Source organism: Pituophis catenifer, unplaced genomic scaffold (genome assembly GCF_029215685.1).
Source record: "Pituophis catenifer annectens isolate HBS135680 unplaced genomic scaffold, rPitCat1.0.hap2 SCAF_2, whole genome shotgun sequence".
NCBI classification, from domain to species: domain Eukaryota; kingdom Metazoa; phylum Chordata; class Lepidosauria; order Squamata; family Colubridae; genus Pituophis; species Pituophis catenifer.
Window position 1 is genome coordinate 193,082,334 of NW_027256882.1, and position 144,179 is coordinate 193,226,512.

Sequence of the window (144,179 nt, forward strand, 5' to 3'; positions counted from 1 at the left end):
TCCTTGCCTCCCTGCTCTAGTGGGTTGGGTGGATATGACTGGCAAAAGATAGTCCCTCTAATAACCTGGTCCCAAGCCATGAAGGACTTTAAAGGTGGCAAGTAGCACCTTGAATTGCACCCAGAAGCAAACTGGCAACCAATGCAGTTCCCACAGGAGAGGTGATACATGTGTACACTGAGGTCTGCAAAAAACCATGTAGGCTGCTGCATATTGAACAACCTGGAGCTTCCAGATGCTTTTCAAGGGTAGCCCCATGTAGCGGAATGAGTTGCAATAGTCAAGACAGGTGGTGACTAGGGCATGAATTACCATGAGTACGGAATTTTTGGTTTGGAAAGGGCATAACTAGTGCACAACCCACAGTTGCGCTAGGGCTCCTGGCCATGACTATATTAAAATCTATGCTATATTAAGATATATTAATATATTAAATAGATATACTGAGCAAGTGAAAGGAGGCACATACCAAACAAATATCTGGTTTATTTACAGAGTAAAGCAACCCAATCTATTATTTACAGAGTGTAATTGCCAAAAGGTTGGTGAATAAACAGATAGCTGTTGAGCTTGTGGTTCCCAGTTGTAAATGGAACATGGTCAGCTTTGATCTGATTAAGTTTCAAACAAACAGTAGGAAGAAACTGGATTAGAAAGCTTAAGCTATGGAAGCAATGCTTATTGAAAAACACTGTATTCAGCCTCTGGGTCCAATAAGTGGAATGGCCCAAAGCGAAAGTACATGGTTTGCCAGCTCCAGATCCATACTAAGCTTTGTACCACCTAGTAAGGGGTACGTTATAGAAAATGGGAAGGACTAGGCCCTCTTAGGAGAGGTCTAGGGAATGCAAGCAGGTGTTTTAGTTTTTAGACTAAAGAAGAAGGCACTTTCCACAGCCTCAAAAACAGCAGAGATCTACCTAGTAGTTGTGCTGAAAGATGGGGAAGTTTAGGACGTAACGAAGGAATCAAGGCAATAAATTGGTGGCTGAGAACAATCTGCAGAATTACAGTGGGTGCAAAATTCTACATGCAAATGAAATAAACATCTAAGAGGCCTACGATAATTTAAAATAATATATGAAAGGGACCAAGGGACAAGAGAGAATGAAGTGATGAAAGGAGAAAGTGCCAGCTGGGTTTTTCCATGCAATGACCAAAATGTGTTGGACAGCTCTCTACAATTCTGTAAACCTCTAGACAAAATTGTTATTAGCAAGGACAAATGATCACTGCGAATGGAGCCAATGATGGTTACTTTTTCTTCAAAGAGCCTTTAGGTTTCTTTTCTTTCCCAGATGGCCATGGTTTTTGACCCTTCTCTTCCTTTTTCCCTTTCATGTTGTCTAAATTCTCATACAGGGTTGGTTCCTCCCTTTGCCTGTATAAGGAGAAAAAGAGCAAAAGATGACAAACAAGGTTCATAGATAATGTTGAATCATCATTGAGCTTATTATGTGCATGAGCCTCATGCAACTTTTCATACTCCTCTCCTTCTTGCTTTAAGGAAAAACATAGTTGCTTTCTGTTTATCAGATGACCCACAAGAAAGCAACAATTAAATATTGGCTTTCAATCCAGTTTGGCTTGGGATGTTGTTATTGTTGTGTTTTTTTTGCAACTCACATTTAATCAGTTTGCATAAATAGACCGAATATGATTTGATTTACATGAAAAAATAAGGAAATTATTCACTAAGAAGAGTGGGTCGAGATGGGGTAGAAAGGAATAAATGAGAGTCTATAGATCCAGAGTGTGGGCTCAAATTATATTTGAGCTATTCAAATTCTGAGAACATGTGGCAGCTTATTTAAATCCAGTTTTGTGCCCATTCAGTAGATAGCTGTATCTATTAGTCAAAGCGAGGTGCTTTCTGCTATTTTGAAATGTGATGGCTTCTTCATACATAGAGCAGGTTATGTAGCATTTTAAAAAATAACCTTTCAATGCAGCACATATATGGCACAAAGTCATATTATTGGACTGGACTTTGCACATCAATCATTTGCTTTCACATATACACAGGATCAAGTTTCAGAATTCTTTCAATTCATCAGATTGCCAAGTTGTTGTTAAAATAGCATCAGCAAAGAAGACACTTCAAAGATGACCTGTTAAATACTTCATAGTCTTAGAGGTTCTGTTAACATTTAGCTGAAAGTGATTTTCCTGCAACTTTCATTAATCGGCTTTAATGAAATTAAATTTTAGAGCAACAAGAGACACGTAATCTCTATTGTGTGTGACAAGAAACATGATGTAGACTGCCATCATGACTCCCTTTCATTTTTCCCCCCTCTAAGCTAAATCTTTCAACTTATTTCTTAGGACATTGTTTCCCAAGTTTTGATTCATATAGACATTTGTTTTCAATCATAGTACCCCCAAAAAAGAGAGAATGTTTTGAAGAGTGGTACACACACAACAAGTTTAGGATGTTGTTACGTATGTCACTGATAGAGACCAGGAAAATATCCATTATTTTCTTAATTTCTTCTATCCAGTTTAAATTCAACATTCCTGAACATTTTTTAAGACATGAAACTTGCATATAGTTTAGAGTTTGCTCCAGGAAAGAATGGTGTTAACTATCTAATATCTACCACTTTCAGAACATTGGATTGTCTTCATAAATATCATTGCTTGCTTTGAACAAAGGTCTTACCTGGAAGATTTTCTAGAAATCTTTGGATGTGAAGTCTTCTGGGCAAGTGGGTAGGTGATATTCCCATACTCTGATTCATTTAGTCTTCCTTTCGGAGACTGCAGCAGGGAGAAAATGAGTAAAAGTAAAACTAGAGCCGGTGTGTGTGTGGGGGGGTGTATTTGTTGTTCACGGAGCACTCTCTTACTGTATGGAAGGCAAGGAGCTGAAACTGCCAAATGTGAACAGAAGGAAGCTGAAGTCTCCCCGCACAACCAAAACAAACACCCGCTCTCCCACCATCCATTCTTCTTTTTCCATTCTCCAGTTTGTGAAGGAATTTGAAATCTCTCCTTTGCTGTGACTCAGACTGGCAAGTCTCTTGGTCAAGATCCACTGATTACTGCAGAGCTAGTGAAGATGACAAGGGCTCAGCCAATGAGGATAAATCAGCTTGGTTCTCTAACAAGTGTCTCTAACGTGGCTGCTAGAAGATGAATGTGCCATAGCTATTGTCCCTTTGCTAGGGAGCTAACTATCTTGGTGGGTACAATCTGCTTCTCTAGAGGAAAATACAATCACCACCCAAAGTAACAGAATGGCATTTGCATGCCTCCTTCGATCCACTACCTGCATAATGTCCCGCTTCTTTTTGGTGACCTCTATAAATTGGCATATGGCCATATAGATGAACTTGTACTGAGCTTCAGTCTGCACCATTCCTGAGCGCTGCGACCGGACCATTTGAATGGCCTTTGGAATATCTATGTCACAATCCAGTCCTGGGACACAATGAGAAAGAGAAAAGAGGAATAGGAAAACAGGTTAAAACATGCAGAACCCATTGGGTGTAGTGGTTAAGGTACTGGCCTAGAAACCAGGAGACGGGGACTTCTAGCACCACCTTAGACATGAAAACTGGCTAGATGATTTGGGGCCAGTCATTCACACTCCTGCTTCACAGAGTTGTTTTGGGGAAAATAGGAGGAAGTATTAGGTATGTTCGCAGGCCTTGAGTTACTTATGAAGTAATAAAGGTGGGATAAAAATCTAATAAATAAGTAAAATATTTACACAGAAGCACTACAGTAGTTTCTTCAGATGAAGTACACATGTTCAGAATTTCTAGGCTGTTTTTCTGAAGCATTTAAGGTAATTTGTAAACCACTAAATATGAAAGGATAAGTTTATTTAATAAAAGATTTAATTACTAATTAAGTCATAACAACAATCCAGCAACATTTAAGCCCTTTTAAATCCCACTGATTATACTTGCAAAAATGACTTGTTTATGTTCATTACCAGATGTAAACAGGATTAAAGATACCTGTAGCAGCCTCCTTAAAGTCTGTAGAATTTCAACTTTGATACACTAAATATTTACTTGATCAGGGTTTAAGTTTCAATGGATCTGTCCACATGCAGAGTTTGGCTCTAAATGCCTAGAAATGACGATCACCAGAAAGGTAGATGTAGCAACTTCCCTGTCATAGCTAATTAATGGTCTTTCTCTACTTCATCCTAATGTGCTCTGCACGTTAAGAGAGAGAAAGAGAGAGAGGGAGGGAGGGAGGGAGAGAGAGAGAGAGAGAGGGAGGGAGAGCCTTAAGTGATCCTTGGCTCTCCCTATATGGTGTTTCCTCCCTTTTTCTCATAGTATATCAAAGGTTTGCAGGTCACCAGTGGGAAGCACAAATGGAAGCTTCAGCCAATCCAAGGTCAGATACCCAAACTGGTCTCACCTTTAGTGGAAATCATATCCACAGTCATATCAATGACAATGATGGTCCCAGTGCGACCAATCCCAGCACTGTGGAAAGAAGAAGAAATGGGGATTATGGGCATTGGAGTACATTCTGGGCACAAAATAGGCACATTTCAATATGTTTATGTCACCAGAGAATTGCCAAAAGTTGGACTCGACTTAATGGATATCATTTATTTATTTATTTGTTCAACTTGTATGCTGCCTTTCTCCGAAGACTCAAGGTGGCTTGAGTCATCATCATCATCATCATCATCATCATCATCATCATCATCATCATCCTAATGACCCTAATCCTAACCCTAACATAGCTTTTAAAACTAATACTGTGCTTAACGTAGTTATTTTAAGTGGCATACAATTATATCTGTCATGGTGCTGTCAGATATTTTACTTTCTTTTCCTTCTTAAAATCTGTTTTATTCATAAATTCTTCATGTTTTTTGTTAACATCTTCATCTTCTGTTTGTTGATCTTAAAACTGGCTAATGCACCAATTTTTAGTTTTCCCATTAATCTTTCAATTCCATTAAAGGATTTGCCCAAACCAACATCAAATCATCTTCAAAACCCCTTAACTTTTAAGTCTCTTTTTAAATCTTTATTCCCACAATTCTCTTATCTTGTTTTATATTTAGCTCAGGAATTCTAGGAGTTGAAGTCCACAAGTCATAAAAGGACCATCATTCCCCACCCTTGCTTTAAGTATTCTTTTATAATTTTCTTCCAGAGAGATTTCATTCGCTTTATACAAGTTAGAAAAATATTGATGAAATGCTTTTTGCTTGGCCACTCTGTCCATTAGTACATTATCTCCCTCTTGGAGTTTCAATGTTATTCCATTTCTCTTTCTTTTACTAATTTATATGCCAACCATTTCCCTGATTTGTTTGCAAACTCAAAAGTTTTTTTGCTTTTCATTTTTCTTCCAATTTCTCTTGCTATTAGCATAGATAACTGTAATTGTAAAAGCTTAATTTGTTAGGAATTTTTTCCTAGAATTTTTAAAAATTCTTTTCTGTTTATCTCATCCAAAATAGCTTGTGTTTTCTTTTGCCTCTTTTTTTTCAATTCATTATTATGTTGTAAGAAATGACTTCTGATAAAAGGTTTTGCTTCCAGTGAAGGTACTTAAATCAGTTATCTTTGTTAAATTATTTTCACAAAATTATTTAATTTCTTTTTACAGTCCTCCACTATTGTTTCTTTCTGAACAACATTTACATCTGTCTCCAGCTTGAATGCTGGAGTAGAATGGAAGGGACCTTGGAGGTCTTCAAGTCCAGCCCCCTGCTCAAGTAGGAGACCCTAAACCATTTCAGACAAGTGACTGTCCAGTCTCTTCTTAAAACCTCCAGTGATTAACAGGGCCGTCTTAACAGCATTATGGGCCCCAGGCAAAATAGTGTAATGGGGCCCCTATGACTACTCACAGGAATAAAAATGTAAATGGTCAATAAAAGTAAACATATATTCATTTTATTGGCACTTCCCACAAAATTGGTGTTGAAACATTAAAAACATGCTGTGCAGCAACAACTAATCCACATGATGAACATTTGAACAATACATGAGGCTTGAAAAGCACAATAATACTCAGTAAGCCATACAGTTGCTGTATTTATATGATACAAGGTGCATTGAAGGGTTAACCTACACAGATTAGTATGGGGCCCCTACACTCGTGGGGTCCAACGGGCAAGTGCCCATCAGGCCCATCAGGCCCATGCCTTAAGACAGCCCTGGCAATTTAGCACCCATCATTTCTGAAGGCAAGTTGTTCCATTGGTTAATTGTCTTAACTGTTAGGAAACTTCTCCTTAATTCCAGGTTGCTTCTCTCCTTGATTAGCTTCCATCCATTGTTTCTTGTCCTGTCCTCTCAGGCTTTGAAAAATAAATTGACCCCCTCTTCTTTGTGGCAGCTCCTCAAATGAATACTGCTATCATGTCACCCTTATTCCTTCTTTTCTCTAGATTAGCCAACTCCAAATCCTGCAACCACATGATTTAGAATAGTGCATTCAGTTTTGGTCACCATGATATGTTGAGACTCTAGAAAGAGCGCAGAGAAGAGCAACAAAGATGATTAGGGAACTGGAAGCTAAAACATATGATGAATGGTTGCAGGAACCAGGTACGTGCAGACTAATGAAGAGAAGGATTAGGGGTGACATGATAGTAATGTTCAAATATTTGAGAGGCTGTCACAGAGAGGGGGGGTCAACTATTCTCCAAAGCACCTGGGGGCAAGACAAGAAGCAATGGATGGAAGCTTATCAAATAGAGATCTAACCTAGAACTAAGGAGAAATTTCCTGACAGTGAGAACAATTACTCAGTGGAACAGCTTGCATCCAGTTTGCTCCGTCACTAGAGGTTTTAAAGAGCGGCCATTTGTCTGAAATGGTATAGGCAGGTCTCCTGCTTGAGAAGGGGGTTGGTCTAGAAGGCCTCCAAGATCCCTTGCAATTCTGTTATTATGTCATTTATGATTTTGATGATTAGCCAAGATAGATTACAGAAAGAAGAGAGATATGTATGTTGTAGCTTTAGAGAAAGTGGTCAATTTATAATTATACTTGTAGCTGTTATAAAGATCTGAAGTCATCTCTTTGTATCTTTTTTCTTCATTTTTTCTTTTTATTTACTTTTTCCCTTTCTTGCACTTTTAGCTTTTTCTTTGATTTCTTTTTTTCTTTACTTTTATTAGTTTGTATTGATTCGTATCATCTTTTTAGAAGAAGATAAAAACTTTTAAAAAGAAGATAATCTTTAAACATGGTCGGTTTTGCTGGATACCAGATAAATAAAATTCTCAGTAGCATGTAGAGTTTTCTTTGTGGTATATTTCACAATACGCCCTCATTAGCAGAAGATCACTCACCTGCAGTGCACTATGATGGGTCCAGCTCTTGGGACACTCTCCTGCATCCGATTGAGTTCATCAAGGAAGTTAAGAATCCCTCCAGGCTCACTGGGCACTCCATGGTCTGGCCAGCTCAGGTATTGGTAATGCCAGATGTCTCTCACAGCCTCACCCTAATAGAATAGAATAGAATAACAGAGTTGGAAGGGACCTTGGAGGTCTTCTAGTCCAACCCCCTGCTTAGGCAGGAAACCCGACACCAGTTCAGACTAATATATGAATACAAAACCACACCCTCATGTCTGCTGTTTTTCCTTCTATTCTATGCTGTTTCTGCTCTTCTGTCGTGCTTGCAGAAACTAATAAACACACCCACAAAGCTCCCGATATTGACAGTAGAAGATTAGTTTTCTTTTTCTGCCAGCCAGCCAGCCAGAAACTTCAGGAGGACAAAGAATGCTTCCCCTGCCCAAAGTCCCATTAAGGAACAGATGTTCCAGCCCTTGGTACATTTGGCCTCCATGCATTGGGCTTCATAATGGCTTATTCATTGCCATTAACCATGGGTTCATCTAATATTGTATCTCAGATGTTGTACCAGGTTCTGTGTTAAAGCTTTGGACCAAAGAAAGTGCCAAAGAGCAAATAAATTGTGAGATGTAAATGCCTTATTCCCTAATGTGTAAATAATGTATATATGGGACATCGGGGGTTAACTTATTCTTTGGTTCCTAATGTATTCATAATTCACCACTCCCATTCTTGGCTCCACCCCTTGTATATATAAGGAGCCACCTTCACCATTTTCCTCGCTTCTATCTGTGAATATTCAGTGAATATAGAATGCCTGTTATAATTAAAGAGAAATATATTTAAACCTCTAATTCTTATTATCATTATTGAGTCTGATCCTGAAAATATTGCAACATAAATTAAAAAGGGTATCTTGAGATCCACTTTCCCAAAAAATCTGGCAGAATATTCCTGCAAAAGGACAGTGCTTGCAATCTTGATGAAGTTGTCCTAAAGTGTTCTGAATGAAGCACACTTTTTAAAAACAACACTAGAAGATGCAAGGAAGAGGAATAAATGTTTCTTCTCCTTCTCTTAAACACCCAACTGGGATTTGTAACACTGAAAAATGGATCCTGTATTAAGTTGGAGGTGGAACCAAGGGGAAAAAATAATTTTCACCCTGCTACCTTGTATTGTTCATTTGCATGCACAGATCAATTTTGCTTCATTTTTTTCCCTGACTTTTAAAATAGTAGTTCTCTATTTTTCTGAAATGATATTCTTTATTTTCAAGGAAAATATTTAAACAGTTTTAAAAATATAGTTACAGGACTTTTCATCACAAATATCATGCAGCTCATTAAGTGTGAAATGTTGGGTTTTTGATGCTCCCTGAAACTATTGTTTTATTGCAGACATTTCATTACCTGGGTAGGTAATATCATTAATGAGAGAGGGAGAGGGTTTGCTGGTTCTTTATATACAGCAGGTTTCCTTCTTAACGGCTCCTTCATTAGAGTATTGTTTCTGATGGTTTCCTGCTTCTCTGGGTGTTGGCTGCTGGAGGGGATGTGTTCTAGCTTTGCTGGCTGGGGAATTATTTATTTATTTATTTATTTATTTATTTATTTATTTATTTATTTATTTATTTATTTATTTATTTATTTATTTATTTATTTATTTATTTATTTAGATTTATATGCCGCCTTTCTCCCTAGGGACTCAAGGCGGCTTACAAAATGACAACTTCAATACAAATCACAATACAATACAAAATTAAAATCAATAACCCAGTTAAAAAACGATTTAAAATTATACAGTGTACCCCCAAACGGATCAGTTTAATTGGCGGAAGAGCAACGTCTTCAGCTCGCGGCGGAAGGAAAGAAGGTCGGGGGCTGTCCTGAGCTCAGTGGGCAATCCATTCCAGAGGGTCGGGGCTCCCACAGAGAACGCCCTCCCCCTGGGGGTCGTCAGCCGACATTGTTTGGCCGACGGCACCCTGAGGAGGGTGCTATGTGAGAGCACATAGCACGATGGGAGAACGGCTGGAGATGGTCCTGCAAGTACCCCGGGCCTAAGCCATGAAGGGCTGAAGTCCTCCAGGCTTAAAGTTGCCAAGGTTGGAAACCCCTGGTCTAGACTGAACTGCCATCCCTCTACCGTGTTGTCTCTCCCAGTTTGTGAGGTGAGAAATGCAAAACTTCACTTCTTTTCATTGCCTGTTTCTGCACTTACCCACACCTTTAGATTAGCCCTGTCCACTTGATTTCCATCTGCTTCTTTATGCATCCAAATGAATCCACACAATGAGCAGATTCAGTCAGCAATGTCTGAAGAACGCATGCTTTTTTTTAGACTTTTAAACTTTCATGTTCTCTTCCCTCTTCTCTTTAATATAATTCTCCAATGAGGAAAAGCAGGGCCCTTGGGCCCAGTGATGCTGTTTGGAGTTCTACTCCCATTGTCCAACTGGACTAAAAGGAATGATGCCTCCCATCAGAACAGAGGGGTTTCTTTTTTCCCTTTGTGGTGGTGTTCTTTTTCACTGAAAAGTTACTAAGGTTGGGAGAGAGATGAGACAGGGAAGTATTATTTCTCCTCCTCAGGAGTGACTGCATTACTTTCACATCCATCTCAGCATATGATATGGCAGTGGATGGCATCTTACGCTGTAGACCAGCGGTCACCAACTGGTGGTCCGCGGACCACTGGTGGTCTGTGAGAAAATTTTGGTGGTCCGCAGAAAAATTATTTGCATTTTTTATATTGCACTAAATCAGGGGTCCTCCAACTATGGCCCCTGGGACAGATACGTGCAATGAACATTTGTGTTACTGCAGAGAGACCCCCCTCAGGGTCTTTGTGTGTGGGTCGGAGGGGGACAGAAATTCCGACTTGAGGTCTGCTTCGGCCTCCTGGTGCAGGGCTTTGGGCGAAGGCTGGAGGGAAGCGAAGCTGGTGGCAAAGAGTCAGCGGGTCTTGTTCCAATGGGATTGCATCATGGCCTGAAACTGGCTGACCATCTCAGACCTCTGAGCCTCCAGACGCCTGTACCTGGCCTTGCACTCCCGCAGGTCTTCCCTCTGCTTGGAAAGCCTATGCTCGTAGTCCTCAGTGAGGTGCTTCTACTGAGCCTCCTTCTCAGTCAGATCCAATTTGAACTGAGCTGTTTTGCCAACTCTTTCTTGTGGTGTCTGCTTAGCTTCAATAACTGCTTCCTGTTGGGGCCCTAAGGAGCCCAGGCAGGGAGGCGAGGAGTGGCTGGAAGGGGAGGGGTGAGTAGAGTTGGACACACCCACCCAGTCACACGACCACCTAGCCACTCCCACCCAGCTGATCATTAGGCAGATCATATTAGTGGTCTGTGGGATTTAAAATTATGAATTTAGTGGTCCCAAAGGTCCGAAAGGTTGGTGACCCCTGCTGTAGACAAACTAATTCTGTCACTGGGGTTTGAAGCAGTGGTGAAATGCTACCAGTTCGCACTGGTTCAGGTGAACCGGTAGTGATAAAAACGCTACTGATAAAAAAGCTACCAGTTCCTCTGAACCGGTATTTCCAATGATCAGCTGTGCCACGCGATTTAAAATCACTAGAAAGCAGGAAATCCTGCTTTCTAGGGAATCTAAATCGTGTGGCACAGCTGATCCCCCCTTGCTGTTCTACTTACCTTCCCAAGCCTCCTTTTGGTGTGTAGTTTGCATGCACGCGCATGTGCGCTTGGTTTGCAGTGTGCATGCGCGGCCAGCGAACCGGTAGTAAACCAGTTCAGATTTCACCACTGGTTTGAAGAGAAAAAGGTGGCTTCCCAGGAGATGCTGCTTCTGCCCAAAATGAAGCCTTTTCATCCCCCAGTTGAGCTAAGAGTTCTTCCAGATGACCTACTAGGGATGTGGATATGGCTTCCTGTGCTATGTCTATGCTCTTCTGAGCTGCTGTCTACATTAGAATCCACCATAACCCAAACCCTAGCAAATATTTGTCAGTATATTTGGCCCTTGCAAACAGGTGGGGGAGGGAAGGAAACAAACCTCTAGGAAAGATTGCACTGAGATGCCAAACACCATTGAGAATGAATGCTTTCAATCAATGGCTGGAAGGAGATCAAGCGATGTCCATTCAGCCAAGATCTTTTGTGTGTAATCATCATCAAAAGGACTCCTATTCAGACTAGTTCAAAGGATGGACACATCAAACTTGGGGAAAAAAGAGTATTATACCTCTGTCTCCTTTTCATTTGTTAGTTCCCACTAAGGTTTGGAGTCAAAGTTGGATGCATGAGGAAAATATTCGAAGGCTTCAGGTACTCACATTATTGATTGGTGAAAGCCGAAGTTGTCGGAGTTTATAGTCTATCGCCTCACGATCTCCAATATTTTCCACAATATAAGGCCCATACTCTTTGCTGCTTCCTACTTCTGGCCAGTAGGGAACACATTTATTCTATTAGGAAACCAGAAAAAGATAAGGCAGAGGGACTGAAAGAGCACCATTGGAACTTTAGTTAAATTTAGACCTTCGTTAAAAGCAATTAAACAAGTTTACAGGTTTCTCCTTAAGTGCAACTTTGAAGCAATTTTTAGGGTAGCTGAAGTGATTTTAGTGGAAGTCCAATTCAATGTTAAGGGAAGAATTATGATGAAGCATATCTCTGTGCTGTTTGGTCCTCTCCCTGAATTTCTCTCATCGGTACAGATTGTTTATGCTGAGCTCATATCTTGGAGATTAGCAACCTCCCTCCCTCTCTCTCTCTCCTTCCCCCCCCCCTCTCTCTCTCTTTCTCTATCTATCTATCTATCTATCTATCTATCTATCTATCTATCTATCTATCCATCCATCAATCCATCGATCCAGCCATCCATCTCTTTCTATTTATCTTTCATCTATCTATTATCCATCTATCATCTGTCTGTCTACTTACCCGTCCTTTCTCCACCTCCCGAGTGGTCATCACAATGATGCGTGAATTTTCTTGCCATACCATCTGCCAGAAATCATTAATGGTGGCTTCCAGGCAACCTTGGCTGGCAATATAGGTTTTACTGCATTCCTCCGGACTGAACAGCTCATTCTGCCAAGAAATAAAGAGATGAGATTAAAAAAACCTCAAGAAATAAATTCCCACCCCTTCTTTTCTCCAGATATTACAGAGTAAACTAATCCTCACCTTGATGTAGTTGGCATTGATATAATCAGACCCAGGAATATTCACATCTCTGTCTTGAAGAATAACTCTGGAGTGGTCAACTGGAAGATAAGACAAGCAACGTCACTGAAGAATCACACAATTTGTGAAAGGGACTTTAGTAAATTTTCTAGATACAAATGGCAGGAGACAGTTTTTATTTCCTATGACCCATCTGAAGCACCTGAAAACACAGTGCTGAAATTCTTATTTCCAAAATAGCACTGGCAAATATTCTGACCTCAATAACACTACTTAATTGGAATGCAAGGCTTTGTTATTCAGTTCCTCTACTTCTTTCTTTTTAAGGAGATTCTAACATCCTGCAGAAAAGACCAGAGGTAATGTGCCTTTCCTTCTCCATCCAGGGAAGGAGAGAGAATAGGGAAAAAAAGCCCTCAGCAGGCAGCCTGTGGCAGTGAGCAAAAAGAACAGCAGTTCAACAAAGCTGATATACCAAACATATCCATTGTAGCCACAGTACCCTGATGACTTCACAGCTGAAGGGATGGGGAGGAAAGGGGAGAACCATAGTCCTGGGAAGGAGAGACTGGCAGGAGTTACTCTCACGAGAAATAGGTTATTCACCAATGCCATGGAAGAAACCCAAAGAGCTTGAATTGCATTATTGCTCCTCCCTCTCTCGTTTTAGTCACATTCCATTACTTTCTCACATTTATCTTGACTTGTTAGTTTGTTTTAGATTTTAATATATAAAGGTAAAGGTTCCCCTCGCACATATGTGCTAGTTATTCCCGACTCTAGGGAGTGGTGCTCATCTCCATTTCAAAGCCGAAGAGCCAGCGCTGTCCAAAGACGTCTCCGTGGTCATGTGGCCGGCATGACTAAACACCAAAGGTGCACGGAACGCTGTTACCTTCCCACCAAAGGTGGTCTCTATTTTTCTACTTCCATTTTTTACGTGCTTTCCCTATTTTAATATATAGTCTTGTTTTAATCGTTTAAGGGTATTTGCCAGTTTTATATTATTTTATTCTGATATGGAACATTTTTTCATTCTCAAGTAAAATTTTATAAAAATAAATAAATAATTTTGCTAGTTGCTCAAACTGGAAAAGTTTTCCTTTAAATGTTTGGGCATCCAAACTGGAAGAAAATTAATTTGACTATCCATCAGGAGAAAAGTTAGTTCATAAGGCAATATATCTATGAAAGGTTGTGCAACATGCAATAAAGTGCTAACCAGACTTTTGCTTCCATGCTGTATATTTTTATGGTTTTTTTTGTTTTGAAAAGCAGAGACAGACTTGTAATATTTCAACCGCAGAAGAAGTATTTACATCGTAGTTATCTGATTGTATTACATGCATAGGCTAAGCAAAGTTGAACACCAAACTCACAGGGCAAGATATTCTTATAGCGGTTCTTGATCTTATTTTCTGGTCTTTGACCCTCGTGTCGATCATACAAGTTCTTCGTTTCTTGTTTCTGCAGGCTCTTAAGGAAGAAATGAAGATAAGTTTTAGTAATGCAGCTGGCAGCTGAAGAAAAAAGGCACATCTATATTTTAAAAAGAGATGGGGAAAAATAAATCTTCAAATGTTTAAATTGTTCAATTAATGGATGTGTTGTATTTCACAATTACTATATGACTATTGATTACGTCCCTGTTGGCTAAGCTACCTCACATCAAGAAAGTATGAGGACTGATGCTTTCTATGATAAAGAAATGAATTTCTGCTTGAGACATCATTGGTCTGAGTCCTATTTCTTAGGTATTCCGGGTAAGGAAATTCTGGCTTTCAGATGTTGCTGAATTACAGCTCCCAATAGCCATCTTCACTGGGGCTCTTAGAGGTTCCAGAAATAATGTATATATCTTGGGATTGCAGCATTGAATTCTGAGGCTAAAACATGAGGAATAGTTCACTGCAGAAAACTCTACTCACATCAAATTCCTCCCAGAAACCACCTTTGTTTGCCTCTTCTGCTTGACTCCTCCTTTTGAGCATTTCCACTCTGTTTTCAATGTCAGCTGCATTCACTCGAGTGGCATTGAAAGGCTTGGAGAGGGGGATGGGGGGATGAAATGAAGAAAGAAAAGGAAAAATGGAATGTTGAGACAGAGAGTAAGAGCACCAAGGTGCCCATGGATATTTCCCTTATCAATTTCACTAGTCACTGGTCAGATGCCTACTCCAACCTAATGTTGTTTATATTTTCTTAAATTTATAAAACAAATAAATACTAAGAAACTAGCAGGTTATAGGCAAAGCATTAGCTTCTGCAATGAGTTATATTTCCAAGAATATCTCTGAAGCCTGCAGATGGTTTGTAACTTTCTTAGAAACTAAGTATGATCCATATTTGCAACCAACCCCCGAACTTTGTTTGCAAATGTGATAAATGTGCAGACAGACTAAGATTGCAAGGACCACTGGATAACAAAGGCAGATAAAGAGAGTTGCAGGGATCAATCACTTTTCCCAATCTGACTTTGGGAAAATGGACATTTTATAGTTGGACATACCATATGAATTTTGTTTCAAATTTGATAACAAAATACTTGGGGAAAATTGTAGGTTTATACCTTACATGTCACTCTAAGTATAATCTTAGTCATGTTTTATTGAATAAGTTACTATGATTAGGCTCATAAATCCTACTAAACTATAAGCCACAATGACTGATTGTGTAGAACTTGCAAAACCAAAACCAAACAAATCACATAGTCATCTTATTTTTGTGCAAATCTAACTTATTTCTCTGTACAGGATGTTAAGACGAATTATTAAAGCAAAACTAGAGTCTGAGAAAAGCAGTTGATGAATGAAAAGTATCAAAGACATGAAGTTAAGATTTATGGATGTATCTGATGCTAAATTTCAGTAGTGGTTTAGAATTCATTAATTTACCTTGTATATGCGCACCTTATTAGCACAATTGGCTGTGTGATTATCATGAATAGATTGTCTTTAATTTGAGAATAATATTGTTGATACTAATAATATTACATTTACAGGTACACATAAATAATACAGTAAGCACACATAATACAGTACACAACGCACACATAATACATTACAGATACACCCACATAATACATGATAATGTCTGAATTTACATATCTATATCACCTTCTATAAACTGTATTGGACAACATAATGAAATTTACCTTTTGAACAATTCAGAGATAAGTCTGATAAGTAATAGCTTATTTACCTGTCTCAAATATACATAATATCCAGATGCCTCCTCAATTCCTGTCTTCTTAAAATGTTCCACTAAGTCAGTCAAACTGAGGAATCTTGCTGTACCCCCAATTGTGTACTGCCCTTTCTAGAAAAAATGAGAAAACAAAAAGCATTATTATTCCAGTCCCTCATATATGTAGGTGCCTTAGTGTCTATGTATACACACACTTAATCTTGTTCCTATATTTTATTTTTTACTGAGCTATTATCTTTTCAATCCTGTGGAAAGCTAATCATCACAACTTTAATTAAAGCAATTAAATATTTTATTCACATTTTATCTCTGGGTTTGTTTGTTTTTTAATTTGATTTATATGCCGCCCTTCTCCGGAGACTCAGGGCGGCTGACAATGTGCTCAGCAATAGCCTTCATCCTTTTGTATATTTATACAAAGTCAGCTTATTGCCCTCACAACTGGGTCCTCAATTTACCTACCTTAGAAAGGATGGAAGGCTGAGTCAAAGTTGAGCCTTGGCGAGATTCGAACCTGCAGTAATTGCAGGCAGCTGGTCTTAATAACCAGCTTAATAACAGGGTGCCTTAGACCACTGTACTACCAAGGCTCTTTTATCAATCATGTGATCATCTCTTTATGCAAATGTATTTTTAGACAAAATAGTGGATAATTAAAATGTTGGTCTCTTCTTAAGATTATGTTTTGTTTTATTGTATTGGGGAGGGGCTTCTGCAAAGCATTCCAAAGGGAAACCAAAGACTTGGTACAGCAGCTCCAAAGGGCATCCATCCAGGCAAAGGTAGCTGTGGATACATTATTGATAATCTCATAAATTCCATATAACCTCTGAACAATCATGTATGCCTTCTACAAGGCACAGCTACTTTAATATTTCCATTTTGAGGATGAGGTCTTTGCTCCTACAAATTGACTCTTCGCAGAGTCCTTTTCAATGTTTTTAATAGCTCTTGAAGTTTCTGACTCCTCCCTTGTTCGTTCTTCTTTTGCGTGATTTTTAATGTTTTGTTGATGGGCACCTCTAGCAGGGCAAGCTCTTAAATATCCCTGTAAGATGAAACCACAGGGACACAAGTGATAAAGTCCCTGCTTCTCCCATCCCTGCTACTAAGTAAAGCCTAATGTAGACTAATGAAGACCAATTCCTAAGCAAAGGGACAACTTCCTTCCCTTTGAGGCTAAATAAAAAGGGAAACCTCTTCATGGATTATTGCCTGAAGATGAAACTCAAATACTTTGGCCACCTAATGAGGAGGAAGGACTCACTGGAGAAGAGCCTAATGCTGGGAACGATTGAGGGCAAAAGAAGAAGGGGACGACAAAGAATGAGGTGGCTGGATGGAATCACTGAAGCAGAAGGCGTGAATTTAAATGGACTCCAGGCAGTGGTGGGATTCAAGTAATTTAAGAACCAGTTCTCTGCCCTAATGATTTCTTCCAACAACCAGGTTGCCAAACTGCTCAGAAACTTAACAGCCGGTTCTCCTGAAGTGGTGCGAACTGGCTGAATCCCACCACTGACTCCGGGGGATGGTAGAGGATAGGAAGGCCTGGAGGAACGTTGTCCATGGGGTCGCGATGGGTCGGACACGACTTCGTGACTAACAACAATAACAAAAAAGGGAAAAGACATCAGGAAGCTTTCATTCTTTGAATCGCCTCAGGAGCAGCAGTTAGCTGCTGGGAAGGAAAAGAAGGAATCCTAAACCCAGTACAGGCTGTGATGTGAAATTTTCCAGGGCCCATATATAATCTAACCCTGATTTCTACTATATGGGCAATGGATATTAGACTGAAGTACTAAGTGAGGGTTGCTTTTATATTGTGTGCTCAAGGCAAAGAGCCAGTTTCTTTCCAAGCTATTCTTCCTTAGGACCTAATTTTCATTCATATTGTTCCCTTGTTTATCCAATGTCTCCTGAGATTTAATCCAACCTAAACCAAATACACATCAATGTTTTCTTTTCTAGAAAACAATGCGCTCGTATTTTCCTAATAAATGCTTGATATTATTCAAAAGATTCATTTTTTGAGTTACACCAGAATTTTAAACTGATATAGTAGTATGATTCAGGAGACCTAGAGGATTGCAAGAATTGTTTATCCCTTTTTCTCCAGACACTACAGAAAAATAATAATGAAAGATTTCAGGATTCTTTCTTGTCTCCTGTGTTACTTAACATCTATATGAAACCACTAAGAAGGATTCTTTGCAAGTCTGGAGCTAGTTGTCATTATTAATATATCTAAGGGGCTGCCACAAAGAAGAGAGGTCATTCTATTTTTCAAAGTACCTGAAGGCAGGATAAGAAGCAATGGATGGAAACTAATCAAGGAGAGAACCAACCTAAAACTAAGGGGAAATTCCTGACAGTTAGAACAATTAATTAGTGGAGGGACTTGCCTCCAGAAGTTGTGGAAGCTCCATCACTGGAGGTTTTTAAGAAGAGATTGGACAGCCATTTGTTCGGAATGCTTGAGCAGGTGGTTGGACTAGAACAGGGGTGGCCAAATGTGGCTCTTTTACAACCAGTGGACTTCAACTCCCAGAATTCCTGAGACAACTGTCTCAGGCTGTCTCAGGAATTCTGGGAGTTGAAGTCCACTGGTTGTAAAAGAGCCACATTTGCCCACCCCTGGACTAGAAGAAGTCCAAGATTCTGTCATTCTAATACTTAATTATCCATTCCTCTTCTGTGATTTTGGGGGGTTATGTCTCCAGATTACAATGAACAGGGAATTTGACATACACAGGACTGAGGTGTTAATGATTCTAGGAGCTACATTTTAGAATCAGGGGGAAAATGCCTATTTTGGATTTCATTGCACTCATACTTAATGGCAGTCTGGGGAAACTTGAATATGCAAATGATATTGGACATCCCCACAAAATCAATTAACAATGAGCACTTTTTATCAGCTTGGCTGATAAATCAATGTGCCTCTCTACCTGGAGGTGAGAAACTAGGCTTCTAAATTCTCTAAGTAGAGATTAAGTATAATTAATGAACAGTTAAAATTATTACTTTCTCTTTAATAGTTGTCTCTTCTGGGACACTAAACATTGTATTTAGAGGGCTCTTAAGGGCAGATCCTCCCTAATAGTTCACAGAGTATATAGTAGATTGAGATAACAGGATCTTCAGTCTGGCAAGATTTCATCTGTAAGTGTTAAATAATAACAATCTCAGCTTGGAAGAATGTCATTCTTGGTTTTGAGCCTGACAATAATGAAGTATTTCTAGAGAAGTGAAATCTCCAGGATTCACCAGACGTTTTAGACTTTTAACCTCTTTCTCAAGATCTCCAGATGAATAAGTAGAAACTCCGCTGTGGGGGCGGTATCAAAAAAAGAAGCCATGTTATGCTTAGGCTGTGAGGCTGACTGTGTACTGCAGAGTCAATGGCTTCCATCTGAGCACAGATGAACCCAGAGACACAGTCAAGCTCTTCTCTTGATCTATCAGAGATTAGTCTCTCCCTTGACTAAGGACATGTTACATTCCATCTCTACTTCATCAGATCCACATCTTGGTGCACATGATGCCACTCGTACCTCTGAGGATCCAGCTCCTGAATCTCAAGAGACTTGACTACAGCTACCTTTGTCATCTACTATGGCCAAACAAGGTTCTTTTAGGAACTTGATTCCCTTTTTGTTTGAAGTGCAACTAACCTTTCATTGGTAAAGATACCGAACGTATGGATACAAATGTGAAATATTACAGATCAATTGATAATCAACTGTTAAGAGTCATGAAATTTCCAATTGGATTGTCATCTGGAACCACATAAGTTGAAAATGAGAAAATGATTTGTATATCATCTTACAGGTAATAAAGACCTCTCTATCTCCTCCTTTACCTTCTCTCCCACCTTCTCACCTCACACATAATCTTGATATGGGTAACTTTGAGTCGTTCCTGGCTGTGGGCTCCAGTAACATCAGTCCTAGGTTTAGGCTGGTCAGTCAGGACAGACAGCACAAAATCACCAGGCTTGCTAAGGCTCTCACGCACTAAGAAAGTCCATGGTGCAGTCTTGGCTTGGAGTAAAGCCTCAGCTGCTGGACCAGAAAGATGTCCATGGTACCATCTGAGAAAGAAGAGAGGAGAAATAAATAACTAATTTGTAGAGTAGCTACAAAATAAAAGTGACTGGAATGTAATTAGACTAATGGAAAATTTGGATCATTACCAAGAAGGGACAGAGAGGAAAAACAATTATTAAAAAAGCTACATGAATCAGCATAAAGATATTAAGTTTTGTTTTTGCTTTATGTAAACAGTGAAACAAATCTAGCCATAATTCTTATTTGTACTGATTATTTTCCGCCCTGATAAGATAAACGTGCATGCATAGATTTTAAAATATTAATAAGGGCCAATTTTGTTTTTGTTCTATGTATGTTATTGTCTGCTTTACCATTTAGCATTCAGTAAATTCATCCTAACATTTTTTACTCAAATCTCAGTAAATTAAAAAAAATGAAAAACAGCCTGACTGTGAAAAAGCAGAAAAAAACTTTTATTACGGGAAAAGGAATCAAGACAGCAAGTGTTAAGGACATTATAAACTACGTGGAGAAAATAAAACAATGTGATTTACCCAAAGTTAATTTGTTAATGTAGGTAATATAGGTAATGGCAGGAAAATCAGCTCAGTTTAACAGTGAGGAAAAAGCTCTCTAATGGGATTTGCCACCATTTTGTACAGCAGTATAGCTAGACCTTGACTTGTGACCATAATTGAACCCAAAATTTCTATTACTAAGCAAGGCAATTGTTAAGTGAGTTTCACCCATTTTAACAACCCTTTTTGCCACAGTAGTTAAGCAAATCTCCGTAGTTGCCAATTAAATCATGTGGTCATTAAGTGAATCTGGCTTCCCCCTTATTGACTTTGCTTGTCAGAAGCCAGCTGGAAAGGTTACAAATGGTGAACACATGATCCTGGGACTATGTACCTGTTATAAATACAGGCCACTTGCCAAGAGCCTGAATTTTGATCATGTGACCACGGGGGATGCTGCAACAGATGTAAGTGTGAAAACTGGTCAGGAGCCCCTTTTTTTCAGTACCATTGTAACTTTTAATGATCACTAAATGAATGGTTGTAAGTTGAGGACTACCAGTATTGTACCTCAGTATCTCAGTGTTTTTCAGAAACCTGGATCTAGAACTACCCAGATGGGCTACAAAAATTAATCAAAAACCTTAACAGAATTAAATCTTAATTTTTTAAAATAAAAGTTAAACTTTCAGTTGTAATAGTGAAAATTATTTCAAAGGCAGTAGCAAAAGGTACTAAGGCACAACTTTTTAAACATTTAGTCAGCATATAGGAAGCAATGTTCTAGCAATTTCCTACCCAATATCTCACTAGCTCTTAGCACAACAGTGTGAGATCAATCCCTTCCCTTGATGTGGATGAGCTGCTGATGCCAGCATTCCCAAAATCATGTTTACCAAGTCTACGCAAAAGTAACCAAGAAAACTTGTTCATACAAAACCTTGCCAGGTGAACAGGCAAGACTTTGCTCAATGAAATAACCCCACGAACGTATTTGGGGGGCAGGCAGCCAGGGTGTTCCATTCCCAAGTCAAATGTCCTCCATGTCTTCCTTTCCTGGGTCTCTGGAAATATCACAGGTGAAATTTATAATGGCATGGCTGTTTATCTCCTTTCAGTTATAAATTTAGTTATCATGACACAGTAGCTTGTGGGAGGAGTGGGAGGAGAAAACCCCAATGCAGGGGTGAAATGCTCCTGGTGATGGTGATGGGTGGTTCGGAGAACTGGTAGCAAAAATCCCTGCCCCCCCACCCTGCCCAGCTGAGCCGTGCAATCATCAGAGGCTTTTTTTTTTTACTTTTAAAAGCATTTTTTCTACAACCTCTTCGGCCAAAAAAATGCTTTTAAAAGTAAAAAAAAAAAAAAAAAAAGCCTCTGATGATCTTGCGGCTCAGCTGGGATCGTCAGAGGCTTTTAAAAGCATTTTTTCTACAACCTCTTCGGCCGAAGAGGTTGTAGAAAAAAATGCTTTTAAAAGCTTCTGACGATCCCAGCTGAGTTGCCTGATCTTCAGAGGCTTTTAAAAGCATTTTTTTCTGCAACCTCTTCAGTCGAAGAGGTTGTAGAAAAAAATGCTTTTAAAAGTAAAAAAAAAAGTTGCCCATGCCCACCCACTCACATTACCCCACCACCAAGCCATGCCCACAGAACCGGTAGTAACAAATTTTACATTTCACCACTGCCCCAATGTCACCTTGTTGTGTTCTTCTGCCTATACAGACGTGCTGCAAACAGAGTTTTATTACTTCATCTATGACATTAGATTTCCATTTGGTCAGTTACCAGAAGCTTTAGTTGGTCAGACCAAATCCTAAAATTTACAACCCTTTTTATATTTCCCGTAAGTTCATTTAGTGTTAATGCATACCCGACTGTAAATTACATAAACATTCCCTGAGCATGAAATGTATCTGTAAAATGAAAATGTTGGATCTTTCTCTGAAATTAAAGTGCTTAGGAATTTATTTAATGAGCCCCAATGAATTACACACCAACTTGGCACCAAAAAGAAAACAAATGTGAATTTTGTCATTCTGTTGCACACTCCATGATTAATAGGGCTTTTTCAGATGACATTGACCCTTTGGAATGAAGGGGAAAAAATCAAAATTCCTCTCAGTGAATCTTGTCTCAAGCCTGAATATACTATATTTTTTATTGTATGTATGTTTGTATATGTTAGCCCTATATTCCTTCAAAAATACATAGCAAAATAATTATTCCTTGTTAAAGAATTATATGTAGGAAATATAAAGAGTGTGAGGATTTTGTATCTATAGTTAGTAATTAGACTACATCAAAAGAGTAAATTTTTTGAACTTCAAAATTTGAACATTATTTTGAAATGAAATTAGAAGATTAATATTTATATACTGTAACTCCATTTCCACTAAGGCATTGTTTTGTTAAACACTTTTTGACTTTCTTGGCTTTCTTACTGCAAATCTATAAATTTGAATCAGTTGCCTCAAAGTGAATCAAAAGGTTACAAACCCAAAATCAGATTAAGATATAGCATCATTGATTGGCAAAAAGATGAGGAAAAATCTTCTTATGGAGGGGACTTTTTTCTTGTATTACTGTACTTACACAAATTATGATAGTCCTTGATTTACAATTATAATGGAGACTGGCCATTGATCTGATTTTAAGACTTTTTTTTTGTGGCAGTTATTAAGCAAACGCTGTGGTTGTTAAGATGACCCATTGTTTACTATGGGACATTTTTGCTGAAAACCAAAAGCAAACAATGTATTTTCAGCAAAAATGTTGTAAATCATGATCATCAGGCCCTGGGACATTGCAAATGGCCATAAACGTAGCCCAGTTGCTGAATACCTGAAATGCAGTCATGATACTAGGGGAGAAGAGAGGGGGAGATGGCTGTCAGAAGTTCAGAACCATGCCATAAGTACCTTTTGGAGTGTCTGTCATAATTTTGAATGGTCATTAAGCAATAGGTCATAAGTCAAGGACTATGTGTACCACTTATTAATTTATTACATTAATACATCACCCAATTCCATTACATCTCTAGGTGGTTTACAATTGAAAGTGATTTAAAACATTGCAATATAAACAATGCAGGAAGCAGATATCTGGGGAAATTGCAGAAATCCGTTTTATGCAGGAACCCTGATGGTGCAGTGGTTAGATGCAATATTACAGGCTAACTCTGCCCACAACCTGAAGTTCAATCCTGATCAGCTCAAGGTTGACTCAGCCTTCCATCTTTCTGAGGTCAGTAAAATGAGGACCCAGATTGTTGGGGGCAATATGCTGACATTGTAAAAACAGCCCAGAGAAGGCTGTAAAGCACTATGGAATAGTGTATAAATCTAAGTGCTATTGCTATAAATCTCAAGGGGTCTACCACCCACTATGGCATGAGTCTTAGGGGGGAAACCCTGATTTTTAAGGCATTGCTTAAATAAGATCAGAGTGAAAGTGGTGTCATACATGGTAGCTAAACTGCTCATCAGTGCAAGATACAGAAATGACAGGATGCTTATTCTGGAAAATCTACCCTGGTGGCCAACTGTTTAATTTAAAGTACTAATCTTTAAAGGCTGACATAAGATACAATCGAAAGGGCCATTTCTCTTGTTATGAACTAGTTGAGCTGTTCAGATGTGTAAGAGAAGCTAATTTGAAGATTCCTCTCCTCTTCTGGGCATATTTATCTGGCACATGAAAGAAGGATTTCTCCTAAGTTGCTCCCAAGCATTGTAATGTGCTGTTTGGGCTCACTTTCTTGGCATTCAGAAAATCTGTCAATGAAATCAAACAACTTTACAATTCTGTACAAAAGCCTAAAGTAGTCTTTTTCCTGCTCATTCAGAAATTTAATATAAGTAACCATGTTCTCTCATCCTGGAAAAAGAAATGAAAGATGATATGTGGCATTGTAATGTGCCATTTGGGTTCACTTTCTTGGTATTTAGAAAATCTGTCAATGAAATCATACAACTTTGGACAGTCTTAGAGTTGAAGAAAGCTAGGGTTAAATTTGGGTGCTGAGTATGACCATCAAACAGACATGAACTTTATTCTTCTCCCACTTAAATGTGGGGTTAACAAGAGAACTTTCACCTCTACCTACTGATAAACATCATTCACAGTAGGCATTGGAGGAAGATTAAATACCTGCCCACCATGTTAGTGGCAGAAAAATATTTTAGTATTGGAAGAGAATAAATGTGTCCATGTACATTAAAAGAAATGGAAAGAGGAAGTTATACATCCTTCAGTTGTCCAACCTGCAAAATGATTTATTACTACTGCTCATTGATATATGTCCGGTAGGTCAGAAACAGTAAATGCATCTCGGATTGGATATGTTCTAATATGTATCAATGCAAGCTAAAATTTGGTTCAGTTGTCTTTCATATAGAAGACCATTGACAGAGCAATATAAGCTTTCATATTTATTTTTGCCTATTATTTTACTTTTGTTTTTGGTTTATAAATAAATTAAATAATTGTATTCTTTGCTACAGCTTTAAGCTTTATGTTGTCCTGGGTAAGTACACACTGTTCATTTTTTTATGATACACCAACTGATACATAGAACCATAGAGCTGCAAAAAAAAAAAAAACCTGAATCAGCCAGAAGTACAGGTGTTCATGAAACACAGAAGTGACTTCTGTCACCGTATTAGAAAAATAATATTCTTAATTCATTTGCTTATCCCCAAAGCAATCTCAACTGGTTTAAATAGGCTTTTGGTCACATTTAAAGAAAAAGTACTTCAGTACAGTGTGTTACCATATTCACCCACATTTAGTTACTTTCTGATTTACAGGTAGTTAATTGCCTGAGTGATTTCTTTCTGTAAAACACACACACACACACACACACACACACACACACACAGAGTGAACAAAAGAGTGTTGCTTTTGAACAAACTGGCTGTGCTGATTTAGCCAGCACATTAAAATCTGATGCTGATCTAAAAAAATATGTGACCCAGCATACAAGAACCCTGTACAGTCCTGCCTTAATTCACAGACCTAGCATCCATCATTAAAAGTAGACAGTTCATAATATGAAAATTAATTCCATACAGATAAAACATAATCTAAAATGCTAAAGAGGAAAAAAAACCAATAGCAGTATAAACTGAAGTAAAGCCAGGGAGCAGGGAAAGAACAGATGTAGAAAGTAAGAAGCATCAAATGAATCTCAGCTAAGAGGGCACATCTCAAATTCAGTCAGGACCAGGGCATCTGGGATAGTGTGGCAGTGAGAAGAAGGAGGAAGCTTTATGTGTGAGACATCCTGCTAGGGTCCCAACTGCAGTTGCATTAATACTTCACAGCCATAACTAGCCCAAGGCTCTCAACTGTGCATTCATGGCCAAAATAAGAGTTGAATTTCTCAGATCAAAGCTCATACCTGCTATGTGGGACCTATGTTTGTCAGGTCAATGCTGAATTTTGCTGAGCCTTCAGCTGCACTCTCTCTCTATATATAATGTTATTAATTTTATTTCTTAATAAAATTAAGTCACTCGGTGCCACCTAAACCCTGAAGCCATTCATTCCCCCGATTACAGAATTCCACCTAAAATTTCTTCATCTGGAAAAATACTTGCAAGAAAACAAATACTTTGTTTAATTTTACTTTGTTTTCTTGAAATATCCTTCTAGGAGATCAGCTAAAATCTTGAAATGTGGTTTTCTCAACAGCATTTTTTTGAATCCATTATTGGTGTTTATTTTTCTTCCAGATTTTAAATAATAGTAAGTCATTATTATTTAGCACAGTAAGGCATGCACTTTTCTGATTACATAAATAATATCACATTCTGATAAAGCTATTAAATGTAGCTTTTATTGTATTTTTTCCGAAACAAAATGTTAAAACTTGGAGGCAAAACAAAAAATTGCACAAAAATGTCTGTCTCCTGAATGGACCCTCTTCAATCAATACTGAAACTGTTTCCACGGATCATCTCAGACCCTGAAATTGTGGAACTCACAAGAGTAATGGAGCAGTCTCATTTGTCTAATTGCTACCAATTCTCTATATTAAGATCCCTTTCTTTATCTTATACATGGAGCATATTTTTACTTCAGCAATTGCACTTGTTGTGCTAGAGAGGTGCTATTTTATATGACCTATCAAATAAGGCCTATTTCACGTATTGTGTGTCTTATTCTCAATTTGCGTAAGAGAATCTTACATCATTAATTTTTAAATTGCACAATGCATTTTACAAAGTAATTTGTCAACTGCCAACACATATCTTGATTAATTAGATATCAAATATACTAATGAAACATTTGCTTTTAATCTTTTAGTTGTGGTGTATTATTACAATAGAGAATAAAAACAGATTTCAATATACTTTCTTGATTGTTCTAAAGTAACTGCTCCCCAGCTTAAATTATATTGTTGTTGTTGTTATTATTATCATGCAATTATTCCACTCTTTTCAAAGACACTATAAGAAATGTTGAAATCTATAAATAAAGACATAGTTAAATACTGTTCTTAAACTGTTATCCCAACTGTGGTCATTTCTGCAGCATGTTGACCTGGAAAGGCTCGAGATGCTTCAGTCAGTCCACAATATGACATCTACAATTTTACAGGCTCCAAAAGATCAGGACTTTATAACTGCTCTTATTCATGACATATTGATTACCAGTTTGCTTATGTATATCGTCAAAGGTACTAAGCAACCTTCAATTTACTTAAAGATTAGCTGTTCCTGAAAAGCTCTGCCTATTCTGTATAAAAAGCTGGAAAGCTTCTATTCAAGCTAGTCTGATATCCATTCAAAGTGAATCTTCTTGATAACCGCTCACTTCTACTGCAGAAGATTTCCTCTGGTTCTTAACGTCACAGTTTCATCCAGTTTTATTTAGATCATTTTCTAATTGATTCTGAGTTCAACCTTTCTGGACTCGGGTTCAGCTGCTGCATATGTTATATTTAATATTGGTTTTAAGGAACAGGTTTATTTTTAAATGCTGCTTTGAATTATTTTTGTTAGTAGTTTTGAATATTTTCAGCTGATATCACTAAGCTGCAGTATGATATGAGTAACAGCATTTATGTAGGCTGCAGCATTTTAATGGCTTCTATTTTATTCTGGCATGATTCTTATACAATGATGAAATCAGTTTTGATTTCTAAATACAGAGTCCTTGGGCTGGATCAGAGCAGGAAGCAAAACAATCTGAGCCAAGGCAAAATGCAGGAGTCATGAAATTGGGAGAGGTTCTCAGAGAGGTTATGTTTACTAGCTTAAACTACTGGAATACGACAAACTAGAGTCACATTGTAATGTTTGCCACTTTCTGAGGAAAAAGTAATTGTTATGGGTGGAAATTTACAATTAACATTTTGAGTTTACATCCATTATTTTAATTAACTTTCCAAAGAAACAGTAGAGCAAGTCAGTGATTATCACATTGTTTAGATTTTTCACTTCTACAGTTAGGAGATGGAGTGTATTCTTATATATTATAGGTATCTATAGTATTAAGTATTAAGTATTAAGAGAATAGTTCCTCATAGCCTGCCTATTTATGTATTTGTTCTTCATTTGTTTGTATTCTGCCTTTATTATTTTACAAATAACTCAGGTTGGTGAACATATCCAACATACCTTCCTCCTCTTATTTTCCCCACTAAACCAAACTGGCTCTCAAATTATGCTATTATAAGAAAATCATATCATTAGCAGATTGACAGATTAGATCAATCCTTTATAGATTTATTAATAACCCTGGTAGCCTAACCAGAGTTTGATAAATGGTCATTTAATGCTACATCAAGCTACACATTCAACTCACTGGTCTGTAGTTCATGTACGCCTGATTAGGGTCAAATGAAATAAATTTTGTTGAAGAGAATAATACAATAAATGCAACCACTAAAGTTTTTATTAGTGATTAGTTAATTTTAGAGATCACACTGCTTTTGTTTTAGAATCTTTTCTTTAAAATAAGAGGAGGGAATCTGTGCTCTTGCAGAAGAGGCTAAACTACATGTCCCAGCAACCTCAATCAGCAATGAGGAGGGAAAATGGAAGGTATATTTTGACAACTACCTCCATTCCAAAAGATGTTCCAAAATTTAGGACAGCTGGGTGGGAAATGAACAAAGCTATCATTTGCTAAGTGAGCCTCTTTCCCTCTCAGAGAGGAAAGAGTTAAGCTCAGTGGACCAAGCTGAGGGGAAGCCACGTGATGGAAAATCTTGGGTGGTTGGTGGGGAGGGAGGCTGAGTTTTCGTAAGAGCCTGGAGGACAGAACTTTCCAACCGCAAGGGAGGAAGCAGCAGGCTCCCTGGCCAACTGCTGCCTTTGGATGTGAGCAGGCCTGCACGCAGAGACCTAGAGAGGATAAATAGACTGATTCTTTTCAAGGGAACAGCAGTTTGCTCTGGAACAGGACAAACCCAGCTCTGTCTCATGAATGGCTTAACATACCGTAGAACACAGAATCACAGGGCTGGAACTGTCCATGACCAACATGAACAAAAGCCGCCCATTTTAATACAATTTCCAGATGAGTGGCAGTAAGAAAACAAAGAGTCATAGGGCATCATAATGACAAACACATTTCCACAAAAGTTATGCCATCATAAGGCTTACAAGCATGCAACAAAAGAAGAAACATGAAATAAACCTGCGAAAATAAAAAGTTTGACCCTGGACAAATGATTTGCTTGATTACCTGCTTCTTATCGACACCACAATCTTTGCATCTTAACAATGTGCCAAAAATAACAAATCAGTGAAACAAAAGAAACCTGGTTTCTAAATATAAGTCACATCAAAATTGAAACTTCATCACATGACAAAATGTAGTATGTGCTCTATAACCTACTGTCTTAGGGAATCTCTCAGTTTAAGAAAGCTTGAAAAGTAAAAGGGGAACAATGCTGAGAGGAAAGTTAATCATTCATTAGATCCTATACTAAAAGAAGAAAGGACATATAAGCATACATTATATAGGACAGGGGTCTCCAACCTTGGCAATTTTAAGACTTGTGGACTTCAACTCCCAGAATTCCTCAACCAGTAAAGCTGGCTGAGGAATTCTGGGAGTTGAAGTCCACAAGTCTTAAAATTGCCAAGGTTGGAGACCCCTGATATAGGACACATTTATTTATATACTTCTAAATAATGGTTAGCTTTTTTCAGGTGTTATGAAAAGGAACTACACTGTACCTCCATTCAGAAATACTCAGGTTCTGTGGAGTCTTTCCACTTGAGTGAATATCTTGATTTTCCCGAGCCCTCCTGACATGGACAAAAAGCAGGCACTGAGAGAAGTCCTGCCCCACAGAAGTCCACAAGGAGGACCAGGGAAAGCATACTGGACTAGGACTCTTCCCTACATGAATAAAACCATCCTGTTTGTAAGAGGGCCTAAAGAGGTTTTCTACTTAAGCAATGGTGCAGTTCATTTGTAGGTGTGACTGAAATGAACGCACAGTGGTATGCCCTGATGGATATGCATATATATTATTTAAAGTATATCTGTTGCTGGATAACTGGGACATAGACCTTTTTCAGATTGTGGAAGCTTCCAGAACAGATCCAGAGTCATTAATAATGAGGGAGAGTAGAGTTATATGGAAAATGAAGAAAAATAGCTGCAGCCAAAGATGACAGTATCAGAGAAAATTTTAGACAACCTTTTAGCTCAGCATCCCACAACTGTATGGCAACAAAAGCCAGGAATAAGAGGCCCTGATTGCCCACATAGGGCTAATTACTTTTTGGGACTCCATGTCTCTTTTCTTCTTTTCCTTTTGAGAATTCCCTTACAATTGCCCTATTAGTTCATACTAATTTCTTCCTTTTTCTTTCCTTTTAATAAATCAACCATTTCCAGTATCTTTAAAATTCTCATTAGCATTTCTTCTTTATTATTTTTATATTTTTAATTTTTATTTAGAATTTCACTTCCTGAAGCTGTTTTTTGCAGGTACGTTTAAATTTTTTTAAAAAGAATCAATGCACTATTTGTATGCATAATGGCTTATGCAGACGTAGTAACTTTTCCAGACAGTTCAGTTCTATGCATTCCCTACTGAATATGCACCAGGGGTTATTTCTGCATAGAGAAGCAGCAATTATTTTATGAGCAATATTTAAGTGACCCATTTTTGCAAGATTCACCATATGCTTAGGCTTAAAATCTTTCAATCCAAAAACTGAATATCTCTATATTTCAAACTATGCAATAAATGATTGCTTTTTCTTCTCAGGAGTCTCAGGACAGTACTAGGTACAACTTGATATAGCCTTGTAAATATCTGCCACCTCTTCCTGGAGTCCATTAAACTTTTCAACTAAAAGGCAAATGCATGACTAGAATAGGGGATGCATACATGTGTGTGCATACACAGCCAGAGTGTTTGGCTTTATTTAACATCTTGTCTGAGAAAGACCTCCCTAAGAAGGTCTCATTCAAGCTGAGATGTAGATGTTAGTTCTTTTCATGATCTTAAATGTTGGCAGAATTTTTAACACTTTTTAATTATATTCTTACCTGCTTTGTGTTCTTTTTAAGTATAAATATAGAGAATAAAAGTATTTTAGACCAATAAGGGCTTGCTCGTCATACAAATTTTGGAGTAACACAATGTTCTTTCATATGCTTCAGATAAATGAATCTTTGTAGAGTCAAAAGCATTTAGACTATCATCCAGAAAACCCTATAGGATCTAAGGAATCATGGAAGGAACCTAAGAGATCAAGTCCAGTCCCCACACACTGCAGCATTCACCATCCCTCCTAGATAACTATTCAGACAATAATTACACATAATGCACGATTATATCTACGATATATAGATCCACAGCAGAGATATATATGTACAAATGATAAAAGACATAAATATAAAGTGTGAGCACCCCTCAACTGAGGCTCAATGTGGAAAGAATGTCAAGATGGGTATTCAGCTATAGGTAGAAGCAGGTGTGCTTTCCTCATACCTTTCTGTTGTGGGATCAGAGCAGTTGAGTGGGTACCTCAAGTCAATGATGGTTCCATCTTTATCTTGCAGGGATCCCTGCTGCTGTGTATAATATTCCACCAATTCTGATAAAGTAGCAAATTTCTCTCCTCCATAGAGATCATAATAATCTCCAGTATTCTGGATACGGATGTGAGTTACCTCATCACCAACCCTAAAAGAGAGAGGCAGAAGCTTCTCATCAGATGATCAGAAAGGGAAGAGCAAAACAGAAATTATCTTCACTATTTCTCCTGGTAGGAATTCTAGACTGAAATAAGGGATCTCGAGGAATTGGATGGATTACTTGGTGTTTGCTCTCACCAGAGATTATCATCCACCCCACAACATATGAGTTGAATATAAGACTTTTATTCAAACTGGAGAATTAGGATTAGAATGAAGCTGGAACCAGTGATTGTATTTGTACCACGGAGTTTAGGATGCTGGGATTTGAGGTTGTTTTTATTTGAAGGGGGGAGGGTATTGACTTTCTTCAGTTTTTACTTCTGTTTTTGTAAGCCGCAGGAATTGTGACACATAAGAAGGGTGGCCATATTTATCTCTCAAATAAATAAATAAGACTGAATTTTGCAGAAAGCTAGCTAAAAAGATAGTACATTTGGCTCCCCGTGGCATTTCCTCAGCTGTCAATTCACCTGATTTTTCATGCTTTCTATGTTAAGACAGGCAGATGTAATGGCATTAGAAGTGGCACTGATATTGTTACTTACTTCAAAATGTTTAAGCAGGACTTATTATTCAGAGGATGGTTTATTGTATAAGATTAATACGCAAGTTAGTGGAAATTCCAATTTGAAAGAAAGGAAGAAATGAAGTTGCTTTACTTAAATGGAGGCCAGTTGAAAATTAACATGGGAGTCAGAAGCTGTGGAAGGAAGTCCCTGTGGGAAGGCTTGAACCCAGTCTTTCTGTTCCAATGTCTGATGACTTCCCCAAACCATGGACATTTTTTTAAAAGAGCACTGTGCCACTAGCCTAGGGAGCTACTTGTTTTGTTTGGAGGTCTGTTCCCAGAAAAGTCAGTATTATGCCATCAGCAGATTTATTTCAGAGAAAGTTGTAGGGAGACTCAGTCTTTGAATTTACCACCAAGTCTCTCTTCCAACTCCACCCCCCCCCGCCCCCCCAAAAAAAGACAAAAGGCTTTGGGAAAAAACCCAGAAAAAGAATTCAACTTCAAGTTTGTGGAAAGTTATAAGTTTCACAACAGCCATCTTCACTTGCAGTCTCTCTATTCCTCCTTTTCTTTTTCCACTCTGGCCTTCAATTCCAATGTGTCTTGGGATTTTCTAGATATTATTTATTATTATTCATTTAAATGAATCATAGCAGCCCTCTCCCATAGACTTTTAACGATTAACCATGGGAACCATCTTATTATGATATGGCCTCCATTTATTACAGAGGGGAAAATATTTTGGTATATACCGACATGGTATACTTTTAGAGAATAAAGATTGAAAAGATGGAAGATAATGTGTGTCTCAAGGGGAACCATAGAATATTATCAAAGGATTGGAAAAGGGAGGGGGGCAATTACCTGACCGAAAGGGAAAAGTCCCCCTTGTTCTTCCGGCTGGGCCGAGCCAGAAAGCTGCCATGAATTCCTCGTGCTTTGAGTAAGGCCTCAGCATCTATGCCACTCAGGTCACGATGAAACCACCTGCTTGGTGGAAGGAAGAGAGAAAAGTAAAAAAGAAGGACATCATAAGTGGAGGGATACGGGGTATACTGTGTAGGTGTAATCCTACATAGAGTTCATAATTCAGAAAGTAGACATTGGTTTTCCTTCCCTCTCTCCCCTGCCCCAACAGCACTGACTCCCACTAGAATGTTCATAATTTAGAATTAACAACAAATAAATGAGAATCAACCAGTACAGATCAACCAAAGTAGACTGACCCTTCAGTTCATCTGGAACACAGCGCTTTCAGATGCAGTCAGTTTGCACGTTCAATGTTTGGCCATTAAGCATTGTTTGTTTGTTTATTAAATTATTTATTCATTCAATTTCTATAGCTGCCCAACTCAACCAAATGACTCCAGACAGCTTACAATTCTAAAATTCTAAAACAATTTCAACAATTTAAAAGACATGAAAACAATAAAAACAGCCATAAAATATAGTGGCAAGTAATCAAATCATCTCTATGGAGAGAGACAGGGTCATCAACTTTCTAACTGAGCAGAAGGGAAACACATATGTAGCTAGTGAAGCTGTTCCTCCACTAATAACAAGTAGTAGAAGAAGCTCTACTTGCTACATTTCTGCTAGATCCTAAAGATTCAGCAGCAGTTGCTAGTTAGGCAGTGATGCTTGAAGACGTAGCCTCTACTCCCAAATCCGTACAGCCAGAGGCAACACAATGATCTGTTCCAGCAACTGTCTCCTATACTGTCTCTTATGTATCACACACATGCTCCCAGAGAAATTGTCCCTCCTAGTTCAAGGAAAAGTTTCAAGACCTGCTTAGAAAGAAAACATTAACCTGTAATAGTCAATCCTAAATTTTTCCTTACCTCATTATTTCCCAGGTGACCAGTGGCAGAATCAAAAATCCAGTTAAGAAAACAATTGAAAAATTAACCGAAGACGTTTCTTTTACAACGAGAATAAAAGCAAATGAGTGTTTGATGTCTCAATCAGACTTTCCAGATGTGAATTCTCCTTTTTTGACTCTACCCATCTACCTTATGCGTTTCTGCTGCCCATCACACATTCATAGACTGCTCCATGATCAGTCCGTGTTGGTAGGTATGGGCAAAAAGAACTGAGGCAAACAGGCAGTTCCAAGTTGCTGAGCACTAATACAGGAACAGGAAGCATATTTAACATCGTTGTTCTTCACTGCAAGTTGCAATGTGTGCACTTCTGCTTCTGCTTTTGGGTCCTTTTTCTCCTTCTGTCCTATCTTCCCTGCTCACAACTATTTCTGTCTTTCTTCCTTTTGGGGGGGAGGGAGAAAGAATTCACAATAAATGAGTGCGCAACAGTCCATTTAAGTATCATTACAGGAGAATCAAGACCAGTACTAAATGCAACATAATTAAAGGCAATTATATCCCAAGAGTATGTAATCAATAAATATAAAAGACTTTGGGGAATTCAAACCTGCAACAGAGAAAAAAAACTTTAAACATTTCAGGTTCTATTTTCTTAATGTTACTGTGTACTTCTTGCTTCCATTGGAAATCTCTTTACCAAACTGCATTATTTTTCCTCATTCAACCGAATGAGGTAGAATTCATAGAAAGGTTCCCACAAAGACGCAGCCTATAGCTATATCATGCAACAGTAATACCTTTTCCCACAATCAAGAAACTGTCTACTAGATCTGGTCCAATTTAAGTCCAGCAAAGGTGTTTTTCCCTTGATATTAATATAAAATATCCTTTTGTTAGACCATCTCCTTCTTTCCATTTGGGTACTTGAATGCTCACAGCTCCTTGTTTCATGACAGAAGAAAGTTTTAATTGCTTATTTCTTTACAAAGAAGAAATGTTTTTCTGTAAAAATGAAACAAAAGTAAAAGGGAAAAAATAAATTTGTTTTTTTGAACCTCCTTGCCTAGAAGGGAGCTGCCTAGAATAAGACTTTGAGCCAAATATCCAGCAATTTTAATATATCTTTAGGCAAGGTCTTGATTGCACAACCTAAGTAAATACTAAATAATGAACTCCACTTGAAGCTGTAGAATAAAATTCATACATAGAAAAAGAGGGAAAAGCATGCTCTTATAAAAAAACCTGTCCACAGTATACCATAAAACTCAAATACAGGATTTGCAAATATTAAAATTTTATTTTAAGGTGTGCATACATGTGTTTTGGTTATGCCAACCACTTTCACATAATTTGCCTGCTTTCTGGTTACATAGACTCTTCAATATGGACAGTTTTTTAAAAAGGAGGAAATAATGTTGCTAGAATAAGATGACATGTTAAAATAGTTAATCCTTTTTTTACTATTATTGTTTTCATCTGAAGACTTAAAAATATTTTTGTTGAACATCAAAGCCTGGGGATTGTACTTTAAACTTTGATCCTAACAGAGATAATATTTAACTCCACTAGCAGATATTTTTGGCAGTGATAATAAAGCAGCGCAAATTCTGATGGCTAACTGCAAGATATAATAACTCCATAGTGTGCAGCTGCTTTTCTGATTTGTGTTTATGCTAATGGCAGCTTGTGTGAGTCTGGTCCTGATCATGATGATCACATACAGGTGAAGGAAGCTTAAATTCTTAGTCCAGTCATTTGTTTTTCAAATTGACCTAGAGATGTTTTCTTTAAAGATTCCATTAATGGCTGTAGATATAAAAAAAAATATATCAAAGAGTGGGAGGTTTGGTTTCCTGTCCCCACCCTATGTGCTGTAGATCCCCTCCACACATTTACACAAATGAAAATAATAATCAGTCGTGCAACTGCTGACTAAATACATAGCAAAGCTTGTTGATTATCTAATCCCCCCCACCCCCCACCTCATCTCCCAGTGGCATTCCCAGGATTTCTTGCATTGCTCTTGGGAAAGCGGGGAATGCAATGCTCTCAGTCATGGATTCTAGCAGAGCTCTAAAATACTGCAACAAGTGCTTGTGGATCAGCACTTTTTTTTTTTACCAAAATAAAATATTTGGATCAGCCCAGGTCAAACCATTGCAGGAAACCTAGGGAGGAGCTGTATGTTCCCTGCCTTAGCCCTGCATTGCTCTTTTGCAGAGTGACACTTGATTGGGAAATTTGGAGAGGGAAAGAGGGGGAAGAAGAGTTTAGTTCATTTGCTACTCTTACATTTGGCTTTCCCCATCTGAAATTTAACACTCAATGGTAAAGATAAAACAAGAATGGAAAGGACTGCATGGCACTGCATATGATTATTACTCCAGCTGGCTGTGGCAGCACTGGAAAGCTCCAACATAATACAAGGTCTTTCCTAGCTTTGGCAAAAAGGACTACAGTGTGAGTTTTCCCACTCAGAGAAGATGGCTGCCTATAAACCGGTTACCACAATGCTCTTTACCACATTACACCCACTGAGGATGCTCAGCTCACTATCAACAAGTGAACATTCACCTGGCAAAAGCAGAGAGCCCACAGCACTAGGCTTGATTTTCTAGGAAGCTTCTGAGGGCCTTTAGGTTCCAGAGAATTTTCGGAACTAAAAATATTGCCAGAGATTGGTGCTTTGCTCAACAGTGTCTTTAAATAAATTAGTGTTTTGATGTAAAGAATGAAGCAGGTTCTCTTGGCAGGCATCAAGAGACGCTGCTCTGCATTTTCAACTATCAGGTAGGGAAAGCCATCTGAAAGCAACTCTGACTAAGCCCATCTGACCTTCAAGATGCAGTTCTTCAAAATTTCTGTATCCCTTCACACATTCTGTCTCCTGTGGAAAAATCTATTCTTCAGCTTGCCTAGGGCCAAAAGAACAGGGACTGCTGGGTAAGACATACCTACATGATGGAGTCTTGCCTAAGGAAGCCTGGTAAGACAAGGTAGCAGTGGATTTTCTGGAAGGAAGGAAAACAAGAGAGAACAGACAGCAGATGCAAGGATCCATAGACAAATATGCAAATCATTCTGTAACTATTTATTATTTATCTTGGTGCTTTTAAAAGTTAGCAATATTACAATCAATTGATTTGGTTGCCTTATAAATGAAAACATTGAAAGTGCTATTAGATTAAGTTACACACATCTTAGTCTTTGATATCTTGACTATACTACTAAACAGCATTGTTATGATGGTTTCTACATTTAATTACATCACAAAATGTCCCTATTCTTCTAAAACATCAAGATACAATAAGCCCATTTTAGTTACACTTAATCTTCACCTTTATCACCATTCTTTTAATTGACTTTTTAATATTACTAATTAATTATTTCCTAATAGTTCCTTTTACAATGCAGTCCTTTTAAATAATGAATGAAACTACTGGTAAAAATCAGCTTTATATCCTGAAATTGTCCTGATCACATTGCCAGCCCCATCATTCTGTACTTATGCTGATGCAAAATTAAGCCTTCATGCATTCAGTGGGCTTACCTCCAGGAAGGTAGTCCATATCATTTATATTAGTATTAACTACAACAGCTGGCCTACTATATTGCAATGCCACTAGCTATTAAGGGGAAAATGAACACCTACATTTGCCCATTTGCGTGTCAACACCAGATGGAGAAAGAACTGTGTACATCCTTAGTTCTTGCTAACTACAGACATGATAAAAACAGAAGCCCATATTGAACAAACCTTCACTGCTGCGTTCTTATTACACTGAAGCAGAAGAGGCCGAGACCTGAAAGTTACCTGGCGGAGCGAGAAGTCTCTGCCTTAGTGAAAAGGTGTGGTGGAAGGAAGCTGGATTCAAAAAGCTGCTCCCAATACAAAAGACTTCATTCTTTCCCCTGCTAAATGTCTCCCTGAGCTGGAGTTAATAAACACCCAGGAGGTTACAGGGAGAGGAAGAGGCTGAACCTGAGACAAGCAGCAGGTAACCAAGGGAGGGGCCGTTTGCTGTCTCCGCCCCATTGACCTATTGGGAGGCCCTCCCTGGGTAGATCTGAGAAGCCGGAAAAAAACCCGTTCATCCCTGAGCCAGTTGCGAAGAACTAGGTGGCTTTGCCCTCCTCAAAACAGCAGCTTTGACACTTTTTAAACTCTTCTGACTTTCACTGTTTTCACTTCATTGTAGATGTACTCATGTATTTATAAACTCATCTACTAACTTTGGCTCACTAACTTACTTACAATAGGGAGTAAGTTTCTTTCCATTAAACTATTTTTTGTCTCTTGGCATATAGGAACGTGTCCAGGGCTGTATTGCCTTCTTAAACTATAGGCAGAATGGCATTCTTTTTCTACTTAATTATAATTGTGTGCACAGTCTTCTGAGCAGTTATGAATCCATCTTCTTTTGTACTCTAAGGTTAGAGAAACAACCTTCGTTCTACGAAAAGCATACAGAATACTTTTTAAAATACTTTGAATGGAATTTTTACTGTTATTCCTCACCATTTCACAGGACCGAGCACTTAATGCTATCCTAAATGCAGACAGCAATGTCTGTTCTCTTAGTTTTCGATTTAGAGAGATGTTGGAAAAAGCTCAATAGAGCCCTCTAGCAATGTGAGCCGCCTAGTGCAGACAAAAATGATATACTGTAGATAGTCAGAGATAAACCCATCCATGGATAAGCCAAACCAAATTTGGGAGTGCATTTTTGAACCAAAATCTCTCAGCTTATTGGTTGGTATATACAGTAATTGGAATTATGGATTAATAATTAGGGATTATCTGTAGCATTGCTCAGAACTTTTTTAGGTAACAGACAACACAGTGCAATTTCTTATGATGAGTGGATATCCCAAATTTAATGCCCCCCAATCTCATGAAGTTTTGTGGTTCACAAGTTTGGGCTACTTCAGGAGATTCAACTATTTAATTAAAACAAAAAAAGGCACCATCCTAGATGATGTATTGCTAACCTTTCGGCTCATAACAGAGTTCTCAATTTTCTAAGTAAATGAAATTTTTGTTACGATTGAATGAGTAGTTATGATCGGCCACTCCTCTCTCCCTCAGCCTTGCTCCACAGAAGCCTATCCTATCCTATCCCACTTCTCCCCCTTAGTCTTGCCCCACAGAAGCCTATCCTATCTTATCCCCCTTCTCTCCCTCAGGCTTGCCCTACAGAAGCCTCCCCTATCCTATCCCTTTCTCTCCCTCAGGCTTGCCCCACAGAAGCCTCCCCTATCCTATCCTCTTCTCTCCTTTAGCCTTGCCCCACAGAAGCCTCCCCTATCATATCCCCTACTTGCTGCTATGAAAGTAAAACTGAAACTCCTCTCCTCTGCTTGTGTTTTGCATTTGGAACATATTTCTTTTCAGGTGAGGAGGGGGAGTAGAACTCCTTAGTATCAGAGCATGTTAATAATAATATAGGAAATACTAATGCTCTGATGGTCGTTTTGAAAAATCCTTTCTTAGTGAGCAGCTAGAAGCCAAGAGGAACATATGTGGCAAATTTCATGTTTGTAGGCTTTACGGTTCTGGAAATTTTGTGATGATACATGAGTGGTATTTCGCTTTTATATATATGGATTCACTATGAATTTAGACATCATGAGAAAACATAATCTGACTGTGGTTTTCATTCCACCTTCCATGTTTTATTACTATTTATTTATTTATGTATGTATGTATGTATGTATGTATGTATGTATGTATGTATGTATGTATTTATTTATTTATTTATTTATTTATTTATTTATTTATTTATTTAATTTGATTTATATGCCGCCCTTCTCCGGAGACTCAGGGCGGCTTACAGTGCGTTAAGCAATAGCCTTCATACTTTTGTATATTTATACAAAGTCAGCTTATTGCCCCCACAAACTGGGTCCTCATTTAACCTACCTTAGAAAGGATGGAAGGCTGAGTCAACCTTGAGCCTTGGAGAGATTCGAACCAGCAGTAAATTGCAGGCAGCTGTGTTAATAACAGGGTGCTTTAAACCACTGTAGTACCAAGGCTCTTATTTATTTATTTATTTATTTATTTATTTATTTATTTATTTATTTATTTATTTATTTATTTATTTATTTATTGGTTTGATTTATATGCTGCCCTTCTCCGGAGACTCTGGGCGGCTTACAATGCGTTAAGCAATAGCCTTCATATTTTGTATATTTTATACAAAGTCAGCTTATTGCCCCCACAATCTGGGTCCTCATTTTACCTACCTCAAAAGGATGGAAGGCTGAGTCACCCTTGAGCCTGGTGAGATTTGAACTTGCAGTAATTGCAGGCAGCTGGTGTTACTTAACAGTGCTTTAGTCTGCTGCGCCACCAAGGTTCTTGATATGTGACTAAAATTTGTTTATTTATAAACTCACCCAATTGTGGCTTATTGAATAAATTGTGGCTAAACAATATCAATTATATAGTAATGATTACCAGGTTGGACAGTTTTAGAAGGGATCTCAGCATTCAGGGATATCTATCTACATAGGGCCCAAAAAAGTCAAATTGTGACAGTGCACTAAAGCTGCATCTTTTCTACACGCATGACAGCCCCCCCCCCCAAAGGTAGGGCTTCAATTGCACAGTTGCAGCCACCATCCTGGCACTCCCACTCAATGAACATGAACAGTGACTATTCTCTCTAAGCAACATCCCTCTCAGAACGCTGGCTGGGGAATTCTGGGAGAGAAGCCTAAGCATCTTAAAGTTGCCAAGGCTGAGAACACTGTTTTTAAAATTGTCAGTAGGGACAGTGATACTGCTATCCTCCAGCATCTGGTTGGTTGATTGTATAAGACAATTAAGCCAACCATTACAGTGGTGATGGGTTTTTATTTTGCTCACTCTCTGGAGTCGGGGGTGGGTGGGTGGGGTGTTTCTTAGTCTGCTTAGGTCAATGGCTGTGGTAAATGTAATCCTCTCCATTGTCTTTTTCTCAGTGTGAATACACCTTCACTGGCTACCCAGCCCTTCTTCACCTGCATTTTTACATGTGAATGTTTAATGATGCAATAACAAGCATCCCTGGCTGCCCTATTGTCTACTCATCCAGCAAGGTTGGTATCATCTTGGCAGTGAAAATGAGTCTCCAATCCTGTGATCTCAAGATTCATGACTACTTCGAAGCATTTGCTTCAGCAGTAGCTGATGCAGCTGTATTTTATTTATTTATTATTTATTAATTTAATTTGTATACCGCTTTCTCCCAGAAGGGACTCAGGGCGGTGAACAGCCAAAATTAAAAATACATACAATACAAAAGTTAAGATAATTAAAAAGAATTAAATCATTGGCTTCCCAATTTAAAACCCCCAAGTCTATAAAATTTTTAAAATCCCAATTAAGAACCATTTAGGCTAGGCCGGCTTGGTGAAATAAATAAGTCTTCAGGGCCTTACGGAAGGTCCGGAGGTCCGGGATCAGTCGTATTCCAGGAAGCAGCTCGTTCCACAGGGCGGGTGCCCCCACAGAGAAGGCTCTCCCCCTGGGGGCTGCCAGCCGACATTGCCTGACAGACGGCACCCTGAGGAGGCCCTCTCTGTGAGAGCGTATTGGCCGGTGGGAGGTTATCGGTAGCAGCAGGCGGTCTCGCAAATATCCTGGCCCTAAGCCATGGAGCGCTTTAAAGATGAGAACCAATACCTTAAAGCGCACCCGGAAGACCACCGGGAGCCAATGCAGCTCGCGCAGGAGAGGTGTTACATGGGAGCGCCACGTCGCTCCCATAATCACCCGCGTGGCCGCATTCTGCACCAGCTGGAGCCTCCGGGTGCTCCTCAAGGGGAGCCCCATGTAGAGAGCGTTGCAGTAGTCCAGGCGTGACGAGGGCATGAGTGACCGTGCACAAGGAGTCCCGATCCAGAAAGGGGCGCAACTGGCGTATAAAGAAATAGTGTTATACAAAGATCTTTTTTTGGTCCCTTGGATTCAATGTTGACTCCTAGCAACTGCCTGGATTAGCCCCTTTAATTTTCTTGACAAGATTTCAGAAGTAGTATGCTGTTGCCTTCTTCCCAGGGATAAGAAAGAATGAATGGCCCACCTGTTTTCATGGTTTAGGTGGGACTACCACCATGGTCACCCAGAGTTTCTAGCCTGGTGCCTTATTATTTATTGCAATTAAAATATCTCTGTTCAGGGTACAAACCCCAGCAAAGCAGCTTATTGATTATTACAAACAAAACAAAAATGAAAAAGAGGTAATTTCAAAATTCTTTCTCCAGAACAACTGCTGACCAATTGACTCTCTGAGAGAGACCCATCTGAAACAAATTCAGTTACTCTTTCCTCCTCCCTCCCTCCCCTTTCAAACTTTCTACTTATAGACCAAGGTATTGATTGGGTTTATTAATTTTTTAAATCCTACCTTTATTACTTTATAAGTAAGTTAAGGCAGCAAACATATAATACTTCTTCCTCCTCCTCTTTCCCCCTCAAGAACAGCCCTGAAGAGAGTTGGGCTGAGCGAGTGACTAGCCCCAAGACACCCAGCCAGATTTCATGCCTAAGGCAGGGCTAGAACACAGAATCTGCTGGTTTCTAGGCCACCACCTTCACCACAACACCAAACTTGCTCTCTGTTCTTTCCTCCTGGAGCTCAAGGTGATTACAGAACATTACTTCTTCTGATGATTACTTTATAAAAAAAAAACCTGTGAGAGGTGGGCATGAGAGTACACTTACCAATAAATTTGCAAAGAGAAATTGTTAGCCTGTGTTTTTTACAGAAGATTTTTAAAAATTTTCTACCTGCCCAGCCTGGCAATTAGCTTTCTAACTAGAATGATAAAATGTTTAAATAAAATGCTACTATGAAATATGAGTGAATAGACTTAAGATCCGACATTCATTCAAATATATTTTAGTAAGCAGAACTTGAAAAAGCTGGCACAGAAACTGAGTCAGAAATATGACGGGGCATATTTACAAGAAGTTTTTATTCATAAGCACAAAAAAATATTAAGGACTATAGAAAAAAGTCAAAACACCTCTTCCATGATAACGAAAGAAAACAATGCCCAAGTTCCAGCCAAGTTAAGACTGATGTGGAAACAAAAAAAATAATACAGATCCCACCACAGGCTGCCTGCTTCATGATGTGGCAACTGCACCTCCTGCCCCAGCTCCATGAGGAGGTAGAGTCATTGGAGGCAGAAACATAGACTTCAGCTTCCCAGACATGCTTGCAATTTCAGGATCCTGAGACTCGTATGATTTTATTAATCTGGCAAACTTTAAGACTCCTAGAAAAGGAAAAAAAAAACAGTATTGTTAAGACAATTCTTATACCATACCGCTTCTCTGTGGACTGTGTAATACAATCCAGGATGGGTAACTTTCTTCAAGAGCTACATTAATTTTCCCTATCATGGATATATTATCTTTTTCATTCATGAAAAGAAAAAACGGAAACGCTTTCTTCCCCTTTTGCTACTAATTTTCTTGACTTGATCATGGAGAGAGTCCAGTGCAGGGAGGAAATTCAAAATTTTTCCCTACTGGTTCTGTGGGCGTGGCTTGGAGCGCATGGCAGGGGAAGGATACTGCAAAATACCTCCCCACTCTAGGGGTGGTATTTGCCAGTTCTCCGAACTACTCAAAATTTCCGCTACCGGTTCTCCAGAACATATCAGAACCTGCTGAATTTCACCCCTGGTCCAGGGGTACAAAAAAATGAGTCTGTGGTGTGTGTGTGTGTGTGTGTGTGTGTGTGTGTATGTGTGTATGTGTGTTTGTATGTATTTGTATACAACCCAGAGTCTCTCTGTGAGAGAGATGAGCAGGTTCTAAATTTGATAAATATAAATAAAGGTTCCCTTCCCTGGCTCAGATCATTGGGTGTGCTAGATAACCAACCAGGCACAACAGCTAAATCAGCCTCTCCCTGCTGCTGCCAATTAATTCAGTCACGAACTTACCTTCCCCATCATTACTGAAACCATAAGCTTTGATCACATCCTGTTGTATCTGGGTAGCCACAGGAAGCAGGAACTGAAGCATCTTCCCCATGTCATTGCAGGCATTGTCCCTGGCTTCCTCCAGGCGCTGAGCATTTTCCGGAGATCCAAATGCCTTGATCACTTCCGCCAAAACCACTAAAAAGGAAAAAAAATGTTGTACTGTATTACAATTCCCACCAGTTGAAGTCTGTGAACCTTTGTAAAAGCAGCTTGTTTCTCTCCCTAAGAAGTACAATACTTGAATTGTATTTGAATGAAATTGCCTTTGCATTTCATTCTCCTTTGAGCAAACAGTCATCTTGAGACAGCCAGGGATGGTCTAAAGCAGTGTTCAAACTTAGCAACTTTTAAGATATTTGGACTTCAACTTCCAGAATTCCCCAGACAGGATGCTGATTGGGGAATTCTGAGAGTTGGAGTCCACATACCTTACAGGTCATTTTCTCCTTGAAGCATGTGCTAAGCATCCAGCTAGCATCCTGCCTCTATTGTGCCAATATCACAGTACAGTATTAAGGACAAGCATTGCTGGGGAATCTAGATGATGCTCTAGATCTGTGATGGCGAACCTATGGCATGCGGAGCCATCTCTGCAGGCACGCGAGCCGTCGCCCTAGGTCAGCTCCACCGCGCATACGCCTCCCACTGGCCAGCTGATTTTGGGGGATCTGCCCCGCATGCGGAAGATGTGTGAGCATGTGCAGGGGGTCGCACACACATGCGCGGGGGCAGGGGTGTGTAGCGTGCCCCTCCTGCGCCCCATTTTTGGCCCCAGGAGGCTTCAGGGAGGCCTACTAGGTCCAAAACAGGCCGCAGGGGCTGCAGCGCGCCTTCCCTGCCCCATTTTGGGCCTAGCAGACCTCCCTGAAGCCTCCTGGGACCAAAAGTGGGCTGTGCAGGGGTGCGGTCCGGCATCCACCCCACGCCCCATTTTGGGCCTAGCAGGCCTCCCTGAAGCCTCCTGGGACCAAAAACAGGGCAGGGGGGGGTCACACACATTTGTGCAGGGGGGAGGGGGAGTGTGGGGGGTCATGCGCATATTCACAGGGGGGCAGGGCATGGGGGCATTGCATTATGGGTGTGGACACACACGTGTGCGAAAGTTAGCCATCACTGCTATAGATTATTGGGAGGAAATTGGCCATAATGTGGTTCACAGAAAATACCTTGTGGGGTGGGCCAAAGTTCTGTTTTCACTTTTCTAAAAAAAAAAAAAAAAACTAACTATTTTCAAAATGTGCAGCTAAAGAGATAATGTATCCTTCCATCATCCTCCTTAAGTCTTAAAACAAGACTTTAATCCGTCCTGTCCAGGCCTAGCAACAGGGTCAATTGTTACATGCAAATAATAATAGGTTGAGTATTCTAAGCTTCACTATGAAGCTCAGAGTCACTATGCAAGATAGACAGCTATATAAATGTGAGAGCGATGGAAAGACAAATTTATAAAAGATCTTTAGGACCAAAAATCATGATTGATTGTTCACTAAAAATACTCTCCTTTAATTCAAGCAGAAACAGTTATCTCACAAACTCGTTTTTGAAAGGAAGAAAAAAGGTTCTATAATTCTTTTGGAAAAATGTAGCTGGCAATCAGCTATTTCTCAAACTGTAGGCAGAACTCCAGGATGTGGGTCCTGGAGGATCACGATTTTTAAAAACCTGATTACAGGCAGAGGAAGAGCTCAAGACTCTGATCCTCTCTTTCTCTGCACAAGCCACACAGGGGGGAGTTGTGCTACCCAAAACTAGAACCCCGATTTCTAGATTTAAACCTTAAGTATTGAAATGGCCTATATCTCTTGCCCAACTTCCAATGAAACCATTCCCTTTTATTGTCACGCAAATCTCCTTTGACGGTACGATGGACCCCCACAATCTACTGTGGATCCCATTCCTAAGAGGTCCGTAAAGGGAGCTTGCACAAGCACACCAGCGTGTTCACCGTCCGTCCTACTGTCCCCATTTATTTGTATTCATTTCCCTCGTTCATGTTCACGTCCATGTTTATATTCATCCTGTACATGTCTGACAAACTAATAAATAAGTAAACAAAAAAAAAAAAAAAACCAAATAAATAAAATTGCCATCCGCCTCCTTAGCTTGCCTGCTGTATTTCTGATTGGCAGGGCCCTCTTCTCTCTTGCCATTTGACCGGGAACAGGATGCAGCGCCCCTGAGCACCGAGGCAGAAAGGACAGAGGCAGAAAAATCTGGGCCAGAGGTTTTGGGGGGGCGGGGCGGAGGGGGGGGGGAAGAAGACGGTGTTTTGGAGGAGAACAAAGCTCTGTCGCCAGGCAGGAAAGCCCCCCTGCTGTTGCATCACCAGGTCTCCCTGCAGCCCCTTTGCATGCTCACGTTCCCTCGAAACCCGCTCCGAGTTGCCGCCTCACCTTTGGCCTGCTCCGCACTTAAGGAAACCGGCGGGGCCTGAGCCGAAGCAGCCGGGGGGCGCTGCAGACTTGACATGCGGTGAGCCGATGTTGGGGGGGGGAAAGAGAAGCAGAGGCTTTAACGGCGGGATGGGCGGCGCCCTCCTTTCGCGCTGCCGGCTGGCAAGTGCTGCTGCTCCAGCGGAGGCCGGCAGAGAGAGGCACCCCCTCCTCCTCCTCCTCCTCGCCCTTGTCTTGCAGAGAGACTCGGCAGCCCTCCAGGACCCTCCTCTCCTAGGCTTAGGAACCCGCCTCTCCGCTTTCCCATTTCCGGGCTGCAAAGCAGACGGGAGGCCGACGCGCTCGGCTTTGCTGTCTCCACTCGCCGAAGGAAGCTCGGCTCCTACGGCTGGATCCGAACAGGAGATGGTCGACTGGATGGCCTTTCTTGGGCTGTATTTACACACAACACACTGTATGATCATCTCGTGGGCTCTGTGGAATAATCCGGTTGCTCGAGTTTGCATTAAATAAACCACTTCCCTTTAGTCTGCTTATTGCGAAAACACCCCCAAATAAACGGGTGGGCTGTACCATTGTAATGGATTATAAATTAGGAAATTATTTGTACGCGTTATTCATAAAATTACGTTTAGGACTCCTGGTAGTTTTTTTTTTTTTTAAACGGAGGTAAATTGCATTAGGCCTATTATGCAAGGCTAACAGATAAACTGCTACACCAAAAATAATTACTTCTGCTTTGACTTCATCAATATTGCAGCTTCCAAGTCGTCACCTTCGAGTCGAGATCGACACTTCCGTCCCTTTTCTTGGCATCAATAGGAAGTGGCTGCCCATGAGAGTGTTAGCCTACTTCCCCGTCTATGGCACTGTAACTCCAAGCAGATCCACCGTCCACGTAACAACGAAGCGCAGCCCTTTCGCGCTGCCTAGGAAACCGAACAGATTGTCAACAGCTACTTTGGAAAGGAGGCTCAAATTCTTTAGGGGGCCCAACCTGGACAAAGAAAAGCTGACAGCAAAAAGCACTTCGCAGCCTTTTAATCTCTTACATAGATACATATCTTACTTTGACGAAATTTAGGAGGCTCTCCGCCACAGCAGAAAGCCTTCTAGACAAATACAAAAAGAGCTGAAGTCACTGAGATGGAAGGGCGCGCGGCATTCACCCACGGAGAATAGAACACGTTTCAGGTGTTGGTGAATAAAATATGAATGCGCATTCTATCCCATCGCTGGCAGTATAAAAGCAATTATATAAAAAAAGAAGGCCCCACCGTATTTCCTGCGGGAATTATGTATTTATTCCTTAAAATTTAAGCTTTGGGCACGGTAAAAGCCGTATGCTAAAGAGATCGTTTTTTATTGGCCAGAGTTTTAAGACCGCGCCCTGCCAATGACGAAACGGGGGGGAAGGGAGAGCCGGAAAAGGGGTTCCGAACTTTGAAACGGCCGGAAGTTGTAGTTCGGCTTTTTCCGTGAGGAAGCCGAGCTGCTCCGGCCATATCGTTCCCCTTTTTTGGTGTCTTAAGTCAAGCGAAGCGGAGAAAGGATGGGAAAACAGCGAAATCATTTTTGGGGATCTAGTAGGTTGAGGTTTTTGAATGGGCTCTTCACGCTAGGGAATTTCTATACAAGTATGCTGTAGTGTGTGCAGTTTTATATACACGCCCCGTTTCTTCAGTGTCTAATCCTCTAAGCCCGAGGACCTGCCCTATGAAGGCAGGTGGCACAAAGTATCAGGTTGATTTCATGCCATCTCTTGCTTTGCCCAGAGATGCCTTTATCAGTTTGCCACTTGTGGGCAATTGTGCCCACTCGCAGCTGCATACTTACTCCACTTGAAGGACCTTTGACATATTCCCCTAGCTCAGGCCTGCTAATAAAGCGCGTCTTTAAACTAGGGAGGAAGTACATCTTCAACAAAAGCTACTTGCATTCCAAAGAATGTGATTCGGGCCAAGCATCTTAAAGACATTCTGAGATTAAAGGTAATTAAGTATGGCCTCATCCCTTTAATCTCGTGCCCTTTTTCTCTGCTAGCAGCGGAGAAAATGTCCAGTGCCACTGTCTTTTCCCCAATTCTTGCTGATTTTTCATTACCAACTTAAAGACCATGCTAAAGTGATCAGTAATTCACAAATCTCATTGTTGGGGATATGGTTGTTAAAAGGTACTATTGGGGGAAGAGGGGAGCTAGAAATTCCTATTTATCATTTCTGGTGCTTCATTCCCTCACCAGGGCAAGGATTTTTCTACATGATGGAAGAGTGTCCCATCCACATAAATCAATGCTCAGGATGCCATGAACAGGAGCCCACAAGTCAAACCTGCGTACAGCTGACCAAGTCATGCTCTCATATGTGTATTTCTCTACTATACAGACTGAAGAGAATGAATCCTTGATAAACTCACAAGGTGTTGCAATTATCCAAGGTGCTAATTTCAATAACTCCATGCAATTGCTAACACAAGGACCCTACGGAGCTGCAAAAATAGTGGGAAAAGATATTATATTCCACTCCAGCAGAGAATAATAGATCCTGTTTTCAAGGTATCTTTTTTCATTTCCCTGCTTTGCAATAAACTAGCAGGGAATGTAATTTTAAAATCTTGATTACTTGATAATAATAGCCCCATGGCATGCAGAAAAAGCAAACATTAAAACATTTTGGAAGGCTTTTTTTTTTTTTGGCTACTTGGCTGGTTTTGTTCTTTTAAGAGCTGCATTTATATATAAATTAGTTGTGTGTGTGTGTTCGCGCGCGTGCATCTGCACACCCATGTGTGTGCTGGGTGGAACTGGTTGTGTAGGGAGATTCTTCTCCCATAATTGACTTTCTTTTAATGTTCTTATGTAAATATATATATATGAGGACAGATCAAGATATACAACTGTGGAATTAGACACACACATGGGGAGATCAAGGATTCACAAATTGCTACGCAAAACTGCCACGTCTAACGGGATGTGCATGAGTACATCGACTGGAATGGGTGAAGGGAAAAGGAGCAGTTGCCATCAGAGACAATTTCAACCATGCTGTGCACTGTGTGGCCATATTAATCTCCCTCACTAATGAAATGAGAGGGAAACACACTGCTGTCATTCCACAGTATTTTCCAGAATCATCAAAGTTCCCTCAAGGCATGGATAAAAAAGCAGCTGCTCTCTTCAAACCATCTTGTGGTGCTATGCACCTCTTAACTTGGCCCAGTCTTTCAAGGGTTGAAGAGGAACGTGATAATGCCTTCTTGAAAGTCTGACAATGCAATGTTCCTCAAAACCATCTAGTTGTCAAGGTACAAAAAAGGGAGACCCCATTTAGCCCCATTATGCTTTTAGTGACATCCACCTTAGGGCTAGAGAGTGGTGGTGGAGGGACATGGCAGGGAGAAAAGGAATGCATGATAATTCATACCTTTTCTTACTGAAACAAGGGAATGTCGAGCCATTTGTCCAAAATCCTTTTTTGATCTTTCATATTTTCCCTTGTACTACCCTTCTCCCTCCCACCACAGTTGTTTGGATTTGTTGAATGATTTAGGGAATTGTGTCACTAGCTTCTCCCTCATCCAGAGTTTGATAAGTTGATTTTCCTCTCCAAGAAGAAGAAGCAGCAACAAAGGATAATGACATCATTGTGGGGAATGGGGTCCATTTAAAGGGGCTTGTCACTTTCTTTTTTCAGGTGACTGTAAAAACAAGAAAGGAGGGAGGGAAAAGAGTGAACACAACATCATTAAGTTATATAGTTAAAAAATAAATCTCTACATAATATAATGGACTATGTAATAATGGTGTTGAGAAAACAATAAATGACAAACCCACAAAAACAAAAAAGGTTTGCTTGCAAAGCAAATTAAATAACAGATAAACTATTCTGATCCTAAGATAGTATTCCCATAAATACCTGGATGAACAGGCATATCTTCAACTGTGGCCTGAAATAAGATAGTGTAAAAATCAGTCCAATACCTATTGGGGGAGAGTTAGTTGCCATCCATTCTACCAGCCTTAGTTGTGCCCCAAACCTGCAACTTTTAGTTCTTTCTTCTTCCTGCAGCAGCAACTGCCATAGAAAATAAAACAGTCTTGGCCTCACAAGTATTGGGAGGGCCCTTAAAGGAAAGGGAAAGACTGATAGTCATTTGGAGTCAGTCCTTGTCAATTTAATTTCTGGTTGGTTGGTTTTCTTTACCCCTGAAAAGATTCTCAGAGTAGCTTACAAACTACAGTTGCAATAAGTGTAAAATCATTAAAATACTACAATATTTCAATTGATGAATTTACCCCCTGATAAAGCCCTGAAGTTAGCTTACAAAACAAATCCAAATAAAAACCTAAATAGCATAACAATAATAAAGCAACAAAAGAAAACAAATTGAAATAGCTACAAGGAGTTTTTTTAAAGAAACTTAAATACTTTTGAGAACGTCTTTGTTGCCTAAAAGGCAGCAATAAGATATTAGAATAGGGGTGAAGAACCAGTGGCTCCCCAGATATTCTGAACTACAGAAACCAGCATTCTTCATTATTAACTGTGATGGCAGATATGTTGGAAACTGTAGTTCAGCGGCAAAGTTCCCCATCTCTACACCTGCCCAAAAATGACGTTCCAACATAACTGGAACGTCTGGCAGTCATCTAACCTCTGCAAACAGATATATGAAGAAAGAGTTCAAAAGATGATCTTCACCAAATGTTAGGTGAGTATAAGACAAATGTACTCTTCTATATCTGTCTTCTCCCTTCTGGTGCTTTCCAGAAACATTGAACTATATGATCAAAGACTGCCTAGGAATTGTGTCCAACATAACTGGTGGGCACAAGTTAAAGCTTTGAAAGTCAGATCAGCTTCCTGAATGGTGCTAGGAAACAATCTAAAAGCCACTGCAGCTCTGTTAACACTAGCTCAATATCATCATGGAAATCAGAATCGGTTTTCAATTCCATGATTACAGTCCACATTCAATGAAGTTACTATTTACTTCTCATATTGTGCAATGGATTGCCTTCTTTTTGAGAAGCAGAGCACAGCTTTACAAACCGATTCTGAATAATAACCACCAACCAATCAACCAATGCAAGTATCTACTGAGAAAGAAATATCATAATGCAACAATATTCCAGATTTCTATTTTTCAAAAGTTCTCTTGCAGCAAATTCACATGAATTCATCTGCCAAGAAATAACAGCACTTTGCAGATAATCAAAGAATGTCTAGGTTACTTGCGTAATAAGATGTCATTTTTCATGCAATAATAAGATGGAAACTTTGGATAGGAGATAATATTCTAGCTCTCTTTCAGAGAAGCTTCTTCACTATTACCAGTCTGATCAAGGAGAACCAAATAAGTTTCCAGGAATCTTTTACATTCAACATTTTATCTCTCTCTAAATTAAGGCAAAGATAGGAAGTTGTATTTAAAACCACTTTCTGAATTACCAATTCCTGGTCTGAACTGACTATTTTCACCCTGTGAAAAGCAACATAATGTGTGCACATCTTAAAATGCTAGTTTACCTGTAGTAATCCTCTTGTGTGGGAAGTGGCACCCCATGCAGAGGGTGATGGGCATGCAACCACTGCTGCTGTTCCAGGGCCAAGCGCTGCAGCTCTGCTGACTGGGCATGCATGGCTTGGAGCTGGTGTGCTGCAGACATTGGGGCAGACAGAGAGCCAGGCAGGTCTCTGTAGGGGGCAGCTGCAGACAAAAGCAGAAAAGACAGAACAATAAATTGCGACTGGTTCCAACATGGACCCAATTCAGAGGTCGTGGGATCATTGCTTAGCAAAACACAATATAAAGAAGAATTGCAGATTTCTTTACCTTCCATAGGACAAAGAAGAGTAAATGTCAGCATTGGATAATTTTCACAAAGAAAAGACACATGTAGAAGTTTTCTTTTGTGTATCACTCCAAGGCAAAAGATGCTCTGCTGTTCTCTTTGCAGTTGAGCCTATTTTTTATCTTTCCTCAAGTCTACATCTAGATTCCAGTCCGGACCTGGAGAATGTCCTTCTTGAATATTGCTCACCAGTCCTACACCATAGGCTCACAATTTTTAAATGCATTTATTTTATTATTTTAATAAATATTTGAATGTTAATACAGGTGAAAAACCAGTTCTGCTGTCAGTTAGCTTTCCATTTGTGGATCAGCATAAGTTTACAACAACTTAATTCTTGGAAAGTAATTTGGGGAAAATACTACCTACTTTTCTCTTGTATTTCTAGACATCAACTCAGTTTATTTATGGAATTACCTGCCTCTGATTATTTCTGCCTATCCCATCAGATCTGACAAGGCAGGCACAGTCTATCCCTTCAGTTAAACAATATTATTTACTGAGAATTAGGAAACCTCCGTTCTGTTCTTGGCATCTGTCTTATGGATCAGACAACCCCCCCGTCCCCCGAAATGCAGACACTCCTGACTCCCTGCCCCATTTCTGGAAATCTTTAAAGATCTGGATTTTTCTAAGGCACTAAGACATGAGACCTTAAGAGTAGAGCTCAATATCTATAGTAGGATTGGATAATCATTTTTAGGAGACTCTACTTTGTTGTTTATTTCTTGCTTCTGTTTTGTGTACTGAACTGCCTATTTTAAGATTGAGATGGCTAACTGTATAATCTGTTTAAAAATAAACAGGTGGCAGACTTATTTTAAAAGTCAGATAATTCATGAAGAATATATCTGAGAACACCAGTCCTAAGGTATTCCTCCTTATCATTCCTTCTGTTCCAGATTTGGGCACCCACCCATTTTCTCAATCCATTTTCTCTACTGCTATTCCTGTTGATCAAAAGGTTGGCAGTTCAGTGGTTCGAATCCCTAGTGCCGTGTAACAGGGTGAGCTCCCGTTACTTGTCCCAGCTTCTGCCAACCTAGCAGTTCGAAAGCACGTAAAAAAATGCAAGTAGAAAAAATAGGGACCACATTTGGTGGGAACAACTAGCACATATGTGTGAGGGGAACCTTTACCTTTATTCCTTTCCCCCACCCAACGTTTCTAGATGCCTTTCTGTTTTGGTTGATATCATATTTTCCCCACTCCTTAAAGTTCTTACCAAAAAGCTGGTGGCGCAGCACTTCGTTTTCATGGAGTGGGTGAGGCAGAAGTGGATTAGGTATAGTGCCCGCTGGGTAGGGTATTCTGGTGAGATGTGACCCAGAAGCCAGTGGATCAATAAGGGGGTGAACAGAGGCAGAAGCTGCAGAGGAGAGATTAGTTTTTAGGTACACAAGGAAGAATGGGGGGAACAATACTACATACTGTATGTGTAGGATATAAGGAATTTGAATACACTTTAGCCTAGTTCCTTGTATTCGGATTAATTAATTATATATAGTATTATATAACATCCTTTCTGTAATCTTACAATATAGTATGAAAATACAGTTTTCTATATAAAAGGCCAATTCAAAAAGAACAGTGGCTTACCTTGTAGTCAGACAATTCAAGCTTGAGGTAAGGCCAGTCTTTTGTTTGTGCAAATACTCATCTTAATACTTATATGTAAATATTCAACAGCTTACCTCATTTGCTTATTGATTTAGATGTAGCATATAGTCCTAATCCTGATTTCATCAAAAGTAGAAAAGGATGGAAGGTAAAGAAGAGGGAGGGAGGGAGGAAGGAGGAAGGAAGGGGAAGGCAGGGACCTTGAAAGCTTTCTTGAGGTACTCAGAATGCAGTTTTAGTTATCAATCTTAGGTTACAAATACAGAGATCATAATTAATTCACTGACATTTCTGAGTGATAGGTCTAACACAGTTGCTGAGACTTAATTCTCACTGACATAAGTAAACTTGCAGCTGAACTCTTAAGAAGAAAAAGTGTTACATGACTAAAAGACCCTCCACCCAGCAACATTTCATGTAAGCTGAAAATGAGCACATCAAGGAGAATGGTTGAAACCCAGAGTTCTCCCTGCCATATTAGTTTTCCCTTGCACACGAATCCCGTGTTCAGTCTTTCTACTGAAAGTGTCCAATCAGGTGAGGTTCCAAAGACATTCTAGTGATAATTCAACCATTCCAAAGAGACATTTGAAATCTACTGCCAGACCATGCTGGAGGCTAAGGAATCTTACCTGCATGGATAGCGTCCTGCTGGTGGAGATGGAGGTGGGAGTGGATGTGGGAGTGCTGGTGATGATGGGGGGTCACGTTGAGCATCTGCAGCCGAGCCAAAGGGTCGTTGCTCAGAGCAGCCACTCTTTCAGCATGCTGTCGTTCAGCTGCTAATCGCTCAGCATAAGACATGTCAGGGCGCAAAGCCGGGCCAGCCGCCAGGGCTAGCCGTTCTCGCTCCAGATGGCCCAGCCCTGGATGGAAGGGAAAAGCAGGGTGGAGGCCTGGACCTGCCTGGAGAGCCAGCCCACCATGCCTTGGGAAAGGATCCATTGCAGCACTGGGCACGGCATGGAGCTGCTCCAACTCGGCTGGTTTAACTTCAAAGCCAGGCTTAAGACGCTCACGCAGGTCACGATCCCTGAGATCTCGTTCACGGGCTTCCCGTTCTCGCAATTCTCTCTCCCGCGTGGCTGGGTCGCTGCTGTAGATGGCTGGCACATTGTAACCAAGCAATCCTGGATCAACTGCACCCAACGGGACATAGAAGGGGTGATTCCGGTTGCTCGGAGACATGACATGAGGCCGGGCATACTCGCTGAGGGTGCGAAGGGCTGGCGTGTCAGGACCCAGATATGGTGGGACAGTCGCTACAGCGCTGCCTTGCTCAAAAGATGGGCGATGAGGAACAGGGCCAAGAGATGGACAATCTACTGCTCGGCCCTCTTGGGCAACTTTCTGCAAGAGAAGAGTAGGTCATTTAGCGAGACGTGTTCTGCCTGCCAAGGATATTTTGTGATATGTGTCAGCGCATCTACCTTCTGACAAACTTGGCAGTTAATAAACATGGGTTGCATACTCAACTCTAACTGGCAGCAGCTCTTTGAAAACCTCTGGCAGGGATATATCTGATTCTGCAATTCTATTATCCTTTCAGAGGGGAAGCCAAGAATCAAAGGAGGAGTTTCTGCATGTAGTTGGCATTTACTTACCACGCTTCGTTCCAGTTCCCTTTCTTTCTCCCTTTCCCGTTCTTTCTCTCGCTCCCGTTCTCTTTCTCGTTCTTTCTCTTCCCTGGCCTTCTGTTCAGCCTCTCTCCGCACTTTCTCAACAAGATCAGCTCGTTTCTTGGCCAGTTTAGAGCCATCCAGGGGCACAAAGTAGAGATCAGTCCGTGAACAAGAATTAAAGCCACGATCCAGATGTTTGTTGAACCTGGGTGAGAAAGAAACCTGAATATCTCAGCCTCCATATGAACTCATCCTTGGTAAACTCAAATTCTTCAAGAAAAACAGTACAAGATTATTTGACCTGCAAGAATTACAAACATTAGGCCAAATGACACAACAATTTTAATTTTGCCTTGTTTATTTTACTTCTATTCCTTGTGAGCGGCACAGTGGCCTAGAGGTGAAAACACTCGCCTCTCACTTGGAAGGTTGAGAGTTCAATCCTAGGCACCAGATGTTTCTCTATCAGGACGCAAAGAGAAAATATCTGCTGCAAATTCTGTGTAGGCATCAGGAAGGGCATCCGGCCATAAACATTCAGCTCCATTCAGTTGCCCCAACTCCACCCCGATAAAAGGGATTAAAGGGTCGTTAAAAGAAAAATTCTGCTTCTGTTTCTTGAATAGAGAGGTAAAATGCAGAAGCCATACAAAGCACTATGGCTTAGAAAAGTCCATCAGAAGTTCCTTTTCAACAGCAATTCTAATTTTTGAGATTTTAACAAGCTGTCATATGCAAAGCTTTTAGAAATGGGTGATGTATGAATCAATTGATTAAATATACATAGCATGGGGCAATGGAGGAACTCTGTCCCTATAGGAATATTCCAAGCCCACTTGCTGACTTTTCGGGTTTTATTAAAGAAACCTTCTACATCATCATTCTCTTCTGCTGAATTCTGCAAATTCAATTGGTCAAAGAAGGAATTCCTTGCTCCCAACCCCTTGATCTCCCTTCTCCACCCTCTCCATTTCCTTGTGTTCCTTACCTGGCTGATTGGCTGGCATGACTTGGGACATCCACCACTTTGGGAGCTGGGGAAGGACTCCGTATTGGAGGCATTGGGCTATCAGGGGGCTCAAATTCCTCTGAAGGCTCTTGCTTGATTTGTGCAGCACTGAGTGGCAGGGGAGGCAAGGGTGGGGCAGGGGCAGCCATACTTCCAGAGGCAGGAGGGACAATGGGGGCTGGTGAGGGGGCCTTGTAGCCACCCGCTGCCGGAGAAGAGCTTAATCTGTATCCTGGGGGCGTGGCTACACGGAAGGAAGATGCCGAGGATGCAGGAGGAGAGCCTGGCTTGTATGGGGCTGGCGGCTGGAAAGTAGGAGATGGAGAAGCCGTGCGCTTCCCATAAGGGGCTGTCGTTGGGGCTCCAACTGGAGGCGATGCTGTCTTATACGGAGCTGTAGAAGAAGAGGCCATTGTGGTTATGACAGTGGAGAGGGTAACTGAAGCAGAAGTGACAGGGGGTCCAGCCCCATGGGCAGGTGAAGGGGGAGGGGGAGGAGGAAAAGCATAGGTGGCTGTGCTCTGCCCTTGAGGGTGGCTACAGAGTCCAGAGTATGTCCCCTGGGATGAGGAAGAGGAAGAGGAGGAGGAAGAAGAGGAGGAAGAGGAGGAGGAAGAGGAAGAAGAAGATGCAGAAGGAGCCTGACTGTATGTAGCATGGCTATGGGGTGGATAGAGGCGTAGCCCATAGGCAGCATGAGGAGGGTGATGTGGACCTGGTTCTAACGGGTGGGAATAACTACTAGATGTCTGGGGTGTGGCAACTGCTGCTGGAGAGAGACCAGCACCATTGCTGTGGTTGTGATGGTGCTGCTGCTGCTGCTGCTGCTGCTGCTGCTGGTGATGAGTGGACTGACCAGGAAAGGAGGCAGGAGGATGAGAGTTAGTGTTCCCTAGTGGGCGGCTGTAGGGTGGTGGGCCTTGACTCCATACAGGCTGGGAAGGCATGGAGGGCTGAGTGTACTTGGGTGGCTGGCTGGATACAGAGAGGCTGCTGGGTGGTGGAAAGGAGTGGCCATATGATGAACTGTAACTGGGTAATGCCTGGGAAGGGGGAGGAAGGGGATACTGAGCAGAAGAGCTGGGGGGTGGGGGAGGAGGGGGGGCATAGGGATAACGAGAAGGGACGGGTGACTTATCCTGCCCTATTGCATGGGGCGATGAAAGATGTCCACTTAATGCTTGCCCCACCAACCCTGGTGAGCTGGAGGTCACAGTCATGTTATTTAGAGGGCGCAGAGCTGGAGGCGGAGGCAGATTGGCTAGCACGTGTGGGAAAGTCGCAGCAGCAGAAGGAATTATTGATGGAGAATTGTTTGGAGGCGTCTTCTGAGGAGGCAAGCCACCTGCCACAGAGGCTAGTGAAATAGGAGTAGTTGGAGGTGGGTTGTGCTTAGTACCGAGGGACTGCTCACGCACGCTTGGTGTTGGAATCCCCACTCCTGCACTCACAACTTTGGGTCCCAGTTGGACCACATTAGCATTGGGGTACAGAGAAGCATGCATTGTGCAGGACGAAGAGGACGAAGAAGAGGGGGAGGAGGATGAGTTGGTGGAAGGAGTGGGAACTGGCGGGGCTTGGCCCTGCGCCTGGAAAATCCTTGAGGCCTGGGTTTCAATTTGAGATTGGTAGCCACTTGGGGGCCCCTGAGGATGAACCTCCCCTGATAAGCTGAAGTTGGATTCTGGGGGACGTGCAAGACCCTCTGGCAGGGGAGCTGGTGAGGGGCTCTGGGGAAAGAGTGGGGGGTGATGATAAGAGCGGGCCGGTCCTTGTGAAAGCACAGATGAGGAATCAGAATCATTCTCCACACTGCCAGGGCTGTAGACACTGGGAGAGGTGCTTCGATTATCTTGGTCAATGTCTCGTGGATCACTGCTTGTCTCATCGTTGAAGCTATGGCCATCTAGGCTGTCCACGTCTGAAGGAGATTGTGGCCTTGGCAGCTCCTAGGATTTAAGAAAAACAATGAATACTCAGCAGACACTCTTTCAGGGATATTAAAAGAGACCTTGCCAGGTAAACTGTGGAGCTATGTTAAAAGAAGAATTGCAGTTGGATATAGGAAATGTTGCCTCATTTGTGTGTGAATAATCAGCTATCTTAACAAGCAATGGAAAATACAACCACAACTGTCAGATATCATGATAGAGCAGAGGTGAATTCTTAATAGATTAATAGATTTGGAAGGGACCTTCTAGTCCCTTCCACAGCTCAACCCCTTTCTCAAGTAGAAAACCCTACACCATTTCAGACAAATAGCCATCCAATTTCTTCTTTAAAACTTCCAGTGATGGAGCATCCACAACTTCTGGAAGTAAATTGTTTCACTGATTACCAGTAATTGTTCTGTCAGGAAATTTCTCCTTTGTTCTAGGTTGGTTCTTGGCTACATGAGTTTAGGAAAACAATAATTCTGGGGATGTTTGGAGCTGAGCCATCTTAAGGAAGAAAAGTTGTAGGAAAAACCTACTTCTGTTTTAGTTTTCTTTGCAGCATTGGTATCCTCTCCTTCACTTTCTGAAATCTCCTCTGATCGACTTTGCTTGCTTCCTTTAGGTGCCATTGATTCCTCCACACGACCTTTCTGCAAGACAAATGGACAGGGGAAGGGACATATTGCAGAGCAAAAAAAAGTAAATATCATTTATTCAAAATATACATGTTAAATGTTCTGTTTAGCTACAGAAAATGTAATATAATTCACAAGCAAGCAAGGTTAATTGAAACTATTTCCTGTATTGGTCACATAGGCGATTCCATTATCGCACAAATAATGTAGTGGCAGAGAAAGTATCAGACTGCTAAGCACCCAATTTAGGGCAGATTTAGGGCAGATTAGGACAACTGATGGTGGAGGTTATGTAGGTTAACAAATAAACAATATTTGCCTTAAAGAGGCAGGACCTTCAAACTCTAATAAAAGTTTTTGCAAACAGCTGAAAATTCTACCTTGGTAGTTTGTCGTGATTTCTCAGCTTTGCCATCACTGCTGGAAGTACTGACACCACCAGGAGACGCTCGACCCCGGGTTCTGAGCTCCTCTCGGGGCCCCGGAGTCTCCTTCTTTCGACCACTCCGCATTGACATCTTTTGAGAAAACACACAATTATTTATTTCAGGTTTTTACATCTCCTTCCAATTCTTTCCTGTCTCCTGGCTTGAACTTTTGTTTCTTCTCAGTATGGATTTTCATTATGTGTAAGGCTATCAAAAATATCTCAGTATGCTAAATATTAAGTTTACTAAGGTATTGTTTGCATTTATTTATGTTTATTGTCTTGTTTTTTTATGTCTGTGTGTTGTCTTCTTTTTTATAAATGTAAATAAAGATTTTTTTAAAAAAAAATATCTCAGTATCTGGATTCATCAATCTCATTGTCTATAATGATTTTGTCTTTACAGGTATTTGTCTAAAGTATTGCTTGCCTGGTGAGGCAAGTGAAAGACTTCAGATTAAGCATTTTTAATAGCAAAATACTGTACATTTCATGTAGTATACATTTAAAATAAAAATAACAATGGAATTTTGTAGCTCCGGGTGTATTAAAAATTGCAAACTGTCTTACAAACAACCACTTCTTCTCTTTACATTCTTTCTACTCCATTCAGTGTAGGAGAACAATTTTGTGTTATACATTTTTTTTCCTCTGCCTTAGTGAAATACAACAAGTGATCTGCTAAATTAAGTATGGATGATTACCATCCATGTACAGTTATTTCCTGGTTATGCTGTCTTTGTAAAACTGCAAAACCAGTATGTTAGGTACTTAGTACCACAACTGATAGGCTTGGAAGTTTAAGTTGTATAAGTTAGTTTAAAGTAACAAAAAGGACAAATTATCTTAGATCAGGGGTGTCAAATTCAAGGCCCAGGGGCTGGATCCGGGCCACGGGGTACTTAGATCTGGCCCACGGGGCCACCCTAGAAACAGCAAAGGACCAGCCTGCAGTCCTTCTGTCAGTGAAAATGGGCTCCCGAGCTCCGTTTTCGGCTGCCGCGGCCTCCTGTAACCCTCTGCCAGTGAAAATGGAGCTCGCGAGGGCGGCGTGTGCCACAGGCACCAACAGGAGTGATGTCGAGATGGCCACACCCACCCTGGCTATCCCCCCACCCCCCGAGGTCAAAAACAACCCTGATATGGCCCTCAATGAAATCGAGTTTGACAACCCTGTCTTAGATTGTCAATTTTAATCAGATTTAAATTGTTGATTATTATTAAAGGTCTGGTTTTGATCCTGTGTGGTTCATGAAACTTGCTCATGGCAGAAAAACTTTCCTATTCCTGCTCTTCTACCTTGCAGAATCTAACAATACCTGTCTATGAATGTTCTAGGTCACAGGTGTCAAACCCACCATGTCACGTTGCCATCACATGACATTTCACGACATTTTTCCCCTTCGTGGAGCTGGGGTGGACATGGCCTGCATGTGACGCATCCAGCCCATGGGCCACCAGTTTAACACCCCTGTTCTAGGTGTACCATAAGGGAGGTCCTCAAACCTGGCCAATCCATTAATTCCAGAATTTTTGGCTGAATTTTTGCCAGTCAAGAGATCAAATGGCAAGATCTTCAAAAATATTTGAGGATGATTAAAGCATCCATTCATCAATTGGTGGAAGCCAATGTTTGTTAATTGAATAGACATGGTAGAAATTTAAGGACATATTACTTTCATTTTGAGGGTAATTTTGGTTCAGGTTTATTAATACAAGATGAAAGGAATAAGAATTTTTTTAAAAAAATATTTCCCTCTAGGAGTGATTAATAATTCTTTTTATGGAATAGCTAAGTAACATTACTTTATACTGAACTTTGTGGAGTGTGTCTTTCGTTATATTAAATTTGCCGTTATTGTAGAACTTCAAAGATGAATTATTACTTAAATCAAAAGTTTGTAACTACAGTATAAATAAAATAGTAGTTTTATTTTCTTACTACTTTTCTATTGCTATTCTCAAGATGACAGAGTCAGGACACTTTAATATTTATTTCCATCTGAACTCCATAAATAACTCAGAATCAAATATAAATATATTAATCCACAAAACCTTGAAACTTTTCTTCACTTGGAAAAACTCATCCACTATGTTTTCATGACAGAACCACAGCAATCCGCACCCCAGCCCCTTTACTCTATCAGATACAGGTAGTCCTTGATTTATAACAGTTCATTTAATGACCATTCAGAGTTACAATGGCACTGAAAAAAGTGACTTACGACCGTTTTTCACATGACTGTTGCAGCGTCCCCATGGTCACATGATTAAAATTCAGATGCTTGGAACTGATTCATATTTATGACGGTTGCAGTGTTCTGGGGTCATGTGATCACCTTTTGCCACCTTCTGACATGCAAAGTCAATGGGGAAGCCAGATTCATGTAACAACTGTGTTACTAACTTAACAACTACAGTGATTTACTTAACAACTGTGGCAAGAAAGGTCATATCATGGGGGCAAAATTCACTTAACTGTCTCACTAAGCAACAAAAATTGTGAGCTCATTTGTGGTCGTTAAGTCGAGGACTACCTGTACTCATGAATGAAATGTTCACACTTCAATAGCTCCCCTATTATTTAAATTTAGGAATCACAAGACATTCCTAAAGATTGTCAACACTTCTATACAGATAGTCCTCAACTTACAACTACAATTGAGACCAAAATTTATATTGCTATGTGAAAAATTTGTTGAGTGAAGTCATTTTACGACTTTTCTTGCCACATTTGTTAAATGAATCACTGCAGTTGTTAAATTAGTAACATGGTTGTTAAGTGAATCGGGTTTCCCCACTGACTTTGCTTCTTAGAAATTTGCAAAAGGGATTACATGACCCTGGGACACTGTAACCGTCATAAATATGAATCAGTTGTCTAGCATCCAAATGTAAATCATGTGACTATGGGGATGTTGTAGTGGTCATAAATGTGAAAAATGGTCGTAAGTTACTTTTTTAATGCTGTTGTAACTTCAAGTGGTCACTAAGCAAACTGTTGTAAGTCGAGGACTATCTGTATAATGCTTCTGTTGTTTTCTAAATGTATTCTCCCTCAGTGTTGACAGCAGCAGCTACCTGGTCTAACACCAGGTTCTTTTATTTTCTTAATAAAATTAAGCTCTTTTTATTCTTATTGTATATTCTTATTTTTATTTCATCCTACTTACAGAATCTTTATTCTGTCGAGTCTTCATTCTTTTGGGTGTAGGGTCCCCATTCTCCTTCGTCCGGGTGGATGAAAACATTAACTTTTGTACCTTTTCCCACTCCGCTATTCCTTGAGGGACTGAGGTAAGAGCCTCAAAGAATTGCACTCCTCAGAAAAAATAATCAGCAAGAAACTTTATCCAGGTATGCAATGAGTTCCTGGCAATTTCTAAAACAGAATTTGGAGAAAAAGATAAGAAGTTAGAAAATGTTATATGAATTAGAGCTAAAGGTTTTCTTTAAATAAAACTATTTAAAACTTAAAAGTGCATGTTAGATGGCATACTAAAGCTTCTCTCTGAAAAATCACCAATTTACATATTTCTACAATAATGGAGAAAAACCAGAAAATTATTTATTTAGAATTCATTTTCTCCAGAACTGATAACATTATTAATGGCTTAAAATACCGAGAGATGCTGACACTTTAATTATGATTGTTTCTGTATGTTTATTTTGCAGCTTTTACTATAATAGCTATTTGCGGTCTAATTATATTGTCTTGTTCAATATCATTCTGAATATACAATTTCAATACAAAGTAGTTTTAACATTTGTTTAATCCATGTTACATACAACCTTGTAAATTCCTAAATAACCTTGACTCCATCAACAGACACCATGTTAGTGCTTTGACAGAGAAAATAGAACATGGAATGTAAGAACCATATGGTCGGAAGAGATCTTGGAGTCTTTCAGTCCAATCCACTGCTCAAACAGGAGATCCTATATCAATCCAGACAAACAACTTTCCAATCTCTTCTTGAAAACCTCCAGTGATGGAGGATCTACAACTCCGAAGGCAAGCTATTCCACTGATTAATTGTTCTCACTATCAGGAAATTTCTCCTTAGTTCTAGGTTGGAACTCTAGGTTGGAACTCTCTTTAATGATCTTCCACCCGTTACTCCTGCCCTAGATTAGATTGACCTCCTCTTCTCTGTGACAGTCCCTCAACTACTGGACAACTGCTATCACCCCTTGTCCTTCTCTCTGTTAGACTAAACATACCTAGTTCCCTTAGCCATTTGTCATATGGTTTAGCCTGGGACCCCTTATTATCTTTGTTGCTCTTCTCTGCACTCTTTCTAAGGTCTCAACATCTTTTTCATATCATCCAGACCAGAACTGGATACAAGTGTGGCCTCACTAGTGCAATATAAATATTAATCTGGTTACAACTTTATGGACATTCAAATTGTCCACATGTATCTCAAAAAAAGAAATGAAGCTTTTGTAACCATTTGCAGGATCTCGGCTTGCACAAACTACAGCCTTTCATGCCTCTTTTCAGCCTCTTTTATCTAATCTTTCATGCCTCTTTCAGCCTCTTTTATTTAATCTTTTATTTAATCTTATTTTAATCTCTTAATCTGAGATTAATTTAATCAGTTAAGTACCATTTTGCATGGCATATTACTTATGAGAAGTGCTGCCTATGTGGCTTGGATCAAGTCCACCTATAGCAATGAAGCTATTTAAAGTGAGGCTTGTGTTCACATGACTTAAGTTGACCCAGGTATTACTTCACACCTTCAGCTTCAGGCAACAATGATAGTGCTCTAATAATGTTGTATTACTGAATGAAGAATTGTGGGACATTTGGACCTATTTTTGAAACTTCAGTTGACCTTATATTAGTCAGTTACCTCAATATTTTTACTGTCAGCCAAAGAATATCGACTAGTGAGGACTAGAATATAGGCTTTTTCCACAGTGGCCCCTGTTCTGTGGAACATTCTCCCTTCAGAGATTAGAATGGCCCCAAACCTATTAGACTTTCATAAGGCATTAACATCCTAGCTATGTTGCTGGGATGCTGAATGTGTCAAGGGCCCCATTTCCTGGCTATATTGTTAACTGGCTAAGTATCTCAGCTGTTATATATATTTATTTTGGATGTTCCTATTGTTTGTATTGTTTCAAAATGTTTTTAGTATTTTGATTGTAACATATTTTTTGAATTGTAAGCCACCCAGAGTCATTGACTAAGATAGGGGGAGGGAGGGAGGGAGGGAGGGAGGGAGAGAGAGAGAGAGAGAGATTAGATAGATAGATAGATAGATAGATAGATAGATAGATAGATAGAAAGAAAGAAAGAAAGAAAGAAAGAAAGAAAGAAAGAAAGAAAGAAAGAAAGAAAGAGAGAGAGAGTTGGGCTTTCTTTCCCAGTGCCAATGTAGTTTGTGCTGGGATTTCATGCGACTTGGAAAATATCAAATTTAGCCGTTTAACTATGAGATCATGCACAAAAGAAAGAAGATTTACAGTACCCAAGTGGAAACTCTATTCTCTTTGAGGATGCATAATTTATATATTTGACTAAAATTGACTTTTCCTACTTGGTACAACAGCTTAAAAATCTGCATTTTTACAATGACAAAGAAAATAAGCTAAAGAAGGAAGTAACTATGAGTGGAAAAACACATAAAACTCTATCTAATTAGATTTTGTTGAGGTTGAAGACTAAAGGATCAAGACCAAGGTTTCTACTTTTGGTTTTTAAAGGAGGCTTAAATGAAGACAGAGGTAATATAAAACTATCCAGGATGTAATTTCTAAGCACAAAAAGACTCAGAAATTAGGATGTTTGTGCAAGACAATGATAATACTTATATAGAGGTTGATTGTTTTCCAACAAAGTCTTGAATATAACAAGTTCAATTAGGTATACATTGTAACCTATTTGTAAAAGAGTAATAGTGTCAACAAAGGATAGCTAAAATGGAGAAAATATGGAATGGGAAATTCTGAAAACAAATGCTAATATTATAGAGAAACCACAATTCTGCTGAACTCTGTAGATGCAGGGCAAAATTCTAGTAACATTAACCCCTATGGAGGCAATAATTTTATTAAGCCAATGGAAATTTCACACAAAGTGGCAAGCTTTCAACTGGCAATATATTTTTCCTGGCACAATGTTAAAAGTCCAGATAACAGTCATATCAGATGAAAAATCTGTAGTTTAAAACAACATATTATATTCAATATTTCTTCAAGCAATCCAATAATTACTCTATATCATAAAATACAGATTAAAATACAGAATTTATGGACCTAATTACTGACTCTCGTATTCGTGTGTGAATTTTGGAACAGACATTTGTATCTCCCTCTTTTTTAAAAAAAATCTGATAACACAATTAAGGAAACAGAGGGCTCATCAGTAGAATCCTGAAAATTGATTATTATTTTTTGGGAAGAAATCATTTTAAAAGTGGAATATTGCTCATTTAAGTATGAAACTTTTATTATTGAGCCTCAATACAAACTAAGAGATCTGCAAATAACCCAATAGAAAAGGGTATTATACAATAATACAAGGCTCACTGGAATCAAACAAGCACAATAGTTCTCCTTTTAATATAGCTTGCACTAAAAAAATTCCAACTGAACTGAACACACAAGCATGTTCTAATATCAACTGCCTGAAAAAAGTCCTAGGAGATTTAAAATAGAAGGATAGCACAAATTTATTCCATTAAAAATTAATCTGATGGTGCTATCCTATGCCCACTTTTTAATTTACTATTTCTAGCCTATCTGTCTTCTCACATGGCCCTTTGAAGGAAACACCACCAAACTCAATTACATTTAAGTAAACATGTATAGGCCTATGCATTAAGAATGATTCACTTACACCAGGCAAAACATTAAGAGATGAAAATAAATACAGATTGTACACAACAGCATGCTACCTGTAGCACTCAGCGAAAAAATGTGGACAGCTAAGCATTTCATGCTCTTTCCCACTCCAAACTTTCTTTTTTCAGACTAAAATATGCACCCTCAAAAATTCAACACAAGATTAGAACAAAGCAAGAAAGATGGCATAAGGTTCCATTTCTGATGTTAATTTTATTTCGTATAACTTACAAAACACATTTTCATTCTAACATGTTCTATTTGTTTAAGCTTTCCAGTCAAATTCTATTGTTAATTTTTTCATATGGAGTATTATACTACTGTGTAAAATTGTAGGCAATTGTATATACTTATGTAGGAACTTTTGTTTCTAAACAGTATCTCAGTAATAATGATGCATGCTAGAATATATGCAAATACTGGGCTGGTGTGCTCTCCTGCCTTTGAAATGCTTCTCCATGTTATGCAACACCATTTCAGTGCAAACGTGGTTGGCATGGCAGAAAAAAATAAGCATTAACATATAATAGTCTTCTAACTTTAGTAGCCATAATGTAGAATATCCCCGAAACAAGATTTATCTGTGCCATAAATTCATTTGGAAGGTTATTTATGACAAGGAATGGATATGATAATAGTGATCTATCTTTGAGATAGTACCAATCTGTCAGGATTATAAAGACAGTATACAGTAAGTAAAAACTCTGAGCACTCTAAACAAGTACAGACAGTCCTCAATTTACCACATTTCATTTAGTGACTAAAGTTACAACGGGATGGAAAAAAGTGTCTTATGACAGCATCCTATGGTCACATGATCAAAATTCAGATGCTTGGCAACTGATTCATATTTATGATGGATGTGGTGTCTTAGGGTCATGTGATCAGCTTTCTGATTTCATGTGACTTTCTGACAAACAAAGTCAATGGGGAAGTCAGATTCACTTAACAACCGTGTTACTAACAATCGCAATGGTTCACTTAACAACAGTGGCAAAAAAAATGGTAAATGGGGCACAACTCACTTAACAAATGTTTTACTTATCAACGTAAGTTTTGAGCTCAACTGTGGTCGTAAGTCGAGGACTATGTGTAAAATCTTTATCAAGTCAAATTCAACTTCCAGGAATGTCCAAAGTAATTTTCCTTGCAATAATTTGAAATGGAATTTTTATTTTTATTTTTTTACTGCCAAGATAATCTATGAATTTAAGGTTTCCTGGTGATCTCCTGTTCAAGTACTAGCCATGTCTAATCCTGCTTTGAAATTGGCCAAGATAGTTTGAAAAGAATATTAATATTTTATTATTTTAGTAATAATTTCTAATTGTCAAACTTCTCTTATTCTGTAAGTCCTATTTTAACGCTAAATATCAAAACTGCTTCAGTATTAGTTCCAGATACACTTCAATGCTTTAAATCCATGAAAACTAATCTGAATTGAATTTTACCTTTTAATAGCAAATTCATTATAGTTGTAATTACATGCCTGAAGTCCCAAGAATCCCTGACATTACTGATACAAGACAATATTAGTGTCTCAGGGTTAAATTGTGGGATCCTTGGTGTTGTCTGTGTTTGGTTGCTTATCTGCAGATGTTTCATTATCAAACTAGGTAACATCATCAGTGCTAGCAGTGAATTATAATGAAATATCTGCATGAAAAATGGTCCAGGAAATCTTTACAACAGGAACAGAAAACTATTTCAAGACAATGTGCCTAGGATTTATGCCTCCACGATTATGGGATACCATTGCAGAAATTCTCTGGTGGACATAGGTTAGGGCAGGCATCATGAGCCATAGAAACCAGAATGTGTATAAGGAGCCAACACAGATCAGATAGCACAGATGGGTTTCATATCACAATTCAATACAGAGTCATTACATTAGAGTAGCTGATTAAATATAATCAATATGGAAACAGTTAATATAGTAGGATTTGAAGGCTTAATTTGAAAACATGTAGTTGCTGCCTTCACACTTGTGTTAATCCAAACATGTCATTTTAAATATCCATACAGGATGTTATAGCACTGCTATCCATATGTACAATATGTGTACTTTCTGAGACCAAAATTGCAGGACAATGACAGAGCTGAGTTTATAAATGTGAACCACCATATTTTCTTGAAAGCAAGGGCGGTATTATTGCAAAATTGGGGTCCAATAGTGAAAATATTTTTTTTGCTGGAAACAAAGAGTTGTGGGCAGTGGTGAAATCCTCCGCGGTTTGTCATCAGTTCGGAGCCCGTGCATGCAGGTGCATGCCAAACGCACGCTGCATGGGCGCACATGCACAGTGAGTGCCAAACGCATGCATGTGCATGTGGTGTGCACCAAATGCATGCTGCGCATGTGCACATACACAGTGTGCACCAAACGCACACTTTGTGTGGAAAAAGGACGCTTAACAAGGTAAGTAGAACAGCGAGGGGAGGGAAACAGCTGGATTTCCTGCTTTCTAGTGAATATAAATCACGCGGCACAGCTGATGTCGGAAATACCAGTTCGGATCAACCAGTAGCTGTTTTTTTTACTACCGGTTCACTGAACAGGTAGCTTTTATCATTACCAGTTCGCCAAACCGGCAGCTTTTATCACTACTGCTTCGCCTGAACTGGTGCAAACCAGTAGGATTTCACCACTGGTTGTGGGGAAGCTAAACTACACGTCTCCATTTGTTCTAGTATGGAGACAAACTGATTCTTATTTGGGGGTGGTTTGCCTAAAGACATACTGGGCTTAGCAAAAAGATTTGGAACAATGAAGGTACCGGATAACCAAGATCAAAATGGCACCCTTTGTGACCCAACAAATCACTTTGCCATATTTTGGACTCTAGTTCCCATACTTGCAGACAAGCAGCAGAAAAAGCCACATTCAGTTTAGTGGTTCTCTAGCTGTTATAGTCCTCACTAAACTGAAAGCCAAGAGCTCTGGAGAAGAACTGGTTATTAAAATTATTCTCAGGGTAAGGTATTTGGTGTTTGATAAAGGGAGATCCCATGCAGTCCATCATGAAGTACAATTTCTGGATTCTTATATTTTCTTCGTGCCATTCAATCCCAAAGATTAACAAAACATTTTCAAGGGTCTGCAGGATTGGCCACACTCTGACTAGACAGTTTGAATATGTGTAAAGATAATTTCTAGATTATTTTAGAAATGGAAATTCAAATACAGTGTTCATTCATCCTAAACTTAAGTCTAAATTATTTAGTTCAGTGTACCTTTTCCACATAGAGTAAAACACATACTATCTAAATGATTTCTATTTCTTTCACCTCAAGAATTATATCAACCTCCTCTTGTATTTAGCTCTGTTCCAATTTCCTCTGCATTTTTTTGCTTAAAATTTGTTTATTATGTATTTCAAAGTCTATCTGAAATAAACTGAAATTCCAATTATTGTCTGTGTCATGATGTTCATTGGGTGACCTTGAGGAAGTAACTCTTCTCCTTAATCTACATTACATGATCGTTTAGAGAATAAAATTACATATTTGGCTTTCAGCTCAATATGTAATAAGTAATGTTACTACATCAGTTTTATACCTAATTTATAAATTGTATGCAATACTATTTTTAGAATGGCATTCAGACTGTTAATTTAAATACTACTGGTATGATTTTCATATTGTTTTATGGAATGTCTTAAGAGTTCCAAGGGCTCTTTTAAGATAAAATATTAAGAAGAAATAAATAATAATGCCACAATAATACCCCTTTTCCTTCCAAATAGCATCATGCCATACATAATAAAGATACTTAGAAGAAAAAATTACAAATTTGAGGCAAAAGCATTTCTTTAGCAATTGAAAAAAATAGAGAGAACACTAAAAAACATCACTAGTCTTAAAATCTAAAGCAAAATAAATATTATTATTTATATAATTATAATTATAATTATTTCTAAGTCAACTGTTGTGGAATTCTTTTCCCAAAACGAAATGAACCTCTGAAATAATCAGAAATGAGTTGGAATAATCAGAATAAAATAATAATATGCTAGTGGCCAATATGTATTGAAAAGTCTCCTGGGGCCTTCATTAAGTTTTGCCTTGTCTGGAATAATTTTTCTTGTGTTAATGTTTTTAAATACAGGGGTACCTTGAATGCTAAAAACATTATGACTCGTTGGAAGTCTCAGATGATGATTAGCATTTTTTAGCAATAAAGTATTTTTTAATTAAGGCATTAACATTTTTAGATATAATGCTGCTGCACATTTAAGACTGCATTATAGTAAAAGCATAACTTTCATATGCACTAGGAAACAAAAAAAATGTGTGACTCACTTTATTGCGATATTCAGTTTATTGGGGTGGGTTGGAACCAAACACACAATATCTATAACAGTAACAGAATTGGAAGGAACCTTGGAGGTCATCTAGTCCAACCCCCTGCTCACGCAGGAGACCTGTACTAGAGATTCGAACAGCCAACCTTTCTGATCGACAAGCTCAGTGTCTTAGCCACTGAGCCACCTAATCATCTCTGAGGCATGCCTGTATTAAACCAGAGCATTCACTGCCTACCCTGAATAAGGACAATAATATTCTTAGTCTGATATTCATAATATAAAGTCTTCACTTATATATGGCACTGATTTACCTGCAGTCGTTTATTCTAGGGCCTCAGATAAGTAGGTTCCTTATTCCAGATTGTGTCTCACTGTTTAAACTACTACAAAGATAGACTGACTGAGCTGTAATATACATAAAACATAATTTGACACAAATGTGGCAGTGCTCTTCCTACAGTAGCCAAGTGTGTTGAGATCCGTCTTACTAATACAAATTTCATGGCTGAGCATAAATAAAAAAAACCTCTCCCTATTTACGATCCTGTAATCCTTTAATTTGGGGTAGAGTCTGGGCGACTGGATGGAGCTGAACATTTGGTGGTCACAAAGAAAAAATACCTGCTGCAAACTCTGTGTGGCATCAGGAAGGGCTGAGCATAAATGGCACCTCAAAATCCTTCAACCTATTTGGGGACAATTAAAAGCAACATTTCAGCAAATGTCACTAGGAGAGAGAGAAATTATCCAACAAAGTAGGACCTAACTGCAAAAAACTTTTTTCACGGTCTTCTGTCAACTATTTGGTATTCTTGATCTTCCACTATTTCTTCAGAACTTGTGTTTTTCTTGGATGAAGAGGGGGAGTAGCCAACAGTCACACAAATAAAATAAAATATTTATAGGAAATTCAGCAAACTTGCCTTTTTTCTAGACACTAAGAAAAAGAAACTTTTTTTACACTTTTCTCCCCAAATCAATAACCCTGCAGGAGTAGGGTAGGCTGACAACATACAACTCACTCAAAAGCATCAAGTTAGTTTTCATGGTTAAGGATAGGCTTTATCCTGAATCTCTGAGGTACCCGCTCAACAATTTTATGATTATCCAACACTAACTTCTATAAACATTTCAGTTCATTTATACAGAAAACGTTCTTCAAGAAGTATGCTATGGCATACTTCTAAACATGCATACTTCCAAAATTGCTACAAAATCAAGGCACACTCTTCTTCATTCTTATTTCTTAAAGTGCTTTTGGAGCACCAATGAACAATAGAAACTACTCAGTGACAAGATATATGGGAGGGAAAAAAATCTTTATTCATGAAGAACCTGAGATGAAGAAAAAATCCAGTTGGTCATCTTATCAAAGCCTTTGTTCTGCAGAGAAATATTCGAGCACAGCCAACATTTCTGTTCTTGAATAAACCTCAGAAAGGAAACCGTAAGCAACTGCTTGATAACCCTAGTTTTCTTACTCTAAATCAGAAAATCCAATATAAAATGTATAGATCATCATATATAGCAGTGGATAAACTATGTTTGGCATATCACAAATTGTTAGACCATTTCAGATAAAACAGACCGCAATCCATTCAATTGCTATTGCTGCACAATGTTTTGAGATTTTTCTTCCCATTGGTGGCTCTATGATCTCACTACCCAAGAGCACCTCTAGTGGTATCAGAAGAGATCATAAGAGGCAACCAATGAAAAGGAAACCAATCCAACCCTGTGCTGTTTGGAGGAAATTTCCTTAAATAAAAAATTGGGATCAATCAGGATCCATCTAAGTCATTTGCATATACAGAGCAGAAAATCCTTACAGTAGTCTCTTTCAATAACACTATCTCTTGCACTTTCTCTTGGAAGATCTCTTGCACATATCCCACTGAAAGAGCACAGTAAATTCTTATTGTGGATCCAAAATTCACTTATCTTTACCTTTACTTCACAACATGTCTACAGTTTAGCTTAGTTTCACCTCTTTGGTAGTTGTTCCCAATTGTGAAAAGTCTAATTTCTCTTAGTCCTTTATTCCAGTTTGTTTGCTCCTCTGCCATATAACATCAACACAGCAATAAATCCATACACTTATATCCCTCAATTCTATGAGGAACCACTGAAATTCCAAGGATCCAGACCACCATTAAGGAAGGGTAAAGAGATTTACTTTGGGAGATTAAGTTCAAACTATTATCAAAGAGCACCAAACAATCCATAATTATTATATTTTTATTCACTAATATTCACTAATGAGCATCATTTGGATTTCCTGCTTAAAACACCAAAACATATTTTGTTAATTCTATTTCTTCCCTTGTTTTCCTTTAATTTTTCCCAAATCCCTGTTTTTTCTCTCTACTATTCTCTAAATTTTGCTGTAACATGGAAGTTTTTATCAGAAAGGCAGAAGAGCAACAAGAAAATACATAAAGAGAAACAGATCATAAAGCAGATTTGACCACCATGCACAATGCATTCTATCTAGACATACTTACACATAGCAAAAATGATACAATATACAACCATTTTAAAGACGGACATACCAACTGACAGATATAACCTAGTAGATTTACTCTCCAGATTCCCCCCCTCAGGTTTGTTAAAAGTATTCTTATTTTATCTGGCAAATGAAGGAGCTCAAGGAACCAGGGGTGGAGACACTGACTTCTTCTGAAGCAATGTGGATTCTTCCTTGTGGTTTTGTGGAGGTGACCTTTCTAAGTCAGTAGACAATGGGAATCATCACATCAGTCTACCCAGGATGGAACTTTTTGGTTGTATAGTTTATTAAAGAAAAGTATAGACTCAGAGCCAGGAAACTTGGAGTTCAAATTTAACCTCAGCCATTCATTCATTCATGAAACAATCTTTACCTTTTAATGTAATAGGCAATTTAAAATTAAACTAGCCTGCTTCTCTGGGCTGCAACTAAACATGCTATATAATACGCTAAGTAATCATGCTAAGTATTCAGAGTTGAGAAGACATCTGCTAGGCTTTTGAAAGACATATGAAAAGGAAAGAAACAGTTAAAAAAATAGCTTTAGAGAGAAGTGGATACACTTTGATTCTAGTCAGTGTCTCTTCTATGAAACAAGAAACCTTTCTGGAAGAGAGACTGAGAGGCCACCCAACCCTCATTCAAAGGAAACCTCCTTCTTAGAGAACAACACATATGCATTGGGTCACTTCTATTTCATCTTCATCTATTTCATATTTCTCTTCAAGTTCCATGAAGCCTGTGAGATTTGCAAGCTATCAGACCTCCCTTTTCTCCTGCCATCTATGAGTGGGGCTGTTAGACCAAAATCTTTAGAAAAGGTATTCTAAGGGTCAGATTCCTGGTCCTACGGAACTACATGGCCTCCAAGAGCACTGAGGGCTTCAGACATCTGACACGTTTATAGCACCGAGCAGGTTCTACAGAGCCAGGAGTTTCTCTTGACTGTTCTAGTAAACAGATGGAAGGTGACTTGTTTTGTGAGGCCCACGATAGGTAGGGGTGGACTTGTTCTGCAGGGCTCCCTAGAGTTGGCCACCTCTGTTTTAGGAAGCTGTTCTTCTCGGATTTTCCAAGATCTCCCGTGTCTTCCGCAGAGCGCTCTATGTGGACAAGGAGGTCGTATTTCTCCCAGATACAGAGAGAGATTTGCGCGAGTGTCGCCGTGCGAATGCCTTTATAGGACGACCTGAAGAGGGTCAAACCTTCTCACCGGTGCGTCGTTTTAATTAAGCCCACTTCATCCAGCTTTCTGACAGCCCCCTTGCCTTCTTCTGGCTCCCCTTCAGCTAATCCTCGTACAGAGATGGAGAACAGATCTCCGTCCCTCCCCCCCGCCCCCCCTCGAACAGAGAATGGATACCGAGCAGGCGAAGGAGAAGACACTAGGAGTTGCACTTACCGGGCTCCGGAAGGGAGATCGAATGAAGGGAGGACTGAAGAAGAAGAAGTGGAGGAGAGACTCAGAGAGGCAGCTGTGGCAACCAGCAACTCCTCCTTCCTTTCCTCCTCCTCCTCTTCCTTCTTCTCCCCGGGACTTCAAAGATCGGGGAGCGGGAAAAGAGAACCGCGCTCCAAGCGGTGTCTGTCAGGCGGCGTCCCCCCAGTGCCCCCGGGTTCAGGCGCCGCCGCCCGTGCCTGTGCGCTCGCCCATCGCAGCGCCCTCCCGCCGCCTGCCGCCTTGGCCGCCTCCCATTTCCGAAGAGCTCAGGACGCACAAGCGGCCCCCACCCCTCTCCTCCCCCTCCTCTCTCCTGCCAACAACGCCCCCCGCGCAAGAGCGCATCGATTACACCGGGCGACGGCGCTGGCCAGAATATCTTGGCTCTTTAAAGGAAAATGGTGGGGAGGCCACAGAAACCCGGACACATTATACAACGCCTTTCAGAAGGCGAAGGGGAGGGGGGGGGACTGTTGGTGAACAAGGCGGCCTAAAGGCACGGCAGAGCAATGGAGGCGAATGGAAGGAGGCGAAAGGAAAAATGAACCCCCCCCCCCCCGCCGCCCCAGGCCATCGCCTCCATGGAATTCTCCTCGCGCACGGTGCTGTAGCGGGTGTGTTTTGCAGGCCCCGTTGTAATTCGCACGTATTTACTTGGGAATCGCCTCCCTTCCTGTTAATGTATTTATCACCAAATCTCTCGAGGCTGTGTAAAAATCGGAGCTGCGCGAGCTCTCGCCCCCTAGACCTTCTCTTTCGAATAATAATGGTTGTTTTTGTTATCGCCCCCTCTTCTCCGGTGCAGTCGCCGAAATCGGGGAGGCGGGTATTTAAAGAGAATCTACGTAGGCCCTTAAAATGTCTGAGAACAAGAAAGGACTGGCAAGGAACGCAAGCTAAAAATGGGGGAAGAATATTAATTCGTCTACGGCGAGTTTCAGCCACTCGGAAAATGCTGCGGTCTGGACGGAGGTCCCTGTCTTCCTCGCCAGCCCCTACCACTTCGCTCTCCTCTTTCTCTTTCCAGCTTTCCTCCAATTTCTTCTCCCCTCCCAATCCCCAGTACAAAGGAATGGGAGATGCCTGGAGCTTTTTTTGGCAAGGCAAGACTCAGGAGCAACAGAATCTGGGAGGAAAAAATTAAAAAAGGGAAGAGACGGATTGGATCCCGTAGGAACTGGATTCATGAGCAAATTCGTGATTTTTAAAAAACTCCGGGCAAAGAGAGGAAACAACGAATAACGTAGCCTTTGTTGAAATAACTATGGCTGGCACAAAAGTGTGAAGAGACTGGATACCTTGAACTAATTCAGCTACTAATTTAGAATGCATTTTTGTATCTCCTTTGATCCCAGTAACTATTAAGATTTGATGGTAATAGTTCTTAAATGTGCCAAAAGAGTGTGGACAGTTTTACACTGGCAAGCACTTCTACAGGCACATTTAATTAACTTGCTTTCAGCATTAGTTGACTTTGTTACCTTAAGTGAAAATTAAACTTTCTTTTCCCCCTGAGTTTTTGGGATTACAATCACTTCCTCTTGTTCCTTGCAAAAAGTATACTATCTGAAAACAAATGGATGCTTTCATGAAAGAAAGGCCCAACTACCTCCATCTTCACCTCTTCTTGGGGCAGCATTTCCCAAACCTGGCTGTTTTTTCCCTGTGCAAAGAGACTCATTGGAGCAGAAATGGATTCCTCTATTCTGTGGCAAAATTCTGCTAATCAGAGACATGGATATTTCATGAGGAAGTCTGCATCACAGGAAAGAAGAGTCATCTGTAGCAGTAATCCTACTTATGTATCAACATGGTTTTAGTTATTATATCAGATTTATGGTCAATGCCTGTAAGAAAGTTTTGATGTAATAATTTACAATGTCCGTTAGTGTGGAGTAAGAGAAAAATAATTACATTTACAAAGAATTGGCACTAGTTGGTCCGCTGTTCTGATTCTTTAATTCATAAAGTCTGAATTAAGAAATTTGTCCCCATCCTTCAGCCATTTCAGTCAATTACATGGCACTTCAAGTGCAGGCACAACTCTAGGTGACTCAGAACTGTAAATAATTACAATTAAAACAATAAAGCTCTCCCCCAATGATAATAAAAATCAAATTAGTAAACATCTACATTAGTAACAACAACATGACCATTTAGTATTGTATATATATAACATTACAAGCAATGAGTTCTACACAGTAAATATCAATAATGATCACATTTCACTTGACAGCCATAAAAAAAGAGCTAGCAGGGGAAAGTGATATTTTTGACAAGGTGAATGATAAAAAGAAGTAGCTGTGAAAAATATTTTCAGGAGGAGGATTTGGCACAACAAATAATTAATAAATATAACATTTATTTTCCAAAAACATGACCACCTATAAAAGCCAGCATAAGAAGGTAGAAATTTTCTTAAGAATGGCATAACGAATGCAATTAATTAAGGGAGAATGTGTTATATTTTAGGTTATAATTAGTGAAGAAGGGACATAAAACATGACATTAATGGAAAACCAGCGAATCTTAAGGCTGTCAACTAGATTGAAAAAAATCCTTGTTCTTTGGGGGAAGAAAAACCTGGACCTTCATTAGAACTTCAAAGAACAACCATAGTGTTTCCAATTTAAACTGGAAAGGGAGTCAGTTTCTGGCACTTGTTGCTTGCTATTTCTATCACCACTGACAGCACTACAGGTTTTCCATTTTTTCTATTGACAAGGAATTTAGCATGGCTATAACTTTTAATAGTTTTACTACTGTTCTTATTTTCTGGAACTCAAATAAGTGCTACATATACCTCTCAGTGATCTTGGGATCAGTATCATGTGGCTGTAGTTCCTATGGCTATTGATGCAGAACACTGCAGATACCTACCATATGTCATCTTTGTCATTTTGCCTTCTATTCCGTTCTGGCCCTGGCAACATTAAGTGCCATGAAGTTGTTATTATAGATGGGCTAATAATAATAGCATGTTCTCTATTGGCTATCCTCCTCCTTCAGGATTCTGCCACCATCAGGCCAGAAGGGGAGTGCCAAAAGCAGTGACATTCACTTGCAATATTAATCAAGAATGGAGCTTCTTCATTTTACTTCCTCTGTTTCAGCCTGTGCCCCCATGCCTGCATCTATCAGCTCAACTATTTGTGAATATTGGTTTACCCTCTTTCAGAAGAATGCCACTCATATTCAGAAATGGTCTGATTGATATATTATTGTCACAGAGTAGTTTGTGAGGAGCATATGGACAGCACCTCCTTCTGCTTTATGTTCTATCTTAGCACCTTTCACCAACAGACAACTTGACAGGAGACTAGACAAGCTGTTCCTAAGACCCCTGTAGTTGTCTTACTGAGAACCAACTTATATCAGGACAGTGGTTGGTGGTTGATCTTTTCCACCAGCAAGCAAACTTGGTGGGCAGGAGAAAAATGCCAGGGCCTTTCCTTGGTCCACATTAAGTAAGGACAGTATTTGTCAGCCTCACTGCTATGGCAAAATAATGCTATTTTTACAATAGCCCTGGGAATAAGAATTAAATCCCATTTCACAAATAAGAGAATTAAGGCTGATACTGCCTGTCATGCACATTTGTACCTTACTTGCACCTAAAAACAAGACAAACATGCTCTACGAAGTCCCTTTTTTCTGCCATGTGCCCATGAGATACTATCTTCATCTCACTCCCCAACTTGTATATAAATTCTCATTAGCTGTTCCAGCATTAAACTGGTAGTTCCCCCTCAAACTGGCAGCAAGCCACAATACTTCCAAGGTGTGCAAAATCTGATGCAGTTTGTTGTTAGCAACCAAGCTCCGATTAGCCAAGTCAAAACATATTCCCTCCCCTCCAGTCCTTGGGTTATAATGTTTTGGAAGTTGGACGGTCTGTCTCTCAGAGCCCATATTTCAGTTGTCCAGTGGATCTCAGTAGGTAACAGGTTGGAAAGCAACGATGTTTCTCACTGTATCCATTACTTCCTGTACCTCAGGATCAGCTTACCTCTCAGCCCGAGTAGTGCAGGTTGGGAAGAACTACTCTTCCATGAATAACCTATTATACTAGGCAGGCCAAACACTGTAGTTTTATTTGAAAGTGCTGCACAAATGTTCAAGATGAATTCTGAGTCATGTAAATCAAATATTGTGATGTATACATATATTAATATGTGTTTACAATCTATCTCAATCCATAAATTTTATAACTGCTAAATTATGAACAGTGGTTGTAGTGTAGGTGGTAAACTAAAACCCTTTCCCCATAGCTCAGTTAAAATGCTATTTAACTGTACTTGATCTGGCAGAATCTGTTCTCTTTGTAAAATGTCCTATCCGCTTCTCATCTTATTCTGCCCTTATTCTGCTTCTATCTTTGCTTGCCATTGGAGAAAATCCTGATATGGATATGCAGTCCATTTTAAGTAAAACTATTCCCTAAATCCTCAGCCTTTACCCCTGTTCACTTTGCTGAATATCACTAGCCGACAGGAAACCATCTCCCAACCTCAGCACTTTTGACATACAGCTAGTATTTTCTGTATCTCTCTAGTGATAATCTGGAATTTTGCAGCCCAGATTTGCTAGTCCCATTCAAACGGGCTATACATATAGAAAAATGAAATGGTAGAATCTCAGTTTGAGATAGTGGATTGTGTTCCAACTGAGATAGCATTGCAATTATTGAATGCTATTGCAGTTGACCAATATAATCAAAGAGATATTTTGGGAAGTAAAATAAATGACATATCCCAGGAAAAACAACTTGCTTTTTGCTTTCCTTTGTGAAATTTACTTAATATGTTATTACAATTTGAATGGATGCAATTGAAACTTCAAAATTCAGCCATTTCAGAATGATGTACATTTAGCTAGAGATAAAATGAAAATAGTTGTATCTATTTGTACCATTGTAATTTTTCACATATACAGTATATTTATATTATATGTATATAATATCTACATAATCATTATTTCCATGCAAGAAATGCGCTTTAAGTTCCTCTCATATGCTTGTAGGGTAGTATTTGTCCTGTTGCAATTTACATTAAACTGGATCATAATAAAGCATAGTAAGTTGCAACCTAGTATGGAAACTATTTTGTATCATTTATATCACTATCTGAGTCCATGCATCCTAAGATTTCTGATGGTCAAAAAGTCCACAGTCTCTTCTCCTCTACTTAAAACCTAAAATTAAATATATGTTAGGTACAAAACTGCTTGTCAAACCCCATATAGAGCTTTTCATGATTATCTCTTTTAGACAACAGATGTACAATTGTTAGTTATTTGTTGTGCCAAATTGTAACATCCTCCTCCAGAAAGAAATTCTGATAGCTATTTTTTTCTTGTCATTCACCTTTAATACATAAGTGGTTTTGACACTGCCTTTTTCAGGAATGTTTTCTCAATTTCCCAATGTAATTGATAGCTTTCAGATTTGCTGGTCTTCCAAGGACTAATCAGATCTGACACCCCTTAGCTTTTCCAAGATCAGCTGAGGTCAGCAAGGTGGAATACCTGCTGTGACACAGTAAGAATATCAACCAATCAAAATATAGGACACCAAATATAGTACCTACTCCAGAATGGGGGCTTAGGAAGTGTAGTGCAAGTAACCTGTAAAAAAGTGCATGTGATGGTTAATAACAACCTTAGTACAGTACATGAGCTTAATTTATTTTATGGATACTGTGATTTTTGCAGATGAGATTTTGTAGCCCTATTTCAAGTATTGAAAGCAATGAGAATACACTCAATCCAGGGCTATGGAGAAGTATTTCACCTTGAAGAAGCACACTACAGGACTTCCACCAGTTGAAAAGCATCAGAGAGACACATAATTCTGCTTCAATCAGTCAAGTTTTCTCAGGATCAGTAGTTTCTGCACACCAAATGCATACAAGTACCTGCTGGCAAGTGAAATGGTTGTTCACTCATTAGAAGAAGGCACCAATTGATACAGCAAAGAGGTGCTCTGCTTGAATGTTTTCAAAGGACGCATCTTTTCCAAGAATTGTATGGCTGTACTGCTTTTCATAACCTAGTATTACCTGAATAATATTGAACATTATGGTAGACTGCATTCCCTAAAAAATGTTGAAGCCAACTTGTCGGAGTATGTAGAGGTAGAACTTCACACTGTTACTCTTTTTCAAATCTCAAGTATTTGTTTATCATACAAATTTGTATGGCCAACATACAGAGTTTACTCTGGACAGCAGCCTTACAACATCAAAAAGTATTTTTGATTTGAATTTAAATAATACTCTCCCTGCGCTCATATACTTTCTCAGAAATATATTTCACAGAAATGCATAAACCTGAAGATTTTTCCAAAGATGGTTACACTGTTCTAGACAAAAAACTCCCATCAATCTGAGGGATGCTCTGAGGGAGCTGCCTTGTCATGCATTTCTTCTATCCTTGAGTTAGCTGAAAAGCATACTCACATAAATTACATAGCATCAACAGCCAAATTCTACTGTACCCCAACAAGTCTTGAGGATAACCCTGTCCTTACATCTTAAATGGGGAGTTTCCCTTCATGTTTTTATTATTGTTGTTCATTTACCTCCCATTGAGTATCACCTGTCAGCAGGAAAATCAACTCAAAACCTTTTTAACACATTGTGGAGTCAGCTGGGTTAAACTGGTGCTCTGGAGAGAGGGTTTAAACCATTATTGAAGTCCGGAAATAGTATGTGTCTGCGGCCAATCAACCAGGGTCTTTTTAAACGTTACTGAAGGAACATTAGACCCATTTGCTTAGTGTGCTAATGTCTTCTGGAAGAATGTTAAATATATATCCAAAAAAAAATCCCAATATACAGATTTGCAGAGGGACATAGAATGAAGTGAAAGAATTTGGGGATCTGTCTCTCTTTTCATTCTACAACTATTTTCCGTGCATGTGACTTCTAGGTTGGGCTATTTTTGCACAAGGTATTACAACTCTTTCAGAAGATCACTAGGCATGGTTCAGAAATAGATCAGTTGCAGTAATTGGTTGAAAAGTAGTAGAGGGATCATTAGAAGTAGCAGATGTACTACCTCTGATTTGAACCTTGGCTGTGGCTCTGACTGGGCTAAAAGAAATAGGCAGAATTCTAATTAGAATTAAGCTCAACACTCATATTTCCCAAATCAGAACTGCTACAAGGGAATGGCAGTGTTTGTAGCAAGTAGCCACAGTTGGCAGCACCCAAAAATAGTCCATGGAGTTCACAAAATGATGTTGCCCTAGGCCAAATGGCCTCTTCCCACCAAATAAAATCAATAGAAAATATGGCCACGTGATACCCCACCATCACCCGCATTGGCACAGACCATGGAAAATCTGCAATGCCCTCATCTAAGATAGAACCAGCAACAAACAACTAGCAGAATGTAGCATTCTTTCCTGTTTTAAATTGATTGAAATGTTAGCCTTAAAAAAAAAGTCAGGTCTTGTATTTTTCCCAAATGCCATTACACAATCTGATGATACTAAGGCTATCATATCTGAGCTGCAAAAATCTGAACATTCAATAAATGGCTTCAAAGAGATATAGAAATTTTTACCTCCATTCTGTGGTCATCTAGATGACTGAAGTCTATGAATAGTAGTGCTACTTAAGACAAGTTGGAGGTTACAAACGAAAGGTACTTGGATACCTGTGTGTTTAATGTGCTTGAAAGAATTACAGAGAATATCTAGTCAACAAATTGTCCTTGCTTACAATCTTGTCAATAGATGGATTTGAATTGGGATAGATCACTATCAGATCAATGTTGGCTCCCTGTTTGTAAATCGGATGGGGATGAAAAACAAAGAACTAGGCTTGTGCTTACCCAAAATGAACCAGTTCCCAACTACAGGTAGGGATTTTCAGCCAATTGTTTAGCTACCATTCAAAGTTACGACACTGCTGAAAAAAGTGGTTTATAACCAATTCTCATACTTATGACAATTGCAGCATCCCTGTGGTCATCTAATTGCAATTTAAGCATTTGGTAAGCGACAGATATTTATGATGGTTCAGCCACATGATTCCCATTTGCAAATTTCCCAGCTGCCTTCTGGAGAGCAAAGTCAATGGGGAAACAGGCAGGAGGTTGCAAATCATGATCAGGTGATACTTAAGGTTGTAAAATTAGGTGTGGACATGTGAGGTCTCACAATGATCATGCTGCTTAACAACAAATGTTCTGGTCCCAGCTGTGTTAATAAGTCAAGAACTGAGGTAGTCTTTGATTTATGACTACAATTGAGCCCTAAATTTTTGTTGCTAGGCGAGACGGTTGTTAAATGAGTTTTGCCCCATTTTACCAATTGTTAAGTTAGTAACATGCAGTTGACACTGCAGTTGTTAGATTAGTGAATTAGTTGTTAAGTGAATCTAGCTTCCCCCTTAGCTTTGCTTGTTAGAAGATCAAAAAAGATACTGGTAATTATATAACCTCAGGAAACTGCAGACGTCATAAATATGAACCAGTTGCCAAGCATCCAAATTTGAAATTAAATATGAAAAATACTCATAATTTTTTTTCAGTGCCATTCTAACTTCAAATGGTCACTAAATGAACTGTTGTAAGTCTACCTGTATCTGTAATAGCTAACATGCATGTAATAAATGAATTACATGTAAAGCATACAACATAGTTTAAAAAGGTTGTGCTTCTCTTTCAGCGGAGCGTTACTCCAATAGAATATAAGCCTAGGTATGAGTAACACTTACTGTGTGTTCAGTGTATGTTTAGTAAGTATGCCACTATTTGCATCTTCACTTTAGGTTAGGATTTAGCAACTGATTTCCTTTGCCATATCTTTCCTTCTGTAACACATCTCCTAGCCACTGCCCAAATCTGCCCTGGTAACTGCTTTTCTCTACTGTTGTTCTCGTGTCATCCCTAGCTCACAGATGAGGCAAATAAAAGTTTCCCAGTTTTCAAATAATGTTTTCCACTTATCCCAACATAATCTTGGCCACTGATATAATTTGGCTTCACTTAACAGTATAGCTGCTGATACAGTCAAGGTTGGGATCAGCCCAGTTATTGCCACTTTAGGATCAATTGGCCTGCTCTGGTTGCTGAAACTGCCCTTCCAGAATTACCTGGCATGGGCTGCAGGAGAAACCTACACTCCGCGTCCATTGTGGCATCGGATTGCATAAATCTAATCAAAATGAAATTAAACTTAATTTCAATTGTATCTTTTAGATCTTACATGCTCTTTTTATAAAAAAAACAAATTTAAACTCTTTTGAGAGAGCCTTCACACCTGTGTTTAAAGAACAGGACTACATCTGTGCTGCAGAGAAGGTTCATTTAAAAAGTCTGGTTTTGCCATATGTGTGTTGCAAGTTCTGTCACCATTGCAGGTATATTTCAAGTTTTTTGCTGCACCTGCCAACAAGGGGATTTACCAGCTGGCATGTTTACTTTTTTCATAATTTTAAGGAAAGTTGGGCAGTACCATTTTACATATTCTATTCTGTGCCAAGGGCTACAGCCACAAATTCAGATCTGAACTCCTTGATTATTTGTCACTTGCAGCACGAGGCAAATATGGAGTTTTGCTTGTTGTGTTAACTTTGTGCTTCACTCTGCAATAGAAAAGTGCTTTATCCATGCTCAGAAATCGACCAACTGACTGTTTATAGACATGGCGGAGTTGTATTGAATGGGAGCATTGAAGCTGCTTCCTACTGCTCCACCCATCTGGTTAGTTGGGCAACTTCATAGTGGCTCAATATATACTTGCACAACCACATACTTCTGTCCATGTTACATACATAGATTGCTTGGTGGTCAGGCAGGAGGGGAAACAAAGTCAAGGAAACCAAACTTTCCTTAACCTGGCCTGCAATATATTCATAAGGACAGCATCCTTCACAGGTCCCACTATTTTTGATTCTTAGGCCCTATGTAGCACAGGACGCAGCACAATTTATGCAGAAATACTTTTCTGCTAGCTCAAAGATGATGGACAGCATATTATCATGGTGATAGATAGGCACTAAGTGGCTCCATTTTGCCCCTAATGTCAACTATAGAAACAAAAGGACATTGAAGTGTAGAATAAAGTATGTGATACCCAAATTAAAAATATTAGAAGAACAAGTTGTTCTCAAATCCCTTCTTTAAATGAAAGATATGGCCAAGATTTATGTGTAACTTCATTTTGGGGATGCATAAAAACAAATACATGTGAATTGATTTTTAGCTGCAGTCTACCCACAGCAATGCTTCAAGTACTGATGTGAGTCATGCTGGAGTCAACTTTCTTTTCAGGGGAGAGAGTGCCCCCTACTGAGTCACCTGCTCCACAGCCTGCCATCCTGCACATGTTCTCCCCATGGCTCCCATCTAATCGCTTAGTTGTACAGCGCCTTCCATGCAAACAGGTCAGGACTCCATGCCTGGTCTTTGGTTTAACCGGCCTGCGACTAATCAACATGCAGAGCCTTGCCTGAAGGATTACACAAACTGCACACACTTCAATTGCTTTCTCTCTCCACTCCCCCCCCCTTACTTTGCTTCTCTCCATCTTTCCCTCCTGGAGCCTGTCCCATCCCCCCTTTTTTCCTGGTTACCAAGCAACGGCACAAAGGGAAAGAACTAGTGTGGAGGCCAAGAGAGGGCCCTGAGCCCTTGCAAGAATGGAAGAGAATGTAATATAACCCAATTGGAGCCTCCTCCAGCAAAGCAAGCACAGAATTTTTGAGAGCAGAACCTATTGAAAGTTGAAATGTGGAAAGGTGGGGGTCTGTTGGGGAAAGAAGAACACCCAGTGATCATGTTACACAAAGGGCAGCCAGGCCAAGTAGCCTAAATTCTGTAGCAGAAAATAACAAGAAGTAGCACCTACTAAATTAGAATGAAAGTAACATAGGTGACAAAAGCTTGGTTTATGGAATGGTGGCTGGCCATGCATTTTAGCTTGTGATTGAAAACTCTGGTGTATGTCTTCTGTGTAATTCTTTCCCCCTTAGAACAGCGGTAACCATTGCCAGGTTGAATTTATATGTGGAGGGATGGGGGAGTTATCTTGAGTAAAATCACTTAGTCATGCTCCAGCATTGCACATTTTTTTTTAATTTCATCCCACTCTATCTGAGATCCTTTAACAAGAAATGCATAATACAATATTACTTATTAACCCAAGCACATCTGAACATGTACAGGGTGCATTTACTCATCACTGAATAAACTATCAACATGCTAACATTAATGAGAAGATCCTTTTATAATTGGATGCCATGATTCTTTTTTCTAGGATTACAAGCTATAGAAATATACTACATAGATGCAATGTTTGAAAGCGAACAGAATAATTCTGCTTTGAACTTTATGGAGCCATATCTTCTCTCCTTCAAGCCTGGGCCAAACACAGTAAATTATCAGAGGTACCACAGATATTTCCTACAAGAAGAAAACAGACAAAAGTTGCAGGGTCTTCTGTTGTTTACTTCAGGTTCTCATAACTAAGGCTTACTAAATCTTGATGCAATTTAAATGCAGACTTTATGCCCACTCCCCCAGAAACTTCTTCCACATAAATCTCAATGAAATCAATGGGAGTTTTAAAACTAATGAATATATCTGTAGAACATCCTGGGCATCATCCCAATATAAAATTTATCTTTGCCACAATCAGTTCCAATATGATATCTCAGTCTCATGTGAAGTTTTGCTGTAGTGTGAATGTTGCCGTGCATGAGTGAATACTCTTGCTCTTTTGGTGGTAGATACAATATTGCCAGATGCTTTTAAAATTATATTATTAAAACTCTATACATATTATTTAAATGTTAGCTGAAAGTAAGGGGCTGATTCATTTCTACTCTTTCTTTTAATAACATTGGGTGGTTACCCAAGCACTGCACAGCTGAGTAAAAAGCCAGCCATCTTGGTCTCACTCATGAGCTTAAAAAATAAAAATAAAAGTTTACAAACTGGGTCTGGAAAGTCGTTGCCAATGATAACACACTATTCTGTTATTGTTCTTCTATGCAGCCATGCTCTATATCTGTTTTGTAAAAACAACTGGATGTTTTGGCTAGAAGAATATATACTGTAGCATTTTCCCAGAAACAAGTAAATGAGAGCTGGCAATAAGCTGCTGCAGTGAAAGTGTTAACTTGAGAAAAGAGGGCTACATTTTGCAAAAGCAGCAATCATTATGAGGCTGGTGGGGAGAGGATTTAAGAAGTCCAGTCTCAGAAAGAGACTAGGATGTTCCCATATGATAAGCTCTATAAGCACTGGTAGTTATGACTACTTGTGGACATTCTGTGTTCCTAGATGATGCTTTCATGGTACTCTGCTCATTCACAGAGTTTAAAGGGTGAGGAAGGATTCAAGTTATTTTGTCTTCTGCCTATAACCATGATGGCAAACCTATGGCACACATGCCGCAGGTGGCACGCAGAGCCCTCCCTGTGGGTACGCGAGCCATCGCCCCAGCTCCGTTCCACCACACGTGTGCATCTCCCGCCAGCCAGCTGATTTTCGGGTTTCTGCTGCGCATGCGCAGGGCGCATGCGAGAGATGCACATGCATGCGCAGGAGCAGCATGGAGGTCACGCGTGCATGTGCGGGCGGTGCATGAGCGGGGGGGTCATGCGCGCATTGTATTATGGGTTAGAACTACAGAGAGGCCTACAAGGCCCAAAACATGGCGCGGGGGGAGCGCAGGGGGTCATGGGGGTGTCACACACACATTGCATTATGGGTGCAGCCGCACGGGCGCTTTCGGCATGCAACAACAAAGTTAGCCATCACTGGCCTATAACTATTACTCTAAGTCTTCCTACTGTTTTTATTCTTTCTTTTGCACTGGTATCCCCCATCCATTTATTAGGAAAAGATGGAATAGCTAAACAACATACTTTGCTGTTGGGACCCACCCTTCATTTCCATATGCTCTATCTCATGTTAATCAGTGAAACAAAGTGGTTCCATTTGGACTTTTGGGTTAAAGCTCCAAAAGAGGATAGAAACACCTCACACCCTATGCATGTGAGGAACGTGTATAAAAGGAAGTTCATAAAGCCCCACAGAGTAGCTTTGTCCCCGTCACCACACCAGGTGGCCACATACCCTGCTGTCTCTACAGTTTTGCATAAAGGCCAACATATGTAGAAAATCATCTACAGAGAGGGTGGTACAGAATTTCTCAAGGGAAGAGAAAGCAGAAAGATATGCCTGACAAACATGTTGATGCCAGAAACTAATGTCATAACTCTAAATGTGAGCTTACATTGTATTGATGTCCACCCTAATTCTCCATTTTCTGCTTCTGTTGGGAAAATAGTGCTATCCCTCAACTCTTAATATTTCATATTTGAGAAACTATGACTCCCTGTTAAAAATTATATTCATCCATCAGAAGAAAGTGATCACATTATGAGCTTCAAAAGGAGACTTCTAGTCACTGAACCCTGTTGTCCCTTTTTGTTGTTGTTGTTAGTTGCGAAGTTGTGTCTGACCCATCACGACTCCATGGACAATGTTCCTCCAGGCCTTCCTGTCCTCTACCATCCCCCGGAGTCCATTTAAGCTCACGCCGACTGCTTCAGTGACTCCATCCAGCCACCTCATTCTCTGCCATCCCTTTCTTCTTTTGCCCTCAATCAGTTTGTCCCTTTTAAAATTTTAAATTCTATGAATTGGGACCTTCATTTCTACTGAGGGAAAACAAGATCAGCCTGCGAGTAAAAAATACTACTCATGAGAAAGACTGAATAGAAGAAATTATCCCACTTATACTTATTAAATTATTGTATTTTTAATAATTAAATCAAGCAATTAAAATGTATAATAATGTAATTGTTGATGTATTAAATTAAAGCCAGGCATCAGTATCCACAGCAGTGGCAGTTTCAGATATAAAAGGCAAAATAAAAATCTCATCCAAAACAAAGCTTCACTATATTTGGTGGAAAAAAGAGCTGTTATTGTCATTTCCTTGATTTCAGCCCTCATTATCAATATACTGGAATGCCTAGTACCCAATTCATCATGGTTTAGAAAACTAGTATATAGGTAATCCTCAAGTTACCACCACAACTGAGCCCAAAATTTATGTTGCTAAGTGAAACATTTGTTAAGTGATTTTTATGCCATTTTACGCCATTTCTTGCCACAGTTGTTAAGTAAATCATTGCATTTGTTAATTTAGTAACATGGCTGTTAAGTGAATCTGGCTTCCCCATTGACTTCTCTTGTCTGAAGGTCACAAAAGGTGATCACATGACACTGGGACACAGCAACCACCATAAATATGAACCAGTTGCCAAGCATCTGAATTTTGATTACATGACCATGGGGATGCTGCAACGGTCGTGTGAAAAATGGTCATAAGTCACTTTTTTCAGTGCCGTTGTAACCTTGAACATCACTAAATGAACTGTTGTAAGTCAAGGACTACCTGTACTTACCAAGTTTAAAAGCAGGCGATCAAGACTGAACATGGGCAACAACAAAAAAAGACAATATCTAGAATAATCATTAGCACATTTTCATCCATATCCACTTCCCCATAAGCAGCTGACAATATACAAAGAAAAAAATAAAAATAAACAAGTTGCATTGTACATTTGGACTGGGCAAGCTTATAATTCCAATATTCTAAACACCTGCTTGATTCGAAGTTGATAAAACCTGGGGAAAAATCTTCATATTTCCAGAATGAAAATGTCTGAATAAACAAAAAGCAAAATGAAACAACCCTGGCCATTTATTTATTTATTTACAGCAATGGCAAGCAAGATAAAAAACAAACAGGCACATTGACCAAATATAACAAAAGTAGTTTATCAGTTATAATATGAAATGTCAAGGCTTCAAAGAAAAAAAAGGGAGAAGTGATTAGATAAAATAAATATGACAAAACAAAACATAAAATAGAAATAAAGAGAAGTAACTGAAATAAAATGATTCTGTGTTGGGAGGAAGAGAAACTTTATTTCCTACCTTCGGATCAGAACGCCACTATCACCAATAGAATTGCCACATTTTTATCTCCAGAGATTTCTGTAAGAAGGCATACATTTCTTTAATCTTGGAGTTCTGACAATTTCAATTATTTAATTTAAAAAAAAAGACTTTTAACTTTTTTAGGTGTATGACTGATAAAATGCTTTTGTTGTCTTTAGTCAATGCTTCTATGTTTTTATTTTGCTGATTGTTGATTACAAATGAAGAAATCCTCACTTACTTTTGCCTTAATGACCATTTGTTTAGTGACTGTTCGAAGTTATGACAGCACTGAAAAAGATAACTTATGACTGGTCCTCACACTTACAACCATTGCAGCATCTCCGCATTCACATCTGAGGCATTTGGCAACCATTGCACATTTATGAGTCATGGCTTCCCATGGTCATGTGATCACTATTTGCGACCTTACCAACAAAGCAAAGTCAAATGGGAAAGCTAACAGGAGCAGCAAGTTGTGGTCACATGGTATTTTGCTTAATAAACATGAATGATTCCCTTAATGACTACAACTGGAACTACCAGAACTGCCATTGCTAAATGGGACAGTCATGTGACATTTTGCTTAAAAATTAATTTGCTTAGCCAGAGGTGGTAGTTTAATTAGGATTGTTAACTGAGGATAAAAATATAAGACTTTTACACTGCAATACCGGTAGTTACTCAGCCACAGCAGCAGAATCAACATAATATCAAATATATCACAAAGGGTCTGTCAATCAACAGGTGTCCAATAAAAAGCCAGCCACAAAGACCATGCCAGGAATAAAACGAGGCCTAGAACAAGTGTGCATAAAATCGAAATATTTTATCTTGAATTTGGAACAAAAACCTTTAGTTCTAGAGATGCTGCCAGGCTGTTTTGGGCCAGTCATAGTTTAGCAATACTAAATGCTGGACAGTTCCTTGAAGGGAATTATCATCCCTTCAAGGTAGGCCAGGTCAAGAAACAAAACTGCAGGGATTCAATTTTATTTGAAATTTATTTGTTTTATTATTTTAGGGTATATAACAGAATCTTGAAAGCCTGTCCAAGTTTTCCTCTGTCCCATCTTATACTAAACAAAATCAAGGCAGGGTTGTTTTGAGTTTCTTTCTTATGGTTCCTTCTGTCTCTACATGGTACACTCTATTGTCCAAATCTCTCATATCTTCTCCCGTTTCAAATTCCTAGTTTACAAGAATATCTGGGAGTACCATATCTTGGACTAAAAATATTCCAGATGTTGTACGTTTATAATTATTTCCTCTCACCCCCTTCAGCAGTTCCTAAAATGCCTAGCCTCTCTGGACCACCCATCTCCATCTTTCCAGCAATTTTGATTTTTTTAACTACTGTCACTGACAGTGCAACGTATCCCAGTATCTCATTTCCCTAGCCCTGATTTCCCAGAGTATTCAGTTCCTCTCTCCCCTGCCTCCCCTCAGTTATAAATTTTCTTTTTTTTTTTTTACCCTGCATCCTCCACCCAAAATCATTTTTGCACACTTGATTCTATGCATGGACTAAAACAGTGAAACTTTCATGTTCTGAGTTGACCACAGCCCATCCAGAATTAGCTGTTTCATGCACGGAACTCTTTGTACATGGAACACCTTGCATATCCCTAAATCCCAGCAATCTCTGACTTTAAGTCTACTCCAATCAAGCACAATGACAGGAGAGCGCCATCAAGCACAACTGGTGCATGATGGCGCCAGCAACTGCCTGATTTTGCAGCACTTTCTACAGACATTATTTCTCTCTTTGGGGCCTCATTTCTCTAGCAACTCATGGGAGTATTCCTCTTTTGCTTTAAATGGGAAGGTTTCCTGCTGTTTGGTCCAATGGGCAGTTTTGTCCTATTTTTTCTCCAACCCTCTGCATCTCCCCTGGCCCTCTCTGCCTGATTTAACAAGGAAAACCAGGAGTATAAATCCTGCCTTCTCTTGCTGAAATGAACTAGGAAAGATAATTTAAATTGTAGAATAGAAAATAAGGGCAGGGAATCTTCTTTATTTGCCTCTAACAAAAAATAAATGTGATTTTTTTAAAAAACTGAATAACATTAAAGATGAAATGAGTTTTGGACAGAGAAGAGTTTTGACCATCTTTTGTACTTTATCAGATTCCTTCACAATCACAGGCAGTATTTTTTAATGGTAATTTTATTAAACATGACATTTATAATAAAAAACTTAGGCAAACTAAAATAAATTAAAGAAAAAACAAGAAAAAACAGTAGGTATAGAAAAAATAGAAAAGATGAAATAAGAATATAGTAAAAAAAAAAAAAGAGAGAGAAGAAATATATAAAGACATTAACTTCCCCCTTCATCACCAATATAAACAATTTCAATAATTTATCAATCTCACTTAAGATAGATAACATTATTGTCATTTTTTTTTTACTGTGAGCACATTGGCCCACATTAAAAATGAATTTCTGTTGCCTGCTCTCAAGAGAAAGTGTATATCTACCAAAACACATACATACAATATATACCTGCACCATACATACCAGTGGTGGGTTCCTCCTGGTTCCGCCGAGCCGGTAGCGGTGACGATATGACATCACCGAACTGGAAGAGTCTGGCCTGATGATCACCGTCCAGTCCGGTGACTCCTGAGGCGGAGGGGCTTCCCGGGCTTGCCGACGGGCATGCCGGTCAGTCAGCGCTCAGGTGGGGGGACTGCAGGGTGATCAGAGCAGAGGGGAATGGGAGGCCTCTGGTGACCGTCACCATAGAGTGGGAAGCATACTCCCAGAGCGACCGCTGCCCTGGCTGGGGTTTGGAAGCCGCACAGACAGAGTTTGGGGGAGAGAAAGAAAGACTTCTGCTGCTTCTGCTGTTGGCTGCATACAAGGAAAGCAGCAGAAGCAGCAAAAGTCTTTCTTTCTCTCCCCCAAATTCTGCCTCTGTGGCTTCCAAACCCCAGCCAGGGCAGCGGCCGCTCTGGGAGTGTCCTTCCCACTCTATGGTGATGGCTGGAGCTGGACCCTGCAGGGAGAGCTGGCCCAAGCCGTGGCTTGCACACGAGTGCTGGTGGTGGCTGCTGGCGGCATTGGCTACGAGCTCAAGGACCTGGTGCTCACCGGCTTCGCCCACATTGATGTGGTGAGGCCTGGGAGGCACTCGCGCAGCTTGGTGCCTTCGGGCCGCTCACGTTCTACACACACACCCCATGGGAGGGAAGCGGCTTGATGGTGGCGCGTGAAGGGAGCCTCTCTCTGCTGACTCCTGGCTGTGAGTGCGCAGGCTGCCCAGGGCCTCCTGCACCCCTGAAATAATAAGACCCTCCGGTAATAAGGCCAAGCCCTTATTTCAGGGTTCAAAAGAATATAAGACCCTGTCTTATTTTCGGGGAAACACCGTATACACACACATTCTGAATACATAGTAGGAAGAGGAAACTAACACATTTGGCAATCTACATAGAGGAAGATCAGCTAGACATAATGTGGCCCCTTCTTATGGTCTCCACAAAACCTCTCTCTCTGTGTATATGTGTGTGTGTGTGTGTGTGTGTGTGTGTGTGTGTGTGTGTGTGCTCGCTCAGATGTTGCAACAAAAGCAACTTCTGAACACACAACTTCACAATTAAGCTTCCTTTAAGCACTTTAAAGATATGTCAGTTTTGCTCGTGAAGAAAATGAATGTGAATGTGGACTCTGGCTTTGCTTTCTGCATTGATCTCCATAAGAAGACAGTGACAGCAATGAAATGCCTCATAATCCATGAGGTTTAGTTTCCTATATACTGAAATCCCTGAGTTTTTTTTATTTCTAGCTATGTTGGAAAGCTTTACAGATAAAGTTTTTTTTGGAAAGCTTTACAGATACAGATTGTTGTAATAATCACGTATAACATATACATGAAGATGTTTATTATGAAAACAACATAGTAGTGACAGAGCTAATTCATTCAACACTGCTGTCCTATCTATGTAGAATTACTTAGTTTTAACATTCCTGAAAGAGAATTTAGCTGTTTATGAAGGAATTTTAAGATAATTCCATATGGTTGGTCCTAAAGATGCTTCCAGGCAAAGGGCTCTTACTTATGGAGTTATTCCTTCATTTCCTCATTGAAAATTGAAAATGGTAGGAAAGTGAAGTGGAGTTAAAAATGGAAGGCAATGATATCTGTCCTGATGTAAAGTAGCAAGGCAATCTGGAATGGGAAAGAAGGCAGGGCAATTGCTTTTCTGGAAGCAGCCATAGATAGTGAAACTTTTTAAGTATTTTGCCCTTACTTCAGCCTGGCATTGACTTTAAGCTATGGGATGAATGCCAAGGTAATTCAACGTTTACACAAAGAAAAGCACCCATGTAAATTAAAAAGGATTCCAAATGTTATTATCATACACTGATTTATTCTTCTACTGAAGCTCATTGAGAGAGGAAGGCACTCTGAAGGACATTGACAGCTCACCATTTCAATTAATCTCAAATTAGCTGCCTTAAAATTGAGATTTCATTTTGTGATCATTACTACATAACACTATAAACCCAATCCATGATTAATTTGAAGACCTTGTCCTAAAATGTCCATCTTGTTCAAAATAATTCTGTCCATTCTGTCAGATGGTCAGTGAGGCTTTGCTTAATGTCTTGTCCCAGATCAGGTAAGAGAGGCATCAGTTAGATGTTTTCTATGGAACTGATTCTGATACTGTGGAATATGTTGCCTCTTGGAGATAAGCTCCCTTGTTGCTGATTTTAAAGGAGACTTAAATGAGATGGTCATACCAATAATAATTTAATTAATTTAATTTAATTAATTAAATTTACATGCCGCCCCTCTCCGAAGACTCAGGGCGGCTCACAATACATTTTAAAAAATAATTATAAAAAAACACTGAAAAATTAAAAACATTAAAAACATTAAAAACTCATTCACTCCATTCATGGCCAGATCTCGCCAGATCACAAGAGCGAGATCAACGGCCCCAGGCCTGCCGGAAAAGCCAGGTCTTCACCGCTTTTCAGAAGGCCTATGGTGGGGATGGTCCGGACCTCAGGAGGTAACTGGTTCCAGAGAGCTGGGGCAGCCTCAGAGAAGGCCCTCCCCCGCGGGCCCGCCAGCCGGCATTGTTTAGCTGACGGGACCCGGAGGAGACCAACTCCGTGGGATCTTACCGGTCGCTGGGAGCTATGCGGCAGAAGGCAGTCTCGAAGATAATGGCAATGAGTGCACTGTTGGAAGACCTGAAGGACCGAGTTGGAGACAAATCCTCCCAGATAACATCTATGTAGTCACTAAAAGTTTACACCAACCTTAATCACCTGATGGTTCTGATGCCTAATGAGTGGGAGGGGGTCCTATTTAGTTAGCATTATGGTAATTATGCATCATAGAGATCCTTTTATATGAAATTACTCTGCACATTGCTAGAGTCATTAAATTAGGATATTTAATTTTTTAAAGTAATAAGCTTTTAGAAAAGAAAATGAGTTGTGATGTCATTACACATTTCTCTGTACAATATTTAGTTTGTCCTTACATTAAGAATAGAAGTTATATTCCAATTACTTCATGTCAGCACCTATGATGATATGACCAAAAACTTAATTTTATACAAAAAGTAAACTTCATGACAAAAAGGCAAAACGTATCTATAATAGCATAATGAACTCCCTGATAAAAGCAGATTGAAATCTACTGTGACATGTCTAACAACAGAGTCAACAAAAAAATAGAAATTCATTAAAACACATGTATCATTCTGATGAGTTCTATTCTTGCCCATCATTAAAAAAATATATAAAGTATATATTTTCTTAGGTTACTTTCCAAGTTGCAACATAACCTTTTGAGATTAATAGTACATTTAGTGCATATTATTAAGAAATGTATAGGTTGAACTGGTAGAAAATAAGAAAGCTTGTCACTAGACTTTACAATAGGATCCCCAAAACAAAAGATTTTCTTAGATGAAGCTTTTTGTGAGCCAGCTGCACAAAATCATTTTGCCCCAAATTCAGACTGCTTTTTCACATTGCCTGTTCTTTTAGATGTTAAAAGCAGGCATAACTACAGCCGGCCCTAACTGCATGTTAAATTAATGTTAGTTATTGAAGTCAAAAACTGCTGAGAGGAGCAGTAGGGATAATAGCAAAGTTTGTTTCTTTTTATTTTGCTACTGATTCTAACTTTCTTGCTATCGGAACATGCTTGCATATAAAGATATATAAAAAGAGACTTGCAGGTTGATTTTAAAGTCTACTGCTTTAACAAAAATGGATTTGGAAAAATAACAAACATAATAGTGCAATCTTTCTGTTGCATTAAGATAATATTTTACAGCATTACCATTACCATGGAATTGTAAAGATATAACAATAGCAGGATAGGTAGATAAAGATATAACAATAGCAGGATAGGTAGATGCTGCCCTGGACTCTCCTTGGCTAATTAAATGCATCTCTTCAAGATGGAGAGATGAATATTTTGACATAATAGTCAATGGCATATCAATCATCTCTCTAAGATATAGACATTTTCAAAGACTAGGAATTATCATTAATTATTCCCATAATGATGCTGCAGCCAACTACAATGTCTTAAAGAGAAAAAAATGGATGTTTTATGATACAAAAATCACCAACGTAATATGATCTGGGAATCATGTCCTTCCTGGTTGTCTGAAGCTGAATACTGGACAATTTTCATCCGGTCTCCAACCTCCCTTTTTTAGGGAAGATTATTCAGATAGGTGCACAGCTTCAGGGAGCCCTGAAAGAATTCTAGGTGCAATTCAAAGTCCTGATTATCACATTTAGAGTTTAGAGTCATGGCATAGATCAGTTTACTTGTGAGCTGCCTATCTCCAAGGGCTTCTGCTCATTATACCAAATCCAACAAAGTGGGCATAGTCCAAGTCCCCTCCATTAACATGTCATTTTGCAGGACTGAAGAGGCGTACCTTCTCTGTCATGGTGCCTGCCCTATGGAACAGCTTCCACCCAATGTTCAGAGGACTGGATCTTTCATCCTTACAGAAGGTTGCTAAAAGCTGGCGTTTATTCCAGGTAATAGGACTGGGATGTTGGGGAGTCCTACATATGTCTATAAAAATCTCTCTCTCTCTCTCTCCCCGCCCCCCCCCCTCAAATTATCACTGTTATATAAGCAAGGGTTAAAATTGATTACTGGACCATTCCAATGATATTGCAAATTGCTAATGAGGAAAGTCATAAAGTATGACTACAAATGGGACTGTAAATCCAGTCACAAATCATTACAGTTGTAAGTTGGGGTGTCCATGTGACTGGAGGTCTAACTTTTTTTCTAACTTTTTGTCGTGCTCGTTGATGCGGCAGTCATTAAGTGAACCATTCATTTGAATAGGAGTAACAAATTGAAAAAATGCCATAATCTGACAAAAAATATCAAGAATCATGGTCACGTGACCACAGAATGCTATGACTGGCCGCAAATGTGACTATCAGGAAGGCAATAAAACCATTTATAATGGCCAGAGGGGTGCTTTATGGGCCATAAAGCACCCATTCCATGGTTGTCGTAAGTGTAAAAAGTCATTAAATTGAGGACTACCATAGCACATTTTAGAATTAAGACAAACCCACAATGTGAGGTATACTTTGTCTCCAAATCAGCATATAATTCAGCGAGAAATGTTTCTGTGCAATGAAGGACAATCTTTAACTCAAAGGTATTAATACAAGGGAACATTCTGCTAGGATGTACATTTTACGTTATTCAAAAGTAACCAATGTAACCTGGTCAAATATACACTGTCACCAATCAATTTTTCAGCAGTCAAATGCTGTGAAAAAAATAATGTCCACTACATAGATTATCTAGTAAAATCATTATCTTTTCCAGCTAGAGGACATATATTGTATTCTACAATCACATTGCCAATGGGAAGTGACCTAGTTCAGCTAATAGGCACCTAATAATCTACAAGGACAATTCAGTTCAGCCCAAGCAATTTAAAACATGTTAAAATATTTGCGTTAGCAAATGTTCAGAATTTGGTTCTACAGTATTGAAAATCCTGATGCCAACTCCATTATTATTGATGGGATTGGCAACCCTTATACAGGAGTATGATCTTAAATATCTGTGTATTAATATCAGCACATCCATCAGTGTTTGTAACAGAATTACAGGTATTATTGGTGTCACATTAATATTATGCTGGCATAGCTTTTTCAAATCTCTGCTTCTGTGGGATCACTGTCACGTCCCTTAGCTGCTGCATGAACATGCCTTGGCAACCATTTTCATGCAACATATCTACACAATGTAGGCCTCATAAAGCTGCTGTAGCTAAGGCAGTTTATAGTCATCTTTATCTGTTCAGTTTTAAAATATCATTTTCCTTCCTTGACAAAATGTTTGCCATGGACAGTGCTAGCAGAATTAATCAACAGTGTTAATGCAATCAAAACCTATGATCTGTCCACATTAGGCTACTGTGGCTATTGCTTATGTTCCTTCTGCTAGGTTCTACCATTCATCATTATTCCTCTCTGTGGTACTAAACAGACCATATAGCTGGCTTCCTCAGAGTATCCCAATAGCATTTTCCAAATATTCTTCCAAATATTACCAGGGCTCCTTATTTACCTAGGTTTAAGCTATTCTGCTACCAATCAGAGCACTACTATGTAATTTTTTTTAACCACTTCTGCCACATGAAGATTTGCGTAGACTGGCTATTTAGGGTACATGTGTGTATGTATGCATGTTATCTTTAGTTTAGGATGGTGTGGTGGCAGAAACTATTGCTAAATGCCCTAACCATGGCCACTTACTGCCCACGTTGCTATTCTTTGCAGCACTAGTTGGAGACAGAGCATGCTTGTTATCAATCATTTCCCCACTTCATTGCACACATTCCTTCTGTATCTACAACATGTCAATCAAGCTATTTGTGGACTTGAGTTTGGTGCTCTTTCAAAAGAGCATCAGAATAGTATACTAACAGGTCATAGATGCAGAGCATCTCCATACCTGCAACCTGTTAATCAGTCACTTTTACAGGGGTTAAAACTGGTGAAAATATAGCTGTGCCCTGAGCTAATTAGTTACTAATTTCTTGCAGTGGCAAGTTTCCAATTAAAAAAGTACATGGGAAAGTAGCAAATTCTTTGACTTTAATGCTTTGTACCCAGATCATGAGATCTGGATGAATGCTCAAACATTTCAGACCTTTCATGTTTTCCTTTATTAATATTCTGTTTTCAACAAATAAAGGATGAAATGTTTCAGTCCTTTTAAGTTAGAGAAAAGCATAATTGGAGATAAGGAAACTATGTTTATCAAATTATGGCATAAATTATTTTCATTTCATTATAAAAGAATCTCCAATTAAACTGACTGACAATAAATACATTGTAGGACAATTTAAAAAACAATTTTCACACACAATGCTTTATGTTAACATTTAGGAACTTTATCAACCGTACTTCCTTCCTTCATCCCATTCATTCATTCATTCATTCAATTTAAAATCTGTTTTTCAGTATAAAATCAACCCAGTTTGAGAGCAGCTTTAACTTCATATAACAGTGAAGCCAAATAAAATGTTTCAGATTAAAACCATAAAATAACACAATATCCAAATAAAGAGGTGGAACACAGTAGCATAGGTGAAGTAAAATATTTGGAGAAAACAAATAGATTTTCAATTAATACTAAAAGTTTACAAAATTAGAAATCATATGCCATCCAGAGCTTTGTGGATTCAAGTGAATTCCCATCCATCCTTCTACCCTACCGCAATGGGAGTGGGGGGGGGGGGGGAAAGTGTAGATCAATTTCTAGCTATGAAAATAGTATCAACTGGACCATGGTCTGAAATATAGTCTTGATAAAGTGTTGGCATGAGAAGGATTGAACCTCACAAGGACTAGATATGTTCACAATGTGTTGGGCCAAAGCACGGCAAACTTGGTTAGGAGGACTTAAATTGAATCTAATGGGAAATAAAAATTAAAACCATGAAATAAAGTGTTGGAGACTACAAAAAGTATGAGTGTTGCTGAAATTGAGTCACTCAGATAAAATAAAAAAGATCATTAGATGATTATGACTATGGCCTTTATTGTCACAATACAAATGCTCAAGAGTATATGGGAAAGAACCATGGTAAAAGAGAACTCTTAATTTCTTCTTCTTCTATCTAATCACATCCAATTCTTGGTGGCTGTCTGGACAAGTCCCTCTAATTTTGTCAGCAAAGGTTTTTCAAAAGTGGTTTGTCATTGTCGCCTTCCTAGGGCTTAGAGAAAGTAACTGGCCCTAGATCACCCAGCTGGCTTTGTACCTAAGATGGGACTAGGTCTCACGGCCTTCCAGTTCAGTTCCTAGCCTGATATACATTCCTGCTCAAAAATCCATATAAAATTGGCAATGTTTTACAGAATATAAGTTGAACTACATGAAAGGACAAATATAAGCAATATTATTGGTGCCCACTATCACCTTCCAGCTTAGGACAAAATGTTTGCCTTCCTTTCGCAAAAGCAAGAAATAATAGTGAGGGGAAACTTAACTACCTACTGGGTAACAAGCTCTACATAATTCCTGATTTCTCCTATTGTTAATTTTCTCTTTAAGAGGGTACTGATAGTTATTGCTTGACTTACAATTATTCATTTAGCAACTGGTCAAAGTTCAAAGTTATAACAGCATTGAAATAAGTGACTTACAACCAATCTTTATATATATTGTAGCCATAAAAGTCAGCTGGGTGAGTTTGGGTCATTCATTCCCACTCAGCCCACCCCATCCCACCCCATAGGATAATTGTTGTGGGGGGAAAGGAAAAGGAAGATGTGCTGGATATGTTCATAGTCTTGAGTTATTTGTAAAAAATAATAAAGGCAGGCTAATGAATAAATAAAGAACTAGCAGTTGTGATTTAACATCTGGTAAAACCTGTTTGATAATGTAAGATTCAACAAAAGGGGCAGCACCAGGCTTGCCAACAACTTTCAAATTGCTAACTGGTATAGTAGCTGATGCAATCCAATAGCATCTAGTTGAAAACAAACTGTTTCCACCTGAACTGAAAGGAACTTCCAAACAGTAGAGGTACAAAAGATCAGCTCCTAACTGACAAAATGATTTTGGGTTTACTCTGGTTTTTCTTCAGATCGTATAACTGACAAAATGATTTTGGAAAACTGTATGAGAAGGATGGCCAACTTGAATATAGCTTGGATTGATTACAAGAAGGCATTTAACTTCCTGCCACAAGATTGCATAATCAAGTGCCTAGGAATAACAGGCATCAGTAGAAACATCAAAGCTTTGTGCAAATATCAATGGCACAATGGAAGACTCCATTGCTGGTCAACGGACTGTGAGAGGTTAATATCAAGAGAGGAATCTTTTAGGGAGACTCATTATCTCCACTACTGTTTATCATTGCAAATTCTTCTGTCAACCATACTGAAAACTCAGGCCATGGCTATCAAATGTCAAAATCATCTTCCAAGCTATCCTACCTCCTTTACATAAATGATCTGAAACTCTATGGGAAAACACCATATGAAATAGAATAACTTCTCAGCCTGTCTGTATATACAGCCAAGAGATGCAATGGACTGGACACATGTGCCAACCTTACCATTAACAAGGGAAAATAGTGAAAACAGAAAGAATCAAGATGCCCTACGGAAATAATATCAAGAGCCTGGATAAAGAGCCTGGATGAAGACTATAAACACCTAGGCATCCTTCAGGCTAACAACATCAAGCATACTGAAATCAAGAAGATTAGAAGTGAATACTTTATGAGAGTGAAGATCTTAAACTCTAAACTCAATGGAGGAAATACCATCAAAGCAATTAACATCTGGAATAGTGGACTGAATTCAAATAAAACTAAAAGCCCTAGACATGATGACCATAAAATAAATCAATGAATCATGCTCTTCATCCAGGCAGCAATGTTGACAGACTCTACTTACCAAGGAAAATAGGTGGGCAAGGAATGCTGCAAGTGTACCAGACAGTTGAAGAAGAGAAAAGAGTATTGGAAGAATATCTGAAGGACAATGAAGAAGATGCACTGAAGCTAGTATACTATGAAGGCTTATTGAATACTAGAGGCTTCAAACTGGAAAGTACTGGAAAGCCGAAATGTTCTTGTATGAAATACCAAAGGAAGAATAGAAAAGAGACATGGTAAGAAAAAGCATTACATGATGAGTACATAAAAAACAAGGCAAAAGCAGATAATAAGATCTGTCAATGGCTAAGAGCAGGAAGGTTGAAGAAAGCAACAGAGGGGCTAATTCTGGTACACAACACCAAGCCTTAAGAACAAATGCATACAAAGCCAGAATTGAGAAGACAGCAACAGGCAGCAAATGTCACCTCTGCAAAGAAGCTGACGAAACAGTGGACCTCCTAGTTAGCTGCTGAAAGGTCACACAAACTTACTATAAAATGGCATGACCAAGTAGCAACAATGGCACAATGGAATATCTGCAAGAAATACCATTTGTCTGCCAGCAAGGATTGATGGAATCACAAAATAGCAAAGTAATAGAAAATGAAGGTAGAAAATGACCTTTTGATGTCATGTTCATAGCATTTACTTAACAATTTAACTTTAAATATTAATTTAATTAATGTAATGTTTAATTTATTTATAGACTGCTTTTATTATTTTTACAAATAACTCAGTTATAAAGTTATAGTTGTTATATTAGCATCTGTGAGGCCCTGAAAAAAAACATACATGGAATGACTTTAATCCACAGAAAAACTTGAGGCCCTTCAGATGTTTGGGCTATCATCCTTTACTCTAATTTATTGTACATTAACTGTGTAATAATGACTAAAACATTTAATTTATATATATTTTTCTATGTATGTGTGTTTGCATGTATGCATAAATACTTACACATCAGCAATGTTTGTAAAGTGGAATTAACATTAAAACCAGACGCCGCTAGATCTGGAGCAAATGATTGTAGAAAAATATAGGAATAATGTTAATTATTTAAAACTCTCCAGGTTACAGGAAGTGTCTAAAAGCCATACCTAAATATTTATCAATGCTGTTTTAAACAAGCTCTGAATAGTAATATGCATGCTATCAAAATTGCTTATGTCAGAATACCTGCATTAAAAATAGAACACATTCCTCTATAACCAGGATGCATTTCATCTTCCTGTTTACATACCATATGATAAATCTGCAGTTATTGAAGAAAATGACCCACTCAGGGACCTAATTCCAAATAAAAGTACTTTTAGTTTATCTGTACACATGCCAGACTGAGACACAATAGTTCTGAAGACATGCTGAAACAACTTTCAAAGAGACAATCTCATGATATATGCACATATATTAATATTGTCCCAGCGCTGACTGTGATCAAACAGCTTTTGCAGAGTTTGAGACAATCCAAAAGCTTCAAAAATTATAAAAAACTAAAACAGGATGAGCATCACATCACAAGTATAATTTCTCTTGCAGTATTCAAATCACTCCCAACCTTTCTCTTTCTCCTTCACATTTCCAAAGGCACCACAAAAATCTTTAGGAGATAAAAGAGTTTTCAAGAGGAAAAGCAGGGTTAGGGAGCACTTGCATTTTCTGGTACACGCAATTACCTCTTTTTTATTATTATTATTATTATCTGCTCTGATCAAGCAGAGCTAACAACATATTTATTTAGCCTTCTATAACAACCTACCAAACCTATTTAACCAAGGGGACAGCGAGGGAAGAGAAAATACTGTATAAGAGAAAATCTATTGGTATTGCAGAAAATAATCTTATTTTGAACTACTTGGAATTGTCCCACATATCCCTTTGTTGCCTTTTGCTACTTACAAGAACCTCTGTTGCAAAAATAATTGCCTCCAAAACTGTTCTAAAAATTGTCACAAATATCATACCACAACAGCAACAAGCATTATTTCCCCTTCAATCCTATGTATGGATTGTTTGGACTTGTTACCTCACCTCAGTTTAGTTTCTTTCAAAACGACAGCCATTTAGAAGTGCTTGAAACTGTTGAGATTTGGCCTAAGGCCCTAAATGCGGGCAATCCTCTCTAGGACAATATTCAAACCCACCCACCCCAGACGCCCCCCACCCCACCCTCGCTTTATTTTCAGGTTTGTCAATTACAAAGCAATCCATTTATTAACTCTTTCACCTTTTTTATTAGGTCACGTTTAAGATCTTGTGCTTACATGCCTCTGCCCTCTAGTGGAAGGTATAGGGTCCCTTACTTTCTGCCACGACGTTTCCTCATTTCCTTACCTGTTGAACGGTTCACATTTTGAAGCGAGAAGACTGAGACAGAAATAAAATGGAGTTTTAGACAATGTTCTCTGAACTACAGCTCCCAGAATGCTCCTTGTTATTATCCTTTGTGACACCTTATAAAACAGAGCAGAATTGCCCACTGGGCAATATTAGTTCAAAAATGAGCCAATAACATCTTTGTGTCTGCAATTTCTTAGGGCTAAGGGCTGTCGTGGGGAGGGGGGGCATGCCAAAACTTGGGTGGGGCAATGGCAAAGAAGTTAGCAGGAATTTAATTTAATTTCAACTTAATCATAGTTAAATTAAATACAGTTGGTATCATTACTCCCCACATATTTAATGATGTCTCTATTCTGTCACATTATACCATACGATTTGGCAGCAATGTCTGGAAGATTTCTGAGGATTATGCTCAAGGATTTGCACTGAGAACAGGAGCTACAAGTTGGGCATCTGTGCCTGCCATAAATCCAGGTGACTTGAGAATCTGGGGTCTAGCGATGTGGAAAAATAAATAGGGCTGGGGATTACAGCACAATGAAAATGCCACACATCGTCACCAATAGTAATATGGGCTTTGCGCTGATTTTAAAGTGCAGAGAAATAAACATTTCATCCAACCCATTATACAAATTATAGAAAACATTGTTTTTGCTAGTGTCTTCTTAGTTCTCCACAGCTTCCCGAGCACTCATTTTTCTGAAACACTGTTACATTATTTTCTATATCCACTGAAATATAGATGATGGAGGCATGGAAGAGTAGAGCAGGAAACAGAAATTTTGACTACAGGATTGAGGAAGATTAAGCAGATAAAACTCTGATATAGATTGATTTAAAAGCAACAAGATGTTTGTTCAGTGGATTTTAATAATTGAATTATAAATATACTCTGTAATTCAACCTTCCCAAAGAAAGTATTTCAAATGGAAAGGTCTGTTATGTATAGAAAATGTGTTCAAAATATGCAGCTCATTTCAACACCAAAGAAAACCCTGCTGGCTCAGATCAAGGAAACATCAAATTTAACATTTGCTGACCATTCCAATGTTATGTGTGTTGTCCAACTTTAGTGATTTACACATGCAACACTAATATTCTGAATATGGAATCTGAACACTTACATCCAACACTCTTAGTGTACATAGCACCTAATTAGATAATTCTGATTTTCTGCACAGAATGTTGTTGATGGATCAGTATCAATATATATTCAAGGATGGAGAAGGCAACTAATGCAAAATTATTAATGTTTTTGAAGTACTTATTAGGCATTTTAAAGAAGGTATTAATAAAAGCCTCTTCTAGTAACATTGTCAATAGGGTTAATAAAATGTACTAGAATATGGTCAGCATTGTCTAAAAATTTAATAAGTAAGTTGCCCGTATCAATGATTCCTTTCTCAAAAAAAATTATCATAAAATATAATTTTAAAAAATATTTACAAAAGTAAAATTCAGCACTTACACAAAGAGATTAACAATAGAAAGACATATGAGATTATGTGTAAAATTAATTTAAGTATATATAATAATTTGTAATCTTGAAAAATCCAGTCATCTATAATCCATATAATCCATAATAAAACCAAAAGAATGTTTATTAAGACAAGAGTAATCCATTAGGAAATTATTATTAATATAGGTTGACTAGATTTGGTTAAATGACACTGTGTGATATTTTTTTCTCAAGGTGCAGTTTCCCATACAATACCTGAATGTCACAGATCCAATAAAAGATAATTTTTAATTCTTTGAAGTTTTGCAATATTATTTAACAACTAATAGTAAGAACTGTTTTTATTTTTTTATATCCTATTCCCATCTGTTTATACATTAGATAATGTAGCCAAGAAACCGACAGCAGGATTCATTGTGAAAGATTTGGAGGTAATTGTCCTACTCTTTTCAAATTCTTTCATCAAAGGACAAGGAATCAGAGATTGTAGCATTTCTCTGTATTTATAAACCTCCCTAAAGCATCTAGAAAATTACAATTTATATCCTGTAATTGTAATGAAATATAATGTTATCTATGGATAGCTTGATGGGTTTGTCTTCAATTCCACTTGGCCTTGACCTAAAGGGTTCATTCCATATTTCCCAGACTGTAATCCCAGAGCCTGGCTTCACATCTTATTTGAACCTCTTCCCAGTTCCTGATCTTCATTTGCAAGTATTTGCAGATTTTCATTCCCTTCCTATATAGATGGTTCCAACCTTCCTTTCCATTCTGTTGTGGTGCTGGGACCCCAATTTTAGTTTCTTTGTGTTCAACTGCCTATTGTTCAATATATTGCCTATACTTCTATTGGCAAAAAATAAGTAAGGTTCTTATCTATACTTTGGAGCAACAGTTTTCAAATCTGTAGTCAGTCTAGAAATAGAATATGTTCAACTCAACAAAGGCAGTTTTTTAAAAGAAGTGTCTTCTCACTAAAATATAATAAATGTGGCTTATCAATATCAGATCAAACACATTGGCTATTGGTCTTTTCTATTCCTTACGAATAATCACATCCACAAAAATGACAGAATTGCAAGCTATTCTGGGTAAAAGAGATCTTGAAAAAATTGCAAGGCCAGCTTTGTTCCTAAGCAACAACTCTCGGTTTAAGAGTCTCTTGGAGAGAAGACATTTTGAGGAATCTTTCATTTATCTCTTTCTGCAGATTGCTTGGTAGATGCTTAAAGATACATTAAAAGGGTCATACTGAATGATGCAGATTGACAAAATGTTTTCACAATTAATAATGCTTCTATTTTAAAAATTGAGTCAAATTAAAGTTAGTGTTGGGCAGAAAAGTTCTGCATATTTTTCTAGAATGATAAAAATTAAAATGTTTTCACATTTAACAAAGCTATTTTAAAAATACATGTACAGCTAAATTAGATTTAACGTTGGACAAAAAAGTTCTGCATATTTTCTACCAATTTTCATTCAATCTGATGGAAAACTTTCTTCAGAAATCAGTTCCAAGAAGAGAAATTGAGTGAAATGCTTATGCTGGAGTGTGTCTTCCTCCATTTATCAGATCATATCTCTGCAGGATATGTCCTCTACTTCCCTCTGTGTGTAATCATCTATCCAGCAGTTTGAGTTTCTCTAGCTTGATTCACTTTAGTTAATCCCATGGAGACAATCTCACTGGAGATCTTCCCCAGGGCTCTTTCCAATTGGGACATATGGGCTTCCAAGGAATGGTAAGGCAACTTAAAGAGATTGCACCACCATATACCATACACCATCTGCCATTTCCAAAAATGAAGTTCAAAGCCACCAAGAAAAAATTGAAATAAAATCTCAAATCCCTAAAGATGTTGAGAGCTCTGGAATTACTAAAAAAAAGAGACAATTTCTTGGTTTCCTGGAGCCACCATCTTTTAAAATTATGGCCTGTTGTTAAGGTATTTTAAGGGAAGGACTAAAAATTTTAAATATATTTTAAGGCAAGGACATTCTGGATTTAATGCTGGATTTTGTCTTGGCTACAGTCAAAATAGCCATAATTTGTAATTCTGAAGGGCAGTATTGAAGTACACCCATAGAAATGTTTAAAGCAAATTTGTGATCTGCTCCCAAACACTTTGCACTTGATTTGAGCTCTGGGCTTTAACTGGCATTGAGTGATAAAGATCAATAGCTCAGAAATGGACTTTTTCTTTTAATAATTCCAATTCTCTCAACTTCCTTAGGCTATATTTATCACACAAGGTCTCAAGGCCTTGTGATATAAGCCATATTATAAGAATTTAGCCTTACATAAGAACATAAGCAGGACCCAGCTGGATCAGCCCCCTGGCCCATCTAGTCCATCAATTTGTTATCAGAATGGTCAACCACATTCATAAGGAAGCCTACTAGTCTCCCAGCAGGAGGCCTTCAGATGTTGCTATCAGGAGGCCTAGTCATGATGCTATCAAGGCTGACAGTCACTGACCCCATAATTTCCATGAATTGGGCCCCTTTTTTTTAAAGCCAGGCAAGCTGATAGCCAGCACCACATCAGGACATCCTTTTCAGGATCTCTAGGGAAAACAATAATAGGAGAATATTTTCTCTCTGGCTTAGTGAGAATTTTCACTTATTTGCCCTGCATATTTTGGCATTATTTTAGCAAGATCTACCTTTGAAGCACAGGTATAGACAGGTTCTCCTCATGAACAGCCTTCCTCAGCTGGTCCCACTAGCTCCACTTGTATTGCCAACAAGCTCCAACTTGAATCTTTGTGTCTTGAGACTTCTGGAAACTGTCAGATCCCTTCTAGAGTATTTCCCCAATTTTTAGAGTATTTCCACTTCCCACAATAAATAACAGATATTCAAGCAGAGGCAGGACACACAGGGTTGAAACAGAATTTAATTGAATTGAGGTTTTACTTGTTGGTTACTTTTTTCTAGATGTTGGGTTTTTTTTTTTCTTTTCTCTTTTTTCTTTTGTTGTTTGTTATTGGGTGAGGAGGGAGTTGAATGTGAAACCTCTGTGGCTTAAAGCAGAAATGATAGCAGAGCAAGAGGTAAATGGATGAAGAGGCAGAGAGTAAAATGTGACCAAACATCCAAGCAGCAATGAGAGGGAGAGAGATCTGAGCAAAGTGCTGATTGCAAGAACATGCCCACAATGCACTACCCACAGCACCCCATAAAACATGGCACACTAATCCAGTGTATCATACCAGACATCTTGCCCTTCACATTCAGAAAAAAATCCACAGCAATTCAATCTTTGGATCAATGAGCGCCTAACCCTGGATGCAGATTCATACGATCTACCAACCTACATGCACACACATACACACAATGCTAGTAATTAAATTGTATTTTGAGGCTGGTAAGAACATATATTCTCTCACTTGCTTTCTCTCTCTCTCCCTCTCTCTCTCCCTCCCTCCCTCCCTCCCTCCCTCCCTCCCTCCCTCCCTGTCACACATACAAATGGAGCAACCATTTACTGACAATATGCAGCACACAGGTTTAAACACAACTCACAGGGATCAAAACATAGATGCTGATATTGCAAGGGACAAAAACACAAAAACACCATCTTGTATCAATAAGCAAATACAACCTGTACTCCAATTTAAGGACAATCTTCAAATGTGCAAAATACTGGCCAAACACCAGGGCAAACATGCTGACACCATTTTGTACTTGGGTATAACGATGACTCAAGCAGGTCTAAACAGCAGACACTGCGCAACACAGACAAAGCTGACTTGCGGCACTGCATCATGACAGGCAAAAGGAAGCGTCAGTCTTTGCATATCCTGGGCAATTCCAGTGAGTGGGTCTGAGAAGACCAGGAGCAGGAGAATGTGGAACAAGGACGATGGAAGGTGTGATCTAATGGGCACTCAGAGTCTGTGCACTGAAGTAGCAGGCATGGCCAGAGTATGCCAGGATGCATTTATAGGACACTTGGATTACGGAAGTTGTGCCCAGCAAAGCGAGCTTCATCACCAAGTTCTTCCTCAATCCTGTGGAATGCAGATAGATAGTTAATGGACTGTATTATGGATATTATGGGTATCGGCCACATCTGACGGCTGTTGCCAGGGGGACCTTTTGTCAGGTTCGCCTGATTCGCCAGTTGCGCCCCTTTCTTGATCGGGATTCCGTGTGCACAGTCACTCATGCCCTCGTCACCTCTCGCCTGGACTACTGCAACGCTCTCTACATGGGGCTCGCCTTGAGGAGCACCCAGAGGCTCCAACTGGTCCAGAATGCGGCCGCGCAGGTAATTACGGGAGCTACATGGCGCTCCTGCATAACACTGCTCCTGCGTGAGCTGCACTGGCTCCCAGTGGTCTTCCGGGTGCGCTTCAAGGTGTTGGTTACCACCTTTAAAGCGCTCCATGGCATAGGACCTAGTTATCTTCGAGACCGCCTTCTGCCACCGATGACCTCCCATCGACCCGTGCGCTCCCACAGAGAGGGCCTCCTCGGGGTGCCATCAGCCAAGCAATGCAGGCTGGTGACCCCCAGGGGGAGGGCCTTCTCTGTGGGGGCTCCCACCCTCTGGAATCAACTGCCCCCAGAGATAAGGAGAATCCAAGACCTTCATGCTTTCCGCCGTTCCCTTAAAACTTTCCTTTTTCAACAAACCGGGCTGGCCTAACAAATCCTTTTAAATGATTTTAAATGATTTTAAATGTGTTTGTCTTTTTAAATTTTGGGCCAAATTGAGATATTTCCTTTTAATCTGTTCTTAATCTATGTATTATGTATTTATGTGTTTTTACTTGGCTGTACACCGCCCTGAGTCCCTAGGGAGAAGGGTGGTATATAAATTTGAAGTAAAAATAAAAATACTAGATATAATCCAAAAAAAGTTAATTTCACGTGAAATTTAAGGTCAGAACACCTCCTTCTGTGGAACCCAACGAAGGACAGTGTACTATAAAAGTACAGGTTATGAACTGGAACCATTTTTTATTCAGCTCCTGTTTTTACATTCAAAGCTCTTAATGGCTCTTTATGAGGAAAATACAGTTCTGATGGGAAAATGGGTCGTATTTTTAAAAAATGTTTGCTTGTTGTTGCCACTAAATGATTCCAAAAATGAGGGCCTGGTGTACTGTGTCAAGGGAATATGGGGAAACAAGTAGCAACTAAGTTTGGTAGCTGTTTCACTGACTTTATAAAAAAGGCCACATGATGTGCTAGGGCAGGGGTGTTAAACTTGCGTCATCACGTCGTTACGTGATGTATCGCAACTTTCCCCCCCTTTGCTAAACGGGCGTGGCCAGCGCGTGATGTATCTAGCCCTCGGGTGATCGTTCTTTCATATTGCTGCATTGTAGTGGAATATTTGCTCATTCCTCCATGCCACATTGCTACACATCAGTCACACTGGAGGTTTTTCTAGCATGAACAGCTCATCTTAAGCATCCTGGCACAATATTTCAGTGTGGTTTAGCTATGGACTTTGGTTTGGTTATTCCAAAACACTGAATATGTTCTTTTTCATGCATTCTCTTGTTGACTTGTTAGTATATTTGATATCTCTGTCCTGCAGTGTTATCAGGCTTTCTACTACGGTATCACTTTCAGTGATGCTAAACATCTACTTTCATTTCGGCTTCAGATACTTTTCTCTGATACAAAGCAGAATCCATGTTTTCATCAGTGATAGCAACTAATTCGGGTTCAGAAGTAATAAAATTTTCAAACCACTATTGTTGCCATGCTTCATGATTGGTCCAAAGTTCTAAACTGAATAACAGAATAAAGAGTTGGAAAGGACCTTGGAGATCTTCTAGTGCAACCCTCTGTTCAGACAAGAAACCCTATACCATTCTGAACAAATGGCTCCAATCTAGTCTGAAAACCTCCAGTGATGGAGTACCCACAACTTCTGAAGACAAGCCGTTCCCCTGATTAATTGTTCTCATCATCAGGAAAAGTTGCCAGCTTGTAATAGAATATTCAGTTGCCACCAGATATACTGATAGCTTTGCTACTTAAAAAAGTTCCCCTTTAAACTCATCTGTCCATAGAACATGCCTCCACAAGCATCAATGCTCATAACAGGCAATGGGTTTTCAACCTTGCTCTGAGGCATCCATTGGGGGTTAAGATAAGCAAGAAAGCAGTTGTGGCATCACAGTCCAAGCTCCGTCTCTTTTGTTTGCATGTACAAAGGAGTGAGGTTTCAGTCACGATGTTGCAAGTGCCATCTTGCCTATTTTGATCCTCCAGTGGAGTCTGCTAATAATGCTATTCTTCAATGAAGCTGATTTTATCTGGGGTCTCTTTTGATGATGAACTTAAGAACAGTGGTTTTAGCTACAATTAGACAGGTCTGCAGAATCTTGGCTATTTCTTGGTTTTATTTCGGACTCCGTATTTTGTGCTATGCTCTTAGTATGTTTTTGACAGAATAATTCTTGGGAACATTAATTATTGTTCCAAATCTTTATTTCATGACTATCAGTCTTTCTGCACCATGGCCTTAACCCCCTGGACTCTGGTTCATAAACTGGCTGTAAATGAACCTGGCTTAAAAATGTATTTCTGGGCTGTAACCTCTTCTTCTACTTTAGCCATGGTGTTCTGCCCAGATGCGGACTATGACTTCTTGTTGGTAGATTCTCCTGCTTCTTTATCCCCACTACCTGTGCCAGAAATGCAAGCATTAACCACTTGCCTTTCCATGGGCTGGTCCTTAAGAGCATGATTTCCATTGACAAATCGCATTTTCCATAAAAAAAATGCGGTAAGAAGAGAAAAACAGATGTGCAGGATGTTTTGTTGGGTACTACCAGAAGACTTCCCTCTGGAGGCCCCTAAGAATTTGGCCTAGAAAAGCAATTGAAAGAGATTCCCTGCTGTTTCCATCATAAGCCTGCCTTCAGAATGATTCTTAGAAGAACTCAGTCTTTGTTCAGACACCTGAAAGACCTGCAACGTAATGATCTCTACTCCTTATTCTCTTGGCTACTCTTTGTATTTGGCAGCTGTCTGTAGCAATCTAGAAACAACAGGATAAATCTGCTGTAGTGATGGCCTGAGCCAGTGGTGGGTTGCTACCAGTTCGCCCCAGATCGGGCGAACCGGTAACGGCGGTGGCGGGAGGCTCTGCCCACCCACCCGGACGTCTCTGCACATGCACAGAAGCTTCTGTGCATGCGCAGAAGCATTGCACGAGCATTCATGTGCTTATGACCGAACCGATAGTGGCCGAAATTGAAACCCACTACTGGTCTGGGCCCAAGGCAAGGTCAGCATTATGTAGACAAAGGTAACATTGAGGATGCCAAGCTGTTTTGATGATGTTGTCAATCACCAGAGCACATGTATGCTCTAGTGCTGTGTCCGTGCTTGCATTGCTGTGCAGTAGCAACAGGATCCAATGAATCTCTAGCAACAAAAGTTCCCCTTTGTTATATTAGTCCAATCTAGTGGGACAGACCTTTACTGGAAGATGATGCAGGTTAATATTCCCATCTCCCCCAAACTCATTCACTCTCTTTTCTCACCCACAGACATATCCACTTTACTTCCCTCACATTTCTTACCTCATTAGCTGATTATATTTTGCCAGTCGCTCAGATCTACATGGAGCTCCGGTTTTTATCTGCAAAGGTCAATGTCAATTCAGTAATACTTTATGGAGATTCACACAAACATGTCAATTATAGACCAAGGCAGCCCACCAAGAGTAAACATTTTCTGTGCTTATCTGAACTCTGTCATGATATCAAAGGTATATGAGATGAGGAATAAACCTAAAGTAAACTTTTTTTTGCTAACTGCACAATCTCTGCAAAAGTTTGCTTAAAAGGGGGGGGGGAGGAGGAAAAGAGCCCATTCTCTTGTTACCAGAACCTTGCCTGTTTATTTTCCTCTGCTCCCATAACCTGCCCCAAACTTGTTAACTATCAAGCAGAAAGCAAATGGATCACACACACACACCCCAGAAGTTCGATGCCTATAGGCTTGTCAGAAGAAATTGAGAGGTGGGAGCAACTCGATCTTCACTGCATAGTGTACTTAGCTGACATGTTTCTGTATTTCTTTAGAGGAAGATATTAAGGTTACTGGCACCAATCATAGAATAATAGAATAACGGATTTGGAAGGGGCTTAGAGGTCTTCTAGTCCAACTCCCTGCTATTGGAGGGAGACCCCAAGCTGACCCCAAGTCCATTTGCTGCCATGTTTCTGTTCTTTTCATTATCTATCGCTTTTCTGGAAAGCTCCCCAGTGTCAAGCCTGGAAGCCATCTTTTGCATTAGGCCTTCAGACCTGCCACATTTACTACTGTGAGAAACTGGGACAGGGTATTGTATGGAACATGGGTGATATATAGTCATAATAACATTCCTTTCTCAGAAAGTCAAGGCCAACTTGCCCTTCACCTGGAAGTCTGGAACTGGGAGGCATCTCCAGTTGGGACGGTATTTTGATCAGGCCATGTGATGGACTTGTGGGTGTTGGGCACGGACTTGAAATTTTCTTTGGGTGGGAAAAACCTGGAAACTTTCAGATTCGGGTTTTCCCAGATGTGCCAATATGACATCTCTAATAAAATGTAACTTTGAGGAAATTCAAGCCTCGGAGTTTTCTTTCATTGGGGGTGTTACTTGAAACCTGACACCCAGGTTTCAAGACCCGAAGTACAGCCTCCTCATGGAACTGTTTGTTCTGTCCCAGTCTTTTACTTTACCCACATCATCATTCTTTTCTTCTGAACAAAAGGAAACCGTGTTTAAGATGCTAAATTAGGACTAAGAAGGACCAGATTCAAGCTTATACTCAGCCATGAAATCTCAGTGTATGACTTCAGGCTGATCACTTTCTGTCTCTGCTCAAGCTATCACACAGTGCTGTTGGTATAGAAAACATTGGAAGAAAGAATAAAAATTATCCCAGCTATTATGTCACAGCAATATGTTCCATATTTCATCTGATTTTGATCCCAGTTCTTCTGGGACTGTATTTAAGTATCCAATATTCCCATTTACACATATTGTCTTCTTGGTTATTAGAGTGACTGAAATTTTGTATCTAATTGATTGAAATGTCTACTCTTTTTTAACACTTTTGTACATTTTCCTCCCACAATGCTCATTTGTATCAGATACCAAATCAATTCTGTCTATTAAGATTCTGTCTCAAGAGTGGCAATATTCTAGCTGTTGCCTGTTTCTTCCCAAAAGGAGACAAGACATGATTTCCACTTGTTAGAACCTACCTGCCCAGTACAGAGTCCCACCACCAGGTCAGCAATGAAGGTGTCTTCAGTCTCCCCTGATCGATGACTCACCATCACCCCCCAGCCATTCTCTTGAGCCAGTTTACAACTGTAAGTGAATATAATAAACTTAGTGGATTTGCCTCCTGAAGATAATTGTTGGAACTGTGAATGGGTACTTGATAGCACAGTGGCTGTTGAGAATGGAGTGGCTTAAGACAACTCACGCTTGAATAGCTTCAGTGACCGATCCAATCTGGTTGACCTTAAGCAATAGACAGTTGCAGGCCTTCTCCTCAACCGCGTGCTCAATGCGTTTGGGGTTGGTCACTGTCAAGTCATCTCCCACTATCTGAATCCCTACATTAGCTGTGAACTTTGACCAGGCTTCCCAGTCATCCTGATCAAAAGGATCCTCAATGGATACCACTGCAAAAACAAAAGGAAATGAGAATATTACAATATGCCCCAGACTGCAAATAGAGGAAGTCTCAGTATCTTTAGCTTCAGTAGTGAGGCTTTGACCATATGTAGTCACTCACCTGGATAGTCCCGTACAAAGCTCTGATAGAGGTCACCCAGTTCATCAGCAGAGATGTAACGGCTGGGATCATCAGGGGATTTGAAGTCTAAGTCATATTTGCCATCTCTGTAGAACTCTGATGCAGCCACATCCATGCCAATCACAATCTTATCAGTATAACCAGCTTTCTCAATGGCTTCCTTGAGCAGCTCTAAAGCTGAAAGGCAGAAATGGAGGCAGGTTATTTAGGAAGGGAATATGTCTTTAAAGAATTTAGAACATCCCTTCTAAGTGAGATTTTCAAAGACTTCTCTTTCAAAGTACAGTATCTCTTAGTGCTGTAGTTTTTTTCCTCACCTTCACTGTTCTCCAGGATATTTGGGGCAAAGCCCCCTTCATCTCCTACATTGGTGGCATCTTTACCATACTTGTCTTTGATCACACTCTTAAGATTATGGTAGACTTCAGCACCGATGCGCATGGCATCCCGGAAGCTTTCAGCCCCAACAGGCAAGATCATAAACTCTTGCATGGCCAGTTTATTTCCAGCATGGGACCCTCCATTGATCACATTAAAAGCCTGGAAGAATTTAGCAACAAGAACAAGAAGAGGGGATCTTCAGTGATATATCTTAAAGCACCATACTAGAGTTGTAAATGATGGTCTGAAATTGTTTTAATCATAATGGCTTCTTTCATCTCTAAATATCCTACATATTGTGATTGAATAAAGAGGCGAAGAACATTTTGTTAGAAGTATTTTGCTTTTACATAGAACTAAAATACCATGTTTATAATCCTAGCCCTAAAGATAAGCTTTGAAAGTTCCTACAGTATATTTAATATGGATATAAAACTAGCATGCATGCAAAGAACTATAAAGGTGTATGGTGTATTGGGGAAAATCCAATTCTTTTGGATCCTCGTTCAATCTGTTGTTACCTGACTCTCTGCTCCATACCTCAGTTTTATGGGTGTGAAATCAAGAAAACATCACCAGATTCTTACAGGGACTGGCAGAATGAGATCTGAATTTCCAGCCAGGTCAGCAATATGACGGTACAGGGGTACATCCTTTTCTGCAGCGGCAGCTTTGCAGACAGCCAGGGAAACACCCAGGATGGCATTAGCTCCAAATTTAGCTGTGAATTTTGCAAAATGGATTAGAATATAGCATAAACAGAGATTACAGCAAAAGATCTTTGACCCAAAGATTTTACCAGTATCAGGCTACTCCACAGTATCTGCTACTAATCTGGCCTGGGGTTCCCTGCATGGCTTTGATAGTAGCTTTTAATTTTGCCACAAAGTTTTCCATTGGGTTTCCCACCCAAGAGTAGTCTGCAAACAGTAGCAGTTCATTTGTTTCGAGAGGAAAGCTAACATTCCCTCCTCCACTTTCCAGAGCTTTTTAGCTAGAGTCCATCTTTGGTGCGTTGGGTTTCCCCTCATATACCTGAAATGTATTTTTGCTGGTCTCTCTTTGGCTGGTTGTTGCTGCTAAGGCCCATCCCATGTGAGTATGCTTATTTGTTCTAAACTACACAGAACATACCCATGTTTCCCCGAAAATAAGACCCTGTCTTATATTTTTTTTGAACCCCGAAATAAGCACTTGGCCTTATTTTCAGGGAGGTCTTATTATTTTGGGGTGTGTGGAGGAAACTAGAGGAAATGGCGGGGACCGGCTGCGCATGCGGTTAAATATTTTTTGGGAGGGCTTATTTTCAAGGGGGGGAGGTATTTTAGTGCATGCACTCAAAAGCCCGATTGGGCTTATTATCAGGGGATGTCTTACTTTAGGGGAAACAGGGTACATTCAATCAGTATTGATTTGGAGCCACTGTGTAGAATCTCCAAAGCCAATTCTGATAGGCCTTTGCATTTGATCCTGCCAAAATACATCCACTCCAAGCACTACAAGGAAAACAATCCATAAGGAGGAGTCCAGCATCAAAAGGATGCACCCAAAACAAGAGAGAGAGGTCAGTTTAGCAGAACAGCTTTATACTGGTCTGCCCTGTTGCTTTAGTGGGATTGGTTATGTGTTTCTATCGACCTCATTTGGACATAAATTATTTACATTGTTCTTTGCAGAGAGAAGACTAGCAAGACAGTGGCAGTGCTTTGCAGCCTAAGTCTATCCCAAAGGAAGACGGGAAAGAATCAACAGATAGATTGCATTGTTTCCAGTGTTTGTGGAAAATGGGAGGGGCTATTCCCTTTTTGACTCATCTTTTTCTTTCTTATTTTAATCTGATCTTTTTTCACATTCTCATCATTTTTGTTTCAACTTTCATCATTTTACTTGAAAAATACCAGAAATTTCCCTTACAAATTCAAAATTTATATTGTGAAGAAGACTGGGGAGATTCATGTAGGAGTGCGAGATCAAGAAAAATGCAGAACAATTCTAGGTAGCTCTATTTAGAATTCAGCCTCATTCAATTCGATTGGAATTCTTCTTCCCATTAATTCTCTAACACGAGAAAGAATCTATTTTGGGACCAAGATTATATTCAGCATTGCGTGGCAGGGTGAGAGCTGCATACAGAAACTGCTATTGCCAGATAAGATGTGTAGTGTCAAACGGGAAAATGATGACGTCAAAGCAAACCCAAAATAGTATACAGTATATGTTTGTATTTAGGAAGCATAAAATAAGAAACAAAAATAAATGTTTTGCCTTCAACTGTAGACAACCTTAGCAACAAAGAATAGATTAATGTAGGAAGTGGCAAAGATAATAATAACACATTTGATGTAATTGTGTCATTTGGGACAAAGGGACTAGACAAGTATGCTTCAAATAAGTGTTGCTTTTTCATCCAGTTGCCTCCTTATATTTGTGATCTTGGCTCTGTTTATCATACCAATAAACAGATTTTTTTCAGAACTGAAAATAAAGGAATTTAAGGAAGGGGTTTGTGTGTTGCTTTGCTTAAGCCCTACCCCCTTCTCTTGCATTCAGAATCTGGGTTTATTTGCTGGTCCCAATCCTTCGCCTGCTTTAATTGTTTGGATGTTTGTCAGTTTACTAGTCTCAATTTGCCTTCTTACTGGAGCGTAAGAATACAATGTGGAAGGAGTGCCTTTTGCGAGCTGTGTTAATAAAAACACAGTTCTCAATTAATCATGATTTTGTTCTCCTTTGACTTTTGAATGTGGATTGAAAGGAATACAACGGTACTGAGATTCCAAATTGCAGTTCCGTCACCCCACTCTTGCCCTACAGTTAGCTATTCAGTCTTAGTCCTACTGGATTGTGCTGCTCTTTTGCCCTCCCTTCATGACCTTTTAATGAAGAAAAAAGTTGGGTTTACATTTATTCTCTGTGCCATCCAGTTCCAGCATGAGGTTGTCTATCTTCTCTTGCTCCACAACTGAAAAGGCCTGAGGAAAGAAAGATTTATCTCTTAAATAGAAGAAATCTGGATAAAACTACCTGGTAAACAACCTTTAATTTCACTGAAATTTAGTCCTGTAGCACAGCATTTGATTGAACTTCATTGGGAAAAAAATCTTCTGTCTTTTGATAATACCTATGCCTTTATTTTATTGTCAATAAATAAAATGAGGGGAAAGGAAGGCTGATCACCATTTTCATGCTCCACATCTACAGAAATCGTTTGAATACAATCCATATTATGTCCGCTTCTCTCAGCTTGCAGAGGCAAAAATGAGGAGCAAAAATTACTACCCAGAACTGAATGTTATAGGTTCAGAAGCAAAAACCTTTTACCGAAAGGAAGGAAGGAAGGAAGGAAGGAAGGAAGGAAGGAAGGAAGGAAGGAAGGAAGGAAGGAAGGAAGGAAGGAAGGGATTGGTGCTTCACTATTCACCAGAGTTATTGAAAGTAAAATGCAAAAAACTGTGTTTCCCTTACACGATCCAAAGCTCAGGAAGAGAAATGAAGCAATAGTTCCCTCTAATGGAGAAATGAAGTGTCTTTCTCAAAAACCAACCAAGCCAAGCCATCATACCCAGTTTTGCAGTATTTCAATTATACCATCATCAAGCCAAAAATGAATCAGATTGTGTTTGCAGTGCTGTCGAAATCTGGCAAAGTCAGAAATTCAGAACTTATTTCAAACTGTTACAAAATCCTTGTATGGAAGTGCAAGGGAGAGAGAGGGGGCAGGCGGGAGGGAGAACACACATAGAAACAAAATATGAGAAGATTAAGACTAAAGGGCAACTTACAGAGTTCACAAGAGCAGGAGCAATACTGCTGTTGATGTGATCCACTGCCTGCAGAACCCCTACAAACAGGGAAAAGATGCAGAGTCACACAGAGGCAGTAAAAAATAAATACAGAGAGATTGTGAGTCTGTCAGCTTTTCTGAGTCATTTCGGTTTGCAGAAATTTTACACCATAACATCTGCTGTTGTTGCTAGTTCAAAAGCAGGTGGCAGTCTATGTGTACACACAGACACACAAGTAGGCATAAACAACCAGGGTTCTCCAGAATTGTTCCATATTGTTTGGTAATTCCAGTTTTAATGTCCCTACCTTTGCCAAGGAATCGGGATTTATCATTGTCACGCAGTTCCAAAGCTTCATAGATGCCAGTGGAGGCACCGCTTGGTACAGCTGCCCTGAACATTCCTGAGAAGAAATCAGAACATGGGAATCTTTCATAGAAATAATAGCTTAGATCAGATTCAGGGCTGTAGAAACTTGGCAACTTTAAGACTTGTGGGAGAATTCTGGGAGTTGAAGTCCACAAGTCTTAAAGTTGCCAAGGTTGGATACCCCTGGTTTAGACCACCAAAGCAGTGAACTATCCATTCTGGTTACACAGCTGCCTTCATTTTTTTTTTAAAAAAAGCAACTTTAAGTATATCATTATTGCTTAAAGACATGGTGAAACCACGTAGGCAGTATGATTGACCCAGTTATTCCATAAGAAATAGCTGTGCTTCAATTTTCCAAAGTTATGGCTACAGCTATATTACAAATGTAATTACTATACATTACATTAATACAATTGTAATGAAATTAATGCAATTATAGTTATTTAAACTATATAATTCAACATGTATCAAGCTATCTGTCTTTTTTATAATGATTTGAGAATACCTTTCATAATATAACATTTATTTCATTTCATTTCATTTATTAAATTTTTATACCGCCCCTCTCCCGAAGGACTCGGGGCGGTGAACAGCCAGGATTAAAAAACATACAATATAAACATTAAAATACTTTAAAACATAATTAAATCTATATTGGCTTCCCCCAATTTAACAATTGAACTAATGTTCTGGCCTAAACTCTGTCCCAGGCAACATTTGCAAAGAATGTCTGTAAAGATGTCTCTATTTTTAAAAATATGCTAAAATAATATATTGCTTCTGCACCTATCTCATATAAAGGTTCGTAATCATTTCTTTAATAATTAATTCCAGAAAACTAATATGCCATTTTAGGTATCCCTATAAGTATTTAAGGTTCAGTGTGACCCTGGCTAGTAGATGCCTCAGAGATATTTTCTGAGAAGGCGCAACTGAAAACAGTTCTTCCTCCCTGTGTGTCTTAGTCTTTTGGAGTCTTTGGAAATGGAATCTTATAAATTATCCAGCCAACAAATAGCTTTAGTCAATGGCCAAGCCTTTGTTCATTTTTTCTTTTCTTTAAAATTCATTCCCACTTACAGACTTGACCTTTACTTATTTTTTATTTACTAAGTTTTTATAGCTTCCAATCTTCTACGTCATTTCTGTTCTTATGCAGACCTTTCACTTATTTGAAGAGCATTTTACTTTTTCTACTTTCTTTTTATATATCATTAACTTTTATTTATCATAGTTGGGAGGTGGCTAGAAAAATGAATGTGCTTGCTTGGCTGTTTACTGTCAACCCTGAAGCTGACCTGGCCGAAGTCATCTTGGAGCTTCAGTGCTGCCACACTGGAGTGAGGGATAGGGAGGGGGATTAGAGATAGCTGGGGTTGTGTAGTCAAAATAAAATGCTTTCTCTTGGGAACCAAGGATGTTCTCACACCTGGCCAAAGGAAGGAGTGATGTCACCAGACCAGCAGACACTACCTTGATTGGGCCATGTGACTGATTGTTTGGGGCTGAGGGGAAAACTTTCACTTTTAATTAGGTAAAAACCAAGGGGCCCTTCAGAGTTGGTTTTCACCAGATATGTGCCAATATGATATTTCCAATAAAGCTGTTTTTTGAGGAATCCACCTGCCTCGGAGTTTTTGCATGCGATGTATCTATTACTTGGAACACTGACATTTACTCTCTGACATATTTTGCTTCCTTTTCTCTGATTTTGGTATTCTATTTCTTCCTCATTTCAAAGTATAGGCTATGGTTTTTGTCACTACTGTTATTGTCTTTCTTTCCTTTCATTTGCTTTAATTTCTTTTAATCCAAGGTCTCTTTTATAGAAGACTTTGGTACTGTTCCAGATGGTGGTTCTAGAAGGCATATAATCTGGATATAATTACAGAATATAAGTTAACATGTTGATTTTCTTCCCACTTGATTGCAAATTGATTCAAAGTGTTAACATTTTTGTGTGACTATAGATAACTATTCCAGGTGTTTCTGCTTCTTGTATTGATCTCCGGCCCAGGGATTGGCAATCTTTGATATTGTTGACACATCTGGAATTTATGGGCATTTTATGGGCACTGTCACAACATGGCTGCTGTGGAGGGCTTATCCATTCACAAAATGGCTGCCTAGGTGACTATGGTTAGTCACAACACACTAATTTATCACAAGAGAAATGGATGAAATTACTACTTAAGGTTTATATCACCATACTGCTTACATTTGCTCTCAATAATCTCTGCTTCTCTTTCTCTGGATGAATGGTGGAACTTTATGTGATGGGTTTTATGCCATATAGAGGCAGAAAATTTCATCAATTTACTTCTAAGGTTTGACACTATCACTGTTCTCATGCTCATGAACTTTGATCCCTGGAAGTATAAATAGTATCTTCCTATTTTTTTATGCTTTCCCATCACTTCCATCTTTTTGCCTTTTGATTACGAATTCTAAGAATCCTCCAACAGAAAGCATTCCCATTGGACTTGAATAAGAACTAGAGTAGGCTCTATGTCTGTTGGCCAAGTTTGATGGGTACATGGACAGGCCTGAGCATCAAAATTAGCATCTTGTCAAAGAAGAAATACTATGATTTATTTTAGCTTCCAAGTATGAAAATCATGAATTTCAGATCAATTTCAGAGGTCTAAGTATGCATGTAAATGTAAGTTATTTTATCTTCTTCTTCTTTTTGCTTCATGTCCTCCCACTATTGTTTCCTTTCCTTACTCTCTTGGCTCTAGAAGTGGGAATTATTAAGTGAGCACAGCTAAAACTGAAATTGCTCAGATTCAATGTGAGGCATTTGATAGAGATGGGAGGAAAAAGGAAATACTGTTCAATTCTTCTGTCATTTAGGTTGGTAACACCTGACCTTTCCAGCTCACTTCCTTTCAGTAGAACAAATCCATTAGCTCAATGCATGGGCTGCAGAAAAAGATGCAAACTGCTTCTTCCTTGTCAGTTTTTTGTACCTTTTGAGGTATACAAATCCACCTCAACAGTTGGATTCCCACGAGAGTCTAGGATCTCCCGAGCACGAATCTCCTCAATGGACATTGTGGAAATGGGATTTCCTGGGGGAGAATAAAGATAAAAAGCCCAAGAAGAGAATGGAAGACAGAGAGTTAGCTTTGAAATTTTCATCTTATGATCTTTCACATCCCTGTTCCCATCAAAAGTCTCCTCAGTTAGAAATAGAATTTAAGTGTACAAACAGTGTAAAGAGTGTGAAGGATAAAATGGAGGTAGTTGGTAATGCCATAAAAGTCTTACATTGTGAATACAAGCATGACATACAGCCCTGGCTCTTAAAAGTAGCTGGTGCAATTTTCTAAGGTGCATTTAGGCTGAAGGCGTATCTCACAATCTTGCAGCTGCTGTGCAGATGAGTCAGCCAGCCAGAGAAGAACACTCTCACTCCCCACCATCTGATTTTGGAAAAGCTACAGCAGGTCATTTGCTTTTCTGGTAATAAGACCCTCTCAGCCAGAAGTCTTTTCTTTAATTCTTCAATTTAAGGACTCCCTGGGAGAAAAATGCTCTCTGTTCTTCCTGTTCAGATGTTTCATGATTTTGTTCCTGGCATTGAACAGACACACTGTAGTTGCATCCTTGGGCGCAATGGCACATATTTATTTATTTGATTTGAAAGACTGTGTCTCTTTCCTGGTAGTCCAGGACTCGGGAGGGGCTCCTCCCTCTTAGGATAGGCAACCAAGGCTATGGCACAGATTTGTAGCATTATCTTTGGCTGGAGACATTTCTTCAAAGAGAAAGACACTTTATATAGGTTTGGAAGTAGTTACACTTTTTTTGGAGAGGGGGGGGGGACTGCCTGTACCCTTAGGAGAAAAGTAGCAGTGCAAAGAGGCACTTCGGTTAATGTGCCCTATTTTTTTCTGCCCTGGCTTCCAATGTCTTGTCTTTGTAATATGTGCACACCTGTTCTGTGGGCTGCAGTCTTATAACAAATTGCAGTCTCATAACAGCAAGGCAGAGGCCTGAACTCGCCAAATGGATCAGAATTTCTTATCGGAGATAAGGTGCTGCCTCGTCATTCACAGAGCCAGCCCTATTGCTGGCTATGGGAAAAGGAACTGTTTCATGGCAGTTCAATATCAAGAGACAAACAACTTGATGTCATTCGGCCTGCCTTGCACTTCTTAAATTACACTTCTGCCATCAGCTGCAGTGGAGCAAGGTGGAATTGTCAACTTTGAGAGCTTTGGTTTTTGCTATGGAAATGATGCAGGTACCATAATGGCATAGGAAAGAAGGAAGGAAGGAAGGAAGGAAGGAAGGAAGGAAGGAAGGAAGGAAGGAAGGAAGGAAGGAAGGAAGGAAGGAAGGAGAGATGTTCAATCTGCTTTTTCCTCAATTCCCTGTTGTGTTTCCTTCAGAGGGCATTTGCCTTTGCTTCTGACCATGGTTGTAAAGGTATTAACGTCTATTTTTCTGCTGGGTCCAATAGCACTGACTTCATCTTGCTCCAGCTCCTGAAGCAAATTTAAGTTGTCTTTAGTGTTCATGGTGCTAATGTAGGATTTTATTCTGATATCTCCAAAAGTAGCCTCAAGTCTATGAATTCTGTTAGGTTTTGTCACTTTGGAGGACAATCAGGTAATTGGTAGTAACAGATGTAAAGGTAGAATGGGGATTGACAATGGGGAAAGCACTTGCCATGGTGATATTCTGCTTGACATGAGGATGGATATTATTGGGTGGATAGTATTTTGACTCAAGGGCAGGAAAAGGCCAGAGACCTAGCTGTCTGCCACAAATGGCTGATATCTACTTTATCACAGACTGTTTCCAGATATTATTCTGTTAGTAGAATGTGCTTTCTTCTACTTTTGTATCATCCCAAAAAGAGAATAGGCAGCTGAAAATGGGGAGGTTGGATTTGTTTGAATTCAAGAATCAGAAGGCTTTAAAAATAATTTATTTCCTCCTGCTTTGGTCCCATTTCTATTCCCCTCCAATCCTACAACTTCCTTTAGAAAATGATGCTATAAATTTAGACCTGAATTGCTTAGATCACATACCAATTGGTTCTTAAGGTCTCATGCCATAGGCTGATACTATTGATAAGACACTTTCTACTTCTAACCCAAACTTGAAAAAGCACAATAAATTCTCCATAATGAGAAAATTTGCCTTCCAAAGTATTTCCCTTTGCTATCAAAGAAAGAAAAGTATGTTAAAACTGATGGCAAATGTATAATAGAACCCAAGCAAATTTGAAACTAGTTTAAAAGCTAATATGGCTGTGCTGTATCACATCTTCAACCTATCAAGTCCAGTTCTTTATTTTCTTGGTAGCCAGCTATATGCTTGTGGGAGGCCTCAGCGTAGGATGTGCATACAATAGTATCCTGCAGTTCATGTTCCCTAGTAGCTGAAGAATAGCTATTTGGCTACTGTGGTTTCTCCAAACAATTACGGAAATTGTATTTTGATGAAGTGGTTGCAGATTCTTTATCAAAATTCCTTGTTCAATACAATGCAATTTTTATAAATGAAGTAACGATGAATGACTTGAAATATTTGGACTCTAGCAGTACACAAATGAAGGTGCATTGTGCTGTATGAGGCATGACCAATGTATCAGAGGTGGCACTAGGCAAAAGTAATGACATTTATCATAGAGGATTAGAGATGGAAAATCCAGATTTGGACTTCATGGCAGAATCTATTCAGGATGGTCACCTGTACAAATCCTATTAAAATAAAGAGGAGATATGCTAAGGAAAGTAGGACAGTTTACTACATAGAATTTGATTATGACTTTCCTATGAATTCCTTTATGGCTCAAATTGGACTCACCTTTTAGTACTGTTAATCCACCACAGGTTTGCTCCATTATATTAATAACTATGTTGTATGCTACTTGTGTGGCATAAAAGTAAATTTAAGTATAAATACATTTAGACGTAATTAAACTAAAAACCAGATTATTCTCAGCTCACCTCTGGCCAAAAAGAAATTTGAAATCTTCTGGTTCTCTGTAAGAAACTCCAGATCTCTGCAATTCTTGAAGATGGGTAGTTTCCCACTGATAAGTACCCGTACGTTGGTCTCCCTTTTCATCTGGTAGACCACCCATCTTCAAGATGGGTACCCAGCACTAGACAGTAGCAGGAGATCCGTACGTTTGGCCACCTCTCCATCTATGCAGTTTTAAAGCCTTATGTGGAAATGTCCTTGCAAGACAAAACATCAATACTCTTCTATATCCTGTTTTATAGTTCTTTAATGGCATTAGTTTGAGTTTATACTGTGCACACTTCTTGATTGCAATGATGTGGAAGTAACAGCGGCCTTTCCAGATAATGCCTTTATTGTGTAGTATCCAAAGTGGTTGTGTGTGGGTTACTATCATTTAACATGTGCTCTTTGCAAGGATTGAAATCTTCCCAGGCAATTCAAACCCTATACCAAGAATGCAAATGTTATTCCTAAATTCTGAGATTGATCAGAACCAAACCTACATGTTTTGAACTGTTACTTTACAATTTAAGAATAAGAACAGTAAAGACTAGGGGGAAAAGTTGCTTTCTTAAATGAATTTTAGCTACCTCTGAGGTCTGTGTGCATTTCTCCTTTTTTTCTGCATTCATAGAATAGACAAGATATTCACAAGCCTTGCCTCTGATGCAAACTAAATTCCGCCTGTCCCAGCATGTGCGGTTTTACTGGGGAGATGAAGAATATAACGACTTATTTTCAGTGGATGTATTTATTTGCTACGAAACACAGCTTCCTCCTTTAACCATTTCAGATTGCAATTTTAATTACACTTATTTGGAAGTAAGACATACTGAACTTAACTGCTTTTATACCTCAGCAGATCTATACACATTCCATTATTCTCAGCTCCTTGGAGGAATCAAATGCAGCTAACATACATAAATACAGTAGGTACAAATAAATACTAGTAGAGCTAAGCAACTCCTCAGGATTAGTGCCTTACTATAAAAAAAATTAATTTTTTCTTTCGGATGTGTTCTTATTTTTAATTAAAAAGGCTCTTTACCACTCATGCTATTTACATTTTATCTGAACAACTTACATATTATAGATGCAAGACATGTGTTTGACCAGAGATACCAGTAATCACACAGAGGAGCTCTCATGCCTAAAACAGGCACACATTTATTGTAAAAACTACAATTCCTTCATGAATCTCAGAGCACCTCCCACATAATTCTTCTTCGGCTCCGATCCAGATTTCACAGAGAGCTGGGCCTACTCTTACATCCCTATAAGATTGTGTTATGTGTCTTCTGACCATCTCTAATAGTCTGAATATAAAGATGTCAAGGATACAAATGAAGTGTTCAGAGAAAAAAAAAAGTCAATTGCTTCATTAGCATGAAAGCAGGGTGTCTACCCATTCTAATCAAAAGCCCTGAAAGTGGGCAGATCCAGAAAAGAATGCAGAATTCAGCTTTCTTCCTTCCCAGTGAAATCTCCTTCCAATAGTTAGTTGACTTGCCTCCTTGCTCAACCATCCCCTTCTTGCCGGGTGCTAAAGTGTAAATTTTGAAAGCAATGACTATAATCTGAAAGGAAAATAAGTATGATGAAGCCATATTGCCCTTTAGTGTCATCAGGAAGATATTTATGGCCATTCCTCTACCTGCACCACAGTGATGCAGATGCCAGGCTACAGAGCAAAATGAAAGTCACAATAGGTCTAGCAAAGAGAGACCTATGAGACTGGGGATGAAGGCTGATCCAGAACGGACAAATGAAAAGACTAAGTATATAATATAAACTGTGGCAGAATTAAGTTTTCTGCTCTCCTATCCATTTTAATCCATAAAAATAGCAGTCACTTTGCAAGAAAAGACCTCAGGATCTTTAAGTGTCAGTCATTAAGGCTGGGATTTTCTGGCCCCTGAAAGTATATACTATACTTTCAGTATATTCCCCTCCCACCCACCATTCTGACCTGTTATCCCAGGCTGTCACTCTGAGATGCAAGATTCAACTAGCTCAGAAATTTTTCTGTTCAAGTATCAGGAGATTATTTATTTCTTCTCTACATTCTGTCATGTATCGATTGGCATCCATATTGAGGATTCCATTAGTCTCAGCATTTCTTTGGCAGAGTCCAAAGTGTAAGCAACCTATAATTCTCAGTTCATCAGTCCTGTTGATACACTTGAGTCATTCCAGTACTGATTGAGGTTAGAACATTTTATTGGTTTGTATCTTCTGCTTTGACCCCATCCTTCAAAGACTCTTAGGTTCAGAAAACTAGATTTATTCAAGCTGCTTTCCTGACCCCCAGGCACATTGGTCCTCATTCTTCAGTTACTTCCACCAGCGCTCTTTCCCATTCTCCCACACAAGTACTTTCCAAACCAGCAGTAAGAAAAATCAGAGGCACCAGGAGCAGTTTGGTTCTGAAAGGAGGTCAGGCTCAGATAAGCAGGGATAAGGATTGGCCAGGGAGGGGGAGAAGGAGATACAGTTGAGGAGCCCAAGAAAGCCACGGGAAGCTGTTTCAATGTTGTTATGTCTGCATGGTCTGCACCTCTAGGCTTTCAGATAAGGCATTGGTCACATAAAACCCATCCACATCTTCATTTTCCCAGATGCCAGCAAAAAGATGGAAAACACACCATCATCTTAAAATGGTGCAATAAGAGATTATCAGGCTGCCATTGCTTTCCTTTCAGGATCCCAAAGAGGAACCCAGGTGTCCAATGTATTACTCTGTGTCAATCATAGTTGTGGTACAGTCTGCAGTGGCACCATCTACTTGCCTATAGCTGGTGATAATAGGAAAACTCAGCTTGATCCCAAGGGTGAAAAAGACTTGTCAGGTTCCCTGCACATCTCTGTTAAGGACGCATCACTTTTTTTGTCCCCAATTCAACTCCACAGTTCTGATCGGCTATCACAAACACAACATCCGGAGAGAGGAATTTGCAGCCACCAAAGGTGAGACAGAAAGCTCAGAAGGTCATGTGTTAGAAAGCTAACATGAAAAAAAAATCAGAATGGCAAAGACAATATTTGTAATGCTTAAGGGAGTAATCTTAAAGAGGTAATTGCTGAGAACCAGGGTTAAGTCACTGGGAGTGGGGAAACAAGGAAGATACGGGGATGGCACTTACCCTCCTAGTGCAGTGCTGCTAAGAGGAGTTAGATGGTAAGCTGAAAGATGCAGGACTTGAAGGGAAGCTTCTGTATCCTCTGAGCCAGTAGCTGGATGAGCAGCAACAGCAGCAGTGGTGGGATAGTGCCGCCCCTGATAGGGCCAGGATGGCAGCATGTGACCTAGAGCCGACGATGAGTCAGGATTTCTAGGGAGCTTTGCAAACAGCACGTAGAGGATGGAGCGACTCAGGAAGGGAGGGGGAGATAGTGCTGCAGAAATGGGATGCCAAAAGCAACATGCTTTGCCTTGCTTCACCAGACTCTTTTTTTATTGAAATGCTTTAATCACAACTTATTTGAAAGAACAGACAACCATCCACAAATGCTATCCACTATGGTTCCATCCAGGAACTATGCAATACTCTTCTGTTGTGACATGCCAAGATTAGTGCTAACTGGGTCAGAGCTGTACAACACATGGAAGAAGACTCTGGAAGGCAGCTTACAGCTCTTACTCCTTTCCGGGGACTAACATATACTTGTCACTCAGTCGTTAAGTCTTCTTGAGTGGTGTCTTCTGCTTCCTGAAAAATATGTGGAAAAAGAACAGGCTCAGAGTATTTCCAAATGAGGATCTTAGAATGGCAAAGCATCAGGCATACTCTAAGTATATAAGCTGCATCAGAAGCGAGTTATTTTCCATGACTATCATCATAATAGCTCAGATAATAGATAGGAACAACATAATCTTCAGAGACACTCTCCTTGGCAAATTCTGTTGGAAGTACCAAGAGTATCAGCTCCTATTAATCTGGATATTCCACTTCAAGGAGGCATCCCCAGTGAATTATCTGCCTTTTATTTTTGAATAATTCTAGGGCATATTGTGGATGCACAACAAACAATAAACAATGAAGTATCTTTATTTTAAGCAGGTATGATTTTACTCATTTATACCTCAGGGGTAAACATACTGTTGGAATAATGGAATAATCAAACTGTTTCCTACACATTTGTCTTAGTACAATTTCAAAGTTTTGTAAGATAGAGACAGTGTCCATATATTACTGTATTTGATATTCAATTATGTAGTCTCTGCTGAAGAATCTCCTTGCACGTTTTATTTTGAGCTACTGTTTATCACCTTTATTGATTCTTTGTATTCAACCCACATCCTTGTATACTTCTGTAGTATCTTTACTTAGTAAGGCTCTCAATACCTTCTTTATAAATATTATATCCTCTGCTCAGTGTGGCTGCACCATAGTTTTATAAAATGACATTATCAGTCATTTGTTTTTTCAGTGGTTTCCCAATATCTATTTGCTTCCTGTGCTTTTTTTTTTTAAATGCACCTGTAAATATTCTGCTATACAGTATAGATAGCACCATCTGGTACTTCCTTTCAGTTCCATAAATTCTGTTATGGAATGATTTATTCTGTTTTCCAAAGGTCCCTTTAGAGCTAGTGACATTGCAGAATCCAGAATTTTATCCATGCAACAACAGAATCTTTTGATTCCAGTATATTTGTATTTCCTTAAATTAGATGTTATTTTTCTCTTCCTGTGCCTCTGCCAACTTTGCATTTGTTTACAAATTTCCAAAGGAAAGTCATAACAATATGCTGCATAAAAATATAACATATGCTGTAGAATTTTAAAGACCACTGTAAATAATTTATTATGAAATTAAGCTTTTGTGGGCTAGATCTCCTCCATCAAATGTAGGCTTTCAATTAAAATAGATTTGTATTGCAAAAAATTTATGCCATAATGGAATACTGTTAAGGATTAAGGAAATATAAAACGTAATATAGTTCATGAGAGCTATCCAGATGCACCATTCAAGACTAAACAACTACACAAAATAGTTTAACAATCCTGGCAAGGAACTTTATTATCCATATAAAATCCATCTCCCTCCAGTGTTCATAACATATTCTCCCTGTGCCACTCTTAATTATGATCCATATGTGACACCACTGTAGACTTAAAAGAAAAGCATCTAAGGCAATTGTAACAAAAGACAAAAGGGCTGGATCTTTTATATTTTGCATTCCTCTAATCAGAAAAAAATATATTTTTCCTTGTCTCACTTCAAGCTCCTTCTCTCTCTCTCTTTCTTTCTGTAACTCCAACTCTTCTTCCTTTCGCCTTTGACGTATATCTGCAGCCTCATTGCGTTCTTCTTCCTCAAAGAAATCTTTATCAAGGCGCTCCAGGTTTGGGAGCAGGACCAGGGATTCTAGACGGTATTCCGACTCATCAGAACAAGGATTTTCTAACAAGACCAGGGCTCGTAACATGGGCAGCACTTGCAATTTTTCCAATTCCTGTACTTGTGCAATTGCATTTCCCCTGCAGAAATGGGAAAGAGAGATCTGCCTTACAAAATATCTCTATTAGGAAAATAATAATTTAAAGAAAGCAGTAATTTCAGAAGGAAATGGGAAGAATAAATGACCTATTTTAAAAAAACAAGTAGGAGTTTTTCTGAATTTAACGTGTTTCCTTTGTCAGCCTACTTTACTTGTACAATCATTTACTTTTATAAGACATCTGGTGTCAGAATCTTCCCATTAAGCTATGGTCATAATAAGCTATTCTTGGCACAGGACATTTAAATTTAAGTTATTAATATTAACGGTAAAAAAAACAATCACCCCCTAGGACCAATTGGGATCAATAGGATTGTGAACTGCAACTGTTTAAAATACAAATCAACACTATTCAGATAGAGTAAATGTCTTAGAAACTTTAAAAGTCTGTTGGCTGCTACTATTTATTTTCTACAAATCTAACATCTTTATATTAGGGTATCTTATATCAGATCCTACTAGTGAGCTATACTACTGTAGTATTATCTACGATCACTGAATAATCATTGTACTGATGTAATTATATTGAGAGCAAGCTTTATATTGCCTCACTGATGTTTGAGTGATGCTAGGAAGATGTTAGAAGTCACTAATGGGAACATGCTGTGATGATACTTTATGATGCAAAATAGGAGTTACTATAATTGCAAGTAAATCTGTTGATTTCCATTGAACAACAAATGTCATTCATTATTTTTATAATTGCTATATAATTCAGATGCCTCCTCTGTGCCCTTGCCTCATTTCCTACCTTGTTTGGGGGATGAGGGTGGGGCATATATAAAGTTCCCTCTTATTTTTTTATGCAAAATCCTGTGGGAATGAACGTGACTTACTGGTAAACTAGAATCCATTGTCCACACTTCATATCCAATAATTTAACTACAACCATGTAAGATTGCCCGTGTTGCTGTGATCTAATACAGTCAATAGGAGTAATGTTCTGGTACATTTTTAAAAAAAATTAAAGATTGATATTTATTAGGAAGATATGGTTTAAACATAACTTCTCATATTATTCTCTTTATATCCAAGGTATTTGATATTTGATACAGAAGCCCACACACCGTAGATTGAGGTACTGAAGAGATTTCATGTTGCTTGAGAAGCCATCCAACACTTCAATTAGATTGTCACGCAAGTGTAGAGTTGTGAGATGCTCCAGATTTTCCAAGTCCTCTAGATGACTAATAGAATTCTGAGCCTAAAAAAAGAGGAGGGTATGTAGGGTATGCAGTAGAGAATGGAATATCAGAGTTGAATCGAAAGTACATTCACCCAATCATGAGGAATAAGAGACCTTATAAACCAGTCATGTGTTTGCAATTAATTTTAGGGAAATCATTTTCCAAGCCTTATTTGGAAAAAAGGAGAAAATTGAGGGACAGGTGGATTGCCTGCATTCAATCTAAACTCTATAGATTCTATGGCTTCAGAATCAAGTCAGCATTTGCCTCTGTCTCCTATAAATCTTTTTGTTACATTTTGCCTGATTAAGAGTCAAGAATATCTTAACAGTTTGCATACTATTATGAACTCAAGTGTAATAAAGATATTGCCCTAAGATGAATAAATATGCACGAGCACAGTCACATTCTTGGCACATGATGTGTCACAAATTTGAGTCATCACTAATGTTCCCTCCCTTCTATATTCCCCAGTGATCAATTTTAACACTGGCATTTTGTTGTTATTGTTAATTTAATTTCACGATTATGCTGTTTCTTTCGTCAAGGAGCCCAGCATGATTTCTGTCCTCCCACTCTTTTTTTTCCTTGCTATAACACTGTTAGACTGCTGAGAATATAGTTGCTTCATTCAGTGGGCTTTATGGGAACTAGAATGGGAATCTGAACCCAGATCTGTGGAGTTCTTTATAAAATCATTACAGTGCATCAACAGAATTTGGAGTCAAGCTTGGGAAACTGTGCACTAACATTGGGCTGTAATTCTACATGTTAATGATTGAAATCATATCCACTCTGAAATACAAAAGATCAGACTATGCAATTTAACACATCTTCTGTTTAACTATATTATCCTGCCACAATCAGGCATAAACTTTGTCTTTGAAGCTGCTATATGTATTGGAAGGAAAACTTGGAAAAATTTATTTGAACAAGGCAAAAACGAGAAGATTTTCATTTACATGCTCTACCTTTCACATCATCAGAGTTTCTCGGGCTTCTCTGTAGCCTCTATAATTACATTACTCTATAGTATAATTATGTATACAATTACCATGTCTAGTTTGATATATAGTGAAAAGGATGTTTGAGGACAAGTTCCCTTACCAGGTACAGGTTTTTGAGTTTGGGCAAGAAGATTCCAGCTGTAGACTTTAGACTGTTTCCTCGCAACTCCACTGTGTGCAGTTTTGACAGGATATTTGGATTCAGTTCTGATAGTACCTCAATTGCATTGCCTAGATATGAGAACAATAGGCAGTGATAATTAATTTGTCCAGGATTCCTTTTCTGCAAAACATAAAGGGAGATGTTTCCCTCTAGATTCAGGGGAATCCTTGAGTGTATACCACTCACCTCTCAGGTTAAGGCTGGCCAAACGTGGGTGGCAAATGCCATTAGAGTCCTTGATGTGGTTGTTGGCAAAGCTTGCAATCTGCAAGTAGGGCAACTCTTCTATACTGGCACTGAATAACCGATTATTATCTACTTTCAGCCACAGCAAATGTCTGAGAAATGCCAATGGAGAGAGGTCACGGAGCAAGTTGTCTGACAAGTCTACATACCGTAGATGGATGAAATTATGGATGAATGTGATATCTGTCAGTTCCCTGTCACAAAATGAGGAAAATTACATTATTCCCCAATTATCAGTTTTCCAGTGCCTTCCCTAAATATTTCTATTCCATCAAGAACTGGAATAACAGCTTATGGAGAGGAGACAAAATTCTTAGAAAAGTAAGATATATATCTGTGCACTTACTTTTCTCTGACTTCTAATTTCACAAAGGCGTGTGCAAGGCCATTGCCAGTTTTACATAAAAGTGAGAGGCCTTCCTTCATCATCTCCTCATTGAGAGAGGTTGAAACTTGGGGCTGTGGGGGAAAAAGCACAGCCAAGAAAAGATACAAGATACAAGAAAACATCAAGTCACAGCAATCTGTTTGTATTTGAAGAGTGAATGATGAGGCAATATTTTTCTCACACATTTCCTTCTACACTTTGCATGCCTTCCTTTGTGTGTATGTGGTTGATGTCTTCTTCACTACAGCAGACTAGCTGGGGAATGGGGAAGAGAGATATAAAAAATTCAGGGTAGAGATGAGTGAACTAAACTATGGGTTGTAAGCTGACAATTTTATTTAAAATCAGCATCCATTATCTCACTCAGAGATGTACATACATTTACTTTATTTCTAAAAAGGTTAACCTGTTCACTGTTTCTTCTTTTTCGTCAGGAATTTTTTGTTTTACACATTTTTAAAACAGAAGCTGCTTTAGAAAGGGAACTTGTGGTATCTTTTGCAAAAAAGCATCTCACATAGGCTATGTTGAAAGCTACATTAAGTTCTTTTAAATTGCACTGACTTTGATGGGCAGAGAAAACATTTTCCAGTTTTAATGTAATTTCGATAACTGCCTGGATAACTGCCTGGATTGAGGTGCTGTATAAATTCCATGAATGAATAAAGGAATTGTGTTTTATACAATCAGGTCCAGAAATATTGGGACATCGACACAATTCTAACATCTTTGGCTCTATACACCACCACAATGGAGTTGGAATGAAACAAACACAATGTGCGTTAACTGCAGACTGTCAGCTTTAATTTGAGGGTATGTACATCCAACTCAGGTGAACGGTGTAGGACTTACAGCAGTTTGTATATGTGCCTCCCACTTATTAAGGGACCAAAAGTAATGGGACAATTGGCTACTCAGCTGTTCCATGGCCAGGTGTGTGATATTCCCTCATTATTTATTTATTTATTTATTTATTTATTTATTTATTTATTTATTTATTTATTATTCAAACTTCTATACCGCCCTTCTCCTTTCGGACTCAGGGCGGTGAACAGCCAAAATAAAAACATTTATACATAACATTGCAATTAAAAATAGATTTAAAATTTGGCCCATAATTTAAAACTTGTCAATTTAAAATCAGTATCAAAATTTTAAAACCCCAATTACAATTAAAAATTACCCCAATTACAATGTGCAGATAAAAGGCCCAGAGTTCATTTCAAGTGTGCTATTTGCATTTGGAATCTGTTGCTGTCAACTCTCAAGATGAGATCCAAAGAGCTGTCACTATCAGTGAAGCAAGTCATCATTAGGCTGAAGAAACAAAACAAACCCATCAGAGAGATAGCAAGAACATTAGGCATGGCCAAAACAACTGTTTGAAACATTCTCAAAAAGAAGGAATGCACCGGTGAGCTCAGCAACACCAAAAGACCTGGGAGACCACGGAAAACAAGTGTGGTGGATGACCGAAGAATTCTTTCCCTGGTGAAGAAAACACCCTTCACAACAGTTGGCCAGATCAAGAACACTCTCCAGGAGGTAGGTGTGTGTCAAAGTCAACAATCAAGAGAAGACTTCACCAGAATGAATACAGAGGGTTCACCACAAGATGTAAACCATTGGTGAGTTTCAAAAACAGGAAGGCCAGATTAGAGTTTGCCAAACAACATCTAACAAAGCCTTCACAGTTCTGGAACAAGATCCTATGGACAGATGAGACCAAGATCAACTTGTACCAGAGTGATGGGAAGAGAAGAGTATGGAGAAGGAAAGGAATTGCTCATGATCCTAAGCATACCACCTCATCAGTGAAGCATGGTGGTGGTAGTGTCATGGCATGGGCATGTATGGCTGCCAATGGAACTGGTTCTCTTGTATTTATTGATGATGTGACTGCTGACAAAAGCAGCAGGATGAATTCTGAAGTGTTTTGGGCAATATTATCTGCTCACATTCAGCCAAATGCTGCAGAACTCATTGGACGGCACTTTACAGTGCAGATGGACAATGACCCAAAGCATACTGCAAAAGCAACCAAAGAGTTTTTGAAGGGACAGAAGTGGAATGTTATGCAATGGCCAAGTCAATCACCTGACCTGAATCTCATTGAGCATGCATTTCACTTGCTGAAGACAAAACTGAAGGGAAAATGCCCCAAGAACAAGCAGGAACTGAAGACAATTGCAGTAGAGGCCTGGCAGAGCATCACCAGGGATGAAACCCAGTGTCTGGTGATGTCTATGCATTCCAGACTTCAGGCTGTGATTGACTGCAAAGGATTTGCAAACAAGTATTAAGAAGGGAAAGTTTGATTTATGATTATTATTCTGTCCCATTACCTTTGGTCCCTTAACAAGTGGGAGGCACATATGCAAACTGCTGTAAGTCCTAACCGTTCACCTGAGTTGGATGTACATACCCTCAAATTAAAGCTGACAGTCTGCAGTTAACGCACATTGTATTTGTTTCATTCCAACTCCATTGTGGTGGTGTATAGAGCCAAAGTTGTTAGAATTGTGTCGATGTCCCAATATTTCTGGACCTGACTGTATATTTTTGAAAAAAATATAATAAATATTAACATGCTTTACCTCTTCCTCCTCTTCATCTCCTTCCCCTTCCCCTTCCACCTCCACCTCCCTTTCTTCTTTCTTTTCTTCAACTTCTTCTTCAGTATCATTTTCATCATCAGGTTCCTCATCTGACATTTTCCAGAGTTAATGCTTTCAGACTATAAATAACAAAGATTGTAAGTGATTTCTAGCAACTGGCCAGAATCTTATTTCAGTTCAATATGAACAAACTTGGTGTCAGTATTGATGAGAAGGGCAAAATGTTCTCATTTGAGGATACCATTACAGGAGGTGGGAGGGAAATGCTTTTAGGAAACGTCCTATATTTCAGCTGGTCTTTTAGCATAGTGTCCTTTTGAAGACCTTTTAAAACATCTTCCAGGCACAGCTGTCATGTGGACTAGAATCTTATCTTGGTCAGAAGCCTCAGAAAAATCTGTTAGAGCCCAACAAGAGGGTTGAAGTGACAATTTTGAGGCCAACTAGGACATAGTAAGGCAGATAGATTTAAAAAAATTAAACAAGGACTTCACGGGGCATGTTTCAAATAGTCTGACAGCAAAAGACAAACTGAAGCCCTTGCACCCATCTGCTCTCCCTAAAAGGGAGAAAACCGTCAGATGCACATTATTACGTACCGTGGGCAGAAGCTGCACCGGTTGAAATTCTCTCTATTGCTGTTGCCCACCTTTTGTGCCTTTAGCGTCCCTATTATCGTGAAAACCAAGGCAACCACCCCTGGCCCTTTAGCTCCACCTTCTGACCAATTCGGGTTCCTTCAACTCTCTAAACAGTTACTACGGTACTATCCATTCCGAGTTGCTGACCCGGTGCAAGATTTAGCCGCTAAATGTGGATTACTTGGTTGCTAGGGCAACTGTCACCAGGAGGCGGGCACTGTCACCGCGGACGCCTTTACTTCTCCGACAGCCGCCGAATGACTGCCAGGTTTTTCGACAGTGCGAAGGCGGCCACAGGCAAAGGCTGGCTGGAAGAAAGCGCGGGAGAAGCGGATTGGATGAGAGCCGCGAGATTTGCATAAAGCGTCCTAGGGGCGCCTCCGAAGCTGTGTTCCTCAAGCTTGGCGTTTGGAGAATTCTGAGAATTGAAATCCACAAAAGTTGAGAAACCCTCCTCCAAGGAGTCAGAAGAAGGGAAGCAGAGCCAGGTCGACAGTAAATGATGGGATGCAAAAGGCAAGAAATAACAGGAGGTCCACGCTGTCACTTTGCACATAAAAGCCTGGATAACCATTTGTCTGAATTGGTATAGGGTCCCCTGCTCGAGCAGGGGGTTGGGCTAGAAGACCTCCAAGGTTCTCTTAGCATTCTGTGTTCTTTGTTCTTCATTCAGGGTACAGTATAGTAATCTTTTTCACATGTACAGTGCTTATTTATCTATCACTGTTCTGTACCACCTTTTGTCAAATGTATTAAGTGATGCTAACATGTTATCTCGTATGAATGCTGTCACTGTATTTATTCTGCCGGTCTTTCAATCCTCTGCGCCTTCCCTATTTTATTTCCCTCTGACTTCTATAACTTCTTGGCTGCCTGGCTAACTAGCTTATAGGTGCATGACAAATAAGGTTCATGAGGATCCATTCCATCTCCCCTCATCAATGGAGGCTTATGTGGTAATAAATTGGGGTGCCGTTGAGCGAATATACTAAGCTGTAGTGACCGATTCATCCACACAAAAGGCTGAACTAGCATAGCAAATCAATTGAACAAGCCAAAGAGTCATAGCATTCCAAGTTGCTTTTACCGCAGCATGGACTTTTGTCAGGCTTTTAACTCATTTTAGTATTGCTTTTAATGAATTCTGTTTAACTTTTTATTCTGCATTTATTTTAATGCAGAATATTACCTGGAACGCTTAGATGAATCAAGTAAATAACCTCATTAGACTAATCTAACATGCCTGTCACTTGGCAAAAGTGTCCTGTATTAGGAGTAAATTAAATAAAGAACACTTAATTAGATACAGAAGGTTGGGTGAGGAAGGAGGCTGTGTGTCCTATGAATGTATAATACACATGTTGGGCTACAAATCCTCAGTGTTATTGGTTCTTGATTTCATCTTGCAGAGGATTTGGTGCAGAACAGAGCATATTGCCATCAGTTGAATGAAGCAGCCCTTCTTGCCCAATCTCTAAAATTGCTAATTAAATTGCAAGTGATTGGGGAACTATGTCCCCAGCATAAACCAAACTTTTGCTTTGCTCCTTCTATAGCAGTTAAGGCTATAGTGAGTGAACACTGATATGGTGAAATCATTGAAATGGGCAGGTGAAGAAATTACGGTGTCACAATTCTTCACCTGCCCATTTCAATGATTTCATTTCATTTGGACCAGGCAAGGTCGACCTTCCTAATAGAAACATGCTTTTCTGGCAAAAATGTTGCTATTTCTTGGTTATCTATCATCAAAAATAGGAAGTATGATTTCTGGGGAGAGTGGATAGTCTGGAGACTGAAAACACTAGTCTGGTGATGGCAGATGGCACCAACGACCGTGGTGTCCACTTCTATATTTTGGGGGCTCTTCTACTCGATTATCATAAGGCAGGGGTGTCAAACTCAAGGCCACGGGCTGGATCCACCCTGTGGGGTACTTAGATCTGGCCCGCAGGGCCGCTCTGGAAACAGCAAAGGACTGGCCCGTGATGCCTCTGCCAGTGAATGGAGGTCGGAAGGGTTGCGTGCGACATTCCCAGGCTCTGTTTTTGGCCGTGACAGCCTCCTGCACTTCTCTGCCAGTGAAAATGGAGGTCTCTGAACTCCGTTTTCGCTGGCAGAGGGCTACAGGAGGCCATCATGTTAAGGATTCTGTTGGACCATTCCCAAAATATACGTTAGGAGCCTGAGTGGCGCAGCAGACTAATGCTACTATTAAAAGGTAGTATTTAGCTTCCAGCTGCCTGCAATTACTGCGAGTTCAATTCTCACCAGGTTCAAGGTTGACTCAACCTTCCATCCTTTCTAAGGTAGGTAAAATGAGGAGCCAGTTTGTGGGGGCAATAAGATGACTTTGTATAAAAATATACAAAAGTATGAAGGCTATTGCTTAACGCCTTGTAAGCCGCCCTGAGTCTCTGGAGAAGGGCGGCATATAAATCAAAAAACAAAAAACAAAAAAACAAAACAAAAACAGGAACATCAAAAGAAAGTGGGAAATAAAAAGGCTGTTCTATAAAGTCACATAGAATGTTTTGAAACCACTTGCCACCTATTATGCAGGGTGTGACCGCACTATATAGTCCTGAGGGATTATCAAAATTTAATCAGTTATGCATGAAGATTGTTAACACACGCACAGTCACTCAAGCACTTGTCACCTCTCGTCTGGACTATTGTAACGCTCTCTACATGGGGCTCTCCTTGGGGTACACCCGGAGGCTCCAACTGGTGCAGAATGCGGCCGCGTGGGGGATTATGGGAGCGACGGGGCGCTCCCATGTGACTCCTCTCCTGCGCGAGCTGCATTGGCTTCCGGTGGACTTCCGGGTGCGGTTCAAGGTGTTGGTGATCACCTTTAAAGCGCTCCATGGCTTAGGGCCAGGGTACTTACGGGACCGCCTTCTGCCACCAATAGCCTCCCACCGGCCAGTTCACTCCCACAGAGAGGGCCTCCTCAGGGTGCCGTCGTCCAGACAATGTCGGCTGGCGACCCCCAGGAGGAGAGCCTTCTCTGTGGTGGCACCTACCCTTTGGAACAATCTACCCCCAGAAATACGAGTGATCTCCGACCTCCGGACTTTTCGTCGGGCCCTAAAAACTTATTTTTTTTCAGTTAGCCGGTCTGTCTTGATTTTATGGTTGGTTTTAAAATTTGATAGGATTTTAAATTGATAAATTTTTAAACTATGGGCCAAATTTATCTAATTATTTTAAATCTATTTTTAATTGTACTTTATGTATAAATGTTTTTTTATTTTGGCTGTTCACCGCCCTGAGTTCGAAAGGAGAAGGGCGGTATAGAAGTTCGAATAATAAATAAATAAATAAAAATAACACAAGAAGTATTCTGGACAGGTCTACTATGATCACCGATAGGATTGCATTGGATTTTAAGATAAGTCTGAGCTCACTTATTACATCAGAATGTAGTTGGCTTGTTTCTGGTTTATTTTATCGTGGTAGCTTTTATACTAGTTTGCATATATTTTGTGATTTAGTATCTTGTGTAAGATGGGTTTCTTCTTCTTTGGAGAATAATTTCATACTTTTAAAAATGTTTGTAAAAGTTTTTGTTCTTATCAGTTACTGTACACGAGGCACTAGCTTTATTTCAGTCTTAATAAATTCCAGTAAATTAAAAAAATGAGAATTATCTCCTTCTCCCTGGAAAAAGCTAGGATCCTGAACAATCTCTTTTGTCAAGACTTTCATATCCCATCTCAGTATGTTGTCTCCACTTACTGTGAGCATGTTCTCAGTTGGGAAACAGTCAACTCCAATTCTTTTATGAACTTTGCCCTTGATGGCCACTATGTAATATTATCTGAAGTCCAAAGTCACATGTCCTTATCTGCGCATGCTACCATTATAATAGGATTGATCAAACTAAATATTTGCTGACATAATTCAATTTCTTCCCTGTATTTGGATTAAGTTATGCAATGTGCTGAATAAAGTGGTATTTATAAAATGACATATCAGTTTTTTGACTTTGGGGTTTCTAGAAACCACACCATTTCTCTTATGTGTGAACATATTAAGAAATCAGGCTACAACTATTTTTAATATGCTGTAGCAAAGGCCACAAGGCTTTTGCTCTATTTCTTTCTGTGATGTGACTGTTAATAGAGAAGATCCTTGGCCCCCAAAAATGCTATTTACCTGATTTATAGTTCCAGAATTTAAATATTTATATAGTCATGTTCATCTTAAATTCTATGCAGTGTAGATAAAAAGCCTAATTCAAACACCTGCCTGATTCATGTATTATTTTTGATCTAGCAATGGTTTTTGAATACCCAATTAGAGATGATTTGTTACAGATCGTTAGATAAATACTGATCTAGATGTGTGCATTTGTTCCATGTCCAGATCAAGGATATGGTAATATTAGAAACTCCTGGTGCCACTTGGACTCGGGCTGGGCTGTCATCCTGTTGCATTCTTTGGACATACTTTGGCTCTTGCCCCAAATCTGTTGAATAGACTACAATGTGGTTTGCATCTCACTGTGGTTTAATTCATCAGAGAACAGCCTGTTGTGATGCTGGATTTGTTTGAGGAAGTTGTCAGTTAAAGCATCTGTCAGTTCAATTTGTTGGATTCAAATGACTCCATTAATATAATGCCAAAAGGATTAAACCCGCTGCATGTTTTGTTTTTTAAATTGACATAATCAAGAGGTCAAATCTGAATCTGTACACCCAGTGATTAAGCCCCACTGAGATCAATGACTTGCATATATGATTCCAATATACAAAATACTGTATATAAGAGCTAAATTGAAGAAATCAGATTTTCAAATGTGGCAAGAAAAACACTGATCTAAACAGAGGAGCATCAAAAACAGCTTTATCCAAATTCAGTGACTGAATATAATGTATTTTCACCTTGATAAAATTTGTACAAGGCAAGTTGATTTCAAAGTGCAGTTGCTGTAATAGATGCTCTCCTACCAGTATAGTTCAACAGACTTTTGTTGAAAAGAGAAAAGTGAGGTGGTTTATAGATTTGATAAGAGAATAAGGACTAAACCAGGGACCAAAGGGATTTTTGTAATATAGGGGGAGATTGGATAACACGTTAATTTCTGTTGCAAAGTCAGAAGTCATGTTTTAATTTTTGTTCTCTTATTTTCTTTTAAAATCTTTATTCTTACATCATAAACTGCATTTTGTTTAAAAAAACTATTTAATAAAAATTAATGAGACAAATTTGGTTCAGAAATCAATGGGACTTCCAGCAATTGAGGATGTTTTGATGCTCAAATTATTTTTGCAAAAACATAGGAGCTACTTGAAGATGTTGATAGAAAATAGTCTGAAATTTCTACTTAACCATAATCTAAAATTAGTTGATAGCTTTCTTAGAAACAATCCAAAATTTTTTTTGGGGGGGGGGCTCTCAAGAACTCTGGCTAATTAAAAATAAAAACAAAACTATAGTTTTAGATTGCTGAAATGATTAATTTCTAATTTTAGCAGTATAAGATGTTACTCATGTTTCTATCCTAAAGTGAAACATGTTCCGGTAATTCACTGTAGGCTTTTTGCAACCGATTCTGCCTGCTAGAAAAAAAGGGACAATGCTCCAGGATACCATTCCTGTCATCTGCACCTTAAGCTATTCTACAAGTTTTCAAATGTATGCGGGGAGAGCAAGGGGTACGTGATGGTATGTGAGAATGACCCTGGGAAACGGGAGGAAGAGCCACAGCCTAGATATCTGCTAGGCAAACGCTACCGCAGAAAGAAAAGGGGTAGGAAGCAAGGAGGTGAAAAGTGCTTTAAGACTTACAAGATGTTGTTACTTTAACCCTACAATAAATATGTTAGTACTCATGGTTTGTACTTCTTTCCAGACTACCTCAAAGGACAACACTCTCACATTGCCCACGACCATTCTGCCTAAAATACTGATTAGTTTTGAGTGTCATATACAATTATTTGGAAATTAAGACACATAATTTGGACCGTGAATCTCAGTAAAAGCAAAATAAAAAAACTCCAACCTCACATTTCCTTCATTAATCCACATTTTACCTCTAACTAAAGTTCTCTCACCAGGGACAGAATAAATGAAGGTCTGCAGTAGACTTCTCCAAGCTATACTTTTTGCCTCTTTTAAAACTCTTAAAACTTGGAATAATTAAAATGGCTTATTTATTTGCCATGCCTGCTTTTAATAATAAAAAAATAGCCCATTCTATCTGTGGTCATAACTGGTTGTATCTGGTTGTTGATGTATCCCTACTACCAACCAACTGAATATGGCCTAATGATATATACCTGTAAACCTGTATGTATATCCACAACAATTTACTTACTTTGGATATCTTCTCAGTATAACCCATTTTCTTAAAATAGCTTTGCATTTTCCTATAAGCATATGCATATAATTTATGTTGAGTTCCAATTCCTAGCTCACTGGAAGAGAACCAGCAGTGGTAAGGAATGAAAATTCAGTGATGTTTTCTCTAAAAATGTCTTATGTATGGCAAAATCTTTTGAGATGTTTTTCCCTCAAACAGCAACAATAATTGCTAGACACTACTTTCCATTTGTTTATTTCTAGTTACCAATGGCCTAGGAGACACAGAAAGAATATACAACTTACAGGCAAGTACAAGCCACTAGGCACTGAGTCCAAATTAGGTGAACCATGAGGTGAATGCCTTCCTTAACAAGGCAGATGACCCTTTAGAGCAGAAATTTGAAGTGGAAAAAAAACAGGCCTCCTAGTTTACAGGGCCTGAAGACCAAGGCAGGAAGCCCCTCTCACAAGTAGAAAGGCAGCAAATGAAGTATTGCTTTTATGAAGGAACACAATATTCATATATTGGCATCCACTTTTAGCAGCAGAGGTGAATGATAAAGGTGGGAAAAGGGTTTGAAGGTGAGGCCATTTCACTTGAGTGCAAGTGTATCTTTACAGTATTTCTCTTCCAACTAGGTTGGTTTTCCCTCCAGCTTTTTTATTTCAGATTCTATAGAGAAGGTTTCACTGTTTTGCATTGAT

At 39.3% G+C, this 144,179-nt stretch overlaps 6 protein-coding genes and 1 non-coding gene across 13 annotated transcripts in view; all 7 read right to left on the bottom strand.

Annotated features, from left to right (window-relative positions):
• Positions 1–489: 489 nt before the first annotated feature.
• PTPN6 (protein tyrosine phosphatase non-receptor type 6) lies at positions 490–33,996 on the bottom strand. 2 transcript variants are annotated; one of them, XM_070935336.1, is made up of 15 exons: positions 33,775–33,996; positions 32,795–32,917; positions 31,211–31,405; positions 19,554–19,764; positions 15,663–15,779; positions 14,390–14,503; positions 13,841–13,937; positions 12,462–12,541; positions 12,216–12,365; positions 11,606–11,737; positions 7,295–7,449; positions 4,387–4,454; positions 3,275–3,426; positions 2,666–2,763; positions 490–1,381 (listed from the first exon to the last, which is right to left on the bottom strand). In XM_070935336.1, exons 1-15 carry the CDS (start codon positions 33,777–33,779, stop codon positions 1,255–1,257), a joined length of 1,824 nt encoding a protein of 607 aa, XP_070791437.1. In that variant the 5' UTR covers positions 33,780–33,996; the 3' UTR covers positions 490–1,254. The 2 variants fall into 2 exon arrangements, with proteins under 2 accessions (XP_070791437.1, XP_070791436.1); XM_070935335.1 differs by having other exon boundaries at positions 32,795–32,920.
• An 8,689-nt stretch (positions 33,997–42,685) lies between these two features.
• On the bottom strand, positions 42,686–46,968 carry CUNH12orf57 (chromosome unknown C12orf57 homolog). Of its 4 annotated transcripts, XM_070938423.1 has the most exons (5): positions 46,875–46,968; positions 46,143–46,616; positions 44,916–44,950; positions 43,708–43,884; positions 42,686–43,032 (listed from the first exon to the last, which is right to left on the bottom strand). In XM_070938423.1, exons 1-5 carry the CDS (start codon positions 46,889–46,891, stop codon positions 42,881–42,883), a joined length of 855 nt encoding a protein of 284 aa, XP_070794524.1. In that variant the 5' UTR covers positions 46,892–46,968; the 3' UTR covers positions 42,686–42,880. The 4 variants fall into 4 exon arrangements, with proteins under 4 accessions (XP_070794524.1, XP_070794523.1, XP_070794526.1 ...); XM_070938422.1 differs by lacking the exon at positions 46,875–46,968 and having other exon boundaries at positions 46,143–46,843; XM_070938425.1 differs by lacking the exons at positions 44,916–44,950; positions 46,143–46,616 and having other exon boundaries at positions 46,875–46,895.
• Positions 46,969–47,225: 257 nt separating this feature from the next.
• LOC139313549 (U7 small nuclear RNA) lies at positions 47,226–47,286 on the bottom strand. Its single transcript, XR_011600144.1, has one exon. It is a non-coding gene; the product is annotated as a U7 small nuclear RNA (small nuclear RNA).
• Positions 47,287–49,634: 2,348 nt separating this feature from the next.
• Positions 49,635–74,510, bottom strand: ATN1 (atrophin 1). 3 transcript variants are annotated; one of them, XM_070938419.1, is made up of 12 exons: positions 74,326–74,510; positions 71,036–71,100; positions 62,420–62,628; positions 59,200–59,337; positions 58,721–58,834; positions 56,227–58,196; positions 55,221–55,443; positions 54,249–54,966; positions 53,222–53,365; positions 51,671–51,851; positions 50,122–50,215; positions 49,760–49,838 (listed from the first exon to the last, which is right to left on the bottom strand). In XM_070938419.1, exons 3-11 carry the CDS (start codon positions 62,495–62,497, stop codon positions 50,161–50,163), a joined length of 3,621 nt encoding a protein of 1,206 aa, XP_070794520.1. In that variant the 5' UTR covers positions 62,498–62,628; positions 71,036–71,100; positions 74,326–74,510; the 3' UTR covers positions 49,760–49,838; positions 50,122–50,160. The 3 variants fall into 3 exon arrangements, with proteins under 3 accessions (XP_070794522.1, XP_070794520.1, XP_070794521.1); XM_070938421.1 differs by lacking the exon at positions 50,122–50,215 and having other exon boundaries at positions 49,635–49,838; XM_070938420.1 differs by lacking the exon at positions 71,036–71,100.
• Positions 74,511–108,618: 34,108 nt separating this feature from the next.
• ENO2 (enolase 2) lies at positions 108,619–122,472 on the bottom strand. The gene is made up of 11 exons (XM_070935337.1): positions 122,388–122,472; positions 119,351–119,446; positions 119,041–119,099; positions 118,161–118,230; positions 115,846–115,979; positions 115,195–115,417; positions 114,857–115,054; positions 114,542–114,743; positions 114,315–114,423; positions 112,637–112,695; positions 108,619–109,093 (listed from the first exon to the last, which is right to left on the bottom strand). The coding sequence occupies exons 1-11, from the start codon at positions 122,470–122,472 to the stop codon at positions 109,024–109,026; spliced, it is 1,305 nt and encodes a 434-aa protein (XP_070791438.1). The 3' UTR covers positions 108,619–109,023.
• Positions 122,473–129,071: 6,599 nt separating this feature from the next.
• On the bottom strand, positions 129,072–136,614 carry LRRC23 (leucine rich repeat containing 23). The gene is made up of 7 exons (XM_070935338.1): positions 136,498–136,614; positions 133,859–133,971; positions 133,453–133,706; positions 133,204–133,334; positions 131,977–132,113; positions 130,628–130,889; positions 129,072–129,113 (listed from the first exon to the last, which is right to left on the bottom strand). Exons 1-7 carry the CDS (start codon positions 136,612–136,614, stop codon positions 129,072–129,074), a joined length of 1,056 nt encoding a protein of 351 aa, XP_070791439.1.
• A 7,097-nt stretch (positions 136,615–143,711) lies between these two features.
• TPI1 (triosephosphate isomerase 1) overlaps positions 143,712–144,179 on the bottom strand; it is a 7,792-nt gene continuing 7,324 nt past the window's right edge. Inside the window, exon 7 of the mRNA XM_070938426.1 lies at positions 143,712–144,179. This exon is cut by the window's right edge and continues 101 nt beyond it. Coding sequence (XP_070794527.1) covers positions 144,162–144,179 — 18 coding nt within the window. The 3' untranslated portion in view covers positions 143,712–144,161.

Excerpts from the sequence above, each read along its gene's own strand:
- PTPN6 (XM_070935335.1), bottom strand. Across the intron at positions 12,542-13,840 it reads CTATAAGAATATCTTGCCCT|TTGACCACTCCAGAGTTATT; the intron begins GTGAGTTTGGTG and ends CTTATCTTCCAG. Across the intron at positions 11,738-12,215 it reads GGGAGGTGGAGAAAGGACGG|AATAAATGTGTTCCCTACTG; the intron begins GTAAGTAGACAG and ends GTTTCCTAATAG.
- CUNH12orf57 (XM_070938422.1), bottom strand. The coding sequence starts at position 46,648 with ATGCAAACTCGAGCAACCGGATTATTCCACAGAGCCCACGAGATGATC. Across the intron at positions 44,951-46,142 it reads AAGTGCGGAGCAGGCCAAAG|AAAAGTGAAAACAGAACTTT; the intron begins GTGAGGCGGCAA and ends TTTTTTTTTTAG. Across the intron at positions 43,033-43,707 it reads TTTCAGTAATGATGGGGAAG|GAGTCTTAAAGTTTGCCAGA; the intron begins GTAAGTTCGTGA and ends TTCCTTTTCTAG.
- ATN1 (XM_070938420.1), bottom strand. The coding sequence starts at position 62,497 with ATGTTTTCATCCACCCGGACGAAGGAGAATGGGGACCCTACACCCAAA. Across the intron at positions 59,338-62,419 it reads CTCGACAGAATAAAGATTCT|ATGTCAATGCGGAGTGGTCG; the intron begins GTAAGTAGGATG and ends TTTTCTCAAAAG. Across the intron at positions 50,216-51,670 it reads ACACAAGAGGATTACTACAG|TTGCTGCTGCAGGAAGAAGA; the intron begins GTAAACTAGCAT and ends TTTCTATGGCAG.
- ENO2 (XM_070935337.1), bottom strand. The coding sequence starts at position 122,472 with ATGTCCATTGAGGAGATTCGTGCTCGGGAGATCCTAGACTCTCGTGGG. Across the intron at positions 119,447-122,387 it reads GGATTTGTATACCTCAAAAG|GAATGTTCAGGGCAGCTGTA; the intron begins GTACAAAAAACT and ends ATTTCTTCTCAG. Across the intron at positions 119,100-119,350 it reads ATCCCGATTCCTTGGCAAAG|GGGTTCTGCAGGCAGTGGAT; the intron begins GTAGGGACATTA and ends CCCTGTTTGTAG.
- LRRC23 (XM_070935338.1), bottom strand. The coding sequence starts at position 136,614 with ATGTCAGATGAGGAACCTGATGATGAAAATGATACTGAAGAAGAAGTT. Across the intron at positions 133,707-133,858 it reads AAATTAGAAGTCAGAGAAAA|GGAACTGACAGATATCACAT; the intron begins GTAAGTGCACAG and ends ATTTTGTGACAG. Across the intron at positions 130,890-131,976 it reads CTTCAGTACCTCAATCTACG|GGGAAATGCAATTGCACAAG; the intron begins GTGTGTGGGCTT and ends CCATTTCTGCAG.